General features: G+C 41.1%; 7 protein-coding genes across 10 annotated transcripts in view; all 7 read left to right on the top strand.

The window, feature by feature from the left end:
- Positions 1 to 6,278: 6,278 nt before the first annotated feature.
- SEPHS1 (selenophosphate synthetase 1) lies at positions 6,279 to 24,315 on the top strand. 2 transcript variants are annotated; one of them, XM_087874353.1, is made up of 10 exons: positions 6,330 to 6,739; positions 11,823 to 11,960; positions 12,286 to 12,542; positions 13,261 to 13,364; positions 14,651 to 14,758; positions 15,019 to 15,173; positions 16,062 to 16,152; positions 19,093 to 19,192; positions 20,757 to 20,969; positions 22,905 to 24,315. In XM_087874353.1, the coding sequence occupies exons 3-10, from the start codon at positions 12,350 to 12,352 to the stop codon at positions 23,117 to 23,119; spliced, it is 1,179 nt and encodes a 392-aa protein (XP_087730479.1). In that variant the 5' UTR covers positions 6,330 to 6,739; positions 11,823 to 11,960; positions 12,286 to 12,349; the 3' UTR covers positions 23,120 to 24,315. The 2 variants fall into 2 exon arrangements, with proteins under 2 accessions (XP_034280724.1, XP_087730479.1); XM_034424833.3 differs by lacking the exon at positions 11,823 to 11,960 and having other exon boundaries at positions 6,279 to 6,739.
- Positions 24,316 to 36,082: 11,767 nt separating this feature from the next.
- LOC132712655 (phytanoyl-CoA dioxygenase, peroxisomal-like) lies at positions 36,083 to 47,193 on the top strand. Its single transcript, XM_060694930.2, has 9 exons — positions 36,083 to 36,232; positions 36,908 to 36,963; positions 38,420 to 38,530; positions 41,167 to 41,329; positions 43,463 to 43,544; positions 43,690 to 43,871; positions 44,061 to 44,210; positions 45,361 to 45,498; positions 46,242 to 47,193. Exons 1-9 carry the CDS (start codon positions 36,152 to 36,154, stop codon positions 46,293 to 46,295), a joined length of 1,017 nt encoding a protein of 338 aa, XP_060550913.2. The 5' UTR covers positions 36,083 to 36,151; the 3' UTR covers positions 46,296 to 47,193.
- Positions 47,194 to 51,086: 3,893 nt separating this feature from the next.
- LOC132712654 (phytanoyl-CoA dioxygenase, peroxisomal-like) lies at positions 51,087 to 64,224 on the top strand. Its single transcript, XM_087874352.1, has 9 exons — positions 51,087 to 51,388; positions 52,027 to 52,082; positions 54,548 to 54,658; positions 58,433 to 58,595; positions 60,741 to 60,822; positions 60,969 to 61,150; positions 61,340 to 61,489; positions 62,412 to 62,549; positions 63,285 to 64,224. The coding sequence occupies exons 1-9, from the start codon at positions 51,308 to 51,310 to the stop codon at positions 63,336 to 63,338; spliced, it is 1,017 nt and encodes a 338-aa protein (XP_087730478.1). The 5' UTR covers positions 51,087 to 51,307; the 3' UTR covers positions 63,339 to 64,224.
- A 3,002-nt stretch (positions 64,225 to 67,226) lies between these two features.
- On the top strand, positions 67,227 to 83,135 carry LOC148112962 (phytanoyl-CoA dioxygenase, peroxisomal-like). Of its 2 annotated transcripts, XM_087874350.1 has the most exons (9): positions 67,227 to 67,393; positions 67,641 to 67,696; positions 70,062 to 70,172; positions 79,035 to 79,197; positions 79,912 to 79,993; positions 80,140 to 80,321; positions 80,511 to 80,660; positions 81,756 to 81,893; positions 82,652 to 83,135. In XM_087874350.1, the coding sequence occupies exons 1-9, from the start codon at positions 67,313 to 67,315 to the stop codon at positions 82,703 to 82,705; spliced, it is 1,017 nt and encodes a 338-aa protein (XP_087730476.1). In that variant the 5' UTR covers positions 67,227 to 67,312; the 3' UTR covers positions 82,706 to 83,135. The 2 variants fall into 2 exon arrangements, with proteins under 2 accessions (XP_087730476.1, XP_087730477.1); XM_087874351.1 differs by lacking the exons at positions 67,227 to 67,393; positions 67,641 to 67,696; positions 70,062 to 70,172 and adding an exon at positions 71,229 to 71,318.
- Positions 83,136 to 86,236: 3,101 nt separating this feature from the next.
- LOC117658428 (phytanoyl-CoA dioxygenase, peroxisomal-like) lies at positions 86,237 to 102,279 on the top strand. Of its 2 annotated transcripts, XM_087873461.1 has the most exons (9): positions 86,237 to 86,500; positions 86,748 to 86,803; positions 89,122 to 89,232; positions 98,113 to 98,275; positions 98,990 to 99,071; positions 99,218 to 99,399; positions 99,589 to 99,738; positions 100,435 to 100,572; positions 101,332 to 102,279. In XM_087873461.1, exons 1-9 carry the CDS (start codon positions 86,420 to 86,422, stop codon positions 101,383 to 101,385), a joined length of 1,017 nt encoding a protein of 338 aa, XP_087729587.1. In that variant the 5' UTR covers positions 86,237 to 86,419; the 3' UTR covers positions 101,386 to 102,279. The 2 variants fall into 2 exon arrangements, with proteins under 2 accessions (XP_087729587.1, XP_060550910.2); XM_060694927.2 differs by lacking the exons at positions 86,237 to 86,500; positions 86,748 to 86,803; positions 89,122 to 89,232 and adding an exon at positions 90,339 to 90,409.
- A 5,850-nt stretch (positions 102,280 to 108,129) lies between these two features.
- LOC117657908 (phytanoyl-CoA dioxygenase, peroxisomal-like) lies at positions 108,130 to 121,015 on the top strand. Its single transcript, XM_060694878.2, has 9 exons — positions 108,130 to 108,460; positions 108,942 to 108,997; positions 111,307 to 111,417; positions 113,803 to 113,965; positions 115,656 to 115,737; positions 115,884 to 116,065; positions 118,252 to 118,401; positions 119,143 to 119,280; positions 120,181 to 121,015. The coding sequence occupies exons 1-9, from the start codon at positions 108,380 to 108,382 to the stop codon at positions 120,232 to 120,234; spliced, it is 1,017 nt and encodes a 338-aa protein (XP_060550861.2). The 5' UTR covers positions 108,130 to 108,379; the 3' UTR covers positions 120,235 to 121,015.
- A 12,943-nt stretch (positions 121,016 to 133,958) lies between these two features.
- The window catches only part of LOC117659233 (phytanoyl-CoA dioxygenase, peroxisomal), an 18,337-nt gene continuing 10,526 nt past the window's right edge, over positions 133,959 to 141,769 (top strand). Inside the window, exons 1-2 of the mRNA XM_060694929.2 lie at positions 133,959 to 134,316; positions 134,964 to 135,019. Of these exons, the coding sequence (XP_060550912.2) occupies positions 134,236 to 134,316; positions 134,964 to 135,019 (137 nt within the window). The 5' untranslated portion in view covers positions 133,959 to 134,235. The remainder of the gene's footprint in view (positions 134,317 to 134,963; positions 135,020 to 141,769) is intronic.

Genomic DNA, 141,769 nt, shown 5'->3' with positions numbered 1-141,769 from the left:
TATAAACAATAATACCATAAGTAATATTATTACTGGATTATACTTGATTATAGATTAAATTGCAGGGTGATTAAAGGGGAAGATTACATTGTATGTATTATTTTCATATTATGAGAAAAATGGTTATAATTATAGTGTGTATAAAACTATGTGTATTTAAAAGAGATGTGATACATACAGTACACTGCTGTTGCAGAAATGAAAACGTTATGTAGAACAAAGGAAAATGCATAATAAAAACAATTAAAAAAAGAAAAGAAATTGGCACAAACGCAAGCAGATATTTGTGGGAGAGACATAGTTTCCCTTCCATTTCCCCACCCCTGGGTAAAAATAAATCTGATCATAGAAAGTTCTTCCCTGTCTGCAAATGAAAGAACAATTTTCTCTTCTCTAATAAAGTCCAACAGCTGCGGTGTCTCCAGCCTCCGCTGCAGCTCCTCCTGATGGCAAATGGCTCTTCAGCGAATGCCATCTTGTGGCACCTGACCTGTTATGCATTCATTTTACCTGTAATGGTCTCCTTTCGAATACTCCCAGGCAATTCTGGAAAGAAATGGAAACGAATTAGAAATGCCTACAGCAGATCCATTAGCATAAATCCAATCAAGAAGGCTTTGTTTAAGTTGTTCAGGAGGGTTTTAACTTTGCAGCCCTGTCAAGGGCTGTAAAAAAAAAAAAAAGGGGGGGGGGGAGGTTGCTTGCCTTGCTTAAGATTGGAAACAAAAATGCTTTTAGGTTTATGTAATTCTGTTATGGAAACAATAATAACAATGCTGAAAATAGGTAAACGGTGTAGAAAACATTGGAAAAATCATACCATAACAGAACAACATACAGATAACCCTCAACTTAGAAGGATTTCTGTTGCTAAGTGAGACATTTGTTAAGTGGGTTTTGCCTCATTTTAAAACCTTTGTTAAGTTGTTAAGTGAATCACTGCAGATGTTAAGTTAGTCACACAGTTGTTAAGTGAATCTGGTTTCCCTATTGACTTTGCCTGTCAGAAAGGTCGCCAAAGAGATTATGTGACTCCAGGACACTGCAACTGTCATAAATACCAGTCAGTTGCCAAGCGCCTGAATTTTGATCATGTGACCATGGGAATGCTGCAAGGGCTGTAAGTGTGAAAAGCGTAAGTCATTTTTTTCAGTGCCATTGTAACTCTGAAGGGTCACTAAATGAATTGTTGTTAAGTCAAGGCCTCTCTGTATTATATATAGAATATGGCTTGTAAGTGTTCTTCTTTTATTCTTCTTTCCAAAATGATTTAAAGATTAATGAACACTCTTTGTTGTTGCTAGTTGCGAAGTCGTGTCTGACCCATTGCGACCCCATGGACCACGTTCCTCCAGGCCTTCCTGTCCTCGACCATCCCCTGGAATCCATTGAAGCTCACACCAACTGCTTCAGTGACTCCATCCAGCCACCTCATTCTCTGCCATCCCCTCCTTCTTTTGCCCTCCATCGTTCCCAGTCCTTCCTTCTCATTAGGTGGCCAAAGTATTTGAGTTTCCTCTTCAGGATCTGGCCTTCTAAAGAGCAGTCAGTCAAGGTTGATCTCCGCTAGGACTGACCGGTTGGATGGCCTTGCAGTCCAAGGGACTCGCAGGAGTCTTCTCCAGCACCAGAGTTCAAAGGCCTCCATTCTTTGGCGCTTGGCCTTCCTTATGGTCCAACTTTCACAGCCATCCATTGCAACTGAGAAAACCATCGCCTGGACTATACGCACTTTTGTTGGCAGGCTGATGTCTCTGCTTTTTAGTATGCTGTCTAGATTTGCCATAGCTTTCCCCCCCAGGAGCAAGCGTCCTTTAATTTTTTGGCTGCAGTCCCCATCTGCAGTGATCTTGGAGCCCAGGAAATTAAAATCTGTCACTTCCTCCATTTCTTCCCCATCTATTTGCCAGGAATTGAGAGGGCTGGATGCCATGATCTTAGTTTTCTTAATATTGAGTTTCAAGCCAACTTTTGCACTCTCCTTCTTCACCTGCATTAAGAGGCTCTTTAGTTCCTCTTCGCTTTCTGCCATTAGAGTGACATCGTCTGCATATCTGAGGTTGTTGATATTTCTCCTGGCAATCTTAATTCCAACTTTTGATTCTTCTAGCCCGCCTTTCTCATGATGTGCTCTGCATACAAGTTAAATAGGCAGGGTGACAGTATACAGCCTTGCCGGACTCCTTTCCCAATAAACACTCTTACAAACCATTTACTGCTTAAAACAAACTATATATTTATCCACATGTACTATATCACAACCTTGCCCCAATTACCCCAACTACTATAAGCAGTTCTCAGCAAATTACAAACGGTGGGAGATGTCATTTTTATAACTAAAGCACAAAGCACCTTTCATAATATGATTCTGAATGAGTCTTATCTCCCGATGAAGCCAAATCACATCATTCAATTATGGCCACTGGCTTCACAGTTAAGCCCTGGTTTAGCAAATAACCTACCAATCATACATTGTTTTTACAAACCACAATGTCTGAGTTCATAAAGCACATTGAACAAACAACTTTTGGGTTTAAACATCTGTGTCTGCTCACTGTGTCATCTCTTTTATTAGTGTTTATTGCCTCTGTTCTGAAGGATGCTCAAGAAAGGCAATTATTTGGTTGTAACGGCTACATCTGTAGGTGGCTGTGGCAAATTGCTTCAATCATCTTGTTTTCAGTGGACACCTTGAGAGAGATAGAAATGCATAGCTTGATGGTGTCAAGTTGACAATGTCCAAGTTAGAGAAATTATATAGTTTGCCAGCCATTTCCCTGAGTCGAGATGTACCAGGGACTGTAATGCTGATTTTGTCACTATAAAACCAAGCACAAGAGAGGAAAACAAGTATTCTTTTAAACTGGATTATTTTTCTCACATATACCTCCCTGTCTCCTTAGCTGGAGACTTTGTCATCTTTTCAATGTAAAGAGTAACTTTTAAGAAATCATTTCCTAACTCTGCCATTCCATGGATGGCTCATCCAAAACAATGTTCAACTTGAGCCAAATAACCTGCTTGACAAAAGAATGGTCCGCACTACAGAGAGAGCTGACAAAACGCAGAAAATTTGCTCAAGAATTTCATATCCCACTCAAGTAATTACTTAGGGCTGTTCCACGAACCAAATATGGAGGGGTCCCAAATCCTAATTTTTGTGGCGGCTGATTCAATATTTTTTAAAAATATTACTTGAAAAGACCAAGTTAAAGATTAAACACCCCACATTGAGCCTCGAAGACGCTAACTTTTTATCCTGTCTGGAATTTCAGATGGCAAAAGGTGAAGTCAACAGTCCGAGGCTGAGAACCAGCATCGGCACTTACGGCCAATTCAGTAGGATAGATTGAATTAAAGTCCAGTCCAGAAGCCAACAAAAACAATTCTATTTATCTAAAAGTTCAAAGATTCAGAGGATAAGGTTGTAAATCGAGGACTATCTATATGTGGTTGTTACGAGTTGACACATTTGATGATCCATGAACCAGGGGTGAAATCCAGCAGGTTCTGACAGGTTCTGGAGAACAGGTAGCGGAAATTTTGAGTAGTTCGGAGAACCAGCAAATACCACCTCTGGCTGGCCCCAGAGTGGGGTGGGAATGGAGATTTTGCAGTACCCTTCCCCTGCCATGCCCACCAAGCCACGCCCACAGAACAGCAAAAAAAATTGGATTTCATCGCTGCCATGAACTCAAAACACTATCAACAGCTCCATAAACCTCCAACTTAAAATTTTATATGCAGTCTAGAAATTGGCTCCCATCAAGTCTGAATTGGCTAAAATCTATATTTAAAATAAATATTTTAATAGAAACTCTGAGTCAGAAAAAAAACCAGTCACTTGATTCCTTGAAACTGGGTTCACGTAGTGTATTAAGCATAATTGTTTAATGGCTGTTAGCTGAATTAGCTGAGGTTCCTACAACATACAGAGTCAAACCCAAACTATGTAATAATAGGTACAGCCTTTGCATTCAACGATCTGGCCACAAGCAAGATCCCGTCATAATTTCCTCGGAGGCTTGGCCAAGGTGTAAACTTTCTGAACAGTGGCCAAAATAGAAAGACAATGGAAGAAAAAAGTGAATGTGTATACAGGGTTACTTAATGACTTTCTATAAACTGGTATTATTTTTAAAATAAAGGTGGGCTGTTTTTTTAATCTAGGAAATCAATGACTAAGCTCTGAGGATCTTTTAAAAACAACTTTTTGAACATTTACAGTCACACATTTATATGGAACAAAGTTATCCTTGCATATTTTCTTTGCTGCATCAGTTCCGGATTATGTGAGATTATTCAGGATGTATTCATTGGTTTGAGGGTTTGATTTATAATTCATCTATAAGATCTGTGGCAGATTACTATGGGATGCCCTTGCCTTGTTGCAACAGGAATCCTGCCAGGGAGGCTGCCAGGACTGAAAGTGACTGGCCCAAAACCATCCAGTTACAGGTAGTCCTCAATTTACAGCAGTTCATTTAGTGATTGTTCGAAGTTACAATGGGATTGAAAAAAGGTACTTATGACCGTTTTTCACACTTACAACATTTGCAGCATCCCCTTTGGATGTTTGACAACTGGTTCATATTTATGACGATTGCAGTGTCCCAGGGAATCAAGTGATCCCCTTTTGCGATCTTCCGACAAGCAAAGTAAATGGGGAAGCCAGATTCACTTAACAACCGTTTTTTCCAATTGAACAACTGCAGCTATCCCTTTAACAACCGTGGCAAGAAAGGTCGTAAAATCACTTAACAAATGTCTCGCTTAGCGATGAAAATTTTGGGCTTAACTGAGGTCGCTGCCGGTTTGGCTGGGCCCTTGCAATTTGGCAAGGCTAAAAATTCTGCATTTGAAAATCCCAGAGCTGCATTGTGCAAATTACAAGAAATATTTTGCTTTGATTTCTTTTTTCCCTTCTTTGGTTGCTTTGAGAGAGGAAATGCGCTCCGCCAACAGGCAGAGATTCTTGGCAATCCCGCATCCGTATTAAAGGGCTGTTCCATGAGCGCCCTGGATGTGCTTCAAAGGATTTCAGCCTGAATTGCCAGCAAATAAGGTCAGCCTGTCTCTTTCAGGCTGGAAGTGTGTTACACCGAGAGCCAGGGATTCTGGTTTTGCCATGCAGAAGTCCTCTGCACATGCTTAGAAGAATTCAGCCTGAGGAAGACAAGGGAAAAAAGAAGGGCTTATTTGCCTGACTTCAAGCAGCTTCTTCGAGAATAGAAATCCAGATAGGTAGGTGAGGTTTAGTGACGTTTGAGATCCCTTTCAATGCCAGCTGGACTCCTAACATGTCCTGCGTGATCACATCATGCCAGTGCTTTTCTTTCTTTTTCTCTTTCCTTTCTCTCTCTCTCATTGCAATACCTACCGTAACCTTCCTTCCTTCATCTATCCATCATCCCTCTCTCATCTACATACCTACCTTCCTTCCTCCCTTTGTTTTTCTCTATCATCCGTTGTCTACATACCTACTATCACCCTTCCTTCCTTCATCTCCTTTCCTCCCCTTCCCTTAACTTTCCTTAGTCTCAACTTACAACAGTTCATTTAGTGACCATTCAAAGTTAGAACAGCCTCAGAGGGGAGGGGAAGGTGCTGAAAAAGTGATTTATGACCATTTTTCACACTTAGGACCATTGCAGCAGTGGTGGGTAGCTACCAGTTTGCCCTGGATCAGTCGAACTGGTAGCAGCGGCGGCAGGAGGCTCCACCCACCTGCCCGGACCTCTCTCTTCGCATGTGAAGCGTTGTGCATGCACCCATGAGTAAACCAGTAGCAATGGGATTTGAATCCCACTACTGCATTGCAGAACTCTCCCCCCGCATGGCCAAGTGATCAAAATTCAGACGTATGACCGTTATAAGTGTCATGAGTGTGGGTGTGTGTCACGTGATTCCCCCTCTTGCGAACTTCTGACAAGCGAAGGCAACAGGGAAGCCAGATTCATTTCACAAACTTAACCCCAGCAACCATTCACTTCACCGCTGGGGCAAGGGAAGTCGTAAAATGGTGCAAAAAAAGAAAGGCGTCTCGCTTAGGGACATAAACACAGGGCTCTCCATTGTGGTGGAAAGCCGAGGGCTGACTATTATTATTATTATTATTATTATTATTATTATTATTATTATTATTATTATTATTCCCCCTCCTCAGTTGCAATTAGAAGCCCAGGATCACCTGGAGGCCTCCCATCCGCGCAGAAAGCGGGGCGGGGTTTGTGTGCGTGTGTGTGTGTGAGGAGGAGAAAGTCTCCCCTGAGGCGCCCGCCTTTGCTCCGCCCCGCCCTTCCCAAGCCCGAGCCGCCTCAGCGTTTCCCGCCTTTTTTCCTGCGCAGGCGCCCTCGGGCGGCAGGGGGGCCCTGCGCGCGCGCGCGTGCGTGCGTGCGCGTGCGCAGGGAGGGGGGCGGCGCCCTCCCTCCGAAGCGGCACTCGGGCTCAGCCGTTAAGTCTCTTGTCCCCCCCCTCCCTCCCTCTCGGCCGTTTGAGGGAGGGGAAGGAGGCGGGGAAAATTAACCCCCTCGTGCCCGCCCCGACGCTCTTTTCTCGCCTTTCTCTCTCTCTCTCTCGCCCCCCCCCTCTCCTCCTGCGACTGAGGCGGCGCTGAGGGGAGAGGGCGAGCGCGAGCCGGGGCCGGCCAGGCGCCCCGGTGCATTGTGGGACGGAGTGGGGGGCAAGCCGGAGCGGCGCGGGGAGTCCCGTCGGCGGGCGGGAGAGCAGCCGAGACGCGGTAAGGAGAAGGCCGCGGGGGGGGGGGAGGGAGGGTGGAGAGAGAGGAGGGAGGGGCGCTTAAAGGGGAATGCGCCCCCCCCAGGGTGGGGTGGGAAACGCGCGGGAAAGCCCGGTGGGGGGCGTGTGTGAGGAAAGCCCGGAGGGGCCCCTTAAAACAAGGCGCTCCTTTAAAAAAAAAAAAAAAATCTTGGCCGCCTCCGGAGGGGAAGAGGTTAATCTTTCCGCTCGCCGACATCTTTCTTTTTTTTTTTTTCCCCTCACTCCCTCCGTCCCTCCCCGACGGGCGGGGGGGGGAGGCGAGAGCGGGAGGCCCCGCGCGTGCGCAGTGCGCCTGGAACGCCCGGAGCGCGAGCCTGGTCTGGCTTCGCGTCGCTCTTTCTCCGCCGCGGCCACGCCCCTCGGGGGGGAGGGAGGAGCGAGGGTCCGAAGCTCCGCCCACTCCGCCGGCCGGGCCAGGAAGAAGGCGGGAAGGCGGCTGGGATGGGAGGGAGGGAAGGGGTTTCTGCCGCCCTCGGTTGGGCTCCGGGCTGCTGGGCTTCCCGCTTCCCCGAAAAGCAGGCAAGAGCCACTTCCAACCTGGCTCTTGCTTCGGAGCGACTCCGGATTAAGCGGGTCGTGGGAACACGACCGGCTGGGCTGCTGCAATTGGGACTGACCAGAAGAAACCCACCTTTGCCTGGTCTATGGAGAATCTCCGTCCTCCAGGTCCTGGTGGTCTCAAAGGTCTCCTGCTGGAGCTCGGGGTTGGACTAGATGACCCACGAGGTCCCTTCCAACTATTCTCTTCTATTTTCCTTTCTAGTCTATTCCATATTTTCTATTCTATTTTCCTCCGTATTCTTTTCTATTCTTGTTATATTTCTATTCTGCTTTCTATTTCTATTCTATTCTGCTTTTGTTCCAAAAGGCAAATTGACTTTCTTTGGAGGTTTTTCTTGAAAATGTTCTCAGCCAAGATTAATTTAATTTAATTTGATTTGATTTGTATGCCGCCCCTCTCCGAAGACTCAGGGCGGCTCACAATACATTTTTCAAAATCATTATAAAAAACATTGAAAAATTAAAAACATTAAAAACTCATTCACACCATTTCATGGCCGGATCTTGCCAAATCACAAGAGCGAGATCAACGGCCCCAGGCCTGCCGGAAAAGCCAGGTCCTCACCCCCAGGCCAATAGGGTGGAGGTAGTCCAGATCTCAGGAGGTAACTGGTTCCAGAGAGCTGGGGCAGCCACAGAGAAGGCCTCCCCCGTGGGCCCGCCAGCCGGCATTGTTTAGCTGATGGGACCCGGGGGAGACGAACTCTGTGGAATCATACCGGTTGCTGGGAGTTATGCGTAGAAGGCGGTCTCAAAGATACCCTGGCCCTGAGCCATGTAGGGCTTTAAAGGTAATAACCAACACCTTGAATTGTGACCGGAGACCAATAGGGAGCCAGTGCAGCTCGCGGAGAATTGGTGTAATGTGGGTGTATCTAGGTGCACCCACGACAGCTCAAGCGGCTGCGTTCTGGACCAACTGTAGTCTCCGAACACTTTTCAAGGGTAGCCCCATGCAGAGCGCATTGCAATAATCTAACCGTGAAGTTAGATTATTGAAGCTTCAATTCAGTCAATTGGGATGCCTATAGAGAGTCTCAATCATCCAGGTCATGGTTGTCCCAAAGGTGCTTTTTTCCAAAAGGCAACTGGACTTTCTTGCAAATGAAGGCAAATGCAGTTAGTCCTCAACTTAAAACAGTTTGTTTAGAGACTGTTCAAAGATACATCAGCACTGAAAGAAGGAACTCGGGATCGTTTTTCACAGAACCATTGCAGCATCCCCATGGTCATGTGATAGAAATTCAAACGCTTGGCAACTGACTCATATTTATGACAGTTGCAATGTCCCCGGGTCATTCGATCCCCCTTTGCAACCTTCTGGCAAGCAGTGGGGAAGCCAGACTCACTTAACAACCGTGCTACCAACAGCTGCAGTGATTTCACTTAACAGCTGTGGCAAGAAAGGTGGTAACATGGGACAAAATTCACTTAACAAATGTCTCACTTAGCAACAGAAATGTTGGGCTCAACCGTGATCGTACCTGTACCGGACTTTCTTGGTTCTTTTTTTTTTTTCTTGAAAACACTTTGCTTCTAATCCAAGAAGCTTCTTCAGTTCTAAACTTCTGTTTTAAAAAAAAGGAAAGCAAAGTCCAGTTGCCTTTTGTAAAAAAAAAAGCACCTTTGGGATAGCCATGACCTCTGGATGACTGAGAATCTCCATAGACATCCCAATCGAACTGAACTGAAAACATTTTCAAGGAAAAAGAAACAAGAAAATCCCATTGTCTTTTGGAAGAAAAGCACCTTTGGGGCCTGGTTCGCTTGGGTTCCTCTAATGTACATTTTAGCCAAAATTATATAAGCTCAGCGCTGGTGTCTCCACCCTTCATTTGGCTGGAAAAACTTTCTGTTTAATTTCATGGCTTTTCCAAAGAGCCAGGATGACACGCTTGGAATTTTGTAGTCATCTCTCCAAAATTTTGTTACATTCCTGATGTGTTTGTGTGTAATATTGCACATGTATAATGCCTAGAAGCTCCATTGATCTCATAAGTCTGTAAGGAAGATCGTGAATAGCTTGCTTATCTGGAGTGTTTTGTAAAGAAATGGTGGTGCCTCATTTGGAAAGAGAAGAAAATGGTTAAAATATTGCTCCTGTTTATTAGTCTTGAGATGTTAAAATGTCAGCTGTACCGTGCCATGATCCAGTTCAATGTAATCTTTTATGTAATTTTCTCTTTGATTTAACTGGCCTCTTATAATGTATTAAGCTCTGACTTTGTTTTAAATTCATATTGAATGTAATGTATCTGTTCAGAAATAATATTAAAATTTCAGCATGTGTTCAGGTAGGGCATCCGGCCCTTGCATCCATCGCTGGTTGCAGAATATATCAAACATATAACTATTTAGTTATTTAATAACATAATAAGATAATGGTAATATTTTAGGTAGTAATGGAGATTGGATATTTTTTTGGAGGAAAATATAAGCTTAAATAATACAACAGTACCAAATATAGTTTGATTACAAGTATCACTTTCTTCATTGAATTATTTCAGTTGTGTTCTTTTACCAATTTACCTGGCGCAACTCAGTAACATTTTCTTCTAAACATTTCTGTGATTGTGGTTTCAAGCATTTTACAACTCTGACATTTATTGGAAGGAGTTTTAATTGAATTTAATTAAAGTATGTGATTACTAAATTCACAAGTATTGGGAGATTATTTTGATGTTCAACTAATCACTTATTTTTACAAATACCTATTTATGTGAGCTACTTCAGCGAACCAGAAAGTAACGATCTTGTGTTTAAGAAAAATGTTTTCCCCCTCTGATTGTAAAATGAAACAAATTGTTCATGTAAGCAGTTATTGACACAAAATAGTAACTCATTGATTGCCAGAACTAATCTGCAGTGTAATGTTCATTCAGACTTTTAATTTGCAATAATAGAGTTACATCTATTTATATATTTGGCCAGGGACCCATAACTGAGTAGTGTTTCTGCCAGGCCAGAGTTTGTGGTGCTCTGGAACAGTTTTATCTAGGGGAGACATCAATAGCAATCTTGATACAGGCTCCAGTTAGATATTACTTGTGGTCCTGCCTGAAGCAGTCAGACCTAGCCATTAATGTTCATTGTTTTCCCTGGGTATTCTATGCTTGTCTGGTTCTCCAAACTCACATACAAAGGATCTTTTCACAATCATAACCGTAATAGCAAAATATATTCATTGGGGACTCAATGTTTGGGTGATAGTGGTTTCTAATTGATGAATAGGGATTAATTATTTCAAATATTTTACTACAACTCACTACAGAAAAGAGAATTGTTAAGCATTCAGACTTAACAGTGATTGAATAAACAGTATCCAAAAGCCGTACACATTTATTTTATCCACACACTGGCAGAGTTCACAACATAGAACATCAAAATTAAGGGCGGGGGGGGAAATCTGCAGCATTGTGTGGTCTCCAAACTACCTCTAAAATATGTGGGATCAAAGTATTTGCATTTTTTTGGTGTTCAGTGAATGATCTGTCAACTATGTTTGTAGCTGATTAGATCACGTTCCCCCACTTAAAAAAAAAATTAGGAAAAGAAGCCAGCAAGGCAGATAAAATGATGATCTAACAAATAAAATCAAATTGAAGAGGCAGTTAGCACATTCACTGTCATTAAGAATGTGGCAAGAAAAGTTTATTTGCTGCCCCCATTTGATGTACAGTTAGTTGAAGTTTTCCAAATTGTTTATTGCTGGCCCATTGGTTCAACATTCCAGTTTTGAAAACCCGTTTGGCCTCTTACCGTTACAGAATATTTTACAAAATTATTCATATCCAGTGCCCTAGTTTCAAGTAATAAGAGATGGGTGTAGCCACTATATTGTTTGATATCAAGGTCTAGAATCATCTGGTAGCTGTCATTTTTCAGATAGTCTTGAAGAATATTGATTCTCCAGGATTCATTTCAAATTGGATCCATTCTAGCTTGTTGTCTTGTCTGAATTTAGGGTAGCAAATTAATTGAGTCCTATTGATAGATGATATAGATCCCAAATTGATACAAATGGCATCCTTCAGGGCATTCTTTATTTCACTTAAACCGCTGGAAGAAATAATCTAGAAGCTTGGAAAAAAATGTCTGAAATGACTGAAATTGTGGGATACATGTAAGGTAAACAAATTGAAACTTACCTTGGACAAGACCCAAATGTTATTGATGAGGCATTCTCAGTGTGAATGGAGAAGAGGATATGATAGATGTGGTCCTTATCATGGAGACAAAATGTTACCAGGAATATTTTAAACAAAAACAATGTATGGATGGTTCCTCAACTGCAGGTGTGAATTAAATACAATATTTGAACCTTTGACTGTTTAGGTTTATATCTATTTTTGTTTTTATGTTTTAACAAACATCATAAGACTTCTGAATTATTCTGATGCGACTATCAATAATTCATTTGTCTCTGACTTCATTGCTCTTTTCCCTGTCAACCCCTGATAATTCCACATTCGTGCACTAAGTTAAAATTCAGTTGGTGTCTTGGTCTATATTTGGAGTGGTCTCAACAATTCATCTCAACCATCACAGTTTGGCATGGATTAACATCTACAAAACGCATACAGGCTAACTGAAAAGAAAAATGTCTACTGCTTGAACAGGTATTGCATAAGGAATTTCAAAGTGTTTATATGGCCTTTTATTTCTAAATTATCCGTAGTGTACTGCAAATGCAAAGATTAAGAACAAAAATCAGTTTGTAATTACATATAGTAAGATCACAGTTGTTTCATTGGCAATTTAACTCCACTAGATTGTCACTGTACAATTTAGCAGACAAAATGAAATCTAATGGGCTGTTTCACAAAGAATTTTGATGTATTTTCGATACAAAAACAGTTGGGAGGTCACATTTTTATATAGAATATGCGACTGTCATAAAAGACAACTTTTATGTCATATGTTTGTTTGTTTTTTTAAACCTAGGATAACAACCCTGCCTATTTCACAAAGAAGAAGAAAATCTGCCGTTACTAACAGTGTGAGAATCATGTCTGTTCGAGAGTCCTTTAATCCAGAAAGTTACGAACTTGACAAAAGTTTTCGGTTAACCCGATTCACGGAACTTAAAGGCACTGGCTGTAAAGTGCCTCAGGACATTTTGCAGAAATTGCTCGAATCTTTACAAGAAAATCATTTCCAGGAAGATGAACAGTTTTTGGGGGCTGTTATGCCAAGATTGGGTAAGAATACCTTTTACTGTATTTTACTGGTTATAATTATTTCTTGGGTCTCCGATGCACGTTAATGAAGAGTGGAACATAGAGATTCAACTCTCTATGTTCCACTCTTTAAAAAAAATATTCTGCCTAAAATCATAGGGGAACATTGGCAGTCAGCAAAACTGCTCTAGGATTAGTGGTCTGGGCTCAGTCCTAAAGAAGCTTCATTTAGTTATGCTTCAAATAGCGATTAGAAAAGTTGGATTCTATAACATTTTAAAAAACTTAACTTTCTATTTTATAACCAAAAGCTTTTATATGCCAGATTATTGTCTTAATGTATGAAAATGCTGTTAGCATAAATCTTCTTATCTTTATGGGTATTTTTTTTTATTTTTAATCTTAATATGGGAATCTTTTCTTTTTAATACATCCTGCTAATGGTGAATTTAATTCATGTTAATTATTTTTGTGTTTTTCTGATTTTGGTGTATGTGGCTTAGAGACAGATAAGTGAAAAACTATTAAAAACCAAAACCATCTATTGTCTTTTAATTTAACATTCCAGATACAGGTAGTTCTCAATTTACGAACATTCATTCAGCAATTTTTCAAATAGAGTCACACAGGATATGCACAGTTCGGATTACCCTGTCTGCTAGGAATATGTAGAACTAGAAAGGCAATTACAAGAACAGGCCAATATTCTGAAAAATAAAGCAAGTTACTTTTATTACAGGGATTGGCATGGATACTTGCGTTATTCCTTTGAGACACGGAGGTCTGTCTTTGGTCCAGACAACAGACTACATTTATCCCATTGTCGACGACCCTTATATGATGGTAAGATGCCTTAAGATGTTGGTCACTTTTTGTCAAATAAGAACTCTGGAGGAATGGGGATGGATGTCAGACTATCAATTTCACCTGGCTTTGGTTTAGTCTTTCTCGGTTTTGTCCGGAACTACCAGGCCTTTGAAGAAATTCCTTTCTTTTTCCCAGCTGGGGACTGATCTTGGGTTGAGCATTTAAATTATTTCTACTCTTAACTAAATGAATGATAGCCTTATACAGTGGTACCTTGATACTCGACTCCTTTGAAATTCATCAACTTTGGTACTCAATGCATTTTGATGTGAAAAATTTGTCCCACTACTCATCGTTTGTTTGGTACGCAACACACAAACTAGAAGTTGTTGCTGTCAGCTGCCTTGTGAATCTCACTATGGTACATTACTCCTTATGGGAAAAATGTGTTTGGTACTCAGCATTGTTGGTACTCATCGTACCTTCCGGAACCAGATAATGATGAGTACTGAGGTACCACTGTGTAAGGAATTCAGTAATATTCTATTGCATTCTTCTAAACTCAGAGCAAAAGGTTTTAACAACTAAAAAATCAAAATTTATTAGTTTACCCAATGGAAAATAATATACAGAGAATTTCTGCTTGGTGCTTAACTTCTCTCTCTTATTGACTACCGCAAATCACTATTGATGCCAAAATTTGGGGGCATCTGATCTGTGATAAGGCCGGTGAAGCATAGGACTGGGCAAAATGTTCAGAGGATGTTCTGCAACGGATATTAGTGTCAACCACTTGCCTTTCTGGTGGTTTCCCTTGGACAGCTGCTTTGCTGTGCCAGGAGAGATGTCATGTGGGCAGTGAATTTACACACTGTCTGAGAAAGCCTTTCAAGCAACCGTTCTGAGATAATGTTTGTCCCTGTATGCTTAAATACTTTGCACATTCCTGTGATAATGTTTTTTTGTTTAAAACAAATCGGTTTTTTTTTTTTTTTTACATATGTTGTTTTTCAAGGTTTGTTGGTTTTCTTGTGGGTTCTGTTTAAGATTGCTTTAATGGTCAAAACATTTTTGCATCCCAATAAATAAATAAATTGGTGCATTGCTTAGTCTGCTCAGTATACAACAAGAACTAAATACAATAGCGATAGCAATTCTGTTCATTTCTTTCATTCATTACACTTGCTTCTTCCATCTGCCACTTCAATTTTCAGTTGGTAGATTTCTCAGTCTCGCCCAGTCTCTTTTTAAGGTTAGCTTGGGAAGGAGGTTAAGCATTAAAATAGCAGTTCAATGACAATTGTTTGTGTTGCTTTTTCCAGGGACGCATCGCATGTGCCAATGTCCTTAGTGATCTTTATGCCATGGGAGTCACCGAATGTGACAATATGTTGATGCTTCTTGGTATCAGTAATAAAATGACAGACAGGGTAAGTTCCTTTAATTGTGATGATAAGAAATGCTAATACGTTATTCTATATAACCTATAAATTAACATTAATCTGCACAATACAAGTAAATGGTATTTCAAGCATCTGTAATCCTGAATCTGCCAATTGTCCACCTCTGTTCTTTCAATTATTAGTTGTTCTTGCTTATATTACCGTCTTTGAAAATTGTAAAAATTATGCTTGACTGGGCAATTGATTTTTCTTACTTGGATTTTGTTTTGTTTTGTTTTTCTCTGAAGGAAAGGGATAAAATCATGCCTCTAATTATCCAAGGATTTAAAGATGCTGCAGAAGAGGCAGGAACATCAGTGACTGGTGGTCAAACAGTATTAAACCCTTGGATTGTTTTAGGAGGAGTGGCCACAACTGTCTGTCAGCCTAATGAGTTTATAATGTAAGTTGGAGCATTTTATGCCAAGGAAAAGGTGCTGAAAGTATTAAAAGAGGTAGCTACTTCTAAAATTCTGAATTGTTTCTCTTATGTGTTGCTAACTTTGAGGAAATTAAATGCTTGCCTTTGGCTCTGGACTGGGGAGATTAATAACAATGCATGTTTTTCCGGTGAAACTTCGCAAATTTATTAAGAGCATTCATCTTGCAAAGACACAGTTGATTTAATCGTGACTTGTTTAAAAAGTTACACTTGATCAGGCTCATACAGGATGCCAAACAGTCAACTTTGATTTGCAGTATTCAGTGTTTGGATTAAAATAATGCTGTAAACAAAACAAAATGAAATTTAACACATTACAGTTTCAGTGATAACTTTAGAACTCATTGTGATAGCAGTTCTACAATATACTGTGGTTATATTGAGTTTCTATATGTTCACTGATGAGAACCATGTAGGTAGCTGGTCTATTTTACCCAAGTTGGAAAAACAGTGTGACTGTAAATCATTTCATGATTCCAGCTGTTAAAAATCCGAGCTCTGAAAATCTGTCTAATTTTCAGTGTCTAAAATAAAGGCAACAAAATCTTATAGGAGTAACAGACACTGAAACTAGTAACAATTTCCTTTTAGGGCAAAATTGTCATATTAGCATTCAATGTGCCTCCGATAAAAATCTATCAATAATCTTCATTATATATTTGTAAGTCTTGATCATTATCTGTGGATACATGAAAAAAGATAACTTGTGGTAACTAAATGAGAGCCTTTTTTGGTTGTATTCATTCTAAATAAGATCTCTGGATAATATTGAATAAACTTTGTGGAATAATTACTGAAAAATAATGATGGCATGTGTGCTTTTTAATAATATATGTTCATTACTTCTAGGCCAGATAATGCAGTCCCGGGAGATGTGCTGGTGTTAACCAAACCATTGGGAACACAAGTAGCTGTAGCTGTCCATCAGTGGTTAGACATCGTAAGTAAATCACTTTAAATATAAATCCAACAAAGGGGCAGCTGTGACAAAGCTATGCCAAACTTTGAACAAAGTAGGCTAAATGTAATTTATTTCATACCAACCTGTTCTGTTGGTTTATATTATTTTCATATATATATGTGTGTGTGTGTGTGTACAGTTAATATTTCGGGTTTCTTCCCGTGTAATTGTGAACATATCCCTAAAAGGGTAGAAGCGACGTTTCGACAGAATCTCATCTGCCATCATCAGGCTTATGTGAAGGGTCTTTTGCAGTAACTGCCGTTACTATTTCAAATCTGGTGCTGGTATTCTGGGATGGCTCCACCTTTTCATTCTGATTGGTTGGGAGTCCCAGTCTGTGTTTATTGGCTTGGCTTCGGGTGTATGGTCGGTTTTTCTCCACCAGGTGGCAGGGCTTCATCTTTGTGGCTGGCTGGAATGTGATTTGGCTGGAACTTGTGGCAATACAAGGCCTTTTGATGAACCCTTGATCTATATTTTATGTTTTATATTTACAAACAGAATTATATACACTAACTAATGTACTGACATCAAATGGGTTCTGTAGAAATATATACTGGAAATGGTGGCAACACAGGCATTATGGTGTGGCGGCACCAGCCCTCTGGAACGACCTACCCCCTGAGTTACGCACGATATCAGACCTCCGGACTTTTCGTCAGGCCCTAAAAACATACTTATTCCATCTAGCTGGGCTGGCTTGATCCCGTCCTCTCAGTTTTAATTGATTCGGTTTTAATTTGGGTTGTTTTAAATTATTTGGGCCAAAATTATTTAATTGTTTTTAAATTGTTTTTTAAATTTTGTATACAATGTTTTATTTTGGCTGTGCACCGCCCTGAGTCCTGCGGGAGAAGGGCGGTATAGAAATAAAATAAATAATAATTATGATGAACCGCATGGAAGAGATAAGCTGGAAAACTTCTTAGTATATTTGAACAGCCTCCATCCCAAAATAAAGTTCACCATGGAGATAGAATCAGAAAATCAGTTGCCTTTCCTTGATGTATTAATTTGTAAAAAATCTGATGGCACCTTAGGACTTACCATCTATCAAAAGAAGACAGATACAAACCGCTATCTCAACGCTAAATCACATCACCATCCAGCACAAATAAACTCTGTTGCCAAAACATTAACCACAAGAACTAAACGTCTTGCTGATGAAGCACATTTACAAACAGAATTATATACATTATCTAACGTACTGACATCAAATGGGTTCTGTAGAAATAAAATCATCAGTATGATCCAGCATGTAACACCCAGACAGAAGAGAAATCAACAAGAGGAACAAAACAATGGGAAAGCCATCTTGCCCTATATAAAAGGAACAACGGATAAAATTAGCAAAGTATTATATAGACACAACATCAAAACCATATTTTGCACAGATAGAAAGATATCGTCTATTCTGAGAAACCCTAAAGACAAAATAGAATTAGAAGATCAAGGCATATATGAAATCCCGTGCGCTTCCTGCCCCTCAACATATATTGGACAGACCAACAGAAGAATGAGTGTGCGCATCGAGGAACATAAAAATTCAGTACAAAAGAAAGAACACACATCATCATTAGTACAACACATAAATGCCACAGGACATAATATTAATTTTAATAACACAAAAACAGTTGCAAAAATAGAACATCTCAATGGCAGAATAATCAGAGAGGCCATTGAAATAGAGAAAAGACCATATTGTATGAATAAACGTGATGACACTTCCCATCTGCCTACTATTTGGAAACCTGCTCTCATAGACAGACGAATCTTAACACAAAATATAAACCATAGATCAAAGATTCATCATAATGCCTGTGTTGCCACCATTTCCAGCATAACTTATCCATTAACCCACAACCAAGCAACAGTGCTTCCACCCAATCAAAATACAGCTACATCATCAGCCAATCAGAATACAACAACACTGTCAACCAGTCAGAATACACCTTTGCCTCTTTTCATAGAAAAACATCAGTTACGATCACACAGTTTGCCCATAAGAATCAAACTGAGAACTTCAGCCAGAAGATGACGAATGTGATTTCGTCGAAACGTCGCTACTACCCTTTTAAGGATATGTTTACAATTACATGGGAAGAAACCCGAGATATTAACTGTACACACACACACACACACACATACACATACACACACACACACACACATATATACATATACATATACATATACATATACATATACATATACATATACATATACATATATATATATATATATATATATATATATATATATATATATAAAATATCTGGAGATAACCTTAGAATATGGTTATATATATGTATGGAAAGTTGTCATTGTAAAAACAAATTTCTGGATGTACATTGACTGTAGAAATCTGTTTCAGAAAAAAATACTTTTTATTGTACTTGGAGCAAAATTTATTGAAGAAGAGGAAGTGTAGACAAGCAATAAGATAACCCTGTTTTTCTAGTTTGCCCTTAGAAATTTGTTGTGTAACTGGAAATAAAAACATTCTGGAACTCTGTTTCAGATGCTACTAAAAGTTTGTGGCTGATCAGATAGTGAAAATCAAAATGCAGCAGGAAGTGCTTCAAAGGATTTTTTCAAGTTGGGAGAATTGGCACTTAATGCTGTTCAAATATTAATTTGATTGATTGATTCGATTGATGAGCTTGAATTGGTGTGCAACCAAGAAAGAAATCTTGAGTATTCAGTTAAAAGGTTATGCTAGCATGCTGCTAATAACCAATTTCGTTGTATATATGATGTACAATGACAATAAAGGCTATACTACTATACTGTAAGTGTCAAATCCCATCCTAAGGTTATCAGGAAAGGATAAGAAGTAACTGTAGAAAAAAAAAACCCCCCTAAAATTCCACAATATAGCTGTATGTAGCCTTTCTCTTTCCTTCTGTGCCTTAGCCAGAAAAATGGAATAAAATCAAGCTGGTTGTGACCCAAGAAGACGTGGAACTTGCCTATCAAGAAGCAATGCTGAACATGGCAAGACTCAACAGAACAGGTAAGGGAACAGGTGGCCAGTTTGTGTCGGTCAGTGAACAGGAAAAAAAACAGGGTCTACAGGGTGCAGATCTATTTAGATTGCTAGAAAGTCACATGGTTAAAATGGCTCTCTGGAATGTTGTACAGGGAGTCCTCGACTTCACTTAGTGACCGTTCAAAGTTAAAATGGCACTGGAAAAAAAAGTGACTTGGAGCCGTTTTTCACACACATGACTGTTGCAGCATCCCCGTGGTCACGTGATCAAAACTCAGATGCTTGGACACTGACTCATATTTACGATGGCCGCGGTGTCCCGGGGTCACGTGATCCCCTTTGGTGACCTGATAAGCAGAGTCAATGGGGAAGCCAGATGTGCTGGCAACCATGTGATGAACTTAACAAATGCAGTGATTTGCTTAACAACGGTGGCAAGAATGTGAAGTGAGCAGAACTCACTTCACAAATATCCCGTCTAACAACAGAAATGTTGCACTCCGTTGTGGTCATAAGTCCAGAACTACCTGTACTATGTTTCTAGCTACAGAAGAAAGACACATTGATGCAGTGGTAAAGGCCTCAGGACCAGAAACCTGGAGGACATGAGTTCTAGTCCTGCCTTCATGCTATCGGATGTCTTGGGGCCAGCCACTTTCTTTCAACTTCAGAAGAAGCAGTGCAAGCCACTTCTAAAAATGTTGCCAAGAAAAATGTGTGAGCTTGTTCAGGCGGTCACTCAGTCATTCACTCTCTTTGTGTCTCTTTTCCCTCATCTCTCTCTCTCTCTCTCTCTCTCACACACACACACACACACACACACAAACACACTTTCTCATACTATCTGTTACTATAGATATATATCAGACATGGTCGTAATTTTTTCCAAAGAAGAAAACACAACCAGTCACGTTGCAATTGGAAATAAACATTTGGAAAGGGGAAAGGAGCCTGAGTGGCATAGGAGGCTAATGCCTCCTACTAAGGCAGCATTTAACATCCAGCTGCCTGCAATTACTGCGAGTTCAATTCTCACCAGGCTCAAGGTCGACTCAGCCTTCCATCCTTTCTAAGGTGGGTAAAATGAGGACCCGGTTTGTGGGGGCAATAAGCTGACTTTGTATAAAATATACAAAAGTATGAAGGCTATTGCTTAACGCATTGTAAGCCGCCCTGAGTCTCCGGAGAAGGGCGGCATATTAAAAAAAAAAAACATTTCAAAGATGTGTTTTCAGAAAATGCAGGGCTATCCCAGTCTTAACTGAAATTGGAAATATATATATATATATTTAATCTATACATTTTCTGAGACGGGATGATATTGACTTTGCCAAAAGGAGATAGGAATGGATTGTCCATATGCAGGAATGTATGTTTTTTTCCTTCTTGAAGAAGTTTTATTCTAGTTAACTTTAACAGAATTGGAAGGGACCTTGTAGGCCACCTAGTCCACCCAAGTAGGAGGCCCTACACCATTTCTTCAACTTTATTTGAAGGGAGCTTGAAATGTAAACTCTGATTGAATACTGAGAGATAGGCTGAATTCTGAAGTTGCGTAACCGTTTTTCTCTCTCTCTCTCCTCTCAAGCTGCAGGGCTCATGCATACGTTCAATGCTCATGCAGCCACGGACATCACAGGCTTTGGAATCCTGGGACACGCACAGAATCTAGCAAAGCAGCAACGCAATGAAGTGTCCTTCGTTATCCACAACCTCCCCGTTCTTGCCAAAATGGCTGCAGTTAGCAAAGCTTGTGGGAATATGTTTGGTCTTATGCATGGGACTTGTCCGGAAACATCAGGTAATATTTATAGTGTGTGTGTGTATACACACACACACACACACACACACACACACACACACACACACACATTTAATTTTTCAATCTATTTCTTTCCCTTTTTTCTGCTACCTTAGCGACTTTAAGATGGGTGGATTTCAACTCCCAGGATTCCCCTTAATCTCTCTCCAATAGGAATTCACTCTTCTCTGGAGAAGAATATGAATTGGCTTTCCACACTAGGAAATTTGATCTCTCTCCTCATTAGATGCAGACCCTCTCTGAAAACATGTCTGGAATAGATCGCCCTATTCCCTTCACACTGAAATCCGGCAATCATATCAGCTGCTCCAAGAGTCAGTCTTCAGAATGCACGGCCATGCCAATCCTCATAACGGTGCTTTGTAGCTTCCTTAATAGGGTCAGAGATGAAAGCAATAAAATGTCTAGACAGCTAACAAAGAAAGAACACTCCTCATTCTGTTACCATGTAGGTTTCCTTCCCTTGGCCTATTGGTTCAATAGCTAGAGTCAGGGCAGAGACCTCAATCTATCTATGCAACTAAAATAGAGAAGCATTAAAGAAATGTGAACATGACTTCTAGGCCATATATTTGTTGATAAAAGATTTTTTAAAATATCCAGGTTTTCTTTGCAAAGGGCTCCTCAGTAACAGGCACAATTGAGAGAGCGGATGACATAAAAATAAATACATAAAAACGAAGCATACGCAATCCAGAATGCCAGTGAAATGTCAGAGCTTCCACCAATGCCTCTTGCGTGTGTAGTTCAGCTTGTGATTCTTACCAACTGGAATAATATTAGTGCTTCCTTATCAAAATCCTAGCAATTTTGTTCCTGGCCATTCTTGTTTATTCCAGTGCTAGAATTTAACTTTTTTATTTATTGATAGATCAAATTTATATAGTGAAGCCGATTTCTTGTTCTGCAGTGTGTGAAAAATACTTAGGTAAAAAATACCTTTCAGATCAACTGAATTTTCATAATGGAAGATACTATCTTCGATGTCCTGTTACAAATAGAATACTTACGAAAGAAAATGTGTGCAACACATTATCCCAAGATGGCCATGCCACACTGTGGTCATTGTGTTGCTTAAAAAAAGGCTCCTTAGAGATTCTTGTAAATGGTTAATGGATAACCCAGATAACCCAAAACAACTAGACTGTATCTTGGAAACCTGTGCTGAAAAAAAAAATCTGAATTTGACAGATGTGGATTTGGCTATATACACATAAGAAGCAATGTTGTTCAAGTCAGAAATTCTGCCACGCAAAACAAATTCCTAATTATTGCTTTTTTTTCCACACTGTGTGTTAAAATCACTTTGCATTTAAAGCTATAATAGTAGATTGTCCACACTTCAGAATGATCAAAGGTGATAGTTTACATTCCTTTGAATTGGGTGCTTACTGGATGAATAGGCATTGCCATTAAATCTTTAAATTATAAATTTAAATTGTATTAAATTACATGAGGAATTGGTATTAAAATATGCCATCGGCATTCTTTCTACCTACTTTCCTGATGGGGTTTGGATTCTATACCATTCAATTTAGTGGCTTTGCTCAAGATTTTCTCCAATTTGTCACTGTCCTTTTCGAACTGTTATGCACAGAACCCAATTTAGAATTGCAAACAGGGTTTGATCAGGGAGAATTAGAATGGAATAATTATACTGTAAATGATTTGGAGTTCACGTTGAATTAATCCATCCCAAGACAGCATTTGCCTTTTTACCAGCTACTTTGACCTAGTGGCTCACTTCACATTTTTCCCTGTTCACTTCCATCCTATCCTTTTTCATCCCGCTGCTAAAGGCCTGTCTAGATTATTGCGAAGTCTAATCAGTAGATAACGGTTAAAAATCCGAGTAAGCCAGGCAGCAACTTTGATTTGACCCGTGAACTAATGCCGTCCCTTCTCCTTTTGCAGGAGGCCTCCTTATCTGTTTACCCCGGGAACAAGCAGCACGTTTCTGCGCTGAGATCAAGTCTCCAAAATACGGCGAAGGTCACCAAGCATGGATTATTGGGATTGTAGAAAAGGGAAACCGCACTGCCAGGATTATAGACAAACCTCGAATCATCGAAGTCGCGCCCCAAGTAGCTACTCAGAACGTAAACCCCACACCCGGGGCAGCTTCTTAATCCTAGAAGAAATAGTTCTGTCTTTTTTTTTGTTTTGTTTTGTTTTGTTTTTGTTTGTTTCATTTTTTAAAAAAACAAAACAAAAAATAGATCTATTTCCTTTATCATCTTACAGCCTAAAGAACTGTGTAAAAAAAAAGAAGAAGAAGAAACACATTGTGTCTGCAAATCTGGTGGCCTTAGGTCGGTTGGAGGGAGTGAATTTAACCCCCTTGCCTTTTTTCCTTTTTTTTTTTTCTTCCCCTTTTTCCTGTTACATGAACTGAAGATGCTCCTATCTCGAGGCAGCTTCTGAGTTGAGAATGATATTGTTATCCAATACGGTTGATTCATTTTGAATCTTTAGACACTGATCTCTCGCCGCACGGGCTCTTTTCTTAAAAGGTGCTTTCACGTAGCGTCCGGCATTAGCCACCGTGGTATCAAATGCAGTTTGTGTCGTCTTTTTTTTTTAAATAAATAAAAAAAATATTTTTTTTTTTGAGGCTATATGTATATTTATCACTAGCTCTAATTTTGGATGCCTTGAATGAAATTCCAAAAGGCAATAAAAATTTTGATGCACAAGGAGCTGAACCCGGAAGCAAAGAGGGTTGCATGTCTACCTACGTTCCGTCTTTTCATTTATACAATTCAGTCGTCTTCTCTGTGAAAATCTACGGCCTCGGACTTAGTGTGGTAGTACAGTCTGTTCACGGAACCCACACAAGTGCTGCCTTCAACGGAGAGCACGTCAGAGTGTGAAGGAAGGAGTCATTTTGTTAGCTCAGACAATGTTTACTTTGTATTACCAATAATCATTTCCTTTTTATTGAAGGTATGGACGGCATAAATCAGTTTTCAGCGGGATGGGGGTGTGCTGAGGAGCAGCAGAAATATTGCCAACTGACGGGGAGGGTATTCTATAATCATTTGCAATTCACTATATAATTACACAAATAATTTTAAAAATATAACCAATTTAAAAAAAAAAACCCTGTTCTGTGGATGGTAGTGTTTAATACATTTTATATTTTGTATAGTGATTATATTTTTTTTTTTTTGCTTTTCTTAAAACCGGCTGTCTAGTATGATGCTTAGTATTTTTGTTCGGCCTACATTCTTGTGCACGCTTTTGTGATGTGTTTAAAAGCTACGTTGCCAACTTTGCAGCCTGAACTTAAGCTTATTATTTGAATAAATATTTAATTTTTTTATTGCTCTTGTGCAAGTGGATGACTTTTTAACTGTTATGCCTAAACTACTGGGAAGTGAGAGCAAAGCATTTAAATCAGGTTGCTACCTTTAAATTAACTACCACTAAGTTTAAAAAAAGGGGTTTATTTTTCATCTAAAGCAATATAGTGTTTAATTCCCAGTATCATAATGTAAAATGTGACTATTCAAACACCATGAAAACAGGTCAAATGAATACCTCTTCCTGCTAACAGTTGCACATATACAGTAAACGTTTCTGATTCTGGAAGCGTTTACTGAAAACCTGTTTTCTAATCTGGTTAGGTTTATGTATAAAAATGTCTTAAAAAGAGATTGTAACAGGCACCTTTGCAATAAGAACCTTTTCTTGTGCTTACAGTTTTTAAAGAATGAATGAACCTGAAATGGAGAAGTTATTCTGAACGATCTCATACATGCAGCAGGACTTTTTGAGTGAAGATAGCTACCGTTACTTGTGTTCTTTGGTGGTTGGATTTTAACCTTTTTATTTTATTTTTTTGTATGCAATAATCTGGTATTACACTCTTGCACATTGTGAACTTGTCCTTAAATTTTGATTATATAATTTTAAAACACAAAACATTTCACATGTGAGGTTGTGTGCCATTTTGAGAGAAACGGCAGCAATATATATGGGAGTTTGTATGTATTTTGGTTCCTATTCCGTATTTCTCCACTTGAGAATACATCATTATTGAAACTCGTACTACTCCTACACGTAGGAAATCAATGCAAATAGAAGCGAATATTTATAGCTCAGGGTTGAACTGGCCGGGGAGTCAGGGCACCTTGGTGTTGTCTAAGCTTCAACTGTTTTCTTGCAGACATTTCATTACCCAGCTAGGTCACATAATCAGAGCTAGAACAGAATGGCATTTTCTCTCTCTCTCTCTCTCTCCCCCTCTCCCCCCCCCTCTCTCTCTCAAAATCAGATACCCACAAAACTTTATCGAAGAGTGCCTCGCTGCTCGACCCATGACCAGTACAGGAAGTCCTCGACTTAACAACAGTTCGTTTAGTGACAGTTCGAAGTTACAACAGGACTGAAAAAAGGGACATGACCATTTTCCACACTTATGACCATTGCAGGATCCCCTGCAGTCAAGTGATTTACATTTGGATGTTTGGCAACCGGCTCACATTTAGGACGGCCACCGTGTCCCGGAGTCACACGATCCGTTTTTGCGACCTTCTGACAAAGCAAAGTCAGACGGTTGTTAAGCGAATCCGGGAAGCCCGGATTCGCTTAACGACCGTCTGACTGAGAACTGCAGTGATTCGCTTAACAAATGTGGAGAGAGAGGTCGTAACGTGGGGCAACGCTCAATAAATTTTCTTACTTAGCAACTTAAATTGTGGGCTCCATTGTGGGCATAAGTCGAGGACTCCCTGTAAAAGCAACACGAGCTGTGAGAAGGATAACACTGATATATTTTGAAAACATCCAATTGTATTGACCACCGAAGCACACTGACCGACTCCATCAACGGCTGCAAGGAAACAGCCAAGCTCAGAGACCACCAAGGACCCCCTCAACCAATGCAAAATGACTCCCAATATAGTTTATATAGCTTGCTCACTCTTTTCATCAACTTCCTCTGTATATCCTTTAACCATCCTGGCAAAAGGCGTTATGGACTCTCTTAAGGAATCCTTTGATTTATAATTAGCAGTGGCTCGAGTAATTTCTGAGTGGCAAATGAATTTTAGCAACTCTCCTATGGCAAACATTTGTTTGGTGGCAGAGGTTAATTTAATTCTACAATGTACAGTGGGCAGTTGGAAATACAGAGCGGATTTTGTCAAAATTATTTGGTACACAAGTCTTCAAGTCACCTTGTTTTTTTTCACTTACCTTTTTTTTTTTTAATGTTCAGAAAGAACCATTTCAACCGAGCAATTTTTTTTATAAAAAAACAATGTAATGTTTGACTGTGTTTTGCAGAAAATGCGGTGGAATAAATTACCAGTTCAGTGATAATGGAATCCGACTTCTGTAGTTAAATGGTTGGTTTGTTGATTTGAGAAAAATGTCATTTATTCTCCAGAAGGGCTTCTCGAAACTTAATTTCTTTGATTTTTGATTCTGCTAGAGATGATGTAGCAGAGAAAGCAAAATACAACACTTTGTTACACGTAGTTATTTATATACAACCCATTCCCATCATGTTTCGGAACATCTTTTAAAAATACCCCTAAAAACAATAATTGTGTAGGAGCGCTTACAGTGATGCTCATTTATTTATGGAGGAAAATGATCGAAAGCTACATCATTAAAATAAATATTTAATTCTGTTTCTGAAATGTTTAAAACTTCAACAGGTTAGGACAAATTCTGAATTGACGTTTAATATTTGGATCTCAGACGTAAGGGCCAAAATACCTTTTGAAATCAGTGAATCTATTTTCAAAGTCTAAATATTTTCATTTAGATACTACTGACATATAGAAGACAAATTAGGTAGAATTGCAACCTATCTTAATGTAAACATAGAACTAAATTAGTTTCCTTAGCTTACATGTGTTAAATTTCAGCTTCCATAATTCTTAGCAAGGTCTAAAGGGGATGTAGAATTGAGATATCTTGAAGGCAAGTAATTTGAAAATGTTAAGAAAGTTCTATGAATTTCCTTGATTAATAATGTCTTACTTGTGGCTTTTATATTGCAATGTTACAAATAGGAAACAGCATCTTAAAAGTCTAAGCTGGTTGGTTACTGCACAAATATTGCTGGATTATAAAACGTGTTATATAATACATGGATAATAATCCTGAGAAAGGAAAGGAATTAATAAGGTATGAAAGGATGGTGATTTTTATTAAATCTGTGTTTAGGTATGGTGTGTGCATTTTTATACTGATTAACGTAACAATAAACATTCTGGGGGGGGGGTTAATCTGTAAGAAATTGTGTTAAATTTTCTAATAAATTCTTTGCTTAGCAGTCAGAATCTTCTGTAAACTTTAATGGCACACCATGAGACATGGATTTTGGAACAAAACAGAAAATCAGGGTTATTTGGATATGGCATTAGTAAGTCTTTTTTAAATGAAAAAGACAGTTGTGAATCTAGATAACTTCATTTTTTTTCTTTCCCAATTGAAGGGTTTCTGATAAATTTCACTCCAACCCATTTCTTAGTGAGAACTGAAAGTGTATTTAAAAAAAGAACAGCCCACCCTTACTAAATCAATTTTCTTTTACTTTTGCAATGACCATTTTTATTATAACATGTTTTCTCAGAAGTACAATTTGAATAGAATAGAATTCTTTATTGGCCAAGTGTGATTGGACACACAAGGAATTTGTCTTTGGTGCATAAGCTCTTTGTACATAAAAAGAAAAGATACATTTGTCAAGAATCATAAGGTACAACATGTAATGATAGCCATAGGGTACAAATAAGCAATTGAATCATATTAGGAAACAGTCAATATAAATCATAAGGCTGCCAGCAACAAGGTTACAGTCCTACAGTCATAAGTGGGAGGAGATGGGTGGTAGGAATGATGAGAAGATTAATAGTAGTGCAGACTTAATGAATAGTTTGACAGTGTTGAATTATTTGTTTAGCAGAGTGATGGCGTTCGGGAACAAACTGTTCTTGTGTCTAGTTGTTCTGGTGTGCAGTGCTCTATAGCAGTGGTCCCCAACCCCCGGTCCGCGGACCAGTGCCGGGCCGTGGAGTACCTGGCACCGGGCCGCGCAGCGGCCGGGGGACATGAACGCTGCAGCGCAAAGGCTCCTGGGCCGTGCGCAAAAGCTCCTGGGCCGTGCGCAATGGGCCGTGCGCAAAAGCTCCTGGGCCGTGCCCCCACCCCTGTGCGCGGGCCGCGGCGATAAAAAGGTTGGGGACCACTGCTCTATAGCATCGTTTTGAGGGTAGGAGTTGAAACAGTTGATGTCCAGGATGTGAGGGGTCTGTAGATATTTTCACAGCCCTCTTTTTGACTCGTGCAGTATACAGGTCCTCCATGGAAGGCAGGTTGGTAGCCATTGTTTTTTCTGCAGTTCTAATCATCCTCTGAAGTCCGTGTCTGTCTTGTTGGGTTGCAGAACCAAACCAGGCAGTTATGGAGGTGCAGATGACAGACTCAATAATTCCTCTGTAGAACAGAATCAGCAGCTCCTTGGGCAGTTTGAGCTTCCTGAGTTGGCGCAGAAAGAACATTCTTTGTTGTGCTTTTTTGATGTCATTTTTGATGTTCGGTATCCATTTTAAGTCTTGAGATATGATAGTACCTAGAAACTTGAAGGTCTCTACTCTTGATACTGTGTTGTCTAGTATTGTGAGAGATGGAAGTATGGAAGGGTTTCTCCTAAAGTCCACCACCATTTCTACAGTTTTGAGTGTGTTCAGTTCCAGATTGTTCTGGTTGCACCACAAGGCTAGTTGTTCAACCTCCCGTCTGTATGCGGATTCATCGTTGTCTCGAATGAGACCGATCACTGTTGTATCATCTGCAAACTTCAGAACTTTAACAGATGGATCGTTTGAGATGCAGTCATTGGTGTACAGAGAGAAGAGATGTGGAGAAAGCACATAGCCTTGGGGGGCTCCTGTGCTAATTGTACAGGTATCACCTGCTGCTTCCTGTCTGTTAGGAAGCTTTTGATCCATTTACAAGTGTGAACAGGTGCAGCTAGCTGATTAAGCTTGCTTAGAAGAATATCTGGAATGATGGTATTGAATGCTGTGCTGAAGTCTACAAAGAGGACCCTTGCGTAGGTCTTTGGAGATTCAAGATGTTGTAGGAGGTAGTGCAGAGTCATATTAACAGCATCGTCTGTTGATCTATTTACTTGGAAGGCAAATTGCAAGGGGTCTAAAAGCAGATCCGTGATGGTTTTCAGGTGGGCCAGCACTAGCCTTTCAAAGGTTTTCATGACTACAGATGCTAGAGCAACCAGTCTGAAGTCATTCAGTTCCTTGATGGAGGGCTTCTTCGGCACTGGGATGATAGTAGAGTGTTTGAAGCAAGAAGGAACATAGCACATCTCTAGTGATTTATTAAAGATGTGGTGAAGATGGGGGCCAGTTGGTCAGCACAAGCTTTTAAGCAAGAAGGAGTTATCTTGTCTGGACCTGGTGCTTTTCCTGGCTTTTGTCTGTGAAATAGACCTTGCACTTCCTTTTCTGTAATCACCAGAGGCGTTGGGCCTAATGGGATGGGGTCAGTTGTAGGAGGCTTAGCTGTTGTTGGTGTATCTCAGATGGGGATTGTGGAGATGGGTGGCAGTAGTTTTCTCTCAAACCTACAATAAAACACATTCAGGTCATCTGCCAGTTGTTGATTTCCTTCAGCACGGGAAGGAGGTTTGCTGTAACCGATGATATTTTTAAGAGTTTTCCACATGTTTGCTGGTTCATTTGTTGAGAACTGATTCCTTAGCTTTTCAGAGTAGTTTCTTTTTGCTGCTCTGATCTCCCTTGTTAATACATTCCTGGCCTGATCGTACAGCATTCTATCGCCTTTTCTGTAGGCTTCCTCTTTGGTACGACGTAGCTGCTTAAGTTTAGCTGTGAACCAAGGTTTATTGTTAATGTATATTCACAGGTTTCTGGTGAGCACACATAGGTCTTCACAAAAACTAACATACGATGTTACAGTATCTGTAAGTTCATCCAAGTCTGCAGAGATATCTTCAAAAACATTCCAATGTTCAGTCAAGGCAAGCATGTAATTATAGCTTTGCCTCTTCAGCCCAAGTTCTCACTGATTTAATTGTCGGTTTCATGGTTTTAAGTCTTTGTCAACAGTTAAAAGGAGAATCATGCAATGATCAGTGTCCCACAGCTGCCCTTGGTAAAGACATAAATCATCTTTTAATGTCGTGTAGCAATGGTCTTAAGTATTCTTGCCTCACGTGGGACAATTGACATGCTGAAAATACTTTGGTAGCTCTTTTAAGTTACTTAAAATAATTGGAAGAGATCAGGGTATTTAACTTCAGCCCACATAATCTGTTCAGTTAGCATTTGTAATGCATTGTTTACACACGTTTGTGGGGGAGCATACATAGCAATTAGAAATGAAGAAAACTCATGGGGAATAGAATGGTTTGCAATTGATAATTAATGTCTTTAAGTCCACATCACGGAATTTCTCTAATATAGTTATATCTTGGGACCAGCGGCTGTTAATATATAAACATAAGCCTCCTCCATTCTTTTTACCAGATGTTTCTGCTCTGTCTGCTCTTTGTATCTGAAATCCTGGGATATCCAGGCTGCTATCATCAATTGACTCATTTAGCCAGGTTTCAATGCAGCAGAGAGTTGCTGAATTGTAAAAGTCAGAATTGCATCTATTTAAAAGAACTATTTCCTCCATCTTATTAGCGAGTGAATGTAAATTAGTCAGAAATAGTGAAGGGATTTATTTATCTTTTTTATTTATCTTATATAAATTTATCTTTTTATGCAAAAAAGGATAAATAGAAAAATAGAAATACTAAGGAAAATGGGACATTGTATGCTTTTTAAAATATACAATTCAATCGAATCAGTCAGAATAGAGGTGGAAGGGATCTTGGAGGTCTTCTAGTCCAGCCCCCTGCTCAAGCTGGAAACCCTATACCAGTGATGGCTAACCTTTTTGCCATCGCATGCCCAGGGAGGGGGGCAAGCTGGCAAATGGGCCGTTTTCGACCTCCGGCGGGCCTCCGGGTGGGGTGGGGAAGGCTGTTTTCGACCTCCCCAGACTCCTAGAAAGGCTCTGGAAGCTGGGGATAGCAAAAAACGGGCCTTCCCCACCACCCACTGAGGCCAGGAAAGAGCCTGTTTCCCTACTTCTGGTGGGCCCAGAAGACCCGAAAATCTGGTGGCCGGTGCACGCGTACATGCCATAGCTGAGCTCATGTGCCCACTGATATGGCTACGCGTGGCACGTGTGCCACAGGCTCGCCATCACAGCCCTTATACTATTCCAGATAGATGGTTGTCCAATCTCTTCCTAAAAACCTCCAGTGTTGGAGCATTCACAACTTCTGGTGGCAAACTGTTCCACTGGTTAATTGTCCTCACTTAGGAAGTTTCTTCTTAATTCCAGGTTGCTTCTTTCCTTGATTAGTTCCCATCCATTTTTTCTTATCCTGCCTTCTGGTGCTTTGGAAAATAGCTTGACTCCCTCTTCTTTGTGGGAGCCCCTCAAATACTGGAAGACTGCTATCATGTCACCCTTAGTCCTTCTTTTCTCTAGACTGGCCAAACCCAACCCCTACAAATGTTCTTCGTATGTTTTAGTCTCCAGGCCTTCAAACATCTCAGTTGCTCTTCTCGGCGCTTTTTCCAAAGTCTCAACATCTTGTTTTGTGATATGGTGACCAAAATTGGAGGCAATATTCCAGGTGTGGTCTTACTAGGGTTTTGTAAGGCAGTAATAATACTTTATCTGATCTTGATTCTATATCTCTGTTATGCAACCCAGGATTGTATTGGGTTTTCGGGCTAATAGCCACACATTGCTGGGCAATGTTTAAGGGATCGCCCATTAGGACTCCCAAGTTCCCTCTCACAGTTCCCGTTTTTGAGCCAGGTTTTGCCTAATCTCTACTTGTACAAATTGTGGCAAGTTCTCAAAGAGATGGGAGTACCAAACCATCTTATTTGTCTCTTGAGAAACCTATATGCGGATCAAGAAGCAACAAAATATATAGTTTGTTTTAAGCAGTAAATGGTTGGTAAGAGTGTTTATTGGGAAAGGAGTCCGGCAAGGCTGTATACTGTCACCCTGCCTATTTAACTTATACGCAGAGCACATCATGAGAAAGGCGGGCTAGAAGAATCAAAAGTTGGAATTAAGATTGCCAGGAGAAATATCAACAACCTCAGATATGCAGATGATGTCACTCTAATGGCAGAGGAACTAAAGAGCCTCTTGATGCAGGTGAAGAAGGAGAGTGAAAAAGTTGGCTTGAAACTCAATATTAAGAAAACTTAAGATCATGGCATCCAGCCCTCTCAATTCCTGGCAAATAGATGGGGAAGAAATGGAGGCAGTGACAGATTTTAATTTCCTGGGCTCCAAGATCACCGCAGATGGGGACTGCAGCCAAGAAATTAAAAGACCCTTGCTCCTCGGAGGGAAAGCTATGGCAAATCTAGACAGCATACTAAAAAGCAGAGACATCACCCTGCCAACAAAAGTGCGTATAGTCCAGGCGATGGTTTTCCCAGTTGCAATGGATGGCTGTGAAAGTTGGACCATAAGGAAGGCTGAGAAGGCCAAAGAATGGAGGCCTTTGAACTCTGGTGCTGGAGAAGTCTCCTGCGAGTCCCTTGGACTGCAAGGCCATCCAACTGGTCAGTCCTAGAGGAGATCGACCCTGACTGACTGCTCTTTAGAAGGCCAGATCCTGAAGAGGAAACTCAAATGCTTTGGTCACCTAATGAGAAGGAAGGACTCCTTGGAGAAGAGCCTCATGCTGGGAACGATGGAGGGCAAAAGAAGAAGGATGGCAGAGAAGGAGGTGGCTGGATGGAGTCACAGAAGCCTTCAATGGTCTCCAGAGGATGATAGAGGACAGGAAGGCCTGGAGGAACGTGCTCCATGGAGTCGTGATGGGTCAGAAACGACTTTGCAACTAACAAAAACAACAACCACCTTTGGTTTTTCCTACCCAGGTGTAAAACCTTGCTTTTCCCCATGTTAAATTCCATGTTGTCGGATAGGGCCCATTGTTCAAGTTTGTCAAGATCTTTTTGGATCCTGAGCTTCGTCTTCTGCAAATTTGATGAGTTCCCTCATCTAAGTCATTTATAAAAATATTGAGTACTGGGCCTAAGATGGAACCTTATTGAATTCAGTTGAGTATTTGAATAAACTGAATATTTATTCAATATATTTATTGAATTTATAATATAAATATATTTAAGGGATTCAGCTGAATATTTGAATTAAAACTACGGTATTTTTCGGAGTATAAGACGCACCTTCTCCCCCCCCCTAAAAGGGGGTGAAAATTTAGGTGCGTCTTATACACCGAATGTAGCCCCGCCCACCCACTGGCGCCCACCCTTTGGCCTCTGCCTCACAGCAGTTACCTCCTTGCAAGCAAACAGCAAGAAAAAACAGCTCCTTTCAGCTTCAGCACAGCCTAATTAGCACAAGTTGATTGGATTGGCCCCCAACTCTCAGCTGATTTGCTCTCAGCTGTTTTGCGCAGGGCTCTGCTGCTTGCTGCAAAGAGGTAAATTGCTGGAGCAGATTTTTTTTTTCCCCTTGTGCTAATCAAGCTATGCTGAAAATGAAAATGAAAGTAAAGCAGGCTGTTTGCTGTTTGCTGCAAGGAGGCAAAATTGCTCAGAGGCAGAGGGAGATTTTTTTTTCTTCTTTTCCTCACCAAAAAAAGTAGGTGCGTCTTATACTCCGAAAAATACGGTAGATCCCGAGAAATAAAATCAGGATTTTTTTCCATTGACCATTTATGTCCATTTTCATTTGGAATAAGAAATTGGATAAAGCCAGCCGTGTGCGGCAGCAGCCAAAAAAGCTAATGCAATCCTTGGTTGCATAAACACAGGCACAGAATCAAAATCACGTGATGTATTAATATTGCTTTACAAAGCCTTAGTAAGGCCACATCTGGAATATTGCATCCAGTTTTGCTTAACGACATTACAAAAAAGATGTTGAGGCTTTGGGGGAAAAAGTGCAAAGAAGAGCAACTAAAGATGATTAAAGGCCTGGAGAATAAAACATTTGAAAGAATGGTTGCAGGGTTGGCTAAACTAGAGAAAAGAAGGTTTAGGGGGGACATGATAACAGTATTCCAGTACTTGAGGGGCTGCCTCAAAGAGGAAGGAGTCAACTTATTTTCCAAAAGCACCAGAAGGCAAGACAAGAAACAACGGAGGGAAACTAATCAAGGAGAGAAGCAACCTGGAATTAAGGAGAAACTTTCTAACAATGAGAAGAAAAGACTGGACATCCATCAGTCTGAAATTGTGTCGGGTCTCTGATTGAGCAGGGGATTGGAGTAGAACAGGAGTCAGCAACCTGCGGCTCTGGAGCCGCATGTGGCTCTCTCATCCCTCTGCTGCGGCTCCGTCACCCAAAATATGCATCACAACCGCCAATGTGCGACACCCACCGGCACGCGATTTATTGAGCTTTTCAACCCCCGGTAGGCCAACCATGGATAAATCCAAGAAAAGAAAAATTTCAGAAGAAAACAGAATATTTAATTCAACTACATATTCTAGTTCTGTGGCCGCTCAGGAAATAGTCAGAAGGATTTTGTGACTCCTGGTGTTTTCTTTTCTGTGGGAAACGGGTCCAAATCAGTGGTGGGTTGCGCCCGGTTCGGACCGATTCACAAGAACCGGTAGTAAAACCGGCGGGAGGCTCCGCCCACTGACCCGGATGTCGTCATAGGCAATCTGCGCATCGCTCGTACGCGCGCGCAGGCACAATGCAAACCGGTAGTAAAGGTAAGTAGAACCTACAGCAAAGCTGGCTGGGGAATTCTGGGAGTTGAAGTCCACAGATCTTAAAATTCCCGAAGCTGAATTTTGGACGGTATATGCTAGTATATATTAATCTCCAGGGGTCTCTTTATTTATTTATTTTGTATTTGTACCGGACTTTTTTGTGTTTAAGTCCATGACTGGCTTAAGATCATCCTTAGAAGTCGCAGTAGAGTTGAAATTTAAATCCAAATGAAATAAAATCTTTGGTGACTATTGTCACATTGTGTAGAAACAGCCAAACAAGAAAAGTTGGGAATTGTTGCTAATACGGGTAGTCCTTGATTTACAACAGTTCATTTAGTGACCGTTTGAAGTTATGACAGCACCGAAAAAAACCGACTGAAGACTTCTGTTGTATCGAATGCCAGGTTTCCAGAAATTCTCCATCGTTTTTTAGACTTAGCTTGGTTCGGGATGATCAGAGTTTCCCTGCTGAAACTATGGCTAAGGCTGTCCATGGGTTGGGCAATTAAAGAGTCTTTGGACTGCTAGTTAGTATTCATGGATGCACTCTGCTTGTCTTCTGTTGGCTCGGGGCTTCTGGGAGTTGAAGTCCCCACATGTTAAAATTGCCAACCTTGAGAAAGATGGTTATAGAGATACAATACATCTAACTTTCTAAGGCTGTCCAGCACTGTCCTCAAATGGAGCGTCTACAATCTCAGCTTTTGAATAGAACAGAAGAGAAGAGAAAGCATAGAACAGAATATGGAAGGAGAGAGGAAGAGAACAGAAGAGAATGTAGGATGGGATAGGATAGAATAGAATATGGAAGAGGAGAGGAGAGGAAGAGAAAAAAACAAGAGAATGTAGGGTAGAATAGAATATGGAAGGGGAGAGGAAGAGAACAGAAGAGAATGTAGAATAGAATAGAATAGAATAGAATAGAATAGAATAGAATAGAATAGAATAGAATAGAATAGAATAGAATAATAGAATAGAATATGGAAGGGGAGAAGAGAAGAGAAGAGAAGAGAAGAATCCCAATGGCCAAGTGTGATGGGACACACAAGGACTTTGTCTCCGGTGCAGAAACTCTCAGTGTGCAGACAAGCAACAACGGATAAATGCTGAGCATAAAATGCAATCCTAAAATAGCGGACTCTTCTCAAAGCCTCTCTTGCAACGCGCAAGTCCCTTCGCTTCGCTCCTTTCCAGCCCGGCGTGCGCGCAGCGGGGGCGCTTCTTGGGAAGGGCGCAGCGGGGGCGCCTCTTGGCCGGTCGCCCGGCTTCCGACGCCGCCTCCGGAGCACCTGGGCTGCCCTGCTTCCCTTCTCCACCCCTTGCCGGCTATATCCAGCGGTCTCCGAGAGCCGAAGCGCCAAGGATCCTTGCGCCATGGAGAGGCTCGGGAAGCAACGCAGCGCGCCCCTCCGGCTGGGGATCTTGCTCCGGCACCTGCTTCCCCCCGCCGGATTCGTATCCTTCTCCTGCCCACCTGGGCCTCTGGGTCGCCTATCCCGGGACTTTGCACCTTCTGGGCCCCGGGACTGGCAAAGCCCGCAACGTCGGGGTAAAAAAAGCTCAACCGGTTGGAGGAAGACTCCGGGGTCTCTTGGTGCTCTCTGAATTTAGTTGTTTTTCTGGAGACCTTTCACGACCCCACTAGGTTACATCATCAGTGCTTGAAGGGAGGGGGGTTTGCAGAGAGGAGGAGGAGGAGGACTGTGGGGGCCCTTGGTTGAAACAGCTTCCAACTCCTCCCAAGTCTAAAGTAAATTCAATTAAAACTAATTAAGTTAATTAAAACTAAACTCCCACACTAATTCAAGTTCTTGGATGGTTGTTTTGTTCCTCTCATGTTTCTATTTTATATTTCCTTATGTAGGAAGGAAACATTCCACTGGACCCCTTAAAAAAAAAAAGGAACATTTTCAGCTCCTTTATCCATCAAGCTTTTAAATTTCAAACTGGTGGCGGCTGTAAGATAACTTGGGGGGGGGGTGTAATTTAAATGGGAAGACGCTATATTATATTTAATTTCTTTCTGTTTTATGAGAACTCCTGTGATTATAAATGCGTTCCGAGTGTGTTTCCCACGGGAACTTCTGCCATCAAAGCCATCTTTTTAAATTTTCTTAATTTGATGTCAAGACACCTTTTCCAACTTCAGCCCAGGTTGCTCCTGTGACATGCCCAACGCAGTTCTGGTAAGTAGAACTTTACTCTGATTTTCCTCGGATGAAAATAACCTGTGCTTCTAGGAGCAATGTGTGTGATCTTTCTTCCTTTTAACTGCCAGTGGGGGTGTCAACTGATTGGGTGGGAGCTTGGCTGTGTTCTGATTGGGTGGAGTTGTGTTCTGATTGAATACACATAGAAGAGGCGATAGACATCACTTTTAAACGTTCCGGACACCGTGATGTCTATTGCCTCTTCTATAACTATACCTGGGACTCGCATTTTTAGGACAATTCTTAATATATACACATATACATATACATATACATATACATATACATATATATCAGGGGTGAAATCCAGCAGGTTCTGACAGATTCTGAAGAACCGGTAGCGGAAATTTTGAGTAGTTCAGAGGCAAATACCAGCTAGCTGGCCCCAGAGTGGGGTGAGAATGGAGATTTTGCAATATCCTTTCCCCAGGAGTGGGGAGGGAATGGGGATTTTGCAGTATCCTTCCCCTGCCACACCCACCAAGGCACACCACGCCCACCAAGACACGCCCACAGAACCAGTAGTAAAAAAAATTTGAATTCCACCACAGACACACACACACAGTACATGGAATACCAAATATTAACACAATACCAAGTATACAAAACTCCTGATGCCATGCAAAACTTCAGCGCGAGCAAATTTTTCTCACTTTGCAAAACACCTCCAAGGATTCACACAAGAGCCAGAAGCCACAGTTCATTTAATGACCGTTGGAAGTTACAACGGCACTGACAAAAAGGGACTTATGAGGATTTTTCACACTTAACGACCGTTGCAGCATTCCCCACAGGGTCACGTGATTTACATCCGGATGCTTGGCCACTGACTCGTATTTATGACGACCGTAGTGTCCCGGGGTCACGTAATCCCCCTTTTGCGACCTTCTGACGAGGAAAGTCAAGCGGGAAGCCGGATTCACTTAACAACCGCGTGACTCATTTAACAGCTGCAGTGATTCACTTAACAAAAGTGGCGAGAAAAATTGTAAAATGGGGCAAAACTTTTACTTGACAAATTTCTCACTTAGCAACATAAATTCTGGGCTTGATTGTGGTCGTAAGTCGAGGACTACCTCTTCTGGCTCCCCCTCTATCATTTCCCTTCTCCTCTTCAGGACATTATTTCGCATTTCAGGGTTTTGATCTGAAGAACATCTTGTTTTAGGATTTCATGTATCTTCTGTTCAAGGCTTTTTTGGGGCGGGGGCTTGTATTTATTGTGTGGTTCTGTAAAGGAAGGGTCTCCAATCTTGGCAACTTTAAGTCTTGTGGACTTCAACTCCCAGAATTCCTCAGCCAACTTCTGGGAGTTGAAGTCCACAAGTCTTAAAGTTGCCAAGGTTGGAGACCCCTGCTGTAATGTATCCCAAGGCTGCAAGTTTCAATTCCACTTCAAGACAAAAAAAATCAATATTTCATGTCTCCACAGTTACACCTTGGATAATGACGTCTTAACTCCAGAGCAGAGACGTTTCTATGAGGACAATGGATATCTCGTCATCAAAAATCTGGTGGCTGATGAAGATATTGAGCGCTTCAGGTAAAAGAAAGACAGGTATCCTTGACCCATGTGGCTGAAATCATTCAACCCAACACCTTGAATTGCTCTAAGACAGGGCTCTCCAAACGTGGCACACTCTGGGAGTGACTTCAACTCCCAGAAAGCTGAAGTCCACAAGTCCAAGAATTCTGGAAGTTGAAGCCCACAAGTCCAAGAATTCTGGGAGTGGAAGTCCACAAGCCCAAGAATTCTGGGAGTGGAAGTCCACAAGTCCAAGAATTCTGGGAGTGGAAGTCCACAAGTCCAAGAATTCTGGGAGTGGAAGTCCACAAGCCCAAGAATTCTGGGAGTGGAAGTCCACAAGTCCAAGAATTCTGGGAGTGGAAGCCCACAAGTCCAAGAATTCTGGGAGTGGAAGCCCACAAGCCCAAGAATTCTGGGAGTGAAAGCCCACAACTCCAAGAATTCTGGGAGTGGAAGTCCACAAGTCCAAGAATTCTGGGAGTGGAAGTGCACAAGTCCAAGAATTCTGGGAGTGGAAGTCCACAAGTCCAAGAATTCTGGGAGTGGAAGTCCACGAGTCCAAGAATTCTGGGAGTGGAAGTCCACGAGTCCAAGAATTCTGGGAGTGGAAGCGCACAAGTCCAAGAATTCTGGGAGTGGAAGTGCACAAGTCCAAGAATTCTGGGAGTGAAAGCCCACAAGCCCAAGAATTCTGGGAGTGAAAGCCCACAAGTCCAAGAATTCTGGGAGTGGAAGTCCACAAGTCCAAGAATTCTGGAAGTGGAAGCCCACAAGTCCAAGAATTCTGGGAGTGGAAGTCCACAAGTCCAAGAATTCTGGGAGTGGAAGTCCACAAGTCCAAGAATTCTGGGAGTGGAAGCCCACAAGCCCAAGAATTCTGGGAGTGAAAGCCCACAAATCCAAGAATTCTGGGAGTGGAAGTCCACAAGTCCAAGAATTCTGGGAGTGGAAGTCCACAAGTCCAAGAATTCTGGGAGTGGAAGTCCACAAGTCCAAGAATTCTGGGAGTGGAATCCCACAAGTCCAAGAATTCTGGGAGTGGAAGCCCACAAGCCCAAGAATTCTGGGAGTGGAAGTCCACAAGTCCAAGAATTCTGGGAGTGGAAGTCCACAAGTCCAAGAATTCTGGGAGTGGAAGCCCACAAGCCCAAGAATTCTGGGAGTGGAAGTCCACAAGTCCAAGAATTCTGGGAGTGGAAGTCCACAAGTCCAAGAATTCTGGGAGTGGAAGCCCACAAGCCCAAGAATTCTGGGAGTGAAAGCCCACAACTCCAAGAATTCTGGGAGTGGAAGTCCACAACTCCAAGAATTCTGGGAGTGGAAGCCCACAAGTCCCACAAAACTTGAAGTCCACAAGTTTTAAAGTTGCCATGTTTGGTGACTCCCGCTCTAAGAAGTCAATTGGAAACCATGTCATTTGAGCAAACTAGGAATTGCTCTTAATGAACTATGTCACTGCAGTCCAGAAGGTGGTTGTAAGTGTTTCGTCTGGAGTTGTGCAAAATTGTCCATAATTTTTGTAATTACGACAAGGAAGTTTTAATTGTTGTTAACTGTGCTGTTTTTATTATTATAATTGTGGCATGGGAACATCCAGCGGTGTGCACAATAAATAAGCAATCAAGGACATAAGTGTAGGTGGCAGATTGCAATCTACACTTGGAGAACCCTTCGCTTAGATCCTGTGAATTTTCAGAAATGGATCTCTTAGAACAGGGGTCCTGAAACTTTTTAAACAGGGGGCCAATTCACGGTCTCTCAAACTGTTGGGGGGCCGGATCGGTTGGGAGGGTGTGGCTAGGTGGTCATGTGACTGGGTGGGCGTGGCCAATTTAACAGTCCATTGAACAATGCACACAAATTAAACTTTAATTTGTTTTGCTCCTGGGGGTGTTTTATTTGCTTTTGTTTGCATGTTGCTCTTTTGGTTGCCTTTTCTTTTTGCTAGATCGTTTTTTCCATTGTTTAGGAGTCTCGTGGTCCACTTCAGGAAAATCAGTTTTGCTTCAACTCTTCTCAGCCCCAAGGAGCTTGAGAAATCTCTCTCTCTCTCTTTCTGTCTCTCTGTCTCTCTGTCTCTATCTTGTGGAGGCAGTGAAGGTGAACTAATTGCTTCCTGCAAAGGCCACGTCCGTTTGCTCCTCTTTTATGACTTATGGGAGGGGCCAATCATCTCCAAACCTTACTCCTGAGTCGCCCCTTTTGTTTTCTTAATTGTTCTTGCCTTCTGGCAGCTCTGCACATGCGCACACTGGGAACAGGCTCTCGCTGTTCTTCTGCCTCTCTGATGTCAGATTCCGGAGGCTCCGGAGGCGGCACATAACTCCCAGATGGCCCTGGCCCCCTCTCTGCCTCCGACGCAGAGCCCTCGTCTGAGCCTTCCCCAGACTCCAGGACTGGCCCACATTACTCCCCAGCCTCCTCACTGTCCAACTCCGTTGCCAGCTCCGCAGGCTCCCGACGGGCCACAACAGACATACCTAGCTCCCTCGACGGTTCCTCGTACGATTTAGCCTCCAGTATTCTGGAATAATTCCTTTTTGATTCCCAATGGAAAGTCTTAGGTGGAATGAATGCAAAAGTAGAGGAGTTCTGGATGCCAATTTAAAATGCTTTAACCTTTTCTTTTTTTTTTAACCAACTGTTTTCAGAGAGGAGTTTGTAAAGATATGCAGAAAGGAAGTGAAGGTGCTTGGAATAACCATCATGAAAGACATCACGATTGTCAAGTCTGAAGCCGACGAGAATAACGTTTCCAAATTGCAGGATTTCATCTATAGCGAGGAGCTCTTTTGGTACTGCACCTTACCTCAGGTGAAAGCGGGACTGTTCCGAAATCCTAAAAATTTGCATAAACATCTTCCCATCTCAAAAGAATTTACCTTATGCGTGGCCAGTATCTGAAAATGACATTTAACACAGCTGGGTACTTAAGCAAAATGCTTCGGTTGAGATCGGCATACGTGGGACTGATTGGGGTAGATTGCAGGGGTGACACCGAAATATAATTTTATCATATTTTATCTGTATCTTAAATTATTGTTATTTTATTCCAATGTCATTTTACACTGTACTTTATTCCAATTTCATTTTAAATTGTAGTTTATCCAATTCCACTTTAAATTGCTTTTATCAAATTTTTTAGTAATAATTCGTTTCTGGAACTCTGCACTTTGATATGGCCCAAGGGCTAATCAGTCAATCAATCAAATAAAGACAAAAAAAAAAAAAACCCCAAAACCCAAAACAATTCTAAAGATGGGATTTTGGTATAAACGACTGATTTCATTCAAGATGATTTGTGTTTGTGTGTACAAAATTGTCGTTTGTTTGTTGCCCAATTGACGTCTGGCTTCCCTGACTTCACAAAAATAGATAACGAAGAGCTAACTTCTGTTGTGCTTAAATGGAACTGTTGTGGAATGATTAGGACAAAGCAACATTCCTAGGTTAGTCAGAGACAGTGTATTGCACAAGGTTCAGAGCCAGTTTTTACATGAAGCTTTGAACAACGAGAGAACTCTGTTACAATGGTTTTATACACTTCTAAGACAAAGGATTCTGTTAACTCAGCAGTTTATATGGTCATATACATTTGTTATATTTAATTGACATTTCCTAATTACTAAAGTTTCATATTATTCTTGCCAAACAATCATAATTCTTCTGTAAATTACTGGAGCATAGATTCAAATTATCTTCTGTTGATAGACGATTTTTAACTCATATGGATCCCCTTGATCTAACCAACCTTTAAGCTGTATGTTCCTTTCTTCTGACAACTTAGAGGCCTCCTAAAAGTATCAAAAGGATTTTGGCTGAGTTTGTAATTTTTCCAACCGGATGCATTTTCTGCCTTTAGAATAGAGTGAATAGAAAGTTATCCAGTGGTCATCTATCAGAGCCCACTTCATTTACATTACTTTTATCTTCTAATTTCTCCCTCTTTTGTCTAACTACTGGTAAAACAAATCCCACGTTAAAAAATATTCTGTTTCTTCCTTGTCTTTTATTTTTAATGTCAGTCTATCCATCTCCGCACAGTCTAATATTTTTCTAGTTTATATTTTCACCTGTCGGGGTATCTTCATTTTTCCAATATTGTGCAAATACAGTTCTTGCATCAGCAGGTGTCGTATTAAACACATCATCCCTTTATTGTATTTCTGGCATTATACCGAACAAAAATATTTCTGGTTTTAGGTCTTACGTGTTGCTCTGTCGTTTTTTTCCTAACCGTGTATGTATCCCCAACCAGGGGTGAAATGCTCCCGGTTCGGACCGGATCACCTGATCCGGTAGCGATGGAGGCAGGTGGTTCGGAGAACCAGTAGCAAAAATCCTTGCCCCACCCCTGCCATGCCCAGCTGAGCCGCACAATCATCAGAGGCTTTTTTTTTTTTTAGTTTTTAAAAGCATTTTTTCTACAACCTCTTCGGCCGAAAAAATGCTTTTAAAAGTAAAAGAAAAAGCCTCCGATGATCGCACGGCTCAGCTGGGATCGTCAGAGGCTTTTAAAAGCATTTTTTCTACAACCTCTTCAGAAGTTTTAAGAGCCTCTGACGATCCCAGCTGAGTCTTTTGTCATCAGAGCCTTTTGAAAGCATTTTTTTACAACCTCTTTGTCAAAGAGGTTGTAGAAAAAATGGTTTTAAAAGTTAAAAAAAAAAATTGGCCACGCCCACCCAGTCACATTACCCTCCCCCAACTAAGCCACGCCCACAGAACCAGTAGTTACACATTTTAGATTTCACCACTGCCCCTGCCCCACCCTTTCTGTCAGGCTGCCATCCAAGCGAAGCAGAGCCGAAGCCCCATGATGGCAGATCTGACAGTTACCGCCGACTATTTTCCGTATCGCTTTTTGGTTTTTAATCATTCCATCGTAAGGATTTGTGGCGGCTTTAAATATCTCTTTCTTTTCTGAGCTGGTTTTGTTTCCTTTAGGTCTTAAAATACGTCGAATGCTTCACGGGGCCGGACATCATGGCTATGCACACCATGCTGAACAATAAACCTCCCGATACAGGTGAGACGCAGGTGAATTAACAGGTGAGAAGAAGCTCAGGGAGCACCAGGGACCCCTCCTGTCAACCCTGCGCGAGAAATAATTCTCCTTTGTTGCTAGCGTTACTCCCTCTTTCCGAGACCATGGAATTCCTCCTCCTTTCCAGGCAAGAAAACCTCTCGTCATCCTTTGCATCAGGATCTTCATTACTTCCCCTTCCGGCCTGCCGACCGAGTTGTTTGTGCCTGGACCGCAATGCAAAAGGTGGACCGGACAAACGGATGCCTGGTTGTGTTGCCAGGGACTCACAAGGGCGGCCTGAAGGAGCACAAATACCCGGATTGGGAGGTAAACGACGGAGAGGGAGAGGCATGATTGGCGTCAAAAAGCTAGGGTATGGGTGGTTCTCGACTTACGACCAAAGAAATCACTTAGCGACCGACCTGAAAAAGAGGAACTTGCAACCCGGATTCAAAGTTCTGACGGTCCCCCCACCCCCTGCCTGTCATCCAGTTCTACCTTGTTTTTTCCCCCCAGGGTGGTGTAAACAAGATGTACCATGGGATCCATGACTACGACGAGAGTCTTCCCAGAGTCCACCTCCCCATGGAGAAAGGAGACACCGTCTTCTTCCACCCCTTGATCATTCACGGCTCCGGAAGAAACAGGACGGAAGGATTTCGGAAGGTAATCCAGACACCCATAATGTCTGAAGGGCGTCGGAAGGTCCCCCGAGACCCTCACCTGCTGGGTTCAAAGCAAGGACTTTCTGTGTCTTACCTGAACATTTATTTGGGCCTCTTTCTTAATGGTTTTGGTTAATAAGGCTTGGAACGTGGCCAATTCGCATTTAATCGTGAAAATAAAAAACGGTATAACTTCTCTCTGTCTCTTTCCCTCCCTCTCCCACTCCCCCCTCTCTCTTCCTCCCTCCCTTTCTCTCTCTCCTCCTCCTCTCCCTCCCTCTCTTTCTTTCTTCCTCCTCCTCTCCCACTCCCTTCTCTCTCCCTTCTTTCTTCCCTCTCTCCCTCTCTCCCTCTTTCTCCCTCCTTCTCTCCCTCCCCCTTCCCACTCCCCTCTCACTCTCCCCCCTCTCCTCCTCCTTCCTCTCTCCCTCCATCTCTCCCTCCCTTTCTCCCTCCCTCTTTCTTGCTCTCCCTCTTTCCCTCTTGCTCTCCCCCCTCTCTCTTCCTCCCTCCCTTTCTCTCTCTCCTCCTCTCTCTCCCTCTCTTTCTTTCTTCCTCCATCCCTCCCTCTCCTCCTCCTCTCCCTCCCTCTCCTCCTCCTCTCCCACTCCCTTCTCTCTCCTTCTCCCCCTCTCCTCCTTCTCTCCTCTCTTCCTCTCTCCCTCCCTCTCTCTCTCCCTTTCTCCCTCCCGCTTTCTTGCTCTCCCTCTTTCCCTCTTGCTCTCCCCCTCTCTCTTCCTCCCTCCCTTTCTCTCTCCTCCTCTCTCCCTCTTTCTTTCTTCCTCCCTCCCTCCCTCTCCTCCTCCTCTCCCTCCCTCCCTCTCCTCCTCCTCTCCCACTCGCTTCTCTCTCCTTCTCCTCCTCTCCTCCTTCTCTCCTCTCTTCCTCTCTCTCCCTCCCCCTTCCCACTCCCCTCTCCCTCTCCCCCTCTTCTCCTCCTTCCTCTCTCCCTCCCTTTCCCTTTCCCTCTCCCTCTCCCCCCTCTCCCGCTTTCTCCCACTTTCCTCCTTCCTCTCCCTGTCTCTCCCTCTCTCCCTCCTTCCCTCTCCCTCCCTCTTTTTCGCTCTCCCTCCCTCTCTCCCTCTTTCCCGCCTTCTCCCTCTTTCCTCTTTCCTCCTTCCTCTCCTCTCTCTCCCTGTCTTTTAATGCAGGCTATTTCTTGCCATTACGCCAGTAGTGACTGCTACTATATTGACGTCAAAGGGACCACCCAGGAAATTTTAGAGAAGGAAGTGGGAGATATTGTAAGGCGGAGGTTTAATATGGCTGGTTCCTCGGTGGATTTGAAAGTAAGTATTTTCTTTCCTTTTTTTTTCACATTGAAAAGCATTTGGCCTTCTGCTTCTCTTATAAGGCGTTCAATCCTTCTCCCTAATTAAGAAGTATGTAAAAAAAAACGCCATTTCTGCAGAATTTATATCTTTGGATGCTGCGCTTGTCTGCTTATCGGTATTTCTTCTCTGAGATTGGAAGGGGCTAAGTTTCTCCATGAGACAGGAATAAATCGTGAATTATATTTCCTATAACTGGACCTTCGTTTGGAGGCTAGTAGTACAGACAGTCCTCAATTTATGAGCACAGTCGGGAGTAGGATTTCCGTTGCTAAACGAGGAAGTCATTAAGTGTGCCCGATTTTATGACCCTTCTGGCCACAGCTGATAAGCAGATCAGTTGCCGTTGTTAAGTGAATCTTGGCAGAAGGTCGCAAAAGGGGATCACGGCACACACACACACACACACGTCATAAATCCGAGTCAGTTGCCGAGCTGTCTGAGTTTTGATCACGTGACCACGGGGAGGCTTACAACGGTCGTAAGTGTGAAAAAAACCGATCCTAAGTCGCTTTTTTCAGCGCCGTTGTCACTTCCAAGATCACTAAATGAACTGTCGTAAGTGGAGGACTACCTGTATTGTGTTCCGAACATGGAAAAATCTTTTTAAATGGACGTTCAAGGCATTAACTAAACTCAACCTCTTTATACCTTCCCGTGCGAATCAGGATAAATCTCATTATTTCTGTTTTGTTTCTCAGGATGCTGCTTTAATACGGTGTCGACTGGTTAAAGGGGAGAAAAAAAATCTTTAAAACTCTGTTTGGATCCATTCTCCAATCAGCGAAGAAGCCTCGGAAAATTCAGCATTTATTTTTTCTTACTTTTTTGGGGGAAGGACTGTGCGGTTAGTAATAATCTCGATAGCACTTTGAAGCGCTATCTGCATCTGGGACTCAATTCAAGGCTGCAATTCTAGGCACATAAATTGTCAGCTACAATGACTATGGTGAAATTTCTTTCTGATTAAAAAAATAAATGATTAGAATTTAAGCTGCAATTCTATATAAGTTTTACTTAGATTCTAAGAATTTAAACTGGTGTCCTACTCTTGTCTAACAATAAGAAACCTGAGCTCAGTTGGATTTTTAACTATACGTGCATAGAATTATATATTTAATTTAACAACTGTAACTGATGTATTTTAAGTAATTTAAATAAATTATATTTTTGCAGTGTTTGGAAAAACCTCAAGACCTCTTTAAACAGTGCCTCATTTCTCAGAGCTAGAGCAATTTTAGATTTTTCTTTGAAGGAAAATCTTTTATTTTAATGGCAAGCATTTCTTCTCATAGTTTTTTCACCAGGGTGCAGAGTTTTAGATAGTAACCCGGTTTTTCCGGTTTTCAAAAGTTGGAAGGAGCTGTTTTATTTGAGAAGAATATCATGGACTGGAAAAGGTAGAAGAAGAATCAAGCAATGATTGAAAGCAGATTTCCAGTTTCTGCGTGTGAGCTTTTTCTTACATTAGAAGACGACATGAAAAGTGGATTCGTTTTTTCCTCTCTTTTTTTTTTCTTGTTCCTCTTCAGTTAAAGTTTCTGAAATATTTCTTCCAAGGGAGACTTTGAAGAGGAGGAGCAAGGAAAATCTTGTCCTAAGCAATGAAGAGATATAATTGTGATGCCAAAATAAAATAATAAATGAAAAACATGGTTTCCCTGTTTTGAATAATCTTACTTTTCTTACAAGAAATAAGCAAAAAGTATCATTGAGTCAAATGAATTGGATAGCCAGCAGATTTCAAACCAAATCTAAACCTTTATGGTCAATGCACAACATCTGTACAATGAAATTGAATTTTGAACATCTTTCAAAGTTAAACTAACCAGGGTGAGGGGTAGATTTTGACAGTGCCATCTTGTGACCGAGCAGCATAAAAAATTGATGAAATGGAGATCAGTCATTCATCCCAATCCCCTTGAGAGAGAAATCAATCTCACAGGAGATAAACAAAATCAAGCAAATCTAGCATTTTACTAGATGCCATTGCTTGCACTGTACAGTATAGACCACAAGGTGGCAGTGGTCTGCTAAAAGTTGAAAAGTTTTCTGCCCAAAGTATTACTGATCCCTCTGAAAGAATTATAACTATTACAGGTTCACAATAGAATCTCTTTTAAAAAATACACCAGGCACCAGTGGTGGGTTTCAAAATTTTTATTACCGGTTCTGTGGGTGTGGCTTGGTGGGCATGGCATGGCTTGGTGGACGTGGCAGAGGAAGGATACTGTAAAATCTCCATTCCCTCCGAACTCCAGCGGAAGGTTACTGCAAAATCCCCATTTCCTTTCAATCAGCTGGGACTCGGGAGGCAGAGAATAGATGGGGATGGGGCCAGTCCGAATTTTTACTACCGGTTCTCCGAACTACTCAGAATTTTCGCTACCGTTTCTCCAGAACTGGTCAGAACCTGCTGAGACCCACCTCTGCCAGGCACCCATAATATTGTACCATCCATTGAGAATGGACTGGGATGATCTGAACCTGTGCGAGACAAGGAGCCGTTTCTTACTCATAGAAGTGTGCATTGTGAGTCTAAGCCTTTGTGTGTATAATGAAGAAGAATTATTCATATGGTGTTTTGTTTCTTTTGCTGGAAGAGAACTATTGAGCTGTAGGCACCACAGGAGGAGCACCAGGTTAGTTTTACGCAGGAGAAAAATATCAGGGCTCAGACAGCTGTTTTTCGCAACCTATAAATGATATTAGGCCACACTGCAATGCTTAACATGAATAAGGTCTGGAAAAGCAGGGATATTGATATACAGTAAATAAATGAATCGGGCTAGTTGGAGCAATACTTCCTTTCACGGGTGTGAAAGTTGGGACGTTAGGAATGGCCGATCAAAGAAGAATTGGTGCTGGAGTAAATTATTGCACATACCCTGGACAGCTGGAGTAACCAACAGAGAAGTGTTCAATTGAATAAAACCAGACACATCGTCAGAAGCTAGAAACACAAAGCTGAATCTGGTTTACTTCGGCCATGTCATGAGCTCAAACTCACTGGAGAAGTCCATTGTCCATTGTCCTTCTCATCCTCATCAGCCACCTCCAGACCGCCTCTCTCTCTTTCTCTCTCTCTCTCTCTCCCCCTCCCTCCTCCCTCCCTCCCTCCCTCTTTCTCTCTCTCTCTCTCTCTCTCTCTCTCTCTCTCTCTGACAGCTCCATTCCCTCTTCCCCCTCAAGAGCTCTCAGTCACTTACAACCAGTCCTTACACATAACAACTGTCGCAACATTGCTACAGTCAAAATATCAAAATTTGGGCGCCTGGTAACCAGCGTATATTTACAAAGGTCCTAACATCGGAATGTGACTGACTTAACAACTGCCTTGCTTGACAATGGAAATTCTGGTCCCGGTTCTAACTCGAGGACTACTGGTAGTCCCCGATTTACAACGGTTCATTTAGTGACCAAAGTTACAACGCCACCGAAAAAAGTGTCTTGGGACCATTTCTCACACTTTTCAAGATATCTATGGACTTCAACTCTCATGCTGGCTGGGGAATTCTGGGAGTTGAAGTCCACAGATCTTAAAATTCCTGAAGCTGAATTTTGGACAGTATATGCTAGTATAGATTAATCTCCAAAAGATTAATAAATCTTTTTATTTATTTTTTTAGCATACCGGGTTTTTTTATGTTTAAGTCCATGACTGGCTTAAGATCATCCTTAGAAGTCACAGTAGAGTTGAAATTTAAACCCAAATGAAATAAAATCTTTGGTGACTATTGTCCCGTTGTGTAGAAACAGCCAAACAAGAAAAGTTGGGAATTGTTGCTAATACGGGTAGTCCTTGATTTACAACAGTTCATTTAGTGACCGTTTGAAGTTAGACAGCACTGAAAAAAACTGACTGAAGACTTCTGTTTTGTTTTGTTTTAATTTGATTTATACGCCCTTCTCCGGAGACTCAGGGCGGCTTACAATGCGTTAAGCAATAGCCTTCATACTTTTGTATATTTATACAAAGTCAGCTTATTGCCCCCACAATCTGGGTCCTCATTTCACCTACCTTAGAAAGGATGGAAGGCTGAGTCAACCTTGAGCCTGGGGAGATTTGAACTTGCAGTAATTGCAGGCAGCTGAATGTTAATAACAGGCTATTAGTCTGCTGAGCTATCCAGGCTCTTCTGTTGTGTTGAATGGCAGGTTTCCAGAAATTCTCCATCCTTTTTTAGACTTAGCTTGGTTCGGGATGCTCAGAGTTTGCCTGCTGAAACTATGGCTAAGGCTGTCCATGGGTTGTGCAATTAAAGAGTCTTTGGACTGCTAGTTAGTATTCATGGATGCACTCTGCTTGTCTTCTGTTGGCTCGGGGCTTCTGGGAGTTGAAGTCCCCACATGTTAAAATTGCCAACCTTGAGAAAGATGGTTATATCACAAGATAAAATAATATTGAAGGTAATGGAATGTGCCGAGATGGACAAACTCACTAAAGAAATCCAAGAAAAGGAAGAATCTGAATACTACCTGGTTTGGCAAAAGTGGTATCAATGGCTGGAGAAAATGAAAATGAAATAAAAAGATGATTCTAAAAGATGTGAACCCAGTTGTGTACCAAATGAGATACAATAGAGTTACAACAAAACTTCAAAAAGTATCATTATATAAGGGGAGATGTGGGAATATACACTGAGAAATACAATTTACCGATGTATTTTCTTAAGAAATAAGGTATCATGTTCAAATGTTGTACATGTTGTGTATTGTTTTACTTGTAGCTGTTTGTGTTCTTTTTTCTTCTTCTCTTCTTTCTGTCTGTGTATGTTTTTAATTCAATAAAAAAAAGAAAGATGGTGATAGAGATACAATATATCTGACTTTCTAAGGCTGTCCAGCGCTGTCCTCAAATGGAGAGTGTACAGTCTCAGCTTTTTAATAGAACAGAAGAGGAAGAGAAGAGAATGTAGAGTAGAGTAGAGTAAGGTAGGGTAGAATAGAATAGAATAGAATAGAATAGAATAGAATAGAATAGAATAGAATGGAATGGAATGGAATGGAATGGAATGGAATGGAATGGAATGGAATGGAATAGAATAGAATAGAATAGAATAGATATTGGAATGAAGAATAAGAATAGAATAGATAGAATAGAATAGAATAGAATAGAATTAGAATAGAATAGAGTGTGGAGTGGAGTGGAATATAATAGAATATAGAACAATAGAATGTGGTGTGGAGTGGAATAGAGTAGAGTAGAGTAGAGTAGAATAGAATAGAATAGAATAGAATAGAATAGAATAGAATAGAATAGAATAGAATAGAATAGAATAGAATATGGAAGGGGAGAAGAGAAAGAGAAGAGAAGAAAAGAAAAGAAAAGAAAAGAAGAGAAGAGAAGAATCCCAATGGCCAAGTGTGATGGGACACACAAGGACTTTGTCTCCGGTGCAGAAGCTCTCAGTGTGCAGACAAGCAACAACGGGTAAATGTTGAGCATAAAAGACATAAAAGACAACCCTGATGAATCCTAAGATAGCGGACTCTTCTCAAAGCCCCTCCTGCAACGCGCAAGTCCCTTCGCTTCGCTCCTTTCCAGCCGGGCGAGCGCGCTGCAGCGGGAGCGCGTCTTGGCCGGTCGCCCGGCCTCTGGGGCCGCCCCTGGCTTCCGACGCCGCCTCCCGAGCACTTGGGCTGGCCTGCTTGCCTTCTCCGCCCCTTGCCGGCTACATCCGAGCCCGACCGGCGGTCTCCGAGAGCCGGAGCGGAGGGCTGAGCGGCAGAAGCGCCCGGCTGATTCGCCAAGGACCCTCGCGCCATGGAGAGGCTCGGGAAGCAACGCAGCGCGCCCCTCCGGCTGGGGATCTTGCTCCGGCACCTGCTTCCCCCCGCCGGATTCGTATCCTTCTCCTGCCCACCTGGGCCTCTGGGTCGCCTGTATCGGGACTTTGCACTTTCTGGGCCCTGGGACTGGCAAAGCCCGCAACGTCGGGGTAAAAAAAGCTCAACCGGTTGGAGGAAGACTCCGGGGTCTCTTGGTGCGCTCTGGATTTGGTTATTTTCCTTTCATGACCCCACTAGGTTACATCATCAGTGCTGGAAGGGAGGGGGGTTTGCAGAGGAGGAGAAGGAGGACTGTGGGGGCCCTTGGTTGAAACAGCTTCCACCTCCTCCCAACTCTAAAGTATGTTAAATTAAAACTAAGCTCCCCAACTAATTCAATTTAATGTGCACTAAATGTTCTTGGATGTTTGTTTTTGTTCCTCTGATGTTAAGGAAACATTCCACTGGAGCCATTAAAAAAAAAAAAGGAACATTTTCAGCTCCTTTATCCATCAAGCTTTTAAATTTCAAACTGGTGGCAGCTGTAAGATAACTTGGGGGGGGGGTAATTTAAATGGGAAGACGCTATATTATATTTAATTTCTTTCTGTTTTATGAGAACTCCTGTGATTATAAATGCATTCTGAGTGTGTTTCCCACGGGAACGTCTGCCATCAAAGCCATCTTTTAAAATTTTCTTAATTTGATGTCAAGACACCTTTTCCAACTTCAGCCCAGGTTGCTCCTGTGACATGCCCAACGCAGTTCCGGTAAGTGGAACTTTACTCTGATTTTCCTCGGATGAAAACACAGATTCAAACGTTTGCTTCATTTTGCTCCCTTTGGGTATTTAGCAGTATGTTTATGTGGGGTTCCGTCGTTTTTGATTTTGGTTTGTAAAGTGAATGACTTCTCTTAAACTGGCGTTGCCTTTGGTAAGTAGTTGGGTTGACTTTATTTTTATGAATATGTCTCATTTTCAGAGAATAACCTGCCACTCCAGGCCCCAGTAACACGTAGAAGACATCCCAAAGGTGCTTTTTTCAGGAGGTTTTTTCAGGACCACTTTCTTGGTTTTTCTTTTTGAAGACGTTTCGCTTCTCATCCAAGAAGCTTCTTCAGCTCTTGACAGGATAGTGAGGAATGGAATCTTGTCAGAGCTGAAGAAGCTTCTTAGATGAGAAGCAAAACGTCTTCAAAAGAAAAAAACCCCAAGAAAGTCCAGTTGCCTTCTGAAAAAAGCACCTTTGGGACAACCATGACCTAGAGGACGGAGAACCTCTACAGACCAGTGGTGGGTTGCCCCCAGTTCACACCAGTTTGCAAGAACCGGGAGAAAAACCAGTGGGAGGCTCCGCCCATTGACCCGGACGTCATCGTAAGTGATCTGCGCATACGCAGAAGAGAGTGCGCGCACGCAAGCACAATGCAAACCAGTAGTAAAGATAAGTAGAACCCATCCTTGCTACAGACATCTAGAAGGCATGTGCAACACAATACCAAGCACAATAGAACCTCTGGTCACGGACGCTTCTGACCACGACCATATCAGGGTGTTTTGTAAGTGCCAAATTTCCTGTTGTTTGTTTACAAACAACAGCGACCCACGTGTGGCCGCTGCATTAATTTTGCATTAATTTTGGGCATGCAGGCTCAGCCTGTGAAAGCACGGTTGGTCCTGACCAAACACAGAGCAATCCGGCAGGGCTGTCTCAAACTGCAACAGATAGGATTAATGAGAAACAAACCTGGCTGACCACGAGGTCACAGACAAGACAGCAAATTGCAGTAGCTGACAGGCTAACATCACACCCCCCCACTGATAAGCAAGCTAGGAGGGAGGAAACAGTGGGAGTCAAGCCTCCATCGTCCAGCATGACGACAGCAAAAACAACAGAGCTGATTACAAGTGGGAGACGGCTGGGAGGGGCAAGGGCTAAATTGATTAATGGCATATAAAGGCAGAGATCTCTGTAATGGTAGTTTAATACTCTGACGATGTCAGGAGGTAGCTGACGAAAGCTTAGTAGAATAAAATTTTAATTCTTTTAAAATCTTAAAATCTTAAATTCCGGAGTTTGCAGTATGTCTGCTTCTATTTTTTTTACTAATATACCTGGAACTCGTATTTTTAGAATAGTTTGTAATATATATTCTGACAGGTTCTGAAGAACCGGTAGTGGAAATTTTGAGTAGTTCAGAGGCAAATACCAGCTCTGGCTGGCCCCAGAGTGGGGTGGGAATGGAGATTTTGCAATATCCTTTCCCTGCCACGCCCACCAAGACACGCCCACCAAGCCACACCACGCCCACCAAGACACGCCCACAGAACCAGTAGTAAAAAAAATTTGAATTCCACCACAGACACATACATATATGGAATACCAAGTCTTAACACAATACCAAGTATACAAAACTCCTGATGCAAAACTTCAGTGCGAGCAAATTTTTCTCACTTTGCAAAACACCTCCAAGGATTCACACACGAGCCAGAAGCCACAGTTCATTTAATGACCGTTGGAAGTTACAACGGCACTGACAAAAAGGGACTTATGAGGATTTTTCACACTTAACGACCGTTGCAGCATTCCCCACAGGGTCACGTGATTTACATCCGGATGCTTGGCCATTGACTTGTATTTATGACGGCCGTAGTGTCCCGGGGTCACGTAATCCCCCTTTTACAACCTTCTGACGAGGAAAGTCAAGCGGGAAGCCGGATTCACTTAACAACCGCGTGACTCATTTAACAGCTGCAGTGATTCACTTAACAAAAGTGGCGAGAAAAATTGTAAAATGGGGCAAAACTTTTACTTGACAAATTTCTCACTTAGCAACATAAATTCTGGGCTTGATTGTGGTCGTAAGTCGAGGACTACCTCTTCTGGCTCCCCCTCTATCATTTCCCTTCTCCTCTTCAGGACATTATTTCGCATTTCAGGGTTTTGATCTGAAGAACATCTTGTTTTAGGATTTCATGTATCTTCTGTTCAAGGCTTTTTTGGGGCGGGGGCTTGTATTTATTGTCTTGTTCTGTAAAGGAAGGGTCTCCAATCTTGGCAACTTTAAGTCTTGTGGACTTCAACTCCCAGAATTCCTCAGCCAGCTTCTGGGGGTTGAAGTCCACAAGTCTTAAAGTTGCCAAGGTTGGAGACCCCTGCTGTAATGTATCCCAAGGCTGCAAGTTTTCATTCCACTTCAATACAAAAAAAATCAATATTTCATGTCTCCACAGTTACACCTTGGATAATGACGTCTTAACTCCAGAGCAGAGACGTTTCTATGAGGACAATGGATATCTCGTCATCAAAAATCTGGTGGCTGATGAAGATATTGAGCGCTTCAGGTAAAAGAAAGACAGGTATCCTTGATCCATGTGGCTGAAAACATTCAACCCAACACCTTTTTAATTTTTTTTTATTTGTTTATATTTATATACCACCCTTCTCCCGAAGGACTCGGGGCGGTGAACAGCCAACAGATAAAACACAAGAAAATACAAAATTTAAAAACAGTAAATTTGAATTGCTCTAAGACAGGGCTGTCCAAACTTGGCACACCTGGACTTCAACTCCCAGAAAGCTGAAGCCCACAAGTCCAAGAATTCTGGGAGTGGAAGCCCCAAGTCCAAGAATTCTGGAAGTGGAAATCCACAAGTCCAAGAATTCTGGGAGTGGAAGCCCACAAGTCCAAGAATTCTGGGAGTGGAAGTCCACAAGTCCAAGAATTCTGGTGGTTGAAGTCCACAAGCCCAAGAATTCTGGTGGTTGAAGTCCACAACTACAAGAATTCTGGGAGTGGAAGCCCACAAGTCCAAGAATTCTGGGAGTGGAAGCCCCAAGTCCAAGAATTCTGGAAGTGGAAATCCACAAGTCCAAGAATTATGGAAGTGGAAGCCCACAACTCCAAGAATTCTGGGAGTGGAAGTCAACAAGTCCAAGAATTCTGGAAGTGGAAGCCCACAAGTCCAAGAATTCTGGGAGTGGAAGCCCACAAGTCCAAGAATTCTGGGAGTGGAAGTCCACAAGTCCAAGAATTCTGGGAGTGGAAGCCCACAAGTCCAAGAATTCTGGGAGTGGAAGTCCACAAGTCCAAGAATTCTGGTGGTTGAAGTCCACAAGCCCAAGAATTCTGGTGGTTGAAGTCCACAACTACAAGAATTCTGGGAGTGGAAGCCCACAAGTCCAAGAATTCTGGGAGTGGAAGCCCCAAGTCCAAGAATTCTGGAAGTGGAAATCCACAAGTCCAAGAATTATGGAAGTGGAAGCCCACAACTCCAAGAATTCTGGGAGTGGAAGTCAACAAGTCCAAGAATTCTGGAAGTGGAAGCCCACAAGTCCAAGAATTCTGGGAGTGGAAGCCCACAAGTCCAAGAATTCTGGGAGTGGAAGCCCACAAGTCCAAGAATTCTGGGAGTGGAAGTCCACAAGTCCAAGAATTCTGGTGGTTGAAGTCCACAAGCCCAAGAATTCTGGTGGTTGAAGTCCACAACTACAAGAATTCTGGGAGTGGAAGCCCACAAGTCCAAGAATTCTGGGAGTGGAAGCCCCAAGTCCAAGAATTCTGGAAGTGGAAATCCACAAGTCCAAGAATTATGGAAGTGGAAGCCCACAACTCCAAGAATTCTGGGAGTGGAAGTCAACAAGTCCAAGAATTCTGGAAGTGGAAGCCCACAAGTCCAAGAATTCTGGGAGTGGAAGCCCCAAGTCCAAGAATTCTGGAAGTGGAAATCCACAAGTCCAAGAATTCTGGAAGTGGAAGCCCACAAGTCCAAGAATTCTGGGAGTGGAAGCCCACAAGTCCAAGAATTCTGGGAGTGGAAGTCCACAAGTCCAAGAATTCTGGGAGTGGAAGCCCACAAGTCCAAGAATTCTGGGAGTGGAAGTCCACAAGTCCAAGAATTCTGGAAGTGGAAGTCCACAACTCCAAGAATTCTGGTGGTTGAAGTCCACAAGTCCAAGAATTCTGGGAGTGGAAGCCCACAAGTCCCACAAAACTTGAAGTCCACAAGTTTTAAAGTTGCCAAGTTTGGCAACTCACGCTCTAAGAAGTCAATTGGAAACCATGTCATTTGAGCAAACTAGGAATTGCTCTTAATGAACTATGTCACTGCAGTCCAGAAGGTGGTTGTAAGTGTTTCGTCTGGAGTTGTGCAAAATTGTGCATAATTTTTGTAATTACGACAAGGAAGTTTTAATTGTTGTTTATTGTGCTGTTTTTATTATTATAATTGTGGCATGAGAACGTCCAGCGGCGTGGACAATAAATAAGCAAGCAAGGACATAAGTGTAGGTGGCAGATTGCAATCTACACTTGGAGAACCCTTGGCTTAGATCCTGTGAATTTTCAAAAAACGGATCTCTTAGAACAGGAGTCCTCAAACTTTTTAAACAGGGGGCCAATTCACGGTCTCTCAAACTGTTGGGGGGCCGGATCGGTTGGGAGGGTGTGGCTAGGTGGTCATGTGACTGGGTGGGCGTGGCCAAATTAACAGTCCATTGAACAATGCACACAAATTAAACTTTAATTTGTTTTGCTCCTGGGGGTGTTTTATTTGCTTTTGTTTGCATGTTGCTCTTTTGGTTGCCTTTTCTTTTTGCTAGATCGTTTTTTCCATTGTTTAGGAGTCTCGTGGTCCACTTCAGGAAAATCAGTTTTGCTTCAACTCTTCTCAGCCCCAAGGAGCTTGAGAAATCTCTCTCTATCTCTCTCTGTCTCATTGTCTCTCTCTCTTTCCTTCTCTCTCTCTCCCTCTCTTTCTCTCCTTCTCTCTCCCTCTGTCTCTTTCTTTCTTTCTCTGTCTGTCTCTCTTTCTTTGTCTAACTCCCTCTCTCTCCCTCTCCCTTTCTCTCTCTCTCCCTTTCTCTCTCTCTCCCTTTCTCTCCTCTCTCCTTCTCTCTCTCTCCCCTCTTTCATTCGTTATTTCTCTCTCTCTCTCTCTCTCTATTTCTCTTCCCTCCTCTCTCTTTCTCTCTCTCCCTCCCTCTTTGTCTCTCTCTCTCTCTATCTATCTATCTTGTGGAGGCGGTGAAGGTGAAAAATGGGCTGGTTTTGCCTGTTTTTTCCCTCTTCTAACCCCCCCTCACCTTCACAAGCATTCTGCAGGCTAAAGCCAGGCAAAAATGGCCCATTTTTGCCTGTTTCTTTCTTTCTTTCTTTCCTCCCTCCCTCCCTCCCTTTTCTTTTTACTAGATCGTTTTTTCAGTTGTTTAGGAGTCTAGTGGTCCACTCCAGGAAAATCAGTTTCGCTGCAATTCTTCTCTTTTTCTGTTTTTCTCTCTCTTTCTCTCCTTCTCTCTCCCTCTGTCTCTTTCTTTCTTTCTCTGTCTGTCTCTCTTTCTTTGTCTAACTCCCTCTCTCTCCCTCTCCCTTTCTCTCTCTCTCCCTCTCTCTCCCTTTCTCTCTCTCCTTCTCTCTCTCTATTTCTCTTCCCTCTCTTTCTTTCTCTTTCCCTCTCTCTTTCCTTCTCTCCCTCCCTCCCTCTCTCTTTCTGTCTCTCTCTTCCTCTCTGTTTCTATCTCTCTCTCTTTCTGTCTGTCTGTCTGTCTCTATCTTGTGGAGGCAGTGAAGGTGAACTAATTGCTTCCTGCAAAGGCCACGTCCATTTGCTCCTCTTTTATGACTTATGGGAGGGGCCAATCATCTCCAAACCTTACTCCTGAGTCGCCCCTTTTGTTTTCTTAATTGTTCTTGCCTTCTGGCAGCTCTGCACATGCGCACACTGGGAACAGGCTCTTGCTGTTCTTCTGCCTCTCTGATGTCAGATTCTGGAGGCTCCGGAGGCAGCACATAACTCCCAGATGGCCCTGGCTCCCTCTCTGCCTCCGACGCAGAGCCCTCATCCGAGCCTTCTCCAGACTCCAGGACTGGCCCACATTCCTCCCCAGCCTCCTCACTGTCCGACTCCGCTGCCAGCTCCGCAGGCCGCCGACGGGCCACAACAGACATACCTAGCTCCCTTGACGGTTCATCGTACGATTTAGCCTCCAGTATTCTGGAATAATTCCTTTTTGATTCCCAATGGAAAGCCTTACGCGGAATGAATGCAAAAGTAGAGGAGTTCTGGATGCCAATTTAAAATGCTTTCCCCTTTTCTTTTCTTTTTTAACCCTGTTTTCAGAGAGGAGTTCATAAAGATATGCAGAAAGGAAGTGAAGGTGCTTGGAATAACTATCATGAAAGACATCACGATTGTCAAGTCTGAAGCCGACGAGAATAACGTTTCCAAATTGCAGGATTTCATCTATAGCGAGGAGCTCTTTCGGTACTGCACCTTACCTCAGGTGAAAGCGGGACTGTTCCGAAATCCTAAAATTTTGTATAAGCATCTCTCCCCGTCTCAAAAGAACTTACCTTATGCGTGGCCAGTATCTGAAAATGACATTTAACACAGCCCGGTACTTAAGCAAAATGCTTCGGTTGAGATCGGCATACATGGGACTGATTGGGATAGATTGCAATATAATTTTATCATATTTTATCTGTATCTTAAATTATTGTTATTTTATTCCAATGTCATTTTACACTGTATTTTATTCCAATTTCATTTTAAATCGTAGTTTATCCAATTCCACTTTAAATTGCTTTTATCAAATTTTTTAGTAATAATTCATTTCTGGAACTCTGCATTTTGATATGGCCCAAGGGCTAATCAGTCAATCAATCAATCAAATAAAGCCAAAAAAAAAAAAAAAAAAAACCCCAAAACCCAAAACAATTCTAAAGATGGGATTTTGGTATAAACGACTGATTTCATTCAAGATGATTTGTGTTTGTGTGTACAAAATTGTCGTTTGTTTGTTGCCCAATTGACGTCTGGCTTCCCTGACTTCACAAAAATAGATATAACGAAGAGCTAACTTCTGTTGTGCTTAAATGGAACAAAAGAGAAAAGATAGAAGGTTTTGTTTTGATCACGGGGACGCTGCAGCGGTCATAAGTGTGAAAATGGTCCCAAGTCCCCTTTTTTTCAATGTCCTCGTAACTCTGAATGGTCCCTAAAGGAACCGTTCTAACTCCAGGACTGCCTGTAGTTGTTTGGGGAACAGTTCTAAAGTTTGGCCCCTTTTTTGACGCGCGTTCGCATTCGGTTCCCACGCCGGTGTCATTGTGTTGTCTCTGGTTGTCATTCCTTGTTCCTGTTATCTCCCCTTCCTCACTATCTCCCCCACCCCTCCACACACTTTTTAAAAATTTTATTTGTACATTTTTTTTCTTTGATATGCATAAGTGCTTAATGAACAGCGTATTGTCTGAGTCAATTTGCTTATATAAAATAATACTAATAATACTACTAATAATAGTGATAATATTTACTTATATGTAATAATAATCTCTCATCATTTATTTATACATATCCGTACTCTTTTATCTTCTAATTTCTCCCTCTTTTGCCTAACTACTGGTAAGACAAATCCCACGTTAAAAAATATTCTGTTTCTTCCTTGTCTTTTATTTTTAATGCCAGTCTATCCGTCTCCGCACAGTCTAATATTTTTCTAGTTTATATTTTCACCTGTCGGGGTATCCTCATTTTTCCAATATTGTGCAAATACAGTTCTCGCGTCAGCAGGTGTCGTATTAAACACATCATCCCTTTATTGTATTTCTGGCATTATACCGAACAAAAATATTTCTGGTTTTAGGTCTTACGTGTTGCTCTGTCACTTTTTTCCTAACCTTGTATGTATCCCCTACCCAGGGGTGAAATGCTCCCGGTTCGGACCGGATCGCCTGATCCAGTAGCGATGGAGGCGGGTGGTTCGGAGAACCAGTAGCAAAAATCCCTGCCCCACCCCCGCACAATCATCAGAGGCTTCTTTTTTTTAGTTTTTAAAAGCATTTTTTCTACAACCTCTTCGGCTGAAAAAATGCTTTTAAAAGTAAAAGAAAAAGCCTCCGATGATCGCACGTCTCAGCTGGGATCGTCAGAGGCTTTTAAAAGCATTTTTTCTACAACCTCTTCAGAGGTTTTAAGAGCCTCTGATGATCCCAGCTGAGTTGCCTGATCGGCAGAGAATTTTTTCCTTTTAAGAACCTCTGACGGTCCCAGCTGAATCTTTTGTCATCAGAGCCTTTTGAAAGCATTTTTTTACAACCTCTTCGCCGAAGAGGTTGTAGAAAACATGGTTTTAAAAGTAAAAAAAATAAAATGGCCACACCCACCCAGTCACATTACCCCCACCACCACCAAGCCACGCCCACAGAACTGGTAGTAATAAATTTTAGATTTCACCACTGCCCCTGCCCCACCCTTTCTGTTAGGCTGCCATCCAAGCGAAGCAGAGCCGAAGCCCCATGATGGCAGATCTGACAGTTACCGCCGACTATTTTCCATATCGCTTTTTGGTTTTTAACCATTCCATCGTAAGGATTTGTGGCGGCTTTAAATATCTCTTTCTTTTCTGAGCTGGTTTTGTTTCCTTTAGATCGTAAAATACGTCGAATGCTTCACGGGGCCGGACATCATGGCTATGCACACCATGCTGATCAATAAACCTCCCGATACAGGTGAGACCCAGGTGAATTAACAGGTGAGAAGAAGCTGAGGGAGCACCAGGGACCCCCTCCTGTCAACCCTGCGCCGGAAATAATTCTCCTTTGTTGCTAGCGTTACTCCCTCTTTCTGAGACCATGGAATTCCTCCCCCTTTCCAGGCAAGAAAACCTCTCGTCATCCTTTGCATCAGGATCTTCATTACTTCGCCTTCCGGCCTGCCGACCGAATTGTTTGTGCCTGGACCGCAATGCAAAAGGTGGACCGGACAAACGGATGCCTGGTTGTGTTGCCAGGGACTCACAAGGGCTGCCTGAAGGAGCACAAATACCCGGATTGGGAGGTAAACGACGGAGAGGGAGAGGCATGATTGGCGTCAAAAAGCTAGGGTATGGGTGGTTCTCGACTTACGACCAAAGAAATCACTTAGCAACCGACCTGAAAAAAAGGAACTTGCAACCCGGATTCGAAGTTCTGACGGTCCCCCCACCCCCTGCCTGTCATCCATTTCTACCTTGTTTTTTCCCCCCAGGGTGGTGTAAACAAGATGTACCATGGGATCCATGACTACGACGAGAGTCTTCCCAGAGTCCACCTCCCCATGGAGAAAGGAGACACCGTCTTTTTCCACCCCTTGATCATTCACGGCTCCGGAAGAAACAGGACGGAAGGATTTCGGAAGGTAATCCAGACACCCATAATGTCTGAAGGGCGTCGGAAGGTCCCCCGAGACCCTCACCTGCTGGGTTCAAAGCAAGGACTTTCTGTGTCTTACCTGAACATTTATTTCGGCCTCTTTCTTAATGGTTTTGGTTAATAAGGCTTGGAACGTGGCCAATTCGCATTTAATCGTGAAAATAAACTTCTCTCTGTCTCTTTCCCTCCCATTCCCACTCCCCGCTCTGTCTTCCTCCCTCCCTTTCTCTCTCTCCTCCTCCTCTCCCTCCCTCTCTTTCTTTCTTCCTCCTCCTCTCCCACTCCCTTCTCTCTCCCTCCCTCTCTCCTCCTTCTCCCTCTCTCTCTCTCTCCCTCCTTTCCTCCCTCTCTCCCTCTCTCTCTCTCTCCCTTTCCTCCCTCTCTCCCTCTCTCTCCCTCCTTCTCCCTCTCTCCTCCTTCCTCTCTCCATCCCTCCCTCTCTCCCTCCCTCTTTTCCTCCCCTTCCCACTGCCCTCTCACTCTCCTCACTCTCCTACTCCTTCCTCCCTCTCTCCCTCCCTTTCTCCCTCCCTCTTTCTCGCTCTCCTTCCTTCTCTCCCTTTCCCTCTCCCTCTCCCCTTCACTTCCTCCCTCCCTTTCTCTCCCCTCTCTCTTTCCCTTTCTTTCTTCCTCACTCCCTCCCTCTCCTCCTCCTCTCCCTCCCTCCCTCTCCTCCTCTTCCACTCCCTTCTCTCTCCCTCTGCCCTTTTCCTCCTTCTCTCCCTCTCTCCTCCCTTCTCCCTCTCTCCTCCTTCCTCTCTCCATCCCTCCCTCTCCCTCCCCCTTCCCACTCCCCTCTCCCTCTCCCCCTCTCCTCCTCCCTCTCTCCCTCCCTTTCTCCCTCTTTCCCTCTCCCTCTCTCCCCTCTCTCCCGCTCTCTCCCTCTCTCTCCCTCTCTTTTAATGCAGGCTATTTCTTGCCATTACGCCAGTAGTGACTGCTACTATATTGACGTCAAAGGGACCACCCAGGAAATTTTAGAGAAGGAAGTGGAAGAGGTTGCAAGGCAGAGGTTTAATATGGCTGGTTCCTCGTTGGATTTGAAAGTAAGTATTTTCTTTCCTTTTTTTTTCTTTTTCTTCTTTAAAAAGGGTTCGCCCCCCTGCTTCTCTTATAAGGCGTTCAATCCTTCTCCCTAATGAAGAAGTATGTAAAAAAAAACCACCATTTCTGCAGAATTTATATCTTTGGATGCTGCGCTTGTCTGCTTATCGGTATTTCTTCTCTCAGATTGGAAGGGGCTAAGTTTCTCCATGAGACAGGAATAAATCGTGAATTATATTTCCTATAACTGGACCTTCGTTTGGAGGCTAGTAGTCCTCAACTTATGACCACAGTCGGGAGTAGCATTTCCGTTGCTAAACGAGGAAGTTAAGTGTGCCTGATTTTATGACCCTTTTGGCCACAGCTGATGAGCAAATCACTTGCCGCTGTTAAGTGAATCTTGGCAGAAGGTCGCAAAAGGGGATCACGTCACACACACACACATTCGTCATAAATGCGAGTCAGTTGCCGAGCTGTCTGAGTTTTGATCACGTGACCACGGGGAGGCTTACAACGGTCGTAAGTGAAAAAAACCGATCCTAAGTCGCTTTTTTCAGCGCCGTTGTCACTTCCAAGATCACTAAATGAATTGTCGTAAGTGGAGGACTACCTGTATTGCGTTCTGAACGTGGAAAAATCTTTTTAAATGGACGTCCAAGGCATTAACTAAACTCAACCTCTTTATATTTTCCCATGCAAATCAGGATAAATCTCATTATTTCTGTTTTGTTTCTTAGGACGCTGCTATAATACGGTGTCGACTGGTTAAAGGGGAGAAAAAAAATCTTTAAAACTCTCATTCTCCAATCAGCGAAGAAGCCTCGGAGAATTCAGCATTTATTTTTTCTTACTTTTTTGGGGGAAGGACTGTGCGGTTAGTAATAATCTCGATAGCACTTTGAAGCGCTATCTGCATCTGGAACTCAATTCAAGGCTGCAATTCTAGGCACATAAATTGTGAGCTACAATGACTACGGTGAAATTTCTTTCTGATTAAAAAAATAAATGGTTAGAATTTAAGCTGCAATTCTATACAAGTTTTACTTAGATTCTAAGAATTTAAACTGGTGTCCTACTCTTGTCTAACGATAAGAAACCTGAGCTCAGTTGGACTTTTAACTATACATGCATAGAATTATATATTTAATTTAACAACTGTAACTGATGTATTTTAAGTAATTTAAATAAATTAAATTTTTGCAGTGTTTGGAAAAACCTCAAGACCTCTTTAAACGGTGCCTCATTTCTCAGAGCTAGAGCAATTTTAGATTTTTCTTTGAAGGAAAATCTTTTATTTTAATGGCAAGCATTTCTTCTCATAGTTTTTTCACCAGAGTGCAGAGTTTTAGATAGTTAACCCGTTTTTTCCGGTTTTCAAAAGTTGGAAGGAGCTGTTTTATTTGAGAAGAATATCATGGACTGGAAAAGGTAGAAGAAGAATCAAGCAATGATTGAAAGCAGATTTCCAGTTTCTGCATGTGAGCTTTTTCTTACATTAGAAGACGACATGAAAAGTGGATTCGTTTTTTCCTCTTTTTTTTTCCTTGTTCCTCCTCAGTTAAAGTTTCTGAAATATTTCTTCCAAGGGAGACTTTGAAGAGGAGGAGCAAGGAAAATCTTGTCCTAAGCAATGAAGAGATATAATTGTGATGCCAAAATAAAATAATAAATGAAAAACATGGTTTCCCTGTTTTGAATAATCTTACTTTTCTTACAAGAAATAAGCAAAAAGTATCATTGAGTCAAATGAATTGGATAGCCAGCAGATTTCAAACCAAATCTAAACCTTTATGGTCAATGCACAACATCTGTACAATGAAATTGAATTTTGAACATCTTTCAAAGTTAAACTAACCAGGGTGAGGGGTAGATTTTGACAGTGCCATCTTGTGACTGAGTAGCATAAAAAATTGATGAAATGGAGATCAGTCGTTCATCCCAATCCCCTTGAGAGAGAAATCAATCTCACAGGAGATAAACAAAATCAAGCTAATCTAGCATTTTACTAGATGCCATTGCTTGCACTGTACAGTATAGACCACAAGGTGGCAGTGGTCTGCTAAAAGTTGAAAAGTTTTCTGCCCAAAGTATTACTGATCCCTCTGAAAGAATTATAACTATTACAGCTTACACAATAGACTCTTTTTAAAAAAATACACCAGGCACCAGTGGTGGGTTCCAAAATTATTTATTACCGGTTCTGTGGGTGTGGCTTGGTGGGCATGGCATGGCTTGGTGGGCGTGGCAGAGGAAGGATACTGTAAAATCTCCATTCCCTCCCCACTCCAGCGGAAGGTTACTGCAAAATCCCCATTTCCTTTCAATCAGCTGGGACTCGGGAGGCAGAGAATAGATGGGGGCGGGGCCAGTCAGAATTTTCGCTACCGGTTCTCCAGAACTGGTCAGAACCTGCTGAAACCCACCTCTGCCAGGCACCCATAATATTGTATCGTCCATTGAGAATGGACTGGGATGATCTGAACCTGTGCAAGACGAGGAGCCGTTTCTTACTCAGAGATTACACATAACAACTGTCGCAACATTGCTACAGTCAAAATATCAAAATTTGGGCGCCTGGTAACCAGCGTATATTTACAAAGGTCCTAACGTCGGATTGTGACTGACTTAACAACTGCCTTGCTTGACAATGGAAATTCTGGTCCTGGTTGTAACTCGAGGACTACTGGTAGTCCCCGATTTACAACGGTTCATTTAGCGACCGGAGTTACAACGCCACCGAAAAATGTGACTTATTTATTTATTTTATTTTATTTATTTGATTTGATTTCTATACCGCCCTACTCCCGAAGGACTCAGGGTGGTGCACAGCCAAACAATAAAATACATACATACAAAATTTAAAAAGTAGAATTAAAATCAAATTAAACAGTTTTGGTCCAGACAAATTAAAACCCCAATCAATTTAAAACCAATTTTAAAATTTGAATATATAAAATACTAAAAAATATTAAAAATTAAAAATCTTTTAATTCGTTAATTCGACTTAGGACCATTTCTCACACTTTTCAAGATATCTATGGACTTCAACTCTCATGCTGGCTGGGGAATTCTGGGAGTTGAAGTCCACAGATCTTAAAATTCCCGAAGCTGAATTTTGGACGGTATATGCTAGTATAGATTAATCTCCAAAAGATTAATAAATCTTTTTATTTATTTTTTTAGCATACTGACTGAAGACTCCTGTTTTTTTTTTTTTTTAATTTGATTTATACGCCCTTCTCCGGAGACTCAGGGTGGCTTACAATGCGCTAAGCAATAGCCTTCATACTTTTGTATATTTATACAAAGTCAGCTTATTGCCCCCACAAACCGGGTCCTCATTTTACCTACCTTAGAAAGGATGGAAGGCTGAGTCGACCTTGAGCCTTGGCGAGATTCGAACCTGCAGTAATTGCAGGCAGCTGAATGTTAATAACAGGCTATTAGTCTGCTGGGCCACCAGGCTCTTCTGTTGTGTCGAATGCCAGGTTTCCAGAAATTCTCCATCCTTTTTTAGACTTAGCTTGGTTCGGGATGCTCAGAGTTTCCCTGCTGAAACTACGGCTAAGGCTGTCCATGGGTTGGGCAATTAAAGAGTCTTTGGACTGCTAGTTAGTATTCATGGATGCACTCTGCTTGTCTTCTGTTGGCTCGGGGCTTCTGGGAGTTGAAGTCCCCACATGTTAAAATTGCCAACCTTGAGAAAGATGGTTATAGAGATACAATACATCTAACTTTCTAAGGCTGTCCAGCGCTGTCCTCAAATGGAGCGTCTACAATCTCAGCTTTTGAATAGAACAGAAGAGAAGAGAAAGCATAGAACAGAATATGGAAGGAGAGAGGAAGAGAACAGAAGAGAATGTAGGATGGGATAGGATAGAATAGAATAGAACAGAACAGAACAGAACAGAACAGAACAGAACAGAACAGAACAGAACAGAACAGAACAGAATAGAATATGGAAGGGGAGAGGAAGAGAACAGAAGAGAATGTAGGATGGGATAGGATAGAATAGAATATGGAAGAGGAGAGGAGAGGAAGAGAAAAAAACAAGAGAATGTAGGGTAGAATAGAATATGGAAGGGGAGAGGAAGAGAACAGAAGAGAATGTAGAATAGAATAGAATAGAATAGGATAGAATAGAATAGAATAGAATATGGAAGAGGAGAGGAGAGGAAGAGAAAAGAACAGAAGAGAATGTAGAATAGAATAGAATAGAATAGAATAGAATAGAATAGAATAGAATAGAATAGAATAGAATAGAATAGAATATGGAAGGGGAGAAGAGAACAGAAGAGAAGAGAAGAGAAGAGAAAGAAGAGAAGAGAAGAGAAGAGAAGAGGAGAATCCCAATGGCCAAGTGTGATGGGACACACAAGGACTTTGTCTCCGGTGCAGAAGCTCTCAGTGTGCAGACAAGCAACAACGGATAAATGCTGAGCATAAAATACATAACATACATAAAATACAACCCTGATGAATTCTAAAATAGCGGACTCTTCTCAAAGCCTCTCTTGCAACGCGCAAGTCCCTTCGCTTCGCTCCTTTCCAGCCGGGCGAGCGCGCAGCGGGGGCGCTTCTTGGGAAGGGCGCAGCGGGGGCGCCTCTTGGCCGGTCGCCCGCCTTCCGACGCCGCCTCCCGGGCACCTGGGCTGCCCTGCTTCCCTTCTCCGCCCCTTGCCGGCTATATCCGAGCCCGACCAGCGGGTCTCCGAGACCCTGAGCGGCAGAAGCGCCCGGCTGATTCGCCAAGGACCCTCGCGCCATGGAGAGGCTCGGGAAGCAACGCAGCGCGCCCCTCCGGCTGGGGATCTTGCTCCGGCACCTGCTTCCCCCCGCCGGATTCGTATCCTTCTCCTGCCCACCTGGGCCTCTGGGTCGCCTATCCCGGGACTTTGGTGCCAGCTGTAAGAGAACTCGGGAGGGGCGGGGATCATTTAGATGGGAAGATGCTCTATTGTATTTAATTTCTTTCCGTTTTATGAGAGCAACTCCTCTCAAACTCCTGATTATAAATGCGTTCCGAGTGTGTTTCCCACGGGAACTTCTGCCATCAAAGCCATTTTTAAAAATTTTCTTAATTTGATGTCAAGACACCTTTTCCAACTTCAGCCCAGGTTGGTCCTGTGACATGCCCAACGCAGTTCCGGTGAGTGGAACTTTACTTTGATTTTCCTGGATGAAAAAACACAGATTTAAAAGTTTGCTTCATTTTGCTCCCTTTTTTTTAAAATTTGATTTATATGCCGCCTTCTCCGGAGACTCAGGGCGGGCGTTAAGCAATAACGTGTATTTAGCAGTAGGTTTATGTGGGGTTCAGTAGTTTTTGATTTTGGTTTGTAAAAGTGAATTCTCTTTGGTAAGTCAAGAGCCCTGGTGGTGCAGCAGACTAAAGCACTGTTATTAACATCAGCTGCCTGCATTTACTCCAAGTTCAAATCTCGCCAGGCTCAAGGTTGACTCAGCCTTCCATCCTTTCTAAGGTAGATAAAATGAGGACCCGGATTGTGGGGGCAATAAGCTGACTTTGTATAAAATATACAAAAGTATGAAGGCTATTGCTTAGCGCATTGTAAGCTGCCCTGAGTCTCCGGAGAAGGGCGGCATATAAATCAAATCCAAAATAAAAAAGAAAAAGTAGTTTAGAGTTCAGCCAATTTGGGTTCTTTTTATTTTTATGAATATGTCTCATTTTCAGAGATAACCTGCCACTCCTTGCCCCAGTAACACGTAGAAGACATCCCAAAGGTGCTTTTTTCAGGAGGCAACTGGACTTTCTTGGGTTTCTTCTTTTGAAGACGTTTCGCTTCTCATCCAAGAAGCTTCTTCAGCTCTTGACAGGATAGTGAGGAATGGAATCTTGTCAGAGCTGAAGAAGCTTCTTAGATGAGAAGCAAAACGTCTTCAAAAGAAAAAAACCCCAAGAAAGTCTTTTTTTCCTTCTGAAAAAAGCACCTTTGGGACAACCATGACCTAGAGGACGGAGAACCTCTACAGACCAGTGGTGGGTTGCCCCCGGTTCAGACCGGCTTGCAAGAACCGGTAGTAAAACCGGTGGGAGGCTCCGCCCACTGACCCGGACGTCATCGTAAGTGATCTGTGCATGCGCAGAAGAGAGCGCGCACACACGAGCACAATGCAAACCAGTAGTAAAGATAAGTAGGAAACCCACCCACCCCCTCTACAGACATCTAGAAGGCATGTGCAACACAATACCAAGCACAATAGAACCTCTGGTCACGGACGCTTCTGACCACGACCGTATCAGTGTGTTTTGTAAGCGCCAAATTTCCTGTTGTTTGTTTACAAACAACAGCGACCCACGTGTGGCCGCTGCATTAATTTTGCATTAATTTTGGTTAGGTTCGGGTGACGACCAAATCGGGTTCGGACCAAAGTTATGGAACAAATTATGGTTGTGACCAGAAGTTCTACTGTATACAAAAGAGTATATCAGGGGTGAAATCCAGCAGGTTCTGACAGGTTCTGGAGAACCGGTAGCGGAAATTTTGAGTAGTTCAGAGGCAAATACCACCTCTAGCTGGCCCCAGAATGGGGAGGGAATGGAGATTTTGCAATATCCTTCCCCCGGAGTGGGGAGGGAATGGAGATTTTGCAATATCCTTCCCCCGGAGTGGGGAGGGAATGGAGATTTTGCAATATCCTTCCCCCGGAGTGGGGTGGGAATGGGGACTTTGCAATATCCTTCCCCTGGACTGGGGAGGGAATGTAGATATTGCAACATCCTTCCCCCAGAGTGGGGTAGGAATGGAAATTTTGCAATATCCTTCCTCCGGAGTGGGGTGGGAATGGGGATTTTGCAATATCCTTCTCCCGGAGTAGGGTGGGAATGGAGATTTTGCAATATCCTTCCCCCGGAGTAGGGAGGGAATGGAGATTTTGCAATATCCTTCTCCCGGAGTAGGGTGGGAATGGAGATTTTGCAATATCCTTCTCCCGGAGTAGGGTGGGAATGGAGATTTTGCAATATCCTTCCTCCGGAGTGGGGTGGGAATGGGGATTTTGCAATATCCTTCCCCCGGAGTGGGGAGGGAATGGAGATTTTGCAATATCCTTCCCCCGGAGTGGGGTGGGAATGGGGACTTTGCAATATCCTTCCCCTGGACTGGGGAGGGAATGTAGATATTGCAATATCCTTCCCCCGGAGTGGGGTGGGAATGGAGATTTTGCAATATCCTTCCCCCAGAGTGGGGTGGGAATGGAGATATTGCAATATCCTTCCCACGGAGTGTGGTGGGAATGGAGATTTTGCAATATCCTTCCCCCGGAGTAGGGAGGGAATGGAGATTTTGCAATATCCTTCCCCCGGAGTGGGGTGGGAATGGAGATTTTGCAATATCTTTCCCCTGGAGTGGGCAGGGAATGGAGATTTTGCAATATCCTTTTAAGTCTTGTAGACTTCAACTCCCAGAATTCCTCAGCCAGGGAGTTCAGGTTTTCATTCCACTTCAATACAAAAATACAAAAAAAATCAATATTTCATGTCTCCACAGTTACACCTTGGATAATGACGTCTTAACTCCAGAGCAGAGACGTTTCTATGAGGACAATGGATATCTCATCATCAAAAATCTGGTGGCTGATGAAGATATTGAGCGCTTCAGGTAAAAGAAAGATAGGTATCCTTGACCCGTGTGGCTGAAAACATTCAACCCAACACCTTGAATTGCTCTAAGACAGGGCTCTCCAAACTTGGCACACCTGGACTTCAACTCCCAGAAAGCTGAAGTCCACAAGTCCAAGAATTCTGGGAGTGGAAGCCCACAAGTCCAAGAATTCTGGGAGTGGAAGCCCACAAATCCAAGAATTCTGGTGGTTGAAGTCCACAAGTCCAAGAATTCTGGAAGCCCACAAATCCAAGAATTCTGGGAATGGAAGCCCACAAATCCAAGAATTCTGGGAGTGGAAGTCCACAACTCCAAGAATTCTGGGAGTTGAAGCCCACAAATCCAAGAATTCTGGGAGTGGAAGCCCACAAGTCCAAGAATTCTGGTGGTTGAAGCCCACAACTCCAAGAATTCTGGAAATTGAAGCCCACAACTTCAAGAATTATGGGAGCTGAAGTCCACAAGTTTTAAATTTGCCAGGTTTGGCGACTCCCACTGTAAGAAGTCAATTGGAAACCATGTCATTTGAGCAAACTAGGAATTGCTCTTAATGAACTATGTCACTGCAGTCAGAGTTTCTGTAACTCCAGAAGGTGGTTGTAACTGGATCATCTGGAGTTGTGCAAAATTGTGCATAATTTTTGTAATTACGACAGGGAAGTTTTAATTGTTGTTTACTGTGCTTTTTTTATTATTATAATTGTGGCATGAGAATGTCCAGCGGCGTGGACAATAAATAAGCAAGCAAGGACATAAGTGTAGGTGGCAGCTTGCAATCTACACTTGGAGAACCCTTGGCTTATATCCTGTGAATTTTCAAAAAACGGATCTCTTAGGACATACAATCATAGAATTGGGAAGGAACCCCAAAGGGCTTCTAGCCAGTGGGGAAATCTAAAAACGTTTCCTACCGGTTCTGTGGACGTGGCTTCGTTGGCTGGCTTGGTGGGGGTCATGTGACTGGGTGGGCGTGGCTATATGACTGGGGGATCATGTGACCGGGAGGATCAAAAGACAGAAACTCACTTTAACAATGTCCTGCTGGAGCAGGGGGTTGGACTAGATGACTTCCAGGTCCCTTCTAGCCCTGGATTGATTGCTGTGCTCTTTCAAGGTATCCTCTGAAGCTGCGTCTGGTGCCAGGTTTGTGGTCCTTCCTTCCTCTTCTTTTTCCCTCCCTCCCTCCCTCCCTCCCTTTTCTTTCTTTCTTTCTTTCTTTCTTTCTTTCTTTCTTTCTTTCTTTCTTTCTTTCTTTCTTTCTTTCTTTCTTTCTTTCTTTCGCAGCACCCACCAACACTATGTATTTTTGGCCTAGCAGACCTCAGGGAAGCCTCCTGGGAGCAAAAAAGGGACTTCCCCCAATAGGTAGTAAAAAATGCTTTAAAGAGTTTTAAAAAAAAAGTTCCAAGGATCGCACGGCTGATTGTCACAGGTGATTGAACCTTTTCTTTACTTTTTAAAAGCATTTTTAAACTACCTATTGCCCGCCTGTGCTGTGCCATCATCGGAACTCCTTTTTTACTTTTACTTTTTACTACCGGTTCGGCGAACCACTCACATTTGTTACTACCGGTTCGGATCGAACCGGCCTGAACCGGTAGCATTGCACCCCTGCTTCTAGCCCAAGGCAGAAGATCTTATACCGTACTGCTCAAAAGGTTTTCCAATATGGTTTTTGAAAACTATTCCATTGATTCATTGTTGTCAGGAAGTTTCTCCTTACTTCAAGGTTGCATCCCTCTTTCCACCCACAAAGAAGAAGGTGGACAACCTATTCTCCAAGACACCAGAAGGCAGAACAAGAAACAACGGGATGGAAACTAACCATGGAGAGATCCAATCTAGAACTAAGGAGGGATTTCCTGGCAGTGAGAACAATTAGTCAGTGGAACTGTTGCATAAATTTGAGGATCAGACTCAATAAATGATTCAGGAACGAAGTATTCAAACAAAGTACTATTTATTTACAGTAGGCATTCTATATTCACTGAATGATCGTAGATAGAAGCAAGTAGGAGGTGCGTACATCCCCTTTTATATCAATGAGGCGGAGTAATGGATGGGAGTGGTTACATATGAATACATTAAGAAAGAAGAATAAATTAACCCCTGATACTCTGTGAATATACATTTTCCCCATTTGAGAATAAGGCATTTACTTGTGACAAATCCCCCTCTAAATGCCGATTCGACATACAACAATAATTACATTCAGATTCAGAACAATATAAAACTTGTAGTTTAGAAGTTAAATATTTGTGTTGTTTAGATTGCAAAGGCTTAGTTAATATGTCAGCTATTTGTTCTGCTGTTTCGCCGTGAATGGCTTTAATGAATCCATCTTGAGATAATTGTCTTACGTGTTTGAATTTGATATCTATATGCCTGGATCTTTGACCAATAGCATCAGATCTAGATATCTCTATAGCAGCTTTGTTATCTTCATGTATGATAAATGGTAATGAAGGATTTTTCCAAACATCTGATAATAAATCATTAAACCATACAAGATTATTGGAGGCTTTAGACAAACAAACATATTCTGCCTCAGTTGTTGATGTGGCTACTAAATCTTGTTTCCCTGTATACCAGTAGACCGGACAATTGTTAAGAAAGAATATATAACCTGAGGTGCTTTTTCTGCACTTAGTGTCACCTGCCCAATCTGCATCAGCGTAACAAGTAAGAATGGGTTCTTTAACATTATTGGGTTCCAATAGTAGGCAGAAGTCTAAGCTGTGCTTTAAATACCTTAATACTCGTTTAATGGCTTCCCAATGATACATTAAGGGTTTACTAACATATCTGGATAACAGATTAAGGGGTAAGGCAATATCAGGTCTAGTCCAATTAGATATATACTAAAGGGAACCAATAACTGATCTGTAAAGTGTATTATCTTTAAATTCAGGGGATGATTCATCCATGTTTCTTAGAAAATCGGCTTGCATTGGAGTATCACAAGGTTTAGCATCATTCAAATTACATTTATTCAGGAGCTCTATGATTTTATCTTTTTGAGATAATTTAAATCCTTTTTTTGTCTTACTGATTTGAACTCCAAGATATTTATTTACTTTTCCCAGTGATTTTAAAGAAAAATGTTCATTTAGTTTTGTTACAAATGTATCTCTTTTCTCTTTATGTTTACCAATATATAAAATGTCATCCACATAAATTAACACGAATTCTAATGAGTCACCTTCTTTTTTAACAAAGAAACAATTGTCTGCAGTTGTGGCATTGAAATTCATAGTTTTGAGTACATTGACCAAACATTCATACCAACGTTTGCCGGATTGCTTTAGTCCGTACAAACTTTTGTTCAATAACCAAGTTTCATTTTTGTTTGTGTATTGGCTGTGAGGTGCTCTTACATATATCTCTTTATCAAGCTTTGCATGTAAATATGCAGTTTGTATATCATATTGAAAGACATAAAGATTAAGTGCAGATGCTATAAGTAAAGCTGTTTTAACACTCTCAGTCCTTACAGTGGGAGAGTATGTGTCTGTGTAATCCTCAGGATACTTTTGAGCGTAACCTTGTGCAACTAATCTAGCTTTATATAATGTGTTGCCTTCTTCCAGATTTTTAATTTTGAATATCCATCTGGTGCCTATAATTGTTTTGTCCTTAGGTGCAGGAGTTGGTGTGAATACATTTAATTCTCGCAAACTGTCCATTTCTTTGGCCATGGCTAATTCCCATTTTTTTCTTTCTTCAATGGGGAGCTTTAATACTTCCTCGTATGTGTTGGGTGTTGATGTTTCATTATTCATGTACATTATGTAATCCTTATATTTACTTGGCACTTGATTTCTGTTACATCTGATTGTTTTTTCTGGTTTGCTATCGTTATCGTGTAGGTATCTTGCTTCCTTTTTGGTTAATGAATCTGTTTTTATTCTGGGGTGACTATTCGTCCATGTTTTATTTTTGTTTTCATGTATGTTGTGATTGTGTTCTTCTCTTTCTATTTTGTCTTGATATTTAATGTCTGTCTTTGTAATTGGGAATATCTCATTAAGATGTATCTTAGACCAATTGGCCTGTTCATGAAATACAGCTGTTCTAGAAATTATGAATTTGTTGTTATTATCAATAAATCTGTACCCTTTTGTGCCTGTTTCGTATCCCATGAATCTAAGTCTTCTGGATACGTTCTCTCCTTTATGTCTCAATTGTTTTGGTATGTGTACATCCGCTGTGACTCCAAATATGTGCATGTGTGTTATCTTAGGTTTTCTATTATACATTAGTTCATATGGTGTTTTATTTATGACGCTGGACCAAGTTCTGTTTTGAGTATAATTGGAATATAATAAGGCTTCTGACCAGAATTGTTTTCCTAAGCCAGCATCTTCTAATGTGCATCTAATCATGGTTTGTAGTGTCGAGTTCTTTCGTTCTACCACTCCATTTTGGAATGCAGAGAAAGGGCTAGATGTGAAGTGTAACATTCCTTTGTCTTTTAGCCATTGGGAGAATTTTTTGACATGAATTCAGATCCCCTGTCTGTCATGATTTGTTTTATTTTAATATTGTGTTGTGTTTCTACACGTTTATAAAACTCTTTAAATTTTTGAAATGTTTCATCTTTGTGTTTTAAAGTATAGACAAACCCATAACGACTATAGTCGTCTACAATAGTTAGAAAATATCGTTTTTTATATGTGATTGATGGGGTTAATGGACCAACTAGATCCATATGTACCAGATCAAAAATGTGATTAGATGATCTTGTTGCCCTTTTTGGCTTGGGATTAGTTCTGAGTTTCGAGGATTTACATACTGAACATTCCAAATAATTTTTACAATTTTTTATTTTAACACCTTCAGCATGTTCAATCATTTTTTGTACTACAGGAAAACTAGCATGTCCTAACTTTCTATGTAATATATGTGCACATTCATCGTGAATTGGTTTTCCAATCGTAGGTTTTTTGTTATTGAGTGTATCACCAATAGATGTGTTTTTGTGATTATGGTTTGTTTCATGTTCCTCATTATACTATTGCTGTTGTCTTCATTCTCTATGTTAGTGTCATCTTCCATGTTTGAATCAATATTGTGTAGCCATTTTTCTTCTGTGATTAAATATGGTAGGCCCCCTTTGATAACCACACTACCCAAATTTGTTTTGTTTTTCTCTAGGAATGCTTTTCCTTTTGAGAATACTATATTTATGTCAGAATCTCTGCTTAGTTTTATTACACTAAGTATGTTATGAGGTATTTCTGGTATTAATAATACCCCCTCTATTTTCCCTAGACCGGGTAAATTTACATTTCCTCTTCCAACAACTTGGACTTTTTCTTGATTGGCTACCTTAATTACAAATTTATCTTCTATAAAGGAAGATAGTATTTTTTTGTCATGTGTTGTGTGATTAGTTGCCCCAGAATCAATGAGCCAAGCATTATCCCTTGAATTTTGTATGTTAGTTATATTATGTTTATCTAATCCATTTAATGATCCAGATTTTCTATCTCTTGAATTATCTCTGCCCCCTCTACGTTCTCTAAAATTAGGTGAGTTTCTATATCTATATCTATCAATAGATGATTGTCTGTTATGATATCTGCTCCTATAGTCATGTTCTTGTCTTTCTCTAAGAAATTTAGGACAATCTCTTCTACAATGTTCTTTGGATCCACAATTATAACATTCAATTGATTCTCGATGTTTTTCTTGAAATACTACTCTCTTAGTTTGTCTATGTTCTATGTGTGTATTGCAGCAGCTTCTTCTTAGATTATCTTCAGCTATTAGCTTATTTGATAAGTTTTCTATGGATAGGTATCCCAAATTAATTGTGTCTAAATGTGATATGTAGTTATCCCATGATGAGTCTAATGAATTAATGATAACACTTTTCATTGTTTGGTCTGATATTATTTCTCCCCTTAAATGTAGTTCTGCTCTGATTTTGTTTAGTGATATTAAATGTTCACTTACAGTAGTCCCAGGTTTTATCCTGGCTGAGAAGAAATCTTTAGACATTCTTGTTGTGGTTGCTACGCTTTCACTATGAAACAATTTAAACATGCAATGAATAATTTCTGAGACAGTCAGATTATGCTTAATACTATGATACATAGCAGGAGATATACTAGATATTAATAAGTAGAATGCTCTGTGGTGCAGGCAGTCCAATTTTAGAGTCCAAGGCTTTTTGGGAGGGTTAGTTATGAAAAATAATAAATTCTCTTTTAGAAAAACAACCTGAAATTGTTGACACCATTCTTGTAAATTAATACCATCTATTCTTAGTTTTGGGAAATCATTGGGCAAGTTCATTGGGCAATATTATTTGTTCCATTACTTACAACTGGAGGTTGTCCATGATCTTGTAAATGTTGATAGTTGCAGAAAGGTGTAGGTATGCTCGCAATGAGTCTGAATGGTTCTCTCTGTTCTTCATGTCCTCCGTAGTTGTCTGCGTGTGTTTGCGCATGCGCGTTGCTCATTTCGCTTCTGAAGCTGTCGGGAGAGGTTCTCGTTGCTGTAGCTCCCTCGTAGTGCTCTTCCTCCGATGACTCGGTCTCCGGTTCGATCTTTGGTGTCCAGGTGATGACTGGCGCTTGCTTCCTTTCGCTGAAGTTGTCCTGGTTGAGGTCTCTGGCTCCTGGAAGCGTCTGCGGCATGGGGGAGTATTTGCAAGGTTCTCTGGGCTCAGGTGTTGGTGTTCTCGCCGTCCGGATAGAAGCGGGTAGATTCTGAGACGTTTGCTTGCTTGCCTGTCTTTTCTTTATTCTTTGATCGGCAGCTCTCGTTGATTTTTTTGTAATTTTTAAATTTGGACCAAATGTTGCAAAGAGAGTTTTCATGGCTGACTCTATTTGTAGTTCGATTGAAGTTTCTTCGATGTCTGTATCAGATTCTTCTGAAGAGTAGATTTTTTCTTTTTTATCTTTCACACTATGTAGGGCTTTTCGCGCCAGACATTTTGAATTCTGTTTTCTGATTGGCTCTGCTTCGCTCATCTTAGTGGTCTGTTGAAACCAAGATGACTGCCATTCGAAATTTTGTGCAGGACCGTTAGTCTTTCTTTTTGTTATATTCTTATCTATAGGCAATTCGCTCACCATTTTTAGGTCTTTAGGTTCGGTTATTACGATGTGGTTTTCTCTCGCTGCTCCGCTGTCTTTTATGATGTCTTGGAGGTTCGCGATGAGATTTTTGTCATCTTTTTGGCTTTTCAGTAGTCTCAGTATCTCTGATCTGAGATCGTTGTTTTCTATCTCGTTCTCTTCTTGGTCATCAGTTTCATCGATTACCTCTTCGCTGTCTGTAGTGCAGTTTTCAGATTCTTTTGTTATTATAGTTGTAGATTCATTGATCATTTCTTGATCCGTTTCCATCTCTTTATTGTGTGCCCTGGTGTTGGGTCTTTCTCTTTTGTTTTTGGAATTTTCTTTCTTAGGCATGTCTATTTTTATTTAGTCAGTTCAACCATCCTCTGCTACCAGATTGTTGCATAAATTTGAGGATCAGACTCAATAAATGATTCAGGAACGAAGTATTCAAACAAAGTACTATCTATTTACAGTAGGCATTCTATATTCACTGAATGATCGTAGATAGAAGCAAGTAGGAGGTGCGTACATCCCCTTTTATATCAATGAGGCGGAGTAATGGATGGGAGTGGTTACATATGAATACATTAAGAAAGAAGAATAAATTAACCCCTGATACTCTGTGAATATACATTTTCCCCATTTGAGAATAAGGCATTTACTCGTGACAGGAACAACTTGTCTCTAGAAGTTGTGGGTGCTCCATCCCTGGAGGTCTTCAAGAAGAGATTGGACAGCAGTTTGTCTGAAATGATATAAGTTTCCTGCCTGAGCAGGGGGTAGGACTAGAAGATCTCCGATGTCCCTTCCAACTCTTGTAATTCTGCTTCTAGTCCTATCCTCATGTGCTTTGGAGAATAAGTCAACCCCCTCTTCCTTGTGACAGCCCCTCAAATACTGGAAGATATCTGTCATGTCACCTCTAGTCCTCCTCTTTGATAGCTAGACATTGTTCTGACCTAGGCTTCCTGGGAAAGCATAAATCACAATCTTAGTCCCCAAAAAACCCTCTTTTATTGAGACGGCTGTGAATTACGGTCATTCACAGCCCGTAATGGTTCACAAACAGCCTGTGCAGATTCTGACCGATGTCTGCTCGAGTGGACACAGTCTTTCAGGGTAATGTTGATAAGCACCCACCTTTACCTCCCTTGAAACGCTGCCAGAGACCTAATTGTCCATTAGTTTTGCAAGGCCAAACGGAGCACAGAGTCAAAACGGACTTCTCAGAGCTTGAATTGACTCTATGAACTAATTGCTTCCTGCAAAGGCTCACGTCCGTTTGCTCCTCTTTTATGACTTATGGGAGGGGCCAATCATCTCTAAGCCTTACTCCTGAGTCCCCCCCCCTTTTTAATCGTTCTTGCCTTCTGGCAGCTCTGCGCATGTGCATACTGGGAACAGGCTCCTCCTGTTCCTCTGCCTCTCTGCTGTCCGACTCTGGGGCTTCGGAGTCCGCGCATCACTCCCAGATGGCCCTGGCCCCCTCTCTATCTCTGACGCAGAGCCCTCATCCGAGCCTTCCCCAGACTCCAGGACTGGCCCATGTTCCTCCCCAGCCTCCTCACTGCCAGCTCTGCAGGTCACCAACGGGCCACAACAGACATATCTAACTCCCTCGACCGTTCATCTTATGATTTAGCCTCCAGTACTCTGGAATAATTCCTTTTTGATTCCCAATGGAAAGCTTTACGCAGAATGAATGCAAAAGTAGAGGAGTTCTGATGCCAATTTAAAATGCTTTCCCCTTTTCTTTTCTTTTTAACCCTGTTTTCAGAGAGGAGTTTGTAAAGATATGCAGAAAGGAAGTGAAGGTGCTTGGAATAACCATCATGAAAGACATCACGATTGTCAAGTCTGAAGCCGACGAGAATAACGTTTCCAAATTGCAGGATTTCATCTATAGCGAGGAGCTCTTTCGGTACTGCACCTTACCTCAGGTGAAAACGGGACTGTTCCAAAATCCTAAAAATTTGCATAAACATATTCCCATCTCAAAAGAACTTACCTTATGCGTGGCCAGTATCTGAAAATGACATTTAACACAGCCCGGTACTTAAGCAAAATGCTTCGGTTGAGATCGGCATACGTGGGACTGATTGGGGTAGATTGCAGGGGTGACACTGCAATATAATTTTATCATATTTTATCTGTATCTTAAATTATTGTTATTTTATTCCAATGTCATTTTACACTGTACTTTATTCCAATTTCATTTTAAATCGTAGTTTCTCCAATTCCACTTTAAATTGCTTTTATCAAATTTTTTAGTAATAATTTGTTTCTGGAACTCTGCACTTTCATATGGGCCAAGGGCTAATCAGTCAATCAATCAATCAACTAAGCAGGTGTCATATTAAACACATCATCCCTTTATTATATTTCGGGCATTGTACCGAACAAAAATATTTCTGGTTTTAGATCTTACATGCTGCTCTGTCATTTTTTCCTAACCGTGTATGTATGCCCCTGTATCACCCTTTCTGTTAGGCTGCCATCCAAGCGAAGCAGAGCCGAAGCCCCATGATGGCAGATCTGACAGTTACCGCCGGCTATTTTCCGTATCGCTTTTTGGTTTTTAATCATTCCATCGTAAGGATTTGTGGCGGCTTTAAATATCTCTTTCTTTTCTGAGCTGGTTTTGTTTCCTTTAGATCTTAAAATACGTCGAATGCTTCACGGGGCCAGACATCATGGCTATGCACACCATGCTGATCAATAAACCTCCCGATACAGGTGAGACGCAGGTGAATTAACAGGTGAGAAGAAGCTCAGGGAGCACCAGGGACCCCCTCCTGTCAACCCTGCGCCAGAAATAATTCTCCTTTGTTGCTAGGGTTACTCCCTCTTTCTGAGACCAAGGAATTTCTCCTCCTTTCCAGGCAAGAAAACCTCTCGTCATCCTTTGCATCAGGATCTTCATTACTTCCCCTTCCGGCCTGCCAACCGAGTTGTTTGTGCCTGGACCGCAATGCAAAAGGTGGACCGGACAAACGGATGCCTGGTTGTGTTGCCAGGGACTCACAAGGGCTGCCTGAAGGAGCACAAATACCCGGATTGGGAGGTAAACGACGGAGAGGGACAGGCATGATTGGCGTCAAAAAGCTAGGGTACGGGTAGTCCTCGACTTGCGACCAATGAAATCACTTAGCGACCGACCTGAAAAAAAGGAACTTGCAACCCGGATTCAAAGTTCTGACGGTCCCCCCACCCCCTGCCTGTCATCCAGTTCTACCTTGTTTTTTCCCCCCAGGGTGGTGTAAACAAGATGTACCATGGGATCCATGACTACGACGAGAGTCTTCCCAGAGTCCACCTCCCCATGGAGAAAGGAGACACCGTCTTCTTCCACCCCTTGATCATTCACGGCTCCGGAAGAAACAGGACGGAAGGATTTCGGAAGGTAATCCAGACACCCATAATGTCTGAAGGGCGTCGGAAGGTCCCCCGAGACCCTCACCTGCGGGGTTCAAAGCAAGGACTTTCTGTGTCTTACCTGAACATTTATTTGGGCCTCTTTCTTAATGGTTTTGGTTAATAAGGCTTGGAACGTGGCCAATTCGCATTTAATAGTGAAAATAAACTTCTCTCTGTCTCTTTCCCTCCCCTCTCTCTTCCTCCCTCCCTTTCTCTCTCTCCTCTTCTCCCTCCCTCTCTTTCTTTCTTCCTCCTCCTCTCCCACTCCCTTCTCTCTCCCTCTCCCCCTCTCCTCCTTCTCCCTCTCTCTCTCCCTTCTTTCTTCCCTCTCTCCCTCTCTCCCTCCTTCTCCCTCTCTCCTCCTTCCTCTCTCCATCCTCTCCCTCCCCCTTCCCACTCCCCTCTCACTCTCCCCCCTCTCCTACTCCTTCCTCTCTCCCTCCCTCTCTCCCTCCCTTTCTCCCTCCCTCTTTCTTGCTCTCCCTCTTTCCCTCTTGCTCTCCCCTCTCTCTTCCTCCCTCCCTTCCTCTCTCTCCTCCTCTCTCCCTCTTTCTTTCTTCCTCCATCCCTCCCTCTCCTCCTCCTCTCCCTCCCTCTCCTCCTCCTGTCCCACTCCCTTCTCTCTCCTTCTCCCCTCTCCTCCTTCTCTCCTCTTCCTCTCTCTCCCTCCCTCTCTCCCTCCCTTTCTCCCTCCCTCCTTCTTGCTCTCCCTCTTTCCCTCTTGCTCTCCCCCTCTCTTCCTCCCTCCCTTTCTCTCTCCTCCTCTCTCTCCCTCTTTCTTTCTTCCTCCCTCCCACCCTCTCCTCCTCCTCTCCCTCCCTCCCTCTCCTCCTCCTCTCCCACTCGCTTCTCTCTCTCCCCCCTCTTCTCCTCCTTCCTCTCTCCCTCCCTTTCCCTCTCCCTCTCCCCCCTCTCCCGCTTTCTCCCACTTTCCTCCTTCCTCTCCCTGTCTCTCCCTCTCTCCCTCCTTCCCTCTCCCTCCCTCTTTTTCGCTCTCCCTCCCTCTCTCCCTCTTTCCCGCCTTCTCCCTTTTTCCTCTTTCTTCCTTCCTCTCCCTCTCTCTCCCTCTCTCTTAATGCAGGCTATTTCTTGCCATTACGCCAGTAGTGACTGCTACTATATTGACGTCAAAGGGACCACCCAGGAAATTTTAGAGAAGGAAGTGGGAGATATTGTAAGGCGGAGGTTTAATATGGCTGGTTCCTCGGTGGATTTGAAAGTAAGTATTTTCTTTCCTTTTTTTTTCTTTTTCTTTCTTTTTAAAAAAACACCACGTTCAAAAGGGTTCGGCCCTCTGCTTCCCTTATAAAGCGTTCAATCGTTCTCCCTAATGAAGAAGTATGTAAAAAAAACGCCATTTCTGCAGAATTTATATCTTTGGATGCTGCACTTGTCTGATTATCGGTATTTCTTCTCTGAGATTGGAAGGGGCTAAGTTTCTCCATGAGACTGGAATAAATCGTGAATTATATTTCCTATAACTGGACCTTCGTTTGGAGGCTAGTAGTCCTCAACTTATGACCACAGTCGGGAGTAGGATTTCCGTTGCTAAACGAGGAAGTTAAGTGTGCCCGATTTTATGACCCTTTTGGCCACAGCTGATGAGCAAATCACTTGCCGCTGTTAAGTGAATCTTGGCAGAAGGTCGCAAAAGGGGATCATGTCACACACACACACACACACACGTCATAAATGCGAGTCAGTTGCCGAGCTGTCTGAGTTTTGATCACGTGACCACGGGGAGGCTTACAACGGTCGTAAGTGTGAAAAAAACCGATCCTAAGTCGCTTTTTTCAGCGCCGTTGTCACTTCCAAGATCACTAAATGAATTGTCATAAGTGGAGGACTACCTGTATTGCGTTCCGAATGTGGAAAAATCTTTTTAAATGGACGTCCAAGGCATTAACTAAACTCAACCTCTTTATATCTTCCCATGCAAATCAGGATAAATCTCATTATTTCTGTTTTGTTTCTTAGGACACTTCTATAATACGGTGTCGACTGGTTAAAGGGGAGAAAAAAAATCTTTAAAACTCTCATTCTCCAATCAGCGAAGAAGCCTCGGAAAATTCAGCATTTATTTTTTCTTACTTTTTGGGGGGAAGGACTGTGCGGTTAGTAATAATCTCGATAGCACTTCGAAGCGCTATCTGCATCTGGGACTCAATTCAAGGCTGCAATTCTAGGCACATAAATTGTGAGCTACAATGACTATGGTGAAATTTCTTTCTGATTAAAAAAATAAATGATTAGAATTTAAGCTGCAATTCTATACAAGTTTTACTTAGATTCTAAGAATTTAAACTGGTGTCCTACTCTTGTCTAACAATAAGAAACCTGAGCTCAGTTGGACTTTTAACTATACATGCATAGAATTATATATTTAATTTAACAACTGTAACTGATGTATTTTAAGTAATTTAAATAAATTAAATTTTTGCAGTGTTTGGAAAAACCTCAAGACCTCTTTAAACAGTGCCTCATTTCTCAGAGCTAGAGAGATTTTAGATTTTTCTTTGAAGGAAAATCTTTTATTTTAATGGCAAGCATTTCTTCTCATAGTTTTTTCACCAGGGTGCAGAGTTTTAGATAGTAACCCGTTTTTTCCGGTTTTCAAAAGTTGGAAGGAGCTGTTTTATTTGAGAAGAATATCATGGACTGGAAAAGGTAGAAGAAGAATCAAGCAATGATTGAAAGCAGATTTCCAGTTTCTGCGTGTGAGCTTTTTCTTACATTAGAAGACGACATGAAAAGTGGATTTGTTTTTTCCTCTCTTTTTTTTTTCTTGTTCCTCTTCAGTTAAAGTTTCTAAAATATTTCTTCCAAGGGAGACTTTGAAGAGGAGGAGCAAGGAAAATCTTGTCCTAAGCAATGAAGAGATATAATTGTGATGCCAAAATAAAATAATAAATGAAAAACATGGTTTCCCTGTTTTGAATAATCTTACTTTTCTTACAACATCTTGAACATCTTTCGAAGTTAAGCTAACCAGGGTGAGGGGTAGATTTTGACAGTGCCATCTTGTGACCGAGCAGCATAAAAAAATGATGAAATGGAGATCAGTCATTCATCCCAATCCCCCTTGAGAAAGAAATCAATCTCACAGGAGATAAACAAAACAAAAGCTAATCTAGCATTTTACTAGATGCCATTGCTTGCACTGTACAGTATAGACCACAAGGTGGCAGTGGTCTGCTAAAAGTTGAAAAGTTTTCTGCCCAAAGTATTACTGATCCCTCTGAAAGAATTATAACTATTACAGGTTACACAATAGAATCTTTTTTAAAAAATACACCAGGCACCAGTGGTGGGTTTCAAAATTATTTATTACCGGTTCTGTGGGTGTGGCTTGGTGGGCATGGCATGGCTTGGTGGGCGTGGCAGAGGAAGGATACTGTAAAATCTCCATTCCCTCCGAACTCCAGGGGAAGGTTACTGCAAAATCCCCATTTCCTTTCAATCAGCTGGGACTCGGGAGGCAGAGAATAGATGGGGGCGGGGCTAGTCAGAATTTTTACTACCGGTTCTCCAAACTACTCAAAATTTCCGTTACCGGTTCTCCAGAACTGGTCAGAACCTGCTGAAACCCACCTCTGCCAGGCACCCATAATATTGTATCGTCCATTGAGAATGGACTGGGATGATCTGAACCTGTGCAAGACGAGGAGCCGTTTCTTACTCAGAGATTACACATAACAACTGTCGCAACATTGCTACAGTCAAAATATCAAAATTTGGGCGCCTGGTAACCAGCGTATATTTACAAAGGTCCTAACGTCGGATTGTGACTGACTTAACAACTGCCTTGCTTGACAATGGAAATTCTGGTCCTGGTTGTAACTCGAGGACTACTGGTAGTCCCCGATTTACAACGGTTCATTTAGCGACCGGAGTTACAACGCCACCGAAAAATGTGACTTATTTATTTATTTTATTTTATTTATTTGATTTGATTTCTATACCGCCCTACTCCCGAAGGACTCAGGGTGGTGCACAGCCAAACAATAAAATACATACATACAAAATTTAAAAAGTAGAATTAAAATCAAATTAAACAGTTTTGGTCCAGACAAATTAAAACCCCAATCAATTTAAAACCAATTTTAAAATTTGAATATATAAAATACTAAAAAATATTAAAAATCTTTTAATTCATTAATTCGACTTAGGACCATTTCTCACACTTTTCAAGATATCTATGGACTTCAACTCTCATGCTGGCTGGGGAATTCTGGGAGTTGAAGTCCACAGATCTTAAAATTCCCGAAGCTGAATTTTGGACGGTATATGCTAGTATAGATTAATCTCCAAAAGATTAATAAATCTTTTTATTTATTTTTTTTAGCATACTGACTGAAGACTCCTGTTTTGTTTTTTTTTTTAATTTGATTTATACGCCCTTCTCCGGAGACTCAGGGCGGCTTCCAAGGCGTTAAGCAATAGCCTTCATACTTTTGTATATTTATACAAAGTCAGCTTATTGCCCCCACAATCTGGGTCCTCATTTTACCCACCTTAGAAAGGATGGAAGGCTGAGTCAACCTTGAGCCTGGGGAGATTTGAACTTGCAGTAATTGCAGGCAGCTGAATGTTAATAACAGGCTATTAGTCTGCTGCACCACCAGGCTCTTCTGTTGTGTTGAATGCCAGGTTTCCAGAAATTCTCCATCCTTTTTTAGACTTAGCTTGGTTCGGGATGCTCAGAGTTTCCCTGCTGAAACTATGGTTAAGACTGTCCATGGGTTGGGCAATTAAAGAGTCTTTGGACTGCTAGTTAGTATTCACGGATGCACTCTGCTTGTCTTCTGTTGGCTCGGGGCTTCTGGGAGTTGAAGTCCCCACATGTTAAAATTGCCAACCTTGAGAAAGATGGTTATAGAGATACAATACATCTAACTTTCTAAGGCTGTCCAGCACTGTCCTCAAATGGAGCGTCTACAATCTCAGCTTTTGAATAGAACAGAAGAGAAGAGAAAGCATAGAACAGAATATGGAAGGAGAGAGGAAGAGAACAGAAGAGAATGTAGGATGGGATAGGATAGGATAGGATAGGATAGAATAGAATAGAATAGAATAGAATAGAATAGAATAGAATAGAATAGAATAGAATAGAATAGAATAGAATATGGAAGGGGAGAGGAAGTGAACAGAATAGAATAGAATAGAATAGAATAGAATAGAATAGAATAGAATAGAATAGAATAGAATATGGAAGGGGAGAGGAAGAGAACAGAAGAGAATGTAGAATAGAATAGAATAGAATAGAATAGAATAGAATAGAATAGAATAGAATAGAATAGAATAGAATAGAATAGAATATGGAAGGGGAGAAGAGAAAGAGAAGAGAAGAAAAGAAGAGAAGAGGAGAATCCCAATGGCCAAGTGTGATGGGACACACAAGGACTTTGTCTCCGGTGCAGAAGCTCTCAGTGTGCATACAAGCAACAACGGGTAAATGCTGAGCATAAAAGACATAAAATACAACCCTGATGAATCCTAAAATAGCGGACTCTTCTCAAAGCCCCTCCTGCAACGCGCAAGTCCCTTCGCTTCGCTCCTTTCCAGCCGGGCGTGCGCGCAGCGGGGGCGCTTCTTGGGAAGGGCGCAGCGGGGGCGCCTCTTGGCCGGTCGCCCGGCTTCCGACGCCGCCTCCGGAGCACCTGGGCTGCCCTGCTTGCCTTCTCCGCCCCTTGCCGGCTATATCCAGCGGTCTCCGAGAGCCGAAGCGCCAAGGATCCTTGCGCCATGGAGAGGCTCGGGAAGCAACGCAGCGCGCCCCTCCGGCTGGGGATCTTGCTCCGGCACCTGCTTCCCCCCGCCGGATTCGTATCCTTGTCCTGCCCACCTGGGCCTCTGGGTCGCCTATCCCGGGACTTTGGTGCCAGCTGTAAGATAAGGCGGGAGGGGCGGGGATCATTTAGATGGGAAGATGCTCTATTGTATTTAATTTCTTTCCGTTTTATGAGAGCAGCTCCTCTCAAACTCCTGATTATAAATGTGTTCCGAGTGTGTTTCCCACGGGAACTTCTGCCATCAAAGCCATCTTTTTAAATTTTCTTAATTTGATGTCAAGACACCTTTTCCAACTTCAGCCCAGGTTGCTCCTGTGACATGCCCAACGCAGTTCCGGTAAGTGGAACTTTACTCTGATTTTCCTGGATGAAAAAACACAGATTTAAAAGTTTGCTTCATTTTGCTCCCTTTTTTTTAAAATTTGATTTATATGCCGCCTTCTCCGGAGACTCAGGGCGGGCGTTAAGCAATAACGTGTATTTAGCAGTAGGTTTATGTGGGGTTCAGTAGTTTTTGATTTTGGTTTGTAAAAGTGAATTCTCTTAAACTTGTCTTGCCTTTGGTAAGTCAAGAGCCCTGGTGGTGCAGCAGACTAAAGCACTGTTATTAACATCAGCTGCCTGCATTTACTCCAAGTTCAAATCTCGCCAGGCTCAAGGTTGACTCAGCCTTCCATCCTTTCTAAGGTAGGTAAAATGAGGACCCAGTTTGTGGGGGCAATAAGCTGACTTTGTATAAAATATACAAAAGTATGAAGGCTATTGCTTAACGCATTGTAAGCTGCCCTGAGTCTCCGGAGAAGGGCGGCATATAAATCAAATCCAAAATAAAAAAGAAAAAGTAGTTTAGAGTTCAGCCAATTTGGGTTCTTTTTATTTTTATGAATATGTCTCATTTTCAGAGATAACCTGCCACTCCTTGCCCCAGTAACACGTAGAAGGCATCCCGAAGGTGCTTTTTTCAGGAGGCAACTGGACTTTCTTGGGTTTCTTCTTTTGAAGACGTTTCGCTTCTCATCCAAGAAGCTTCTTCAGCTCTTGACAGGATAGTGAGGAATGGAATCTTGCCAGAGCTGAAGAAGCTTCTTAGATGAGAAGCGAAACGTCTTCAAAAGAAAAAAACCCCAAGGAAGTCCAGTTGCCTTCTGAAAAAAGCACCTTTGGGACAACCATGACCTAGAGGACGGAGAATCTCTACAGACCAGTGGTGGGTTGCCCCCAGTTCAGACCGGCTTGCAAGAACCGGGAGTAAAACCGGCGGGAGGCTCCGCCCACTGACCCGGACGTCATCGTAAGTGATCTGTGCATGCACAGAAGAGAGCGCGCACACACGAGCACATGCAAACCTGTAGTAAAGATAAGTAGGAAACCCCCCCCCCCCCGCTACAGACATCTAGAAGGCATGTGCAACACAATACCAAGCACAATAGAACCTCTGGTCACAGACGCTTCTGACCACGACCGTATCAGGGTGTTTTGTAAGCGCCAAATTTCCTGTTGTTCGTTTACAAACAACAGCGACCCACGTGTGGCCGCTGCATTAATTTTGGTTAGGTTCGGGTGACGACCAAATCGGGTTGGGACCAAAGTTACGGAACAAATTATGGTCGTGACCAGAAGTTCTACTGTATACAAAAGAGTATATCAGGGGTGAAATCCAGCAGGTTCTGACAGGTTCTGGAGAACCGGTAGCGGAAATTTTGAGTAGTTCAGAGGCAAATACCACCTCTAGCTGGCCCCAGAATGGGGAGGGAATGGAATATCCTTCCCCCGGAGTGGGGAGGGAATGGAGATTTTGCAATATCCTTCCCCCGGAGTGGGGTGGGAATGGGGACTTTGCAATATCCTTCCCCTGGACTGGGGAGGGAATGTAGATATTGCAACATCCTTCCCCCGGAGTGGGGTAGGAATGGAGATTTTGCAATATCCTTCCTCCGGAGTGGAGTGGGAATGGGGATTTTGCAATATCCTTCTCCCGGAGTAGGGTGGGAATGGAGATTTTGCAATATCCTTCCCCCGGAGTAGGGAGGGAATGGAGATTTTGCAATATCCTTCTCCCGGAGTAGGGTGGGAATGGAGATTTTGCAATATCCTTCCTCCGGAGTGGGGTGGGAATGGGGATTTTGCAATATCCTTCCCCCGGAGTGGGGAGGGAATGGAGATTTTGCAATATCCTTCCCCCGGAGTGGGGTGGGAATGGGGACTTTGCAATATCCTTCCCCTGGACTGGGGAGGGAATGTAGATATTGCAATATCCTTCCCCCGGAGTGGGGTGGGAATGGAGATTTTGCAATATCCTTCCCCCGGAGTAGGGAGGGAATGGAGATTTTGCAATATCCTTCCCCCAGAGTGGGGTGGGAATGGAGATATTGCAATATCCTTCCCACGGAGTGTGGTGGGAATGGAGATTTTGCAATATCCTTCCCCCGGAGTAGGGAGGGAATGGAGATTTTGCAATATCCTTCCCCCGGAGTGGGGTGGGAATGGAGATTTTGCAATATCTTTCCCCTGGAGTGGGCAGGGAATGGAGATTTTGCAATATCCTTTTAAGTCTTGTAGACTTCAACTCCCAGAATTCCTCAGCCAGGGAGTTCAGGTTTTCATTCCACTTCAATACAAAAATACAAAAAAAATCAATATTTCATGTCTCCACAGTTACACCTTGGATAATGACGTCTTAACTCCAGAGCAGAGACGTTTCTATGAGGACAATGGATATCTCATCATCAAAAATCTGGTGGCTGATGAAGATATTGAGCGCTTCAGGTAAAAGAAAGACAGGTATCCTTGACCCGTGTGGCTGAAAACATTCAACCCAACACCTTGAATTGCTCTAAGACAGGGCTCTCCAAACTTGGCACACCTGGACTTCAACTCCCAGAAAGCTGAAGTCCACAAGTCCAAGAATTCTGGGAGTGGAAGCCCACAAGTCCAAGAATTCTGGGAGTGTAAGCCCACAACTCCAAGAATTCTGGAAGCCCACAAATCCAAGAATTCTGGGAGTGTAAGCCCACAAATCCAAGAATTCTGGGAGTGGAAACCCACAAATCTAAGAATTCTGGGAGTGGAAGCCCACAAATCCAAGAATTCTGGGAGTGGAAGTCCACAACTCCAAGAATTCTGGGAGTTGAAGCCCACAACTCCAAGAATTCTGGGAGTGGAAGCCCACAAGTCCAAGAATTCTGGTGGTTGAAGCCCACAACTCCAAGAATTCTGGAAATTGAAGCCCACAACTTCAAGAATTATGGGAGCTGAAGTCCACAAGTTTTAAATTTGCCAGGTTTGGCGACTCCCACTGTAAGAAGTCAATTGGAAACCATGTCATTTGAGCAAACTAGGAATTGCTCTTAATGAACTATGTCACTGCAGTCAGAGTTTCTGTAACTCCAGAAGGTGGTTGTAACTGGATCATCTGGAGTTGTGCAAAATTGTGCATAATTTTTGTAATTACGACAGGGAAGTTTTAATTGTTGTTTACTGTGCTTTTTTTATTATTATAATTGTGGCATGAGAATGTCCAGCGGCGTGGACAATAAATAAGCAAGCAAGGACATAAGTGTAGGTGGCAGCTTGCAATCTACACTTGGAGAACCCTTGGCTTATATCCTGTGAATTTTCAAAAAACGGATCTCTTAGGACATACAATCATAGAATTGGGAAGGAACCCCAAAGGGCTTCTAGCCAGTGGGGAAATCTAAAAACGTTTCCTACCGGTTCTGTGGACGTGGCTTCGTTGGCTGGCTTGGTGGGGGTCATGTGACTGGGTGGGCGTGGCTATATGACTGGGGGATCATGTGACCGGGAGGATCAAAAGACAGAAACTCACTTTAACAATGTCCTGCTGGAGCAGGGGGTTGGACTAGATGACTTCCAGGTCCCTTCTAGCCCTGGATTGATTGCTGTGCTCTTTCAAGGTATCCTCTGAAGCTGCGTCTGGTGCCAGGTTTGTGGTCCTTCCTTCCTCTTCTTTTTCCCTCCCTCCCTCCCTCCCTCCCTTTTCTTTCTTTCTTTCTTTCTTTCTTTCTTTCTTTCTTTCTTTCTTTCTTTCTTTCTTTCTTTCTTTCTTTCGCAGCACCCACCAACACTATGTATTTTTGGCCTAGCAGACCTCAGGGAAGCCTCCTGGGAGCAAAAAAGGGACTTCCCCCAATAGGTAGTAAAAAATGCTTTAAAGAGTTTTAAAAAAAAAGTTCCAAGGATCGCACGGCTGATTGTCACAGGTGATTGAACCTTTTCTTTACTTTTTAAAAGCATTTTTAAACTACCTATTGCCCGCCTGTGCTGTGCCATCATCGGAACTCCTTTTTTACTTTTACTTTTTACTACCGGTTCGGCGAACCACTCACATTTGTTACTACCGGTTCGGATCGAACCGGCCTGAACCGGTAGCATTGCACCCCTGCTTCTAGCCCAAGGCAGAAGATCTTATACCGTACTGCTCAAAAGGTTTTCCAATATGGTTTTTGAAAACTATTCCATTGATTCATTGTTGTCAGGAAGTTTCTCCTTACTTCAAGGTTGCATCCCTCTTTCCACCCACAAAGAAGAAGGTGGACAACCTATTCTCCAAGACACCAGAAGGCAGAACAAGAAACAACGGGATGGAAACTAACCATGGAGAGATCCAATCTAGAACTAAGGAGGGATTTCCTGGCAGTGAGAACAATTAGTCAGTGGAACTGTTGCATAAATTTGAGGATCAGACTCAATAAATGATTCAGGAACGAAGTATTCAAACAAAGTACTATTTATTTACAGTAGGCATTCTATATTCACTGAATGATCGTAGATAGAAGCAAGTAGGAGGTGCGTACATCCCCTTTTATATCAATGAGGCGGAGTAATGGATGGGAGTGGTTACATATGAATACATTAAGAAAGAAGAATAAATTAACCCCTGATACTCTGTGAATATACATTTTCCCCATTTGAGAATAAGGCATTTACTTGTGACAAATCCCCCTCTAAATGCCGATTCGACATACAACAATAATTACATTCAGATTCAGAACAATATAAAACTTGTAGTTTAGAAGTTAAATATTTGTGTTGTTTAGATTGCAAAGGCTTAGTTAATATGTCAGCTATTTGTTCTGCTGTTTCGCCGTGAATGGCTTTAATGAATCCATCTTGAGATAATTGTCTTACGTGTTTGAATTTGATATCTATATGCCTGGATCTTTGACCAATAGCATCAGATCTAGATATCTCTATAGCAGCTTTGTTATCTTCATGTATGATAAATGGTAATGAAGGATTTTTCCAAACATCTGATAATAAATCATTAAACCATACAAGATTATTGGAGGCTTTAGACAAACAAACATATTCTGCCTCAGTTGTTGATGTGGCTACTAAATCTTGTTTCCCTGTATACCAGTAGACCGGACAATTGTTAAGAAAGAATATATAACCTGAGGTGCTTTTTCTGCACTTAGTGTCACCTGCCCAATCTGCATCAGCGTAACAAGTAAGAATGGGTTCTTTAACATTATTGGGTTCCAATAGTAGGCAGAAGTCTAAGCTGTGCTTTAAATACCTTAATACTCGTTTAATGGCTTCCCAATGATACATTAAGGGTTTACTAACATATCTGGATAACAGATTAAGGGGTAAGGCAATATCAGGTCTAGTCCAATTAGATATATACAAAAGGGAACCAATAACTGATCTGTAAAGTGTATTATCTTTAAATTCAGGGGATGATTCATCCATGTTTCTTAGAAAATCGGCTTGCATTGGAGTATCACAAGGTTTAGCATCATTCAAATTACATTTATTCAGGAGCTCTATGATTTTATCTTTTTGAGATAATTTAAATCCTTTTTTTGTCTTACTGATTTGAACTCCAAGATATTTATTTACTTTTCCCAGTGATTTTAAAGAAAAATGTTCATTTAGTTTTGTTACAAATGTATCTCTTTTCTCTTTATGTTTACCAATATATAAAATGTCATCCACATAAATTAACACGAATTCTAATGAGTCACCTTCTTTTTTAACAAAGAAACAATTGTCTGCAGTTGTGGCATTGAAATTCATAGTTTTGAGTACATTGACCAAACATTCATACCAACGTTTGCCGGATTGCTTTAGTCCGTACAAACTTTTGTTCAATAACCAAGTTTCATTTTTGTTTGTGTATTGGCTGTGAGGTGCTCTTACATATATCTCTTTATCAAGCTTTGCATGTAAATATGCAGTTTGTATATCATATTGAAAGACATAAAGATTAAGTGCAGATGCTATAAGTAAAGCTGTTTTAACACTCTCAGTCCTTACAGTGGGAGAGTATGTGTCTGTGTAATCCTCAGGATACTTTTGAGCGTAACCTTGTGCAACTAATCTAGCTTTATATAATGTGTTGCCTTCTTCCAGATTTTTAATTTTGAATATCCATCTGGTGCCTATAATTGTTTTGTCCTTAGGTGCAGGAGTTGGTGTGAATACATTTAATTCTCGCAAACTGTCCATTTCTTTGGCCATGGCTAATTCCCATTTTTTTCTTTCTTCAATGGGGAGCTTTAATACTTCCTCGTATGTGTTGGGTGTTGATGTTTCATTATTCATGTACATTATGTAATCCTTATATTTACTTGGCACTTGATTTCTGTTACATCTGATTGTTTTTTCTGGTTTGCTATCGTTATCGTGTAGGTATCTTGCTTCCTTTTTGGTTAATGAATCTGTTTTTATTCTGGGGTGACTATTCGTCCATGTTTTATTTTTGTTTTCATGTATGTTGTGATTGTGTTCTTCTCTTTCTATTTTGTCTTGATATTTAATGTCTGTCTTTGTAATTGGGAATATCTCATTAAGATGTATCTTAGACCAATTGGCCTGTTCATGAAATACAGCTGTTCTAGAAATTATGAATTTGTTGTTATTATCAATAAATCTGTACCCTTTTGTGCCTGTTTCGTATCCCATGAATCTAAGTCTTCTGGATACGTTCTCTCCTTTATGTCTCAATTGTTTTGGTATGTGTACATCCGCTGTGACTCCAAATATGTGCATGTGTGTTATCTTAGGTTTTCTATTATACATTAGTTCATATGGTGTTTTATTTATGACGCTGGACCAAGTTCTGTTTTGAGTATAATTGGAATATAATAAGGCTTCTGACCAGAATTGTTTTCCTAAGCCAGCATCTTCTAATGTGCATCTAATCATGGTTTGTAGTGTCGAGTTCTTTCGTTCTACCACTCCATTTTGGAATGCAGAGAAAGGGCTAGATGTGAAGTGTAACATTCCTTTGTCTTTTAGCCATTGGGAGAATTTTTTGACATGAATTCAGATCCCCTGTCTGTCATGATTTGTTTTATTTTAATATTGTGTTGTGTTTCTACACGTTTATAAAACTCTTTAAATTTTTGAAATGTTTCATCTTTGTGTTTTAAAGTATAGACAAACCCATAACGACTATAGTCGTCTACAATAGTTAGAAAATATCGTTTTTTATATGTGATTGATGGGGTTAATGGACCAACTAGATCCATATGTACCAGATCAAAAATGTGATTAGATGATCTTGTTGCCCTTTTTGGCTTGGGATTAGTTCTGAGTTTCGAGGATTTACATACTGAACATTCCAAATAATTTTTACAATTTTTTATTTTAACACCTTCAGCATGTTCAATCATTTTTTGTACTACAGGAAAACTAGCATGTCCTAACTTTCTATGTAATATATGTGCACATTCATCGTGAATTGGTTTTCCAATCGTAGGTTTTTTGTTATTGAGTGTATCACCAATAGATGTGTTTTTGTGATTATGGTTTGTTTCATGTTCCTCATTATACTATTGCTGTTGTCTTCATTCTCTATGTTAGTGTCATCTTCCATGTTTGAATCAATATTGTGTAGCCATTTTTCTTCTGTGATTAAATATGGTAGGCCCCCTTTGATAACCACACTACCCAAATTTGTTTTGTTTTTCTCTAGGAATGCTTTTCCTTTTGAGAATACTATATTTATGTCAGAATCTCTGCTTAGTTTTATTACACTAAGTATGTTATGAGGTATTTCTGGTATTAATAATACCCCCTCTATTTTCCCTAGACCGGGTAAATTTACATTTCCTCTTCCAACAACTTGGACTTTTTCTTGATTGGCTACCTTAATTACAAATTTATCTTCTATAAAGGAAGATAGTATTTTTTTGTCATGTGTTGTGTGATTAGTTGCCCCAGAATCAATGAGCCAAGCATTATCCCTTGAATTTTGTATGTTAGTTATATTATGTTTATCTAATCCATTTAATGATCCAGATTTTCTATCTCTTGAATTATCTCTGCCCCCTCTACGTTCTCTAAAATTAGGTGAGTTTCTATATCTATATCTATCAATAGATGATTGTCTGTTATGATATCTGCTCCTATAGTCATGTTCTTGTCTTTCTCTAAGAAATTTAGGACAATCTCTTCTACAATGTTCTTTGGATCCACAATTATAACATTCAATTGATTCTCGATGTTTTTCTTGAAATACTACTCTCTTAGTTTGTCTATGTTCTATGTGTGTATTGCAGTGGCTTCTTCTTAGATTATCTTCAGCTATTAGCTTATTTGATAAGTTTTCTATGGATAGGTATCCCAAATTAATTGTGTCTAAATGTGATATGTAGTTATCCCATGATGAGTCTAATGAATTAATGATAACACTTTTCATTGTTTGGTCTGATATTATTTCTCCCCTTAAATGTAGTTCTGCTCTGATTTTGTTTAGTGATATTAAATGTTCACTTACAGTAGTCCCAGGTTTTATCCTGGCTGAGAAGAAATCTTTAGACATTCTTGTTGTGGTTGCTACGCTTTCACTATGAAACAATTTAAACATGCAATGAATAATTTCTGAGACAGTCAGATTATGCTTAATACTATGATACATAGCAGGAGATATACTAGATATTAATAAGTAGAATGCTCTGTGGTGCAGGCAGTCCAATTTTAGAGTCCAAGGCTTTTTGGGAGGGTTAGTTATGAAAAATAATAAATTCTCTTTTAGAAAAACAACCTGAAATTGTTGACACCATTCTTGTAAATTAATACCATCTATTCTTAGTTTTGGGAAATCATTGGGCAAGTTCATTGGGCAATATTATTTGTTCCATTACTTACAACTGGAGGTTGTCCATGATCTTGTAAATGTTGATAGTTGCAGAAAGGTGTAGGTATGCTCGCAATGAGTCTGAATGGTTCTCTCTGTTCTTCATGTCCTCCGTAGTTGTCTGCGTGTGTTTGCGCATGCGCGTTGCTCATTTCGCTTCTGAAGCTGTCGGGAGAGGTTCTCGTTGCTGTAGCTCCCTCGTAGTGCTCTTCCTCCGATGACTCGGTCTCCGGTTCGATCTTTGGTGTCCAGGTGATGACTGGCGCTTGCTTCCTTTCGCTGAAGTTGTCCTGGTTGAGGTCTCTGGCTCCTGGAAGCGTCTGCGGCATGGGGGAGTATTTGCAAGGTTCTCTGGGCTCAGGTGTTGGTGTTCTCGCCGTCCGGATAGAAGCGGGTAGATTCTGAGACGTTTGCTTGCTTGCCTGTCTTTTCTTTATTCTTTGATCGGCAGCTCTCGTTGATTTTTTTGTAATTTTTAAATTTGGACCAAATGTTGCAAAGAGAGTTTTCATGGCTGACTCTATTTGTAGTTCGATTGAAGTTTCTTCGATGTCTGTATCAGATTCTTCTGAAGAGTAGATTTTTTCTTTTTTATCTTTCACACTATGTAGGGCTTTTCGCGCCAGACATTTTGAATTCTGTTTTCTGATTGGCTCTGCTTCGCTCATCTTAGTGGTCTGTTGAAACCAAGATGACTGCCATTCGAAATTTTGTGCAGGACCGTTAGTCTTTCTTTTTGTTATATTCTTATCTATAGGCAATTCGCTCACCATTTTTAGGTCTTTAGGTTCGGTTATTACGATGTGGTTTTCTCTCGCTGCTCCGCTGTCTTTTATGATGTCTTGGAGGTTCGCGATGAGATTTTTGTCATCTTTTTGGCTTTTCAGTAGTCTCAGTATCTCTGATCTGAGATCGTTGTTTTCTATCTCGTTCTCTTCTTGGTCATCAGTTTCATCGATTACCTCTTCGCTGTCTGTAGTGCAGTCTTCAGATTCTTTTGTTATTATAGTTGTAGATTCATTGATCATTTCTTGATCCGTTTCCATCTCTTTATTGTGTGCCCTGGTGTTGGGTCTTTCTCTTTTGTTTTTGGAATTTTCTTTCTTAGGCATGTCTATTTTTATTTAGTCAGTTCAACCATCCTCTGCTACCAGATTGTTGCATAAATTTGAGGATCAGACTCAATAAATGATTCAGGAACGAAGTATTCAAACAAAGTACTATCTATTTACAGTAGGCATTCTATATTCACTGAATGATCGTAGATAGAAGCAAGTAGGAGGTGCGTACATCCCCTTTTATATCAATGAGGCGGAGTAATGGATGGGAGTGGTTACATATGAATACATTAAGAAAGAAGAATAAATTAACCCCTGATACTCTGTGAATATACATTTTCCCCATTTGAGAATAAGGCATTTACTCGTGACAGGAACAACTTGTCTCTAGAAGTTGTGGGTGCTCCATCCCTGGAGGTCTTCAAGAAGAGATTGGACAGCAGTTTGTCTGAAATGATATAAGTTTCCTGCCTGAGCAGGGGGTAGGACTAGAAGATCTCCGATGTCCCTTCCAACTCTTGTAATTCTGCTTCTAGTCCTATCCTCATGTGCTTTGGAGAATAAGTCAACCCCCTCTTCCTTGTGACAGCCCCTCAAATACTGGAAGACATCTGTCATGTCACCTCTAGTCCTCCTCTTTGATAGCTAGACATTGTTCTGACCTAGGCTTCCTGGGAAAGCATAAATCACAATCTTAGTCCCCAAAAAACCCTCTTTTATTGAGACGGCTGTGAATTACGGTCATTCACAGCCCGTAATGGTTCACAAACAGCCTGTGCAGATTCTGACCGATGTCTGCTCGAGTGGACACAGTCTTTCAGGGTAATGTTGATAAGCACCCACCTTTACCTCCCTTGAAACGCTGCCAGAGACCTAATTGTCCATTAGTTTTGCAAGGCCAAACGGAGCACAGAGTCAAAACGGACTTCTCAGAGCTTGAATTGACTCTATGAACTAATTGCTTCCTGCAAAGGCTCACGTCCGTTTGCTCCTCTTTTATGACTTATGGGAGGGGCCAATCATCTCTAAGCCTTACTCCTGAGTCCCCCCCCTTTTTAATCGTTCTTGCCTTCTGGCAGCTCTGCGCATGTGCATACTGGGAACAGGCTCCTCCTGTTCCTCTGCCTCTCTGCTGTCCGACTCTGGGGCTTCGGAGTCCGCGCATCACTCCCAGATGGCCCTGGCCCCCTCTCTATCTCTGACGCAGAGCCCTCATCCGAGCCTTCCCCAGACTCCAGGACTGGCCCATGTTCCTCCCCAGCCTCCTCACTGCCAGCTCTGCAGGTCACCAACGGGCCACAACAGACATATCTAACTCCCTCGACCGTTCATCTTATGATTTAGCCTCCAGTACTCTGGAATAATTCCTTTTTGATTCCCAATGGAAAGCTTTACGCAGAATGAATGCAAAAGTAGAGGAGTTCTGATGCCAATTTAAAATGCTTTCCCCTTTTCTTTTCTTTTTAACCCTGTTTTCAGAGAGGAGTTTGTAAAGATATGCAGAAAGGAAGTGAAGGTGCTTGGAATAACCATCATGAAAGACATCACGATTGTCAAGTCTGAAGCCGACGAGAATAACGTTTCCAAATTGCAGGATTTCATCTATAGCGAGGAGCTCTTTCGGTACTGCACCTTACCTCAGGTGAAAACGGGACTGTTCCAAAATCCTAAAAATTTGCATAAACATATTCCCATCTCAAAAGAACTTACCTTATGCGTGGCCAGTATCTGAAAATGACATTTAACACAGCCCGGTACTTAAGCAAAATGCTTCGGTTGAGATCGGCATACGTGGGACTGATTGGGGTAGATTGCAGGGGTGACACTGCAATATAATTTTATCATATTTTATCTGTATCTTAAATTATTGTTATTTTATTCCAATGTCATTTTACACTGTACTTTATTCCAATTTCATTTTAAATCGTAGTTTCTCCAATTCCACTTTAAATTGCTTTTATCAAATTTTTTAGTAATAATTTGTTTCTGGAACTCTGCACTTTCATATGGGCCAAGGGCTAATCAGTCAATCAATCAATCAACTAAGCAGGTGTCATATTAAACACATCATCCCTTTATTATATTTCGGGCATTGTACCGAACAAAAATATTTCTGGTTTTAGATCTTACGTGCTGCTCTGTCATTTTTTCCTAACCGTGTATGTATGCCCCTGTATCACCCTTTCTGTTAGGCTGCCATCCAAGCGAAGCAGAGCCGAAGCCCCATGATGGCAGATCTGACAGTTACCGCCGGCTATTTTCCGTATCGCTTTTTGGTTTTTAATCATTCCATCGTAAGGATTTGTGGCGGCTTTAAATATCTCTTTCTTTTCTGAGCTGGTTTTGTTTCCTTTAGATCTTAAAATACGTCGAATGCTTCACGGGGCCAGACATCATGGCTATGCACACCATGCTGATCAATAAACCTCCCGATACAGGTGAGACGCAGGTGAATTAACAGGTGAGAAGAAGCTCAGGGAGCACCAGGGACCCCCTCCTGTCAACCCTGCGCCAGAAATAATTCTCCTTTGTTGCTAGGGTTACTCCCTCTTTCTGAGACCAAGGAATTCCTCCTCCTTTCCAGGCAAGAAAACCTCTCGTCATCCTTTGCATCAGGATCTTCATTACTTCCCCTTCCGGCCTGCCGACCGAGTTGTTTGTGCCTGGACCGCAATGCAAAAGGTGGACCGGACAAACGGATGCCTGGTTGTGTTGCCAGGGACTCACAAGGGCGGCCTGAAGGAGCACAAATACCCGGATTGGGAGGTAAACGACGGAGAGGGACAGGCATGATTGGCGTCAAAAAGCTAGGGTACGGGTAGTCCTCGACTTGCGACCAATGAAATCACTTAGCGACCGACCTGAAAAAAAGGAACTTGCAACCCGGATTCAAAGTTCTGACGGTCCCCCCACCCCCTGCCTGTCATCCAGTTCTACCTTGTTTTTTCCCCCCAGGGTGGTGTAAACAAGATGTACCATGGGATCCATGACTACGACGAGAGTCTTCCCAGAGTCCACCTCCCCATGGAGAAAGGAGACACCGTCTTCTTCCACCCCTTGATCATTCACGGCTCCGGAAGAAACAGGACGGAAGGATTTCGGAAGGTAATCCAGACACCCATAATGTCTGAAGGGCGTCGGAAGGTCCCCCGAGACCTCACCTGCTGGGTTCAAAGCAAGGACTTTCTGTGTCTTACCTGAACATTTATTTGGGCCTCTTTCTTAATGGTTTTGGTTAATAAGGCTTGGAACATGGCCAATTCGCATTTAATCGTGAAAATAAAAAACGGTATAACTTCTCTCTGTCTCTTTCCCTCCCTCTCCCACTCCCCCCTCTCTCTTCCTCCCTCCCTTTCTCTCTCTCCTCCTCTCCCTCCCTCTCTTCCTTTCTTCCTCCCTCCCTCCCTCCCTCTCCTCCTCCTCTCCCTCCCTCTCTTTCTTTCTTCCTCCTCCTCTCCCACTCCCTTCTCTCTCCCCCCTCTCTCCATCCCTCCCTCTCTCCCTCCCTCTTTCCCTCCCCTTCCCACTCCCCTCTCACTCTCCTCACTCTCCTACTCCTTCCTCTCTCCCTCCCTCTCTCTCTCCCTCTTTCTCGCTCTCCTTCCTTCTCTCCCTTTCCCTCTCCCTCTCCCCTTCTCTTCCTCCCTCCCTCTCTCTCCCCTCTTTCCCTCTTTCTTTCTTCCTCACTCCCTCCCTCTCCTCCTCCTTCCTCTCTCCCTCTTTCCCTCTCCCTCCCTTTCTCCCTGTTTCCCTCTCCCTCTCTCCCGCTCTCTCCCTCTCTCTCCCTCTCTTTTAATGCAGGCTATTTCTTGCCATTACGCCAGTAGTGACTGCTACTATATTGACGTCAAAGGGACCACCCAGGAAATTTTAGAGAAGGAAGTGGGAGATATTGTAAGGCGGAGGTTTAATATGGCTGGTTCCTCGGTGGATTTGAAAGTAAGTATTTTCTTTCCTTTTTTTTTTCTTTTTCTTTCTTTTTAAAAAAACACCACGTTCAAAAGGGTTCGGCCCTCTGCTTCTCTTATAAAGCGTTCAATCGTTCTCCCTAATGAAGAAGTATGTAAAAAAAACGCCATTTCTGCAGAATTTATATCTTTGGATGCTGCACTTGTCTGATTATCGGTATTTCTTCTCTGAGATTGGAAGGGGCTAAGTTTCTCCATGAGACTGGAATAAATCGTGAATTATATTTCCTATAACTGGACCTTCGTTTGGAGGCTAGTAGTCCTCAACTTATGACCACAGTCGGGAGTAGGATTTCCGTTGCTAAACGAGGAAGTTAAGTGTGCCCGATTTTATGACCCTTTTGGCCACAGCTGATGAGCAAATCACTTGCCGCTGTTAAGTGAATCTTGGCAGAAGGTCGCAAAAGGGGATCATGTCACACACACACACACACACACGTCATAAATGCGAGTCAGTTGTCGAGCTGTCTGAGTTTTGATCACGTGACCACGGGGAGGCTTACAACGGTCGTAAGTGTGAAAAAAACCGATCCTAAGTCGCTTTTTTCAGCGCCGTTGTCACTTCCAAGATCACTAAATGAATTGTCATAAGTGGAGGACTACCTGTATTGCGTTCCGAATGTGGAAAAATCTTTTTAAATGGACGTCCAAGGCATTAACTAAACTCAACCTCTTTATATCTTCCCATGCAAATCAGGATAAATCTCATTATTTCTGTTTTGTTTCTTAGGACACTTCTATAATACGGTGTCGACTGGTTAAAGGGGAGAAAAAAAATCTTTAAAACTCTCATTCTCCAATCAGCGAAGAAGCCTCGGAAAATTCAGCATTTATTTTTTCTTACTTTTTGGGGGGAAGGACTGTGCGGTTAGTAATAATCTCGATAGCACTTCGAAGCGCTATCTGCATCTGGGACTCAATTCAAGGCTGCAATTCTAGGCACATAAATTGTGAGCTACAATGACTATGGTGAAATTTCTTTCTGATTAAAAAAATAAATGATTAGAATTTAAGCTGCAATTCTATACAAGTTTTACTTAGATTCTAAGAATTTAAACTGGTGTCCTACTCTTGTCTAACAATAAGAAACCTGAGCTCAGTTGGACTTTTAACTATACATGCATAGAATTATATATTTAATTTAACAACTGTAACTGATGTATTTTAAGTAATTTAAATAAATTAAATTTTTGCAGTGTTTGGAAAAACCTCAAGACCTCTTTAAACGGTGCCTCATTTCTCAGAGCTAGAGCAATTTTAGATTTTTCTTTGAAGGAAAATCTTTTATTTTAATGGCAAGCATTTCTTCTCATAGTTTTTTCACCAGGGTGCAGAGTTTTAGATAGTAACCCGGTTTTTCCGGTTTTCAAAAGTTGGAAGGAGCTGTTTTATTTGAGAAGAATATCATGGACTGGAAAAGGTAGAAGAAGAATCAAGCAATGATTGAAAGCAGATTTCCAGTTTCTGCATGTGAGCTTTTTCTTACATTAGAAGACGACATGAAAAGTGGATTCGTTTTTTCCTCTCTTTTTTTTTTCTTGTTCCTCCTCAGTTAAAGTTTCTGAAATATTTCTTCCAAGGGAGACTTTGAAGAGGAGGAGCAAGGAAAATCTTGTCCTAAGCAATGAAGAGATATAATTGTGATGCTAAAATAAAATAATAAATGAAAAACATGGTTTCCCTGTTTTGAATAATCTTACTTTTCTTTTCTTTTTTTTTTTGGTTGAAAAAAGTTTTCAAATACAAATTTTCCCCCCTTTTTTCTCCCCCTCCCCCTCCCTAACCCCCCCTCCCCACCCCTCCCCCCCGCGACTTCTTCATAACCAAAAACCTAATTCATAACAGATTACTTACTCCCACCTCTAAATACTGACCTTTACTTACTAGAAATTTAATCTTTTATATATATTAATATAACATTTCAAAGCGGCCTTCCCCATAAAACCTAATTTAACATTTATTCAACTCTATCCATTTCCTCCACTCCCCTAAATATATCACTTAAACATCCCTTTTCTTAAACTAATCAGTCTGTAAATTAGTTTATTCACCCACTTTCCTGCAAAATTGCCATGCACAACAATTCTTAATATCTTTGATTCACTGCCCACTCTGCTTAAATATATATATATATATATATATATATATATATATATATATATATATATATATATATATATATATATATATATGCACGTATATATTCCATATAGCTTCCTGATGCAACAGTTTGTTCAAAATCTTCAATCATATCTGCCCCCATCAGTAGTAGATATCCTCATATGTATATAAAAGTAAAAACAACCACCCGAGTGACATTATAATTATATTCCATATAGTTGTAATTGTGGCTTTCATCAGGATTTTTGATTCCCATCATCCTAGTGGGTAACAGCCAGATCTTCTGCATGCCCCAACGTAACTCTCTTGCCTTATAACTCAAGATAGTTATAATATATTTATCGATACAAAAAAAAAAAAAATCCAAAGTAGATAATTCAAATCCAACAGTTTAAGGCTCTTTTCACATCCCAGAATTACGGCAATGCAGAGGTCTGTCACTGTCCTCAGGATAATATTGACCAATACTTCGCCTCAGCTATCTTTTCACATATTCATTCATTTTTTAAAGTCACTGGCTTCACTGTTGCTTGATTTAGAAATTTCTATTTTTGTGCAACCTATTTCTTTTTTTCTTTTCTTTTTGTGGGTTTGATTTCCATCCTGGTTTCCTTTCTACAGGTTGTGTATCAACTAATCGGTTTTCATTCTGCTTTATAAGTTGATCTTGTTGGTTTTGTTTTTGTATTTCATGTTTCTTTTTTGCCCCTTGTATATCATCTAATTGGTTTCCATACTTGTCTTTGACTTGATAAGTCATCACGTTAGAGTCAGATGCCACTTCTCTCAAATTTGTAGATAATCCAGCTGGGGTATCCAAAAGATCCAAAGGCAATTTATCTAGTGCAGTCTCTGTAGTTCGATATTTTCCCTTTATTTCCAACTTCTTCTGCTTATCCTGTATTATGCTTAAAGATGTTAAGTTCATTTTCAAAATGTTTTGATAAAATTCTTCCGCTCTTTCAACAGTATTTAGCTGGTATCTTTCTCCTTGATATCTCAGTATAATACCAACTGGGGCGTCCCATCTAAATGGGATATTTCTCTTTTTTAACTCAGCCACCAGAAAACCAAATTTCTTCCTTTCCGTTAATATCTTGGGTGGGAGTTCTTTGTAAATCCAAATCTTTCTTCCATACAATTGCAAATTAGAATTGAAGGAATTTTGCACAATGTTATTGCTAATTTTTTTATCTGTAAAATAAATCACCACATCTCTAGGCAATTGCCTTTGCTTTGCAATCCAGGAGTTTATTCTGTAAACTCTGTCAATCCTAGAAAACACTTCCTCAGGTTGAACCTTTAAAATCCCAGCTAGAATTTCAGAAGATATTTTCCTTAAATCATCTCTGTTATTTTCCTGCAAACCTCTCAGTCTTATCGCATATTCAGTGAAATTATATTGTACCATTAAAACCTCTCTTTCAATCCTCTGTTGCAGATTTTCTACATTGCCAGTCTTTTGATCAACCTCCATTTTAGGTTTTTCTTCTGAGCTATTATCTTGAGTATTTATCAAATCATTTTCAATTTTTTGAATTCTATTGTCCAAATTATCTTGAGTTTCTTCCATTTTAGACTCTAATAACTTAGTATTTGTATCCAACTGTATCATAAATTCTGAGAAGCCATTAGCCATTTTTAAAATTTTTTGCTCCAAAAAATCAAACTTAGATTTCACCAGTTCTTTAATTTCCTGCTTAAATTTTTCAAGATGCTGATTCACAATCTCATCCCTTCTTTCAATCTCCTCTAAAAGAAATTCTATTATATTAAAATCAGGTTTCTGAGACTGGAGACTTAAAACTTGTTCCTTTAAGTTGTTAGTGGGGGAATCCCCCCCCCACTACTTGTTTGTCTGACTTTATAAGTCTCAGTGCCATGTTTCCGCCCAGGCAAGCTTTGTTAAAAAAAAGAAAAAAGACTTCTTTCCAACCAAAAGCAGTATCAGATCTCCAAGAGAAAAAAAACACAGGAGCGAAGTTTTGTCTACAATTGTAGCCAATGGTATTTGTTCCGCTACATTGTAATCATAGAAAACGGAAGGACTTTCCCTTTCAGCCTCTTCTCAAGCCGCGGCAGACGCCATTTTAAAAGTTTTTTCCTTTCCTTTTTTTCTCTTAAATAATTTTTAAAAAATAAGTAAAATACTTGCGATTCACTATCACAGGTCCAGCTCACATTTTCTTTAATTGATCTGTTAAATTCGCAGGCTTGCTCTTGTCGCCTGGCTCTGCATGTAGCAGAGGTCTCCCAAAGCCCGGAGCAGCGGCTGGGGATATGGGGAATCTCATCCGCTCCGTCCCAAAAGTAAAAAAAAACTTTTGGGACTATGCAGAGAGTTCTACCCACCCCAGCCGGCTCTATCTCCGTTTCCTCATGGAAACGGAGTTTTTTCGAGCCGCCATTCCGTTGTGAAGGCGGCTCTAAACAGGCAATGGAAGCTGACGATCCCAAGGGAACATCTGGCGGCGACCAGCAGCAAACCGGAAGTCGAATAATCTTACTTTTCTTACAAGAAATAAGCAAAAGGTATCATTGAGTCAAATGAATTGGATAGCCAGCAGATTTCAAACCAAATCTAAACCTTTATGGTCAATGCACAACATCTGTACAATGAAATTGAATTTTGAACATCTTTCAAAGTTAAACTAACCAGGGTGAGGGGTAGAGTTTGACAGTGCCATCTTGTGACTGAGTAGCATAAAACATTGATGAAATGGAGATCAGTCATTCATCCCAATCCCCTTGAGAGAGAAATCAATCTCACAGGAGATAAACAAAACCAAGCTAATCTAGCATTTTACTAGATGCCATTGCTTGCACTGTACAGTATAGACCACAAGGTGGCAGTGGTCTGCTAAAAGTTGAAAAGTTTTCTGCCCAAAGTATTACTGATCCCTCTGAAAGAATTATAACTATTACAGGTTACACAATAGACTCTTTTTTAAAAAATACACCAGGCACCAGTGGTGGGTTTCAAAATTATTTATTACCGGTTCTGTGGGTGTGGCTTGGTGGGCATGGCATGGCTTGGTGGGCGTGGCAGAGGAAGGATACTGTAAAATCTCCATTCCCTCCCCACTCCAGCGGAAGGTTACTGCAAAATCCCCATTTCCTACCAATCAGCTGGGACTTGGGAGGCAGAGAATAGATGGGGGCGGGGCCAGTCAGAATTTTTACTACCGGTTCTCCGAACTACTCAGAATTTTCGCTACCGTTTCTCCAGAACTGGTCAGAACCTGCTGAAACCCACCTCTGCCAGGCACCCATAATATTGTACCGTCCATTGAGAATGGACTGGGATGATCTGAATCTGTGTGAGACAAGGAGCCGTTTCTTACTCATAGAAGTGTGCATTGTGAGTCTAAGCCTTTGTGTGTATAATGAAGAAGAATTATTCATGTGGTGTCTTGTTTCTTTTGCTGGAAGAGAACTATTGAGCTGTAGGCACCACAGGAGGAGCACCAGGTTAGTTTTATGCAGGAGAAAAATATTAGGGCTCAGACAGCTGTTTTTCGCAACCTATAAATGATATTAGGCCACACTGCAATGCTTAACATAAATAAGGTCTGGAAAAGCAGGGATATTGATATACAGTAAATAAGTGAATCGGGCTAGTTGGAGCAATACTTCCTTTCACGGGTGTGAAAGTTGGGACGTTAGGAATGGCCGATCAAAGAAGAATTGGTGCTGGCGTAAATTATTGCACATACCCTGGACAGCTGGAGTAACCAACAGAGGAGTGTTCAATTGAATAAAACCAGACACATCGCCAGAAGCTAGAAGCACAAAGCTGAATCTGGTTTACTTCGGCCATGTCATGAGCTCAAACTCACTGGAGAAGTTCATTGTCCATTGTCCTTCTCATCCTCCTCAGCCACTTCCAGACCGCCTCTCTCTCTTTCTCTCTCTCTCTCTCTCTCTCCCCCTCCCTCCTCCTTCCCTCCCTCTTTCTCTCTCTCTCTCTCTCTGACAGCTCCATTCCCTCTTCCCCACCAGGCTCTTCTGTTGTGTTGAATGCCAGGTTTCCAGAAATTCTCCATCGTTTTTTAGACTTAGCTTGGTTCGGGATGCTCAGAGTTTCCCTGCTGAAACTACGGCTAAGGCTGTCCATGGGTTGGGCAATTAAAGAGTCTTTGGACTGCTAGTTAGTATTCATGGATGCACTCTGCTTGTCTTCTGTTGGCTCGGGGCTTCTGGGAGTTGAAGTCCCCACATGTTAAAATTGCCAACCTTGAGAAAGATGGTTATATCACAAGATAAAATAATATCGAAAGTAATGGAATGTGCCGAGATGGACAAACTCACTAAAGAAATCCAAGAAAAGGAAGAATCTGAATACTACCTGGTTTGGCAAAAGTGGTATCAATGGCTGGAGAAAAGGAAAATGAAATAAAAAGATGATTCTAAAAGATGTGAACCCAGTTGTGTACCAAATGAGATACAATAGAGTTACAACAAAACTTCAAAAAGTATCGTTATATAAAGTGAGATGTGGGAATATACACTGAGAAATACAATTTACCGATGTATTTTCTTAAGAAATAAGATATCATGTTCAAATGTTGTACATGTTGTGTATTGTTTTTACTTGTACCTGTTTGTGTTCTTTTTTCTTCTCTTCTTTCTGTCTGTGTATGTTTTTAATTCAATAAAAAAAAGAGAGAAAGATGGTGATAGAGATACAATATATCTGACTTTCTAAGGCTGTCCAGCGCTGTCCTCAAATGGAGAGTGTACAATCTCAGCTTTTTAATAGAACAGAAGAGGAAGAGAAGAGAACAGAAGAGAGGAGAGGAGAAAAAAGAGAACAGAACAGAATGTAGGCTGGGTAGGGTATGGTATGGTATGGTATGGTAGGGTAGGGTAGGGTAGGGTAGGGTAGGGTAGGGTAGAGTAGAGTAGAATAGAATAGAATAGAATAGAATAGAATAGAATAGAATAGAATAGAATAGAATAGAATAGAATAGAATAGAATAGAAAATATGGAATGGAATGGAATGGAACATTAGAATAGAATAGAATAGAATAGAATAGAATAGAATAGAATAGAATAGAATAGAATAGAATATAGAGTGGAGTGGAGTGGAATACAATAGAATATAGAACAATAGAATGTGGAGTGGAGTGGAGTGGAGTGGATTAGAATAGAATAGAATGGAATGGAATAGAATATGGAAGGGGAGAAGAGAAGAGGAGAGGAGAGGAGAGGAGAGGAGAGGAGAGGAGAATCCCAATGGCCAAGTGTGATGGGACACACAAGGACTTTGTCTCCGGTGCAGAAGCTCTCAGTGTGCAGACAAGCAACAACGGATAAATGCTGAGCATAAAAGACATAAAATACATAAAATACAACCCTGATGAATCCTAAGATAGCGGACTCTTCTCAAAGCCCCTCCTGCAACGCGCAAGTCCCTTCGCTTCGCTCCTTTCCAGCCGGGCGAGCGCGCTGGAGAAGGGCGCAGCGGGAGCGCGTCTTGGCCGGTCGCCCGGCCTGTGGGGCAGCCCCTGGCTTCCGACACCGCCCCCCGAGCACCTGGGCTGCCCTGCTTGCCTTCTCCGCCCCTTGCCGGCTACATCCGAGCCCGACCAGCAGGTCTCCGAGACCCTGAGCGGCAGAAGCGCCCGGCTGATTCGCCAAGGACCCTCGCGCCATGGAGAGGCTGGGGAAGCAACGCAGCGCGCCCCTCCGGCTGGGGATCTTGCTCCGGCACCTGCTTCGCCCCGCCGGATTCGTATCCTTCTCCTATCGGGACTTTGCACCTTCTGGGCCCCGGGACTGGCAAAGCCCGCAAAGTCGGGGTAAAAAAAGCTCAACCGGTTGGAGGAAGACTCCGGGGTCTCTTGGTGCGCTCTGAATTTAGTTGTTTCCTGGAGACCTTTCACGACCCCACTAGGTTACATCATCAGTGCTGGAAGGGAGGGGGGTTTGCAGAGAGGAGGAGGAGGAGGACTGTGGGGGCCCTTGGTTGAAACAGCTTCCAACTCCTCCCAACTCTAAAGTATGTTAAATTAAATTAAATTTCAAACTGGTGGTGGCTGTAAAATAACTTGAGGGGGATGAGGGGTAATTTAAATGGGAAGACGCTATATTATATTTAATTTCTTTCTGTTTTATGAGAACTCCTGTGATTATAAATGTGTTCCGAGTGTGTTTCCCACGGGAACTTCTGCCATCAAAGCCATCTTTTAAAATTTTCTTAATTTGATGTCAAGACACCTTTTCCAACTTCAGCCCAGGTTGCTCCTGTGACATGCCCAACGCAGTTCCGGTAAGTGGAACTTGACTCTGATTTTCCTCGGATGAAAACACAGATTCAAAAGTTTGGTCCATTTTGCTCCCTTTGGGTATTAAGCAGTATGTTTATGTGGGGTTCCATAGTTTTTGATTTTGGTTTGTAAAGTGAATGACTTCTCTTAAACTGGCCTTGCCTTTGGTAAGTAGTTGGGTTGACTTTATTTTGATGAATATGTCTCATTTTCAGAGAATAACCTGCCACTCCAGGCCCCAGTAACACGTAGAAGACATCCCAAAGGTGCTTTTTTCAGGAGGTTTTTTCAGAACCACTTTCTTGGTTTTTCTTTTTGAAGACGTTTCGCTTCTCATCCAAGAAGCTTCTTCAGCTCTTGACAGGATAGTGAGGAAGGGAATCTTGCCAGAGCTGAAGAAGCTTCTTAGATGAGAAGCGAAACGTCTTCAAAAGAAAAAACCCCCAAGAAAGTCCAGTTGCCTTCTGAAAAAAGCACCTTTGGGACAACCATGACCTAGGGGACGGAGAATCTCTACAGACCAGTGGTGGGTTGCCCCCAGTTCACACCGGTTTGCAAGAACCGGGAGAAAAACCGGCAGGAGGCTCCGCCCACTGACCCGGACGTCATCGTAAGTGATCTGCGCATGTGCAGAAGAGAGCGCGCACACATGAGCACATGCAAACCTGTAGTAAAGATAAGTAGAACCCACTCCTGCTCCAGACATCTAGAAGGCATGTGCAACACAATACCAAGCACAATAGAACCTCTGGTCACGGACGCTTCTGACCACGACCATATCAGGCTTTTTTGTAAGCACCAAATTTCCTGTTGTTTGTTTGTTTGTAAACGTGTGGCCGCTGCATTAATTTTGCATTAATTTTGGGCATGCAGGCTCAGCCTGTGAAGGCACGGTTGGTCCTGACCAAACACAGAGCAAGCAGGGCTGTCTCAAACTGCAACAGATAGGATTAATGAGAAACAAACCTGGCTGACCACGAGGTCACAGACAAGACAGCAAATTGCAATAGCTGACAGGCTAACATCACCCCCCACTGATAAGCAAGCTAGGAGGGAGGAAACAGTGGGAGTCAAGCCTCCATCGTCCAGCATGACGACAGCAAAAACAACAAGTGGGGGACGGCTGGAAGGGGCTATTACACGCGCAAGGGCTAAATTGATTAATGGCATATAAAGGCAGAGATCTCTGTAATGGTAGTTTAATACTCTGACGATGTCAGCAGGTGGCTGACCAAAGCTTAGTAGAATAAAATTTTAATTCTTTTAAAATCTTAAATTCCGGAGTTTGCAGTATGTCTGCTTCTTTTTTTTTTACTAATATACCTGGAACTCGTATTTTTAGAATAGTTTGTAATATATATTCTGACAGGTTCTGGAGAACCGGTAGTGGAAATTTTGAGTAGTTCAGAGGCAAATACCAGCTGGCTGGCCCCAGAGTGGGGTGGGAATGGAGATTTTGCAGTATCCTTTCCCCAGGAGTGGGGAGGGAATGGGGATTTTGCAGTATCCTTCTCCTGGAGTGGGGTGGGAATGGAGATTTTGCAGTATCCTTCCCCTGCCACGCCCACCAAGACACGCCCACCAAGCCACACCACACCCACCAAGAGGTGGGCCTGGTGGCTCAGCAGATTGATAGCATTGTGATTAACATCAGCTGCCTGCATTTACTCCAAGTTCGAATCTCTCCAAGGCTCAAGGTTGACTCAGCCTTCCATCCTTTCTAAGGTAGGTAAATTGAGGACCCAGGTGTGGGGGAAATAAGCTGACTTTGTATAAATATACAAAAGTATGAAGGCTATTGCTTAATGCATTGTAAGCCGCCCTGAGTCTCCGGAGAAGGGCGGCATATAAATCAAATTAAAAAAAAAAAAGAAGTCACGCCCACAGAACCAGTAGTAAAAAAATTTGAACTGACAAATTTCTCACTTAGCAACATGAATTCTGGGCTTGATTGTGGTCATAAGTCGAGGACTACCTCTTCTGGCTCCCCCTCTTCAGGACATTATTTCGCATTTCAGGGTTTTGATCTGAAGAACATCTTGTTTTAGGATTTCATGTATCTTCTTTTCAAGGCTTTTTTGGGGCGGGGGCTTGTATTTATTGTGTGGTTCTGTAAAGGAAGGGTCTCCAATCTTGGCAACTTTAAGTCTTGTGGACTTCAACTCCCAGAATTCCTCAGCCAGCTTCTGGGAGTTGAAGTCCACAAGTCTTAAAGTTGCCAAGGTTGGAGACCCCTGCTGTAATGTATCCCAAGGCTGCAAGTTTCAATTCCACTTCAATACAAAAAAATCAATATTTCATGTCTCCACAGTTACACCTTGGATAATGACGTCTTAACTCCAGAGCAGAGACGTTTCTATGAGGACAATGGATATCTCGTCATCAAAAATCTGGTGGCTGATGAAGATATTGAGCGCTTCAGGTAAAAGAAAGACAGGTATCCTTGACCCGTGTGGCTGAAAACATTCAACCCAACACCTTTTTAATTTTTTTTATTTGTTTATATTTATATACCACCCTTCTCCCGAAGGACTCGGGGCGGTAAACAGCCAACAGATAAAACACAAGAAAATACAAAATTTTAAAACAGTAAATTTGAATTGCTCTAAGACAGGGCTCTCCAAACTTGGCACACCTGGACTTTAACTCCCAGAAAGTTGAAGCCCACAACTCCAATAATTCTGGGAGTTGAAGTCCACAAGTCCAATAATTCTGGGAGTGGAAGCCCCAAGTCCAAGAATTCTGGAAGTGGAAGCCCACAAGTCCAAGAATTCTGGTGGTTGAAGTCCACAAGTCCAAGAATTCTGGTGGTTGAAGTCCACAAGTCCAAGAATTCTGGGAGTGGAAGCCCACAAGTCCAGGAATTCTGGTGGTTGAAGTCCACAAGTCCAAGAATTCTGGGAGTGGAAGCCCACAAGTCCCACAAAACTTGAAGTCCACAAGTTTTAAAGTTGCCAAGTTTGGCGACTCCTGCTCTAAGAAGTCAGTTGGAAACCATGTCACTTGAGCAAACTAGGAATTGCTCTTAATGAACTATGTCACTGCAGTCAGAGTTTCTGTAATTTTAGAAGGTGGCTGTAATTGGAATCGTCTGGAGTTGTGCAAAAGGATGGTTTTCTTGTTGTAATTACGGCGGAAGTTTTAATTGGTGTTTACTGTGCTGTTTTTATTATTATAATTGTAGCATGTCTCTCAAACTGTTGGGGGGCCAGATCGTTGGGAGAGTGTGGCTAGGTGGTCATGTGATTGGGTGGGCGTGGCTAGGTCATGTGACTGGGTGGGCGTGGACAATTTAACAATCCATTGAACAATGCACACAAATTAAATTTTAATTTGTTTTGCTCCTGGGGGTGTCTTATTTATTTATTTATTTATTATTGTCTCCCTCTCTTTCCTTCTCTCTCTCCCTCTCTTTTTCTTTTTTTCTCTCTCTCCTTCTCTCTCCCTCTGTCTCTCTCTTTCTCTGTCTAACTCCCTCTCTCTCCCTTTCCCTTTCTCTCTCTCTCCCTTTCCCTCTCTCCTTCTCTCTCTCTCCCCTCTTTCATTCATTCTTTCTTTTTCTTTTTCTCTTTTTCTCTCTCTCTCTCTTTCTCTTCCCTCTCTTTCTTTCTTTCTTTCCCTCTCTCTTTCCTTCTCTCCCTCCCTCCCTCCCTCTCTCTATCTTGTGGAAGCAGTGAAGGTGAAAAATGGGCCGGTTTAGCCTGTTTTTTTGCCTTTTCACACACACAATTTTTGCCTGTTTTTTGCCTCTTCTAACCCCCTCCCCCACCTCCACAAGCATTCTGCAGACTAAAACCAGGCAAAAATGGCTGGTTTTTTGGGCAAAAACGGTTTTCTCCCTTTTCTTTTTACTAGATCGTTTTTTATGTTGTTTAGGAGTCTAGTGGTCCACTCCAGGAAACTCAGTTTCGCTGCAATTCTTCTCTTTTTCTCTCTCTTTCTCTCCTTCTCTCTCCCTCTGTCTCTTTCTTTCTTTCTCTGTCTGTCTCTCTTTCTTTGTCTAACTCCCTCTCTCTACCTCTCCCTTTCTCTCTCTCTCCCTCTCTCTCCCTTTCTCTCTCTCCTTCTCTCTCTCTCCCCTCTTTCATTCATTCTTTTTCTTTCTCTCTTTCTCTTCCCTCTCTTTCTTTCTCTTTCCCTGTCTCTTTCCTTCTCTCCCTCCCTCTCTCTCTCTTTCTGTCTCTCTTTTCCTCTCTGTTTCTATCTCTCTCTCTTTCTGTCTGTCTCTCTCTTTCTATCTTGTGGAGGCGGTGAAGGTGAACTAATTGCTTCCTGCAAAGGCTCACATCCGTTTGCTCCTCTTTTATGACTTATGGGAGGGGCCAATCATCTCCAAACCTTACTCCTGAGTCGCCCCTTTTGTTTTATTAATTGTTCTTGCCTTCTGGCAGCTCTGCACATGCGCACACTGGGAACAGGCTCTCGCTGTTCTTCTGCTTCTCTGATGTCAGATTCCGGAGGCTCCGGAGGCAGCACATAACTCCCAGATGGCCCTGGCCCCCTCTCTGCCTCCGACGCAGAGCCCTCGTCCGAGCCTTCCCCAGACTCCAGGACTGGCCCACATTCCTCCCCAGCCTCCTCACTGTCCAACTCCGCTGCCAGCTCCGCAGGCTCCCGACGGGCCACAACAGACATACCTAGCTCCCTCGATGGTTCATCGTACGATTTAGCCTCCAGCACTCTGGAATAATTCCTTTTTGATTCCCAATGGAAAGTCTTAGGTGGAATGAATGCAAAAGTAGAGGAGTTCTGGATGCCAATTTAAAGTGCTTTCCCCTTTTCTTTTCTTTTTTAACCCTGTTTTCAGAGAGGAGTTCATAAAGATATGCAGAAAGGAAGTGAAGGTGCTTGGAATAACTATCATGAAAGACATCACCATTGCCAAGTCTGAAGCCAACGAGAATAACGTTTCCAAATTGCAGGATTTCATCTATAGCGAGGAGCTCTTTCGATACTGCACCTTACCTCAGGTGAAAGCGGGACTGTTCCGAAATCCTAAAATTTTGCATAAACATCTCTCCCCATCTCAGAAGAACTTACCTTATGCGCAGCCAGAATCTGAAAATGACATTTAACACAGCCGGGTACTTAAGCAAAATGCTTCGGTTGAGATCGGCATACGTGGGACTGATTGGGGTAGATTGCAGGGGTGACACCGAAATATAATTTTGATCATATTTTATCTGTATCTTAAATTATTATTATTTTATTCCAATGTCATTTTACACTGTACTTTATTCCAATTTCATTTTAAATCGTAGTTTTTCCAATTCCACTTTAAATTGCTTTTATCAAATTTTAGTAATAATTTGTTTGTGGAACTCTGCACTTTGATATGGGCCAAGGGCTAATCAGTCAATCAATCAATCAAATAAGCAGGTGTCGTATTAAACACATCATCCCTTTATTATATTTCTGGCATTGTACCAAACAAAAATATTTCTGGTTTTACGTCTTACGTGTTGCTCTGTCATTTTTTTCCTAACCGTGTATGTATGCCCCTGCCCCACCCTTTATGTCAGGCTGCCATCCAAGCGAAGCAGAGCCGAAGCCGGCTATTTTCCGTATCGCTTTTTGGTGTTTTTTTTTTTTATTGAAAAAGTTTTACAAATACATTTTCTCCCCAATTTCCCCTCCCTAACCCTCCCTAACCCCCCCTAACCCTCCCCTCCCCCCCGGACTTCCACAGAATACAATCCAAATCAAAAACATATTTTATAAAACTTGAACCCCTCCACCCCCTATATATTTTTCACATTTTCACAATTCAATTATTCTATCACTATATAATACCTTCAATTAAAAGCTATCTGATATTTCCTAGTTTGATATTTATTCTGCACATAATCTATCCACTTTTTCCACTCCCATACATAAGTCTCTTGTGAGCGATCTTTTAAATATGCTGAAATCTTCGCCATCTCTGCAAAACTAGCCATCTTCAAAGTCCATTCCTCGATAGTGGGCATAGCATCATTTTTCCAATATTGACCTATCAGTAGTCTTGCTGCTGTAATCATATACAATATCAGCTTTACTTCACCCAATGTAAAACCCTTAACTATACCCAATAAAAACAATTGTGGAGAGAACTGAATTTTTTTCTTCAAAACATTTTGCATGACCCACCAAATTTTTATCCAAAAAGCCTTAACTTTCTTACAAGTCCACCACATATGATAATATGTGGCATCTAGGCAATCACATCTCCAGCATTTTGGTTGAACATTAGGGTACATACATGATAACTTCTTAGGATCTAAATGCCATCTATAAAACATTTTGTAAAAATTTTCCCTCAAATTCTGCGATTGTGTAAATTTAACATTCTGAACCCATATTTTTTCCCATGTTTCCAACATCACTGGTTCTGCAAAATTTTGTACCCACTTTATCATACAATCTTTAACCAGTTCAGTTTCTGAATCCCTTTCTAACAAAACATTATAAACCCTTTTAATATGCATCGGATCTTTCTCTTTTATATGTCTAACCAATTCCTCCTCATGCATCATTATACCAGTTTTTTGGTCCTCTTTCCATCTCAGTTGAAGTTGGTTATACTGTAACCTGCTTTTTGGTTTTTAATCATTCCATCATAAGGATTTGTGGCGGCTTTAAATATCTCTTTCTTTTCTGAGCTGGTTTTGTTTCCTTTAGATTGTAAAATACGTCGAATGCTTCACGGGGCCGGACATCATGGCTATGCACACCATGCTGATCAATAAACCTCCCGATACAGGTGAGACGCAGGTGAATTAACAGGTGAGAAGAAGCTCAGAGAACACCAGGGACCCCCTCCTGTCAACCCTGCGCCAGAAATAATTCTCCTTTGTTGCTAGGGTTACTCCCTCTTTCTGAGACCAAGGAATTTCTCCCCCTTTCCAGGCAAGAAAACCTCTCGTCATCCTTTGCATCAGGATCTTCATTACTTCGCCTTCCGGCCTGCCGACCGAATTGTTTGTGCCTGGACCGCAATGCAAAAGGTGGACCGGACAAACGGATGCCTGGTTGTGTTGCCAGGGACTCACAAGGGCGGCCTGAAGGAGCACAAATACCCGGATTGGGAGGTAAACGGCGGAGAGGGAGAGGCATGATTGGCGTCAAAAAGCTAGGGTATGGGTGGTTCTCGACTTGCGACCAATGAAATCTCTTAGCGACCGACCTGAAAAAGAGGAACTTGCAACCCGGATTCAAAGTTCTGACGGTCACCCCACCCCCTGCCGTCATGTGACTGCACTCCAGATGCTTGGCCACAGGGCCACCTTTACAGTCACACAATTATGTTTTATGACGGTTTTGCCTGAAAGCAAATTCCAGGTTTTGGGCAAAACTGCGCTCAGTGGGAATATTGGCTTTGCACTTACGACCGGGGTGTTTGCTTAATGACCACTGCAAACACTGTCAGATGAATGTCCCGTTTTATGACCATCATGGGCAGGCTTCATTACGGTTGTAACTCAAGGACTAACGCAGGCAGTCCTCGATGTACGACTACAATTGAGCCCAAAATATTTATGTTGTTAAGTGAGACATTGGTTAAGGGACTTTTGCTCCTTTTACGACCTTTCTTGCCACCGTTGTTAAGTGAATTGCTGCTGTTGTAAAGTTAGACCCACGGGAGGTGAGTTGGAAGACTGGGCTGGGAGGGGGAAACTTGACGTGTCCCATTAGGAAGGAAAGACAGTTTAGGACAGGAGTCTCCAACCTTGGCCACTTTAAGACTTGTGGACTTCAACTCCCAGAGTTCCTCAGCATGCTGGCCGAGGAACTCTGGGAGTTGAAGTCCACAAGTCTTAAAGTGGCCAAGGTTGGAGACCCCTGCTTTAGGAGACTACCTCCGAGAACAATTTTAGGATGTTCTGTGAAGACAAGGAGAAGGTGAACCAAGGTGGGAATACTAAAATTGCTCAGGCAATCAGAAACTGGAGGGGGGAGTCAAAAGAGGGATTAGCCTAGAATTCTTACGTAGCCACAAGTGGACCATGTCCAACTGCCCTTGAATTCCATTGACCTTCATCTAAATCTTAGCAGGAGCCCACCATGAGTTGAGAATATTCCCGTGCATAAGGTTTTAGTAATAAATCAGTTTAATTTAACAAATTTAATAAAACTAAAACTAAACTAATTGGACCTTCACATGTGGAATTGGTCTTTCAGGCTTAACATTATCCTCCTTATTTGCTAACTGTGAGAACTCAACTCTGGATGCTACGTAAAGTTGATAAGAGGGATTTGAGGAATTGCATTATGGCACAGTCTGAAGGTCTTAGGATGTCCAGTCTGGAGAAAGGAAGTGTTGTGACCCCGACTCCCGAGCCTGTCCTAACAGAGGAAGAGGACTCAGAATGTGATGGGGAGGAACTGACAAGGCCTCCCTCTCCAGGACCCTCCTCTCTGGCAATGCCTCAGGTTCCATCCGAAGGCCAAGAGGAACAGCCTGGGATATGCCAGGAGGAAAGCATATCAGATAGGGAGCAAGGATGATGAATCCTGGCTTGATCCCAGTCGGAGGGAGAAGCGTGCGCAGCAACGAAAGAGGCGTGGGAGGGCCCGAGGTTGAGCTGAGTCACTGAGCCACACCCCACAAGGAATAAAAGTGGGTGTGATTGCTCTTCAGGCTTTGTGACGGTCAAAGTTAAAAACCTGAGAGTCACATCGTGTTACCTGAAATCTGGCTTGTGCATATTTGGATTGGATCTTGGCTAACTCTTGCTTCGTGCATTACTTTTTGCTACTGAACCGGACTGAGGATAAACTCTCTCTTGCTGACTGTGAGTGAAAACTGACTTGGCAGGCATTTCGCAGTTTACTGCCAAAACTCTTATCTGCAAGGGTTTCTAGTCTGATTGCTTAATAAAAACTTGGCAGGCGTGCCTGGTTTTGTGTTTGCCAGTGTGGGGACGGGATAAACAATCCATCCGGCCATTGTTGGAAGGAGAATCCTGGTCAATGGATGGATATCTAAAATTTGGTCTCTGAGGGGTCCTCGGTGCTCCCTGGGTGTCTTCTCGCAGATGTTTCATGACCCAAATTAGGTAACATCATCAGTGCTAGTGATGAAACTGCAAGAAAACAGTGCAAGCTTCTAGCACGGATAATGTTACCTAGTTGGGTCATGAAACGTCTGCAAGAAAACCACCAAGCTCAGAGAGCACCAAGGAGCCCCTGAGTTACAAAGATTCTCCTTCATTTGGCCTGTTTGCGTCTCTCGGGAAGCTTAGAAGGTCAGTTCTACCTTGTTTTTTCCCCCCAGGGTGGTGTGAACAAGCTGTACCATGGGATCCATGACTACGACAAGAGTCTTCCCAGAGTCTACCTCCCCATGGAGAAAGGAGACACCGTCTTCTTCCACCCCTTGATCATTCACGGCTCCGGAAGAAACAGGACGGAAGGATTTCGGAAGGTAATCCAGACCCCCATAATTCTGGGTGTCTGAAGATCCCCCGAGACCTCACCTGCGGGGTTCAAAGCAAGGGCTTTCTGTGTCTTACCTGAACATTTATTTGGGCCTCTTTCTTAATGGTTTTGGTTAATAAGGCTTGGAACGTGGCCAATTCGCATTTAATCATGAAAATAAAAAATGGTGTAACTTCTCTCTTTCCTTCCCTCCCCCCCTCCTCCCTCTCTCTTCCTCCCTCCCTCCCTTCCTCTCTCTCTTTCTCTCTCTCCCTCTCTCCTCCTTTCTCTCTCCCTCTTTCTTCCCTCGTCCCTCCATCTCCCTCCCTCTCCTCCTCTCCCACTCCCTTCCCTTTCCCTCTCCTCCTTCCCACTCCCTCCCTTTCTCCCTCCCTTTCTTGCTCTCCCTCCCTCTCTCTCTTTCCCGCCTTCTCCTTCTTTCCTCCTTCTCCCTCTCTCCCTCCCTCTCCTCCTCTCATTCCCTCCCTCTCCTCCTCCTCTCCCACTCCCTTCTCTCCCTCTCCTCCTTCTCCCTCTCCTCCTTCCCACTCCCTTTCTCCCTCCCTCTTTCTCTCTCTCTCCCTCTCTCCCTCTCTCCCACCTTCTCCCTCTTTCCTCCTTCCTCTTCCTGTCTCTCCCTCTCTCCCTCCTTCCCTCTCCCTCCCTCTTTCTCGCTCTCTCTCCCTCTTTCCCGCCTTCTCCCTCTTTCCTCCTTCCTCTCCCTCTCTCTCCCTCTCTTTTAATACAGGTTATTTCTTGCCATTACGCCAGTAGTGACTGCTACTATATTGACGTCAAAGGGACTATCCAGGAAACTGTAGAGAAGGAAATGGAAGAGATAACAAGGCGGAAGTTTAATATTGTTGGTTCATCGGTGGATTTGAAAGTAAGTATTTTCTTTCCTTTTTTTTCTTTTTTTTTTTTAAAACACCATGTTCAAAAGCGTTCGGCCCTCTCCTTCTCTTATAAAGTGTTAAATCATTCTCCCTAATGAAGAAGTATGTAAAAAAAACCCACCATTTCTGCAGAATTTATATCAGAATATCTTTGGATGCTGCGCTTGTCTGCTTTTCAGTATTTCTTCTCTGAGATTGGATGAGGCTAAGTTTCTCCATGAGACTGGAATAAATAGTGAATTTATTTATTTATTTATTTTATAAAATTTGTCTGCCACCCTATCTCCGAGGACTCAGGGCGGCTCACAACAACAATCGACCAAACGACTGTTAAAACCAACAAATATACATAAATTATATATATGAATTATATTTCCTATAACTGTACCTTCGTTTGGAGGCTAGTAGTACAGGCAGTCCTCAACTTATGACAACAGTCTGGACTAGGATTTCCGTTGCTAAACGAGGAAGTCATTAAGTGTGCCCGATTTTATGACCCTTCTGGCCACAGCTAATAAACAAATCACTTGTCGTTGTTAAGTGACTCTTGGCAGAAGGTCGCAAAAGGGGATCATGTCACACACACACACACACACTCGTCATAAATCCGAGTCAGTTGCCGAGCTGTCTGAGTTTTGATCACGTAAGCACGGGGAGGCTTACAACAGTCGTAAGTGTGAAAAAAACCGATCCTAAGTTGTTTTTTTCCACGCCATTGTCACTTCCAAGGTCACTAAATGAACTGTCGTAAGTGGAGGACTACCTGTGTTGTGTTCCGAACGTGGAAAAATCTTTTTAAATGGACATTCAAGGCATTAACTAAACTCAACCTCTTTATATCTTCCCGTGCGAATCAGGATAAATCTCATTATTTCTGTTTTGTTTCTCAGCACGCTGTTATGTTACGGTGTCGACTGGTTAAAGGGGAGAAAAAAAATATTTAAAACTCTGTTTGGATTCATTCTCCAATCAGCGAAGAAGCCTCGGAAAATTCAGCATTTATTTTTTCTTACTTTTGGGGGGAAGGGCTGTGCGGTTAGTAATAATCTCGATAGCACTTTGAAGCGCTATCTGCATCTGGAACTCAATTCAGGGCTGCAATTCTAGGCACATAAATTGTGAGTTACAATGACTATGGTGAAATTTCTTTCTGAGTAAAAAAATAAATGGTTAGAATTTAAGCTGCAATTCTATACACGTTTTACTTAGATTCTAAGAATTTAAACTGCTGTCCTAGTCTTTTTCTTTTGAAAATATTTTTTTCTTTTAAAACAAAAACAAAATATAAAACCATCATCATTCCCAACAATTACAGACAGTATGTCGAACGATTAATATTCTCTTGTGCATAATTCCATTTCTAAAATACCAATTTATAACAGGAACTTATATCTCTTATTAAAAAAGCTTCACATATTTTATCTTTACATCAACACCATATTTCATACTTCAACTCCATGATTTATTATCTATCTATTGATAAAACAAATCCCATATCAAATAGTATTGTTTATCTTCCTGTTCTCTAATTTCAAATGTCAATTTACTCATTTCAGCACATTCCATAATTTTCTTAATAACCTCATCATCTGTAGGTAACTTCTCTCCTTTCCAGTTTTTAGCAAATACAATTCTAGCCGCTGTTAAAACATTCACAATTAAATATTGCAATTCTCTATTGTATGTTTCCTGTAAAATCCCTAATAAAAATATCTCTGGTTTAAAGTCAATGTGTTTATCATTTTTTCCACCCACGGGTGTATCTTAATCCAATATCTCTTGGCTTCTACGCATGTCCACCACATATGGTAATATGATCCTGGAGTCTGATGACACTTCCAACATTTCTCAAGACCACAATTTCTTTCTCCTTATACTTCAAAGTTTTCTCTCTAGCAATCTGAAGTATCTGTGCTTTAATTGATTTCTTAGTAAATCTTATGTGTACTTCTTGTGGTAACTTGTTATGCATTGCGTATCTGGTATACACTCAATATATCTCGTCCACATCATCCATCATCTTCTCCTTAGTAATTTCTAGCGCTTCAGCTAATATTCCTATCATAATTCCTGCCAAGTTCTCACCCTTTTCTTCTTCCACATTTTGAAATCTGAGATAAAATTCTAATCTGTCCATCTCCCATTCAATCAGTCTACTCCTGTCTCATTCAACTTCTCCCAATCTATTATCCATGTCTTTGATTTTTTCCTCCTTTTGCTCTTCCTTTTTCTCAAGCTTTTGCTCTTCATATTTCAGCATCCCTTGCTGAATGCTTACCACTTTTTCATCTGTTTTATGTAGTTGTTCATCTGTCTAAAGTAGTTGTTGTTCCACCCTTTGGACTGTTTGAAGAATCATCTGCATCGTCATGTCTTTCTCCTTTTCTTTCTCTTTCTCCTGCTGAAGCATGGTCTGAATTGATCGCTGTCCTCCAGATGGTGACGAAGAAGGCGTGGTAGAAGAAAATCCCACTGTTGCTACTTTTCTACTCATTCTGTCCAGTAGTCAGCAAAGACCAAGGCTGGGCCAAAGAAATGACAGAAAAAGAAAAATTGAATAGTTCTTTAGGTTCTTCGAAACCCTAATCCACTTTAACAAGCAAAAAAATAAAAAAGTAAAAAAAATTAAAAGGAAGAAAGGAGAAGAATAAAAAAAAGAAAAGCCAAAAAATCAAAAATCAATCTTCAAGCTCTTGGGCGCCTTAATCCAATTCAATTATGTAAAATTAACAAAAGAAAAAGAAAGTCATTTGAACATATTTATGCAGAAAAAGCATAGAGTTATCACTTAACCAAGGCTGGAAAGAATAATAAAAATCAAAAGAGGTTCCAGTTTCTTTTACAATGTTTCTGGACTCCCACTTCTTATAGATCCACAAGGAGCACCTGCGTAAACAATACAGATAGTTCCAACTTCCTCAGATGCTCTCACAACAATCTTATTAACCAAAAGGTTCAGAGTCCTTGGGTTAAAATAATAATGTAATTCTCAGCTTGTTACTTATATCAAGACAAATAAAAAAGTTTCTTTTCCAGCAGATGGCAGTATTACACACTCTCATGTCTTTTCTGCAGTTTGTAATCCAAAATTTCCTTGTCAGTAAAATAATAATTTTAAAGTTTAAACATTATTCCAAAAAAAAAAAGAAGAAGAAGAAAAAATTCAGTCTCAAAGAAAAATTATTTTAGAAAGAAAAGGCACAAAGGCTTACCAATTTTAGCCTCTTAATTTATCAATCTCTTTTAATCCAATTCCAGTCCATAGTAAAACAGAGTTTTAAAGTCTGCCAAATTAAATAGTTTGGGTTAAAAAAAAAAAAGTCCCAATGTCAGCACTTCAAGCTGCATTTATTCTAGTGCTGACATAAGAAGGAGAAGCGGAGGCATCTGGAAAGGGACGTTTGACTTTTCACCTACTTAATTTCCCTGGAGATACTATCCCCAAGGAGATGGGTTGGGAGGGGGAAAATTCCTTTGAGGTGAAGTAGTAGATAACAGCAGAGTGACTTGGAAGATGGCCAATGAGTGCAGAGGAGTGGGGAAAGGAAAAGGAGGGTTTTGGGTCAGGAAGTCAGTGTTGGCTACGATGGAGTCGGAGTTAGAATGTCGTGCTTAATAAATGGAAGTTTTTCATCAAAGACTTTGTTTGAAATGCAATTTATTTGAGACGACCTCGAAACCTGCCACCCAGGTTTCGAGGTGCTTAGATTCGCCGCTTAATTTCTTTAGTCTTTAATTCTCTTATCATTTCACATCAGGGTGTGCTTTATATTAGTTAAAATTAAGCTCTCTCACCGCATTGGCTCACTGCCCTTCTATTTCTCTTCCGGAGCTGTCACAACTTCAGCAACCACAATGGCTGCCACCCCGCTGTGAGAAAAAGGGCTTCTACTGGATCAACCAGGGACTTTGCAATATCCCTGGGATCGTCAGGATGTGCCCTCCACTATCACAGTCAAAACAAGACTGAGGTCCGAAAAGGACCGTCCAGCAGTGGGACTATCAGTGGCGATCCTTGAGCACCATTCCGATCATTCCGTCAGCTTCCTCAAACTGCTGTCCTAGTCTTGTTTAACAAATAAGAAACCTTATCAAGCTGAGCTCAGATGGACTTTTAACTATACATGCATAGAATTATATATTTAATTTAACAATTGTAACTGATGTATTTAAATAATTTAAGTAAATTAAATTGCCTCATTTCTCAGAGCTAGATCGATTTTAGATTTTTCTTCGAAGGAAAATCTTTTATTTTAATGGCAAGCATTTCTTCTCATAGTTTTTTCACCAGAGTGCAGAGTTTTAGATAGTTAACCCGGTTTTTCCGGTTTTCAAAAGCTGGAAGGAGCTGTTTTATTTGAGAAGAATATCATGGACTGGAAAAGGTAGAAGAAGAATCAAGCAACGATTGAAAGCAGATTTCCAGTTTCTGCATGTGAGCTTTTTCTTACATTAGAAGACGACATGAAAAGTGGATTCGTTTTTTCCTCTCTTTTTTTTTTCTTGTTCCTCTTCAGTTAACGTTAACGTTTCTGAAATATTTCATCCAAGGGAGACTTTGAAGAGGAGGAGCAAGCAATGAAGAGATATAATTGTGATGCCAAAATAAAATAATAAATGAAAAACATGGTTTCCCTGTTTTGAATAATCTTACTTTTCTTACAAGAAATAAGCAAAAAGTATCATTGAGTCAAATGAATTGGATAGCCAGCAGATTTCAAACCAAATCTAAACCTTTATGGTCAATGCACAACATCTGTACAATGAAATTGAATTTTGAACATCTTTCAAAGTTAAACTAACCAGGGTGAGGGGTAGATTTTGACAGTGCCATCTTGTGACCGAGCAGCATAAAAAATTGATGAAATGGAGATCAGTCATTCATCCCAATCCCCTTGAGAGAGAAATCAATCTCACAGGAGATAAACAAAATCAAGCAAATCTAGCATTTTACTAGATGCCATTGCTTGCACTGTACAGTATAGACCACAAGGTGGCAGTGGTCTGCTAAAAGTTGAAAAGTTTTCTGCCCAAAGTATTACTGATCCCTCTGAAAGAATTATAACTATTACAGGTTACACAATAGAATCTTTTTTAAAAAATACACCAGGCACCAGTGTATTTCCTCCCAATCAGCTGGGACTCGGGAAGCAGAGAATAGATGGGGGCGGGGCTAGTCAGAATTTTTACTACCGGTTCTCCAAACTACTCAAAATTTCCGGTTCTCCAGAACTGGTCAGAACCTGCTGAGACCCACCTCTGCCAGGCACCCATAATATTGTACTGTCCATTGAGAATGGACTGGGATGATCTGAAACTGTGTGAGACAAGGAGCCATTTCTTACTCATGCATTGTGAGTCTGAGCTTTTGTGTGTATAATGAAGAAGAATTATTCATATGGTGTTTTGTTTCTTTTGCTGAAAGAGAACTATTGAGCTGTAGGCACCACAGGAGGAGCACCAGGTTAGTTTTACGCAGGGGAAAAATATCAGGGCTCAGACAGCTGTTTTTCGCAACCTATAAATGATATTAGGCTACACTGCAATGCTTAACATTATTATTATTATTAATGCAATGCTTAACATGAATGAGGTCCGGAAAATAAATAAATGAATCGGGCTAGTTGGAGCAATACTTCCTTTCACGGGTGTGAAAGAAAGTTGGGACGTTAGGAATGGCAGATCAAAGAAGAATTGGTGCTGGCGTAAATTATTGCACATACCCTGGACAGCTGGAGTAACCAACAGAGAAGTGTTCAATTGAATAAAACCAGACACATCGCCAGAAGCTAGGAGCACAAAGCTGAATCTGGTTTACTTCGGCCATGTCATGAGCTCAAACTCACTGGAGAAGTTCATTGTTCTGACCCAGCTCCCTAAACACGACAAACCCTCTGAAGTTAAATCAAGGATTCCTTTATTAGGAGCACCCGGCAAAACGTTTCTCACTCGACGCAGGCTAACAAGTCCATCTGGCAGGATGATGAATAGTTTTCTGCCACACCTATTCATCTCCGCCCCCTGGCTTTTATCCCCAGAGCTAGGGTGGGGCTTCGCTAGCAGCAGTGGCTCTTCCTTCCCAAGGACCGGCCCATAGATTTCCACTGCTCTCCTCTCCTCTGCCTTCTGCGCTTCAGGCACTGGACCCAGCTGTTCCTCCTCTTCCTCATCATCCACCTCCAGACCGTCTCTCTCTCTCTCTCCCCCCCTCCCTCCTTCCCTCCCTCCCTCTCCCCCCCTCTCCCTCTCTGACAACTCCATTCCCTCTTCCCCCTCAAGAGCTCTCAGTTACTTACAACCAGTCCTTACACATAACAACTGTCGCAACATTGCTACAGTCAAAATATCAAAATTTGGGCGCCTGGTAACCAGCGTATATTTACAAAGGTCCTAACATCGGATTGTGACTGACTTAACAACAGCCTTGCTTGACAATGGAAATTCTGGTCCTGGTTGTAACTCGAGGACTACTGGTATTCCCCGATTTACAACGGTTCATTTAGCGACCGGAGTTACAACGCCACCGAAAAATGTGACTTATTTATTTATTTTATTTTATTTATTTGATTTGATTTGATTTCTATACCGCCCTACTCCCGAAGGACTCAGGGCGGTGCACAGCCAAACAATAAAACACATACATACAAAATTGAAAAAGTAGAATTAAAATCAAATTAAATAGTTTTGGTCCAGACAAATTAAAACCCCAATCAATTTAAAACCAATTTTAAAATTTGAATATATAAAATACTAAAAAATATTAAAAATTAAAAATCTTTTAATTCGTTAATTCGACTTAGGACCATTTCTCACACTTTTCAAGATATCTATGGACTTCAACTCTCATGCTGGCTGGGGAATTCTGGGAGTTGAAGTCCACAGATCTTAAAATTCCCGAAGCTGAATTTTGGACGGTATATGCTAGTATAGATTAATCTCCAAAAGATTAATAAATCTTTTTATTTATTTTTTTAGCATACCGGGTGTTTTTGTGTTTAAGTCCATGACTGGCTTAAGATCATCCTTAGAAGTCGCAATAGAGTTGAAATTTAAACCCAAATGAAATAAAATCTTTGGTGACTATTGTCCCATTGTGTAGAAACAGCCAAACAAGAAAAGTTGGGAATTGTTGCTAATACGGGTAGTCCTTGATTTACAACAGTTCATTTAGTGACCGTTTGAAGTTAGACAGCACTGAAAAATACTGACTGAAGACTTCTGTTTTTTTTTTTAAAAAAAATTGATTTATATGCCGGCCTTCTCCGGAGACTCAGGGCGGCTTACAATGCGTTAAGCAATAGCCTTCATCCTTTTGTATATTTATACAAAGTCAGCTTATTGCCCCCACAATCTGGGTCCTGATTTCACCTACCTTAGAAAGGATGGAAGGCTGAGTCAACCTTGAGCCTGGGGAGATTTGAACTTGCAGTAATTGCAGGCAGCTGAATGTTAATAACAGGCTATTAGTCTGCTGCACCACCAGGGTCTTCTGTTGTGTTGAATGCCAGGTTTCCAGAAATTCTCCATCCTTTTTTAGACTTAGCTTGGTTCGGGATGCTCAGAGTTTCCCTGCTGAAACTACGGCTAAGGCTGTCCATGAGTTGTGCAATTAAAGAGTCTTTGGACTGCTAGTTAGTATTCATGGATGCACTCTGCTTGTCTTCTGTTGGCTCGGGGCTTCTGGGAGTTGAAGTCCCCACATGTTAAAATTGCCAACCTTGAGAAAGATGGTTATATCACAAGATAAAATAATATCGAAAGTAATGGAATGTGCCGAGATGGACAAACTCACTAAAGAAATCCAAGAAAAGGAAGAATCTGAATACTACCTGGTTTGGCAAAAGTGGTATCTGTTGCAATATTTTCAGGATCAGACTCAATAAATCTAGTAAGAGTTAAGAGTTCAAATATATCTCTCTTTATTTACACAAGGCATTCTATATTCACTGAATATTCACAGATAGAAGCGAGGAAATGGATGCATACAGCTCCTTATATATACAATGGGTGGAGCTAGGTGTGGGAGTGGTGAATTATGAATACATTAAGAAGTGAAGAATAAATTAACCCCTGATACCCCGTTCATATACTATTTACACATTAGAGAATAAGGCATTTACATGTGACAAATCCCCCTCTAAATGCCGATTCGTTAAGCTACACCAATTACATTCAGATTCAGGACAATACAAGACATATAACTTGGAAGTCAAGTACTTATGCTGCTTAGAAGGTAGAGGCTTTGTCAGTATGTCAGCTAATTGTTCTGATGTTTCACAATGTACTGCTCTGATAAATCCATCCTGAGATAATTGCCTCACATGCTTAAATTTTATATCTATATGTCTGGACCTTTGTCCAATGGCGTCAGATTTAGATATTTCAATAGTTGCTTTATTGTCTTCATGCACAACAAAAGGTAAAGCAGGTTTTTTCCAAACATCTGAAATTAAATCATTAAACCATACAAGGTTATTTGCAGCTTTAGATAAACAAACATATTCTGCTTCTGTCGTTGAAGTGGCCACTAATTCTTGTTTGCCATTGTACCAGTAAACTGGACAATCATTTAGGAGGAATACATAACCGGATGTACTTTTTCTACATGAGGTGTCTCCTGCCCAATCCGCATCTGCGTAACATGTGAGGTTTGGTTCCTTAATATTATTAGGTTCTAACATCAAACAAAAGTCTAATGTATTTTTCAAATATCTTAATATCCTTTTAACAGCTTCCCAATGGTACATTGTTGGTTTGCTGACATGTCTGGATAATAAATTGAGGGGTAAAGCGATATCAGGTCTTGTCCAATTGGAAATATAAAGAAGTGAACCTATGACTGATCTATAAAACGTGTTATCTTTGAATTCAGGGGATGATTCATCAGCATTTCTTAGGAAGTCAGTCTGCATAGGAGTGTCACAAGGCTTGGCATCACTTAGATTACATTTGTTTAAGAGTTCTATGATCTTATCTCTCTGAGTAAGTTTGAATCCTCTTTTAGTCTTATTAATTTGAACACCAAGATACTTATTTACTTTGCCTAAAGATTTCAATGAGAAATGTTCATTTAGCTTAGTTACAAATGTTTCTCTTCTCTCTTTATGTTTACCTATGTATAAAATGTCATCCACATAGATCAATACAAATTCTATATAATCATCACCTTTTTTCACAAAGAAACAGTTATCAGGAGTAGTAGCATTGAAATCCATAGTTTTAAGTACTTTTACTAAACAATCATACCATCGTTTACCAGATTGTTTTAACCCGTATAAACTCTTGTTTAACAACCAAGTCTCATTCTTGTTTGTGTATTGACTGTGAGGTGCTCTTACATATATTTCCTTATCTAGTTTTGCGTGTAGATACGCAGTCTGTATGTCATATTGGAATACATCGAGATTGAGTGCTGATGCTACTACTAGAGCTGTTTTGATACTCTCAGTTCTTACTGTGGGGGAATATGTGTCAGTATAGTCCTCCGGATATTTCTGTGCATAACCTTGTGCGACTAGTCTGGCTTTGTATAAAGTATTGCCTCCCTCTAAGTTTTTAATTTTATATATCCACCTAGTACCAATAATTGTTTTGTCTTTTGGTGCAATTGCAGGTGTAAATACGTTTAATCCTTGTAAACTTTCCATCTCTTTTTTCATTGCTAATTCCCATTTTTCTTTTTCTTTACGAGGAAGTTTTAACACTTCTTCATATGTATTAGGTGTCATTGATTCACTATCCATATGCATTATGTAATCCTTGTATTTATTTGGCATTTGATTTCTGGTGTTTCTAATTGTTTTTTCAGGTTTACTATTATTATCATGCAAATATCTTGCTTCCTTTTTTGTTAGTGTGTCTGTCTTTATTTTGTGTTGGCTATTTGTCCATGTTTTGGTTTTGTTTCTATGTTTGTTGTCATTTTGCTTTTCTATAATTCCTTTTTCTTGGGATTTTGTATCTTTGTTGTTACTTGGAAATATTTCATTAAGATGTATTTTAGACCAGTTGGCCTGCTCATGGAACACAGCTGTTCTGGAAACTATAAATTTGTTATTATTATCAATGAATCTGTATCCTTTAGTGCCTGTCTCATATCCCATAAATCTGAGTCTTCTGGACACATTTTCTCCCTTTCTTCTTAATTGTTTAGGTATGTGTACGTCTGCAGTGACTCCAAATATGTGCATGTGTGCTAATTTTGGTTTCCTATTATACATCACTTCATATGGTGTCTTATTTACAATGCTGGACCAGGTTCTATTCTGTGTGTAATTGGAATAATGTAGGGCTTCTGACCAGAATTGTTTGCTTAAGCCAGCATCTTCCAATGTGCATCTAATCATGGTTTGTAACGTTGAGTTCTTCCTCTCTGCAATTCCGTTCTGAAACGCAGAAAATGGGCTAGATGTGTAATGTAACATTCCTTTGTCCTTCAGCCATTGGGAGAATTCTTTAGACATGAATTCACATCCCCTATCTGTCATGATTTGTTTTATTTTGGTATTGTGTTGTGTTTCTACGCGCTTATAAAATTCTTTAAATTTCTGAAAAGTTTCATCTTTGTGTTTTAATGTATAAACAAATCCATAGCGACTGTAATCGTCCACTATGGTCAAGAAGTAACGTTTTCTATAAGTGATTGATGGAGTTAGTGGACCAACTAAGTCCATGTGTACTAAATCAAAAATTTTGTTGGTTGACCTAGTTGATTTCCTTGGCCTGGGGCTAGTTTTTAGTTTTGTAGATTTACATACTGAGCATTCCAAATAGTTTTCACAATTTTTTATTTTAACACCTTCTGCGTGTTCAGTCATTTTTTGTACTACAGGAAAACTGGCATGTCCTAACTTCCTATGTAAAATATGAGCACACTCATCATGAATTGGCTTACCTATTTTTGGTTTTTTTTCATTATGTGCATCTTTGTGATCATGAGCTATTTTACATTCATCATTGTCACTATTGCTAATGTTTTCATCATCTACTTCAATACAATCTTCCATATTTGAATCAATGTTATGCAAACATTTTTCTTTTGTTATTAAATAAGGTAGCCCCCCTTTAATCATCACTGTACCTATATCTATTTTATTTTTCTCCAAGGTCGCTTTTCCTTTTGAAAAGACAATGTTAATATCAGAATCCCTGCTTAGTTTTATGGCACTTAGTATGTTATGAGGTATTTCGGGTATTAGTAATACCCCCTCTATTTTTCCTAGGCCAGGTAAGGTTACATTCCCTCTACCTAATACTTGAACCTTTTCTTGGTTAGCTACCTTTATTACAAATTTATCTTCTACAAATGAAGATAGTATATTTTTGTTATTGGTGGTGTGATTAGTTGCTCCAGAATCAATAAGCCAATTATTGTTCTCTGTTTGCTGTATGTTAGTGTTGTCTTGTTTATTTAATCCATTCAGTGAACCAGATTTTCTATCCTTTGAATTATCTCTGCCCCCTCTATTCTCTTTGTAATTTGGCGGGCTTCTATATCTATGTCTATCAATGGAAGACTGTCTATAGTTGTATTTGTTTCTGTATTCTGACCTATGTCTTTCCTTTGAAATTTTGGGGCAATCTCTTCTATTGTGTTCCCTAGATCCACAGTTGTGGCATCTAAATGCTTCATTATATTTTTCTTGAAAAGCTACTTTTCTATATGGTTTGTGTTCTATGTGATTGTTAGAGCGACTCCTCCTTGAATTGTCTTCAGCTATTAACTTATTGGATAGACTTTCTATGGATAAGTATCCTAGATTGATTGTGTCTAAATGTGACATATAATTATCCCATGATGGATCAAGTGAGTTGATGATAACACTTTTCATTGTTTGATCTGAAATCACCTCCCCCCTTAAATGCAGTTCAGCTCTTATTTTGTTTAAAGATATCAAGTGCTCACTTATGGAAACCCCTGGTTTTATCCTAGATGAAAAAAAAATCTTTAGACATCCTTGTGGTAGTAGCTACACTGTCACTGTGAAATAGATTGAACATGCATTGAATAATTTCTGAAACAGTCAGATTTTGCTTAATGCTGTGATACATAGCAGGAGATACACTAGAAATTAATAAGAAAAATGCTCTATGGTGTAAACAGTCTAATTTTAGAGTCCAAGGTCTTTTTGGGGGACTAGTGATAAAAAACAGTAAGTTTTCTTTCATAAAGACAACCTGGAGCTGCTGATACCATTCTTGTAAATTAATGCCATCTATCCTCAGCTTTGGGAAGTCACTGGGCAAATTTCCGACATTATTAGGTCCATTACTTACAACCTGAGGTAGTCCGTGGTCTCGTAAATGCAGAAAGTTACAAAACGGCGTGGGGATGCTCGCAACGAGCCTGCACGGTCTTCTCAGCAATTCATGTCTTCCTGGGCCGTCTGCGTAGTCTTGCGCATGCGCGTTGTCCATTTCGTCCCTGAAGTCGTCGTGAGAGGTTCTCGTCGTTGCAGCTCCCTCATTCTGCTCCTCCTCAGACGAATCGGTCTCTGGCTCGATCTTGGGAGTCCTGACGATGTTGGCTGTTCTTTTTCTTCTTTTGAGAGCGTTGGTGCTTGCATCGGTCTGTGGCGTGGGGCGGTATCGGCAGGGATCTCTGGGTTCTGGCGTCGGCGCTCTCGTAGTCAGGATGGGAGCGGGTAGATTTTGAGGCATTGGCTTGCTCGCTTGCTTCTTAGTTAGCTTTTTGGTAATTTTTAGTTTTGGTCCAAATGCAGCAAAAAGCGTTTTCATTGCTGATTTTATCTGATTATTTGTTGAATCACCTTCACTTTCCGATTCTGATTCTTCTGAGGTGTTTGAATTTTCTTTTTCGTTTTCGTTGTCTGGTAATGTTTTTCGCGCCAGAAATTTTGAATCGAGTTTTCTGATTGGCTCTGCTTCGCTCACCCTGGAGGTCTGTTGAAACCAAGATGGCTGCCATTCAAAATTTTGCGCGGGATCACCGTTTTTCTTCTTCATAGTAATTTTTTCTGCAGTCATATCACTCACTATTTTTGGGTCTTTTGTTTTTCCAGTAGTGATGTGCTTCTCTCTCGCTGCTCCGCTGTTTTTCAGCATATCTTGGAGGTTCGCGATGAGGCTTTCATCATTTTTCTGGCTCTTTAATAGTTTTAATATCTCTGACTTGAGTTCGTTGTTTTCTATTTTGATTTCCTCCTGATCATCATTTTCATCTATTATTTCTTCGTCTTCAGTGGTGTAATTCTTCGGATTCTCTCGAAATCGCGTTTGTTGATTCGTCGATTATTTCTTGATCCGTTTCCATTTCTTTGCTGTATGCCCTGGTGTTGGGCCTATCTCTCTTAGACATTCTTTTTAAATTTTTTATTGAGTCAATTAACCATCCTCTGCTACCAGCTTGTTGCAATATTTTCAGGATCAGACTCAATAAATCTAGTAAGAGTTAAGAGTTCAAATATATCTCTCTTTATTTACACAAGGCATTCTATATTCACTGAATATTCACAGATAGAAGCGAGGAAATGGATGCATACAGCTCCTTATATATACAATGGGTGGAGCTAGGTGTGGGAGTGGTGAATTATGAATACATTAAGAAGTGAAGAATAAATTAACCCCTGATACCCCGTTCATATACTATTTACACATTAGAGAATAAGGCATTTACATGTGACAGTATCAATGGCTGGAGAAAAGGAAAATGAAATAAAAAGATGATTCTAAAAGATGTGAACCAAATTGTGTACCAAATGAGATACGATAGAGTTACAACAAAACTTCAAAAAGTATCGTTATATAAGGTGAGATGTGGGAATATACACTGAGAAATACAATTTACCGATGTATTTTCTTAAGAAATAAGATATCATGTTCAAATGTTGTACATGTTGTGTATTGTTTTACTTGTACCTGTTTGTGTTCTTTTTTCTTCTTCTCTTCTTTCTGTCTGTGTATGTTTTTAATTCAATAAAAAAAAGAAAGATGGTGATAGAGATACAATATATCTGACTTTATAAGGCTGTCCAGCGCTGTCCTCAAATGGAGTGTCTACAATCTCAGCTTTTTAATAGAATAGAAGAGGAAGAGAAGAGAACAGAAGAGAGGAGAAAAAAGAGAACAGAAGAGAATGTAGGCTGGGTAGGGTAGGGTAGGGTAGGGTAGGGTAGAATAGAATAGAATAGAATAGAATAGAATAGAATAGAATAGAATAGAATAGAATAGAATAGAATATAGAGTGGAGTGGAGTGGAGTGGAGTGGAGTGGAATGGAATGGAATGGAATGGAATAGAATAGAATAGAATAGAATAGAATAGAATAGAATAGAATAGAATAGAATATAGAGTGGAGTGGAGTGGAGTGGAGTGGAGTGGAATGGAATGGAATGGAATGGAATGGAATGGAATAGAATAGAATAGAATAGAATAGAATAGAATAGAATAGAATAGAATATGGAAGGGGAGAAGAGAAGAGAAGAGAAGAGAAGAGAAGAGAAGAGAAGAGAAGAGAAGAGAAGAAGAGAAGAATCCCAATGGCCAAGTGTGATGGGACACACAAGGACTTTGTCTCCGGTGCAGAAGCTCTCAGTGTGCATACAAGCAACAACGGATAAATGCTGAGCATAAAATACCGATCCTAAGATACCAGACCCTTCTCAAAGCCCCTCCTGCAACGCGCATTCTCCGCTCAGGGAAAGCCAAGCGTGGCGTTGGGGGCCGAGCCTCCCTTCGCGCTGAAGTCCCTTCGCTTCGCTGTTTTCCAGCCGGGCGAGCGCGCTGGGGAAGGGCGCAGCGGGAGCGCCTCTTGGCCGGTCGCCCGGCCTGTGGGGCAGCCCCTGGCTTCCGACGCCGCCCCCCGAGCACCTGGGCTGCCCTGCTTGCCTTCTCCGCCCCTTGCCGGCTACATCCGAGCCCGACCAGCAGGTCTCCGAGACCCTGAGCGGCAGAAGCGCCCGGCTGATCGCCAAGGACCCTCGCGCCATGGAGAGGCTGGGGAAGCAACGCAGCGCGCCCCTCCGGCTGGGGATCTTGCTCCGGCACCTGCTTCCCCCCGCCGGATTCGTATCCTTCTCCTATCGGGACTTTGCACCTTCTGGGCCCCGGGACTGGCAAAGCCCGCAACGTGGGGGTAAAAAAAGCTCAACCGGTTGGAGGAAGACTCCGGGGTCTCTTGGTGCGCTCTGAATTTAGTTGTTTTCCTGGAGACCTTTCACGACCCCACTAGGTTACATCATCAGTGCTGGAAGGGAGGGGGGTTTGCAGAGAGGAGGAGGAGGAGGACTGTGGGGGCCCTTGGTTGAAACAGCTTCCAACTCCTCCCAACTCTAAAGTATGTTAAATTAAAATTAATTAAGTTAATTAAAACTAAACTCCCACACTAATTCAAGTTCTTGGGTGGTTGTTTTGTTCCTCTGATGTTTCTATTTTATATTTCCTTATGTAGGAAGGAAACATTCCACTGGACCCCTTAAAAAAAAAAAGGAACATTTTCAGCTCCTTTATCCATCAAGCTTTTAAATTTCAAACTGGTGGCGGCTGTAAGATAACTTGGGGGGGGTGTAATTTAAATGGGAAGACGCTATATTATATTTAATTTCTTTCTGTTTTATGAGAACTCCTGTGATTATAAATGCGTTCCGAGTTTGTTTCCCACCGGAACTTCTGCCATCAAAGCCATCTTTTTAAATTTTCTTAAATTTGATGTCAAGACACCTTTTCCAACTTCAGCCCAGGTTGCTCCTGTGACATGCCCAACGCAGTTCTGGTAAGTGGAACTTGACTCTGATTTTCCTCGGATGAAAACACAGATTCAAACGTTTGCTTCATTTTGCTCCCTTTGGGTATTTAGCAGTATGTTTATGTGGGGTTCCGTAGTTTTTGATTTTGGTTTGTAAAGTGAATGACTTCTCTTAAACTGGCCTTGCCTTTGGTAAGTAGTTTAGAGTTCAGCCAGTTTGGGGTTTTGTTTTTTATTTTTATGAATATGTCTCATTTTCAGAGAATAACCTGCCACTCCAGGCCCCAGTAACACGTAGAAGACATCCCAAAGGTGCTTTTTTTCAGGAGGTTTTTTCAGAACCACTTTCTTGGTTTTTCTTTTTGAAGACGTTTCGCTTCTCATCCAAGAAGCTTCTTCAGCTCTTTTTTTTAAATTTTTTTTATATTTTTATTGTTAAAGAATAACAAAAAGGAAAAAAAATCAATACAAAAAATCAATAGTAAAGAAAGAAAAAAAAAATTTTTCCCCCAACGTGCTATACAAACGGAAAGGAAGTTTTAGGAACTTGAAGTCTTCAATTCTTCCAGAAATCTCTTTGATAAGGTACTGGTGCCGATTCATCCAATCTCCCAAGTGCAAAGTCCCCAAATGGTTGCCAAGTGTTCCAAAAAACATTTTCTTTATATATACCACTTCTAATTTTAATATCACAAGTCAATTTATCATTTAATGCAAATTTCCATGTTTCATTATACCATTCTTCTAATTTTAAGTCAACATTTAATTTCCAATATCTAGCAATTATAATTCTCCCCATTATAACCAAAATCCTCACCAATTCTCTTTCTCCAGTTGTTAATGTTGTTTCATTCAATATTAATAATAATATGGTTTCCAATTTCAATTTGACCCTCTTCTTAATTATTTCAAATATTTCATTTTCTATCCTAGACCAAAAAAGTTCAACCCCATTACATTTACACCACATATGAGCATATGTCCCGAGTTCCACTTTACATCTCCAACACATTTTATCCACTTTATTATCCATTTGAAAAAGTCTTATTGGGGTCAAATACCACTTCCAAATAACTTTATAATTATGTTCTTTAATCCTTATTGATAATGTCCTCATTATTCTGCTAACCCAATTCATATTCCAATTTTGATCAGAAATTTCAATACCCAGTTTTTTTACCCAATTCTCTTTCATTACCCTTTGTGAATTATTATCAAAGTTAATAATTTTATAAATTTTACTAACTAAACCCTTTGGCCCAATTTCATCTTTTATTATTCGAGATGTCAAATTTTCAAATTCTGTTTCCTTTCTACTCTCATCATTCCTTTCTTTGCATTTCCTATTCCATTTATTCATTTGAATTCTTTCAAACCAATTAATGTTTAATTTTCCATAAATTTCCTCTTTCCTCATTTCATTTTCTATAAATTTCAGCCATTCACTAATTGTTTCCACTTTCTCTTCTATTATAATCCTCTCTCTGTTACTATTTAATTTCATTGGGCAATTCTCTTTCAGTTTACCTAAATACAATGCGTCTGGTATTAATTTTTTTGCTACTCTGTCCCAATTTTTAGTCAAACTATTTAACCAATAATTACAAATTTTAACCTTACCTTTAAAATTTTCCAAAAACCATTTGTAACCAAACTTCTTTATTTCCTTCATTTCCAAATTACCCCAAAGTTTAACATCTCCTTTTAAAATTTTTACTACTGTTTTTATATTAAATGCTCTATAATAGTTTAATAATTTTGGAATTCCTAAACCACCTTGTTTTTGGTTCTGATACCACATTTTCTTAATCAGTCTTGGTTTTTTATCCCCATTACAAAATGTATCTATTTTTTTTTTTTTGATATACTTCAATGTCCTTCTCGGTTAAAAAAATTGGAAGCATCTCGAATAAAAAGTTAAATTTAGGAAGTAACATCATTTTACATAAAGCTACTCTACCAAACCAAGATAGCTTGAGTTTTTTATATTTCCCAATTTTCTCTTCAACTTCTTTTGTTACTATGTCATAATTTAGTTTCTTTAAATTTTTAATTTTAAGTGAAAGTATAATACCTAAATATCTTAAATTATCCTTTATCCTAATTCCAAATTGATTTTGTAATTTTTCTAATTTATTTTCCCTATCAATTTCCATTAATAATTCTGATTTTGCCCAATTTACTTTCAAACCAGTCATATCTTCAAATTCTTCTAAATGTATTTGAACTCTTTTTATATCATTTGTAATATTGTTTAAAATGACAAGAGTGTCATCTGCATATAAATTAACTTTGACACCTTTATAACCTATTAATTCTGAATCCTCTTCAATCAAAGTTGTTAAAATTTCCATTGCTAATAAAAATAGGATCGGAGACAGAGGACAACCCTGTCTTGTCTCTGCTTCCAAATTTATATCTTGTGTAAATATACCATTTACCTTCACTCTTGCCGTACCCCTCTGGTACAATTTGGAAATAATATGAATAAATTTATTACCAAATCCTAATGCAGAAATCATTTCTTTTATAGTATCCCATTGTATAGAATCAAAAGCTGTAAAAATATCCAAGGCAAGAATACCTATCTTATCACCATTATTCTCAGCAATATCAATAACATTTAATACTCTTCTAACTAAATCACACATATAACGCCCTTTAACAAAACCTACTTGATTATGGTTTATATATTTATCTATAAAATTATTCAATCTATTTGCTACAATTGCAGTAAATATCTTAGCATCTTGGTTAATCAAGGAAATGGGCCGATAGGATTCAATTTTTTCTAAATCTTTACCTGGTTTCGGGATTAAGGATATAATTGTTCTATTCCAGGACATGGGAATATCATCTCCATGTAATATCTTATTATACAATTTCTGTAATTTTGGGATCAAAATTTCTTTAAACTCTTTATAAAATTCTGCTGGTAACTCATCCTCACATGGAGATTTTCCAAGTTTTAGCTTCTGAATCACATCTTTAATTTCCTCAGAGGTAATATCCTTTTCCATTTTTTCTTTATATTTATTATCAATTTTCTTCTGACCATATTTTTCTAAGAAATTTTTTAATTTACAATTATCAATTTCTTTTTTAAGATATAATTCTTGAAAAAACTTTTTAACAATTTCACATTTCTCTAATTTTTTATAACATCTCTTACCTTTTTCATCTATTAGGACACCTATTTCTCTTTTTTCTTTTCGCCGTTTCGCCATTCTTGCTAATTTCGCCATTCTTGCTAATAATTTTGAATTTTTATTACCATATTCAAAAAATTCTCTTTTTAAATAGCTTAATTTTTTTTAACTATTTCTGTATCTTCCGCTATTTGTTTATTTTTCAATTTTTTAAGTTCCTCCCATAATTTCCTATCCTTAGTCTCTAGAAATCTATTTTCCAGTTCTTTTATCAATTTCTTCTTTTCCTCTATTTTTACTTTATAATTCTTATACTTCCTACTTGATAATTTAATACTTTCTCCTCTAAAAATTGCTTTCATTGTGTCCCAAACTGTTCCATAATTAACTTCCCCATTATCATTTCAATCCCAATTTTCTTCCCATTTCTTAAGAATACGATTCTTATCTTCCTCGTTTTTATATAATTTTTCATCATATCTCCAACAATTTTCTTTTTTCTCCAAAAACATATATAATTCTAATAACAATTCTGCGTGGTCAGAGTCTTTAAATATTCCAACATCCATATTATCCACATTATCCATCAGATTCTTGGATACAAAAATATAGTCAATTCTTGAATATGAATTAAATACCTTTGAGTGAAAAGTATACATTCTTTCATTACCTTTAATCTCCCTCCAAACATCAACTACACCATTTTGCAACATCCAATTATCAAGTTTTTCTTATTCCACCATATCGGGTAGGATTGGTACTATCCATCTGGTTTCTAATTAAATTAAAATCACCAGCAATAATTACTTTCCCTACCCTTTCAGTTTGCAACAAATCGGTAATCTTATTCAAAAAATCTTTTTGATTCACATTTGGTGCGTATAAATTAACTAATGTTATTTTTTCCTCGTTAATACATCCTGTTATTATCAAATATCGTCCATCAATATCTGCTATTACTTTGTTTTTTTCAAATTGGACTCTATTTGATATTAATGTTGCAACACCTCTAGATTTTGAGGACCCAAAAGCTTTTTCATAAACCTGCATCCCTTTTAAATACATCCTGTTTATATCCTCAGATTTCTGATGAGTTTCTTGCATAAAAAGTATGTCAGGAGGATCTCTTTTAATCTTAAATTCTAAATGTCTTCTCTTAAACTGATTCCCAGTACCTTTAACATTCCAAGTCATTACCTTAATTACCCCATTAATATTTTTAATTTTAACTATTCCCTCTTTTTCCTTTCCGTGACCCAAAACCCAAACAAATATATATAGACAACACATAACATAAAAATAATAATAATAAAAAAAATAATAATATAAAACATACAAACAACATAAAACAAAAACTAACATGACACACAACCACATAAAATCTTCATCCCCCACCGTCTTCATTAAGATACGCCTCGTTTCCAAGAGTGGGGGAGAGGGGACCCCGTCCATCAACTGGGTCGTCTCTTCATTGGCATAATTCTGGTTTCAATTGAACAACTACAGGTTCTTCATCCCCGCACTCGGGCTCATCTTCCCTTTTATGTTCAGAGTCCAATGTAATCATCCTTTCCACTCCTTCACCAGTAAGATCTCGACTTTTCTTCTGTACCTCCGCCAAAGATGGAGAAATATCTTTCGTTGGTTTTCTTTTCCTCTTTGGTTTTGGACCTAAACCTCCGACCGCCCCTCCTTCTTCCTCTGGTGTTGATGTATATATTTCAATTCCACCCATTTTGAGTAATTGTGATCTTAATTCACATTGTTCTTCCTCTTTTTCCAAAAAGCCAAGCTCATGGAAGTATTGGACCATATCTGTTTCTATTGTGAATATATGCATTCTATTTTTATAGAAAAATTTCATTCGCTGTGGTGGTCTCCAATTATACTTAATACCTCTATCTTTTAATATTTTAGTAATTGGCTTCAGATAATATCTCCACGATCTTTCCTCTCTTGAGATATCTTGGAAGACTTGGACCTGTTTTCCCTCAATCTTCAGCACAGCATCACCATTTTCTCTAATTTTTGCCATTACTTGTAATTTATCATTAACACTTGCAAATCTCACCAAAACATTTCTTATTATTTCACGTTGTCTTCTAAATCCAATTCGATAGACACTTATCAAATCTGTGGTTGTAAAATTTTTATCCAATCCAAGTTCATTAAGCCATTTCAAAACACGTTGTTTAACATTGTCCACTTTTTCTTCCACTATGCCTCTTATAACAATGTTAGACTTCCTAACTTCTTCTTCCAAAATACACATTCTTCTATCCTGTTTTTCATTTTTTAAAAAAATTTCAGTTATTTGCTTATCAATTTTTTTTGTTTGCACTTGTAGTTGGTCTACATTATCTTTTATCACTGTTACTTCTGCTGTGTATTTAGCAAAATTAACATTAATTTCTTGAACAATTTGTTCCAGCTGGTTGGATCTTTCCTTCTTTTCTTCATCCATTTTTAAATGTATTTTTTGAAATTCTGTATCCATTATTTCAATTTTATCACTTAATTTGTTTAATGCCAACACAATTTGAGCTGAGTCAATACTAGCTTGAGAAATCTGTTTGACCTTAGGTCGCACCGATTCATCTTTAGATGGATCCATCTTAATAACTCCTATAATTTTTGACCAAATATTTCTATAACTTTATTCACAGTTCAAAATCAATGGGTCATCAACTTGTATTTAAGATGTTAAGTTATTGTAGAGGAAAATCTTTAATCCTCAATTCTGTACCACAGATACTCAGAAGGGTCTTTTCAGAAGGACTTGGGCATATTTTACTTTCACCTTAAGATGCCAGAGACGACAAATAAAGCATTAAAGAGTCCCAAATTTTAAAAAAGTTGAAAGTCCAAGTTATTGAAGGCTTGCTTACAATTGCTTCTTGCGCCAGAGGCAGTATAAAATACAAACAGAGAAATTCCTGTAGTCACGTTAATCAAGATCAGTTACATTCCTCAGCGCCATTTTGCCCGCTGTGAGCTTCAAACAGCAAACATGCTTTAGATTACTTTAAGACTTTTAACTTTTAGTCTACAATTTTCACAGCGTCTTCAAAAAAAAAAAGGGATAATTTTTCAAATTTTCAGATGATCCCACAAACAAACCATTTAAATATTAGGCTGTTCCAAAAAAAAGATTCCTGTTCTCCACATTTATGTCGACTCCAACATTCAGGCAGCTCTCAGATATCTTATTTTTATCTTCTTCAAACATAGCCATAAAACTTAGTTTGCTGCCCTTCGCCCTGTCGACATCTTTTGCGGATCCAGCTCACAATTAAATTCTAATTTATTGTTTTTCAGACCTCTTTAAATCATCGTCTCGCTGTTTCATCACCCCCTCTGCTCACTTTTATCCCCCGAAGGGAAAGCACTTTAAAAGAAAACCTCAATTAAAAGCAGTTTAGGGTGACTGACCACATCAATCTTAATCCAACCAAGACAGGAACTCTTCAATAACGCACCTAGTTGTTATCGGACTTCAAAAATGCTGTGTATTTTATTTTCATCCGCTTTCAATTTTCCATATGCCGCAGAGAGACGAAGACAATGTCTTCTAAGCCACAGCCATGGACACCCCCCCCCCCCGCTTCTTCAGCTCTTGACAGGATAG

Source organism: Pantherophis guttatus, chromosome 7 (genome assembly GCF_059756535.1).
Source record: "Pantherophis guttatus breed Tessera chromosome 7, ASM5975653v1, whole genome shotgun sequence".
NCBI classification, from domain to species: domain Eukaryota; kingdom Metazoa; phylum Chordata; class Lepidosauria; order Squamata; family Colubridae; genus Pantherophis; species Pantherophis guttatus.
The sequence above is the reverse complement of the archived record's forward strand: the minus strand, read 5'-3'. Positions and strand labels throughout refer to the sequence as shown.

Bases quoted from the DNA above. Each gene is read 5' to 3' on its own strand.
- LOC132712654 (XM_087874352.1), top strand. From the start codon at position 51,308: ATGGAGAGGCTCGGGAAGCAACGCAGCGCGCCCCTCCGGCTGGGGATC. The intron at 51,389-52,026 runs GTATCCTTCTCC...TTTGATGTCAAG, and splicing joins TGCTTCCCCCCGCCGGATTC to ACACCTTTTCCAACTTCAGC. The intron at 61,151-61,339 runs GTAAACGACGGA...TTTTCCCCCCAG, and splicing joins ACAAATACCCGGATTGGGAG to GGTGGTGTAAACAAGATGTA.
- LOC132712655 (XM_060694930.2), top strand. From the start codon at position 36,152: ATGGAGAGGCTCGGGAAGCAACGCAGCGCGCCCCTCCGGCTGGGGATC. The intron at 36,964-38,419 runs GTAAGTAGAACT...ATGTCTCCACAG, and splicing joins ACATGCCCAACGCAGTTCTG to TTACACCTTGGATAATGACG. The intron at 38,531-41,166 runs GTAAAAGAAAGA...AACTGTTTTCAG, and splicing joins GAAGATATTGAGCGCTTCAG to AGAGGAGTTTGTAAAGATAT.
- LOC117657908 (XM_060694878.2), top strand. From the start codon at position 108,380: ATGGAGAGGCTGGGGAAGCAACGCAGCGCGCCCCTCCGGCTGGGGATC. The intron at 118,402-119,142 runs GTAATCCAGACC...CTTTTAATACAG, and splicing joins GGACGGAAGGATTTCGGAAG to GTTATTTCTTGCCATTACGC. The intron at 119,281-120,180 runs GTAAGTATTTTC...TTTGTTTCTCAG, and splicing joins GTTCATCGGTGGATTTGAAA to CACGCTGTTATGTTACGGTG.
- LOC117658428 (XM_087873461.1), top strand. From the start codon at position 86,420: ATGGAGAGGCTCGGGAAGCAACGCAGCGCGCCCCTCCGGCTGGGGATC. The intron at 86,501-86,747 runs GTATCCTTGTCC...TTTGATGTCAAG, and splicing joins TGCTTCCCCCCGCCGGATTC to ACACCTTTTCCAACTTCAGC. The intron at 99,072-99,217 runs GTGAGACGCAGG...CCTCCTTTCCAG, and splicing joins CAATAAACCTCCCGATACAG to GCAAGAAAACCTCTCGTCAT.
- LOC148112962 (XM_087874350.1), top strand. From the start codon at position 67,313: ATGGAGAGGCTCGGGAAGCAACGCAGCGCGCCCCTCCGGCTGGGGATC. The intron at 67,697-70,061 runs GTGAGTGGAACT...ATGTCTCCACAG, and splicing joins ACATGCCCAACGCAGTTCCG to TTACACCTTGGATAATGACG. The intron at 79,994-80,139 runs GTGAGACGCAGG...CCTCCTTTCCAG, and splicing joins CAATAAACCTCCCGATACAG to GCAAGAAAACCTCTCGTCAT.
- SEPHS1 (XM_034424833.3), top strand. From the start codon at position 12,350: ATGTCTGTTCGAGAGTCCTTTAATCCAGAAAGTTACGAACTTGACAAA. The intron at 12,543-13,260 runs GTAAGAATACCT...CTTTTATTACAG, and splicing joins GGCTGTTATGCCAAGATTGG to GGATTGGCATGGATACTTGC. The intron at 13,365-14,650 runs GTAAGATGCCTT...TGCTTTTTCCAG, and splicing joins TCGACGACCCTTATATGATG to GGACGCATCGCATGTGCCAA.